Here is a 142471-nt window from a genome sequence, read left to right as displayed (position 1 = left end):
TCACACCACACAGCGCATGGCACACACTCACACCACACACAGCGCATGGCACACACTCACACCACACACAGCGCATGGCACACACTCACACCACACACAGCGCATGGCACACACTCACCACACACACACACACAGCGCATGGCACACACTCACCACACACACACACACAGCGCATGGCACACACTCACCACACACACACACAGCGCATGGCACACACTCACCACACACACACACAGCGCATGGCACACACTCACCACACACACACACAGCGCATGGCACACACTCACCACACACACACACAGCGCATGGCACACACTCACACCACACACACAGCGCATGGCACACACTCACACCACACAGCGCATGGCACACACTCACACCACACAGCGCATGGCACACACTCACACCACACAGCGCACGGCACACACTCACACCACACAGCGCATGGCACACACTCACACCACACAGCGCATGGCACACACTCACACCACACAGCGCATGGCACACACTCACCACACACACAGCACATGGCACACACTCACCACACACACAGCGCATGGCACACACTCACCACACACACAGCGCATGGCACACACTCACCACACACACAGCGCATGGCACACACTCACCACACAGCGCTGAGCACACACTCACCACACACACAGCACATGGCACACACTCACCACACACACAGCGCATGGCACACACTCACACCACACAGCGCATGGCACACACTCACACCACACAGCGCATGGCACACACTCACACCACACAGCGCATGGCACACACTCACAGCGCATGGCACACACTCACCACACACACAGCGCATGGCACACACTCACCACACACACACACAGCGCTGAGCACACACTCACACCACACAGCGCATGGCACACACACACACACACCACACAGCGCATTACACACACTCACACAGCATTCACTCACTCACTCGCACAGCACACACTCACAGCACATGGCAGACACACGCAGCACACACTCACCCAGCGCATACACAGAGTGCAGTGTACCCCCGGCCGCGGCTCACACTCACCCGGCACTTCTCTCAGGTCCCGCCGGGATCACATGACCGCTGGCCGCTGCTGCAGGCATTGAGACCTGGAGCAGCAGCATCGCGGGGTCGGCCCTCACATCTCCACATCCTGCTGAGCGGCCCGGCGCGCGCTGCGATCGCTCTTGTCATTCCCCTCCTATACAGTGCGCGCCGGGCCGCTCAGCCTGCGCGCTACACGGAATAATTGCCAAGCGTATCTTTACGCATGGCAATTATTTTGGGGGGTAATGGCGCCTCATCACGCGTCTATGACGCGTGGTGAGGCGTTAATGCGACCTCTGGATCCAGGCACCAGGACTGACAAACATCATAGATCCAGGCCCTGTGACTGACAAACATCATAGATCCAGGCCCTGTGACTGACAAACATCATAGATCCAGACCCTGTGACTGACAAACATCATAGATCCAGACCCTGCGACTGACAAACATCATAGATCCAGGCCCTGCAACTGACAAACATCATAGATCCAGACCCTGCGACTGACAAACATCATAGATCCAGGCCCTGCGACTGACAAACATCATAGATCCAGGCCCTGCGACTGACAAACATCATAGATCCAGGCCCGGCGACTGACAAATATCATAGATCCAGACCCTGCGACTGACAAACATCATAGATCCAGGCCCTGCGACTGACAAACATCATAGATCCAGGCCCGGCGACTGACAAACATCATAGATCCAGGCCCTGCGACTGACATACATCATAGATCCAGGCCCTGTGACTGACAAATATCATAGATCCAGGCCCTGCGACTGACAAACATCATAGATCCAGGCCCTGCGACTGACAAACATCATAGATCCAGGCCCTGCAACTGACAAACATCATAGATCCAGGCCCTGCGACTGACAAACATCATAGATCCAGGCCCTGTGACTGACAAACATCATAGATCCAGACCCTGTGACTGACAACATCATAGATCCAGACCCTGCGACTGACAAATATCATAGATCCAGGCCCTGCGACTGACAAACATCATAGATCCAGGCCATGTGACTGACAAACATCATAGATCCAGGCCCTGTGACTGACAAACATCATAGATCCAGGCCCTGCGACTGACAAACATCATAGATCCAGGCCCTGCGACTGACAAACATCATAGATCCAGGCCCTGCGACTGACAAACATCATAGATCCAGACCCTGTGACTGACAAACATCATAGATCCAGGCCCTGTGACTGACAAATATCATAGATCCAGGCCCTGTGACTGACAAACATCATAGATCCAGACCCTGCGACTGACAAATATCATAGATCCAGACCCTGAGACTGACAAACATCATAGATCCAGGCCCTCCGACTGACAAACATCATAGATCCAGACCCTGCGACTGACAAACATCACAGATCCAGACCCTGTGACTGACAAACATCATAGATCCAGGCCCTGTGACTGACAAACATCATAGATCCAGGCCCTGTGACTGACAAACATCATAGATCCAGGCCCTGCGACTGACAAACATCATAGATCCAGGCCCTGTGACTGACAAATATCATAGATCCAGGCCCTGCGACTGACAAACATCATAGATCCAGGCCCAGCGACTGACAAACATCATAGATCCAGGCCCTGTGACTGACAAACATCATAGATCCAGGCCCTGCGACTGACAAACATCATAGATCCAGGCCCTGCGACTGACAAACATCATAGATCCAGGCCCTGCGACTGACAAACATCATAGATCCAGGCCCTGCGACTGACAAACATCATAGATCCAGGCCCTGCGACTGACAAACATCATAGATCCAGGCCCTGCGACTGACAAACATCATAGATCCAGACCCTGTGACTGACAAATATCATAGATCCAGGCCCTGCGACTGACAAACATCATAGATCCAGGCCCTGCGACTGACAAACATCATAGATCCAGACCCTGCGACTGACAAACATCATAGATCCAGGCCCTGCAACTGACAAACATCATAGATCCAGACCCTGCGACTGACAAACATCATAGATCCAGGCCCTGCGACTGACAAACATCATAGATCCAGGCCCTGCGACTGACAAACATCATAGATCCAGGCCCGGCGACTGACAAATATCATAGATCCAGACCCTGCGACTGACAAACATCATAGATCCAGGCCCTGCGACTGACAAACATCATAGATCCAGGCCCGGCGACTGACAAACATCATAGATCCAGGCCCTGCGACTGACAAACATCATAGATCCAGGCCCTGTGACTGACAAATATCATAGATCCAGGCCCTGCGACTGACAAACATCATAGATCCAGGCCCTGCGACTGACAAACATCATAGATCCAGGCCCTGCGACTGACAAACATCATAGATCCAGGCCCTGCGACTGACAAACATCATAGATCCAGGCCCTGTGACTGACAAACATCATAGATCCAGACCCTGTGACTGACAACATCATAGATCCAGACCCTGCGACTGACAAATATCATAGATCCAGGCCCTGCGACTGACAAACATCATAGATCCAGGCCATGTGACTGACAAACATCATAGATCCAGGCCCTGTGACTGACAAACATCATAGATCCAGGCCCTGCGACTGACAAACATCATAGATCCAGGCCCTGCGACTGACAAACATCATAGATCCAGACCCTGTGACTGACAAACATCATAGATCCAGGCCCTGCGACTGACAAACATCATAGATCCAGGCCCAGCGACTGACAAACATCATAGATCCAGGCCCTGCGACTGACAAACATCATAGATCCAGACCCTGCGACTGACAAACATCATAGATCCAGGCCCTGTGACTGACAAACATCATAGATCCAGACCCTGCGACTGACAAACATCATAGATCCAGGCCCTGCGACTGACAAACATCATAGATCCAGACCCTGCGACTGACAAACATCATAGATCCAGGCCCTGTGACTGACAAACATCATAGATCCAGACCCTGCGACTGACAAACATCATAGATCCAGGCTCTGCGACTGACAAACATCATAGATCCAGACCCTGCGACTGACAAACATCATAGATCCAGGCCCTGCGACTGACAAATATCATAGATCCAGGCCATGTGACTGACAAACATCATAGATCCAGGCCCTGCGACTGACAAACATCATAGATCCAGGCCCTGCGACTGACAAACATCATAGATCCAGACCCTGCGACTGACAAACATCATAGATCCAGGCCATGTGACTGACAAACATCATAGATCCAGGCCCTGCGACTGACAAACATCATAGATCCAGGCCCTGCGACTGACAAACATCATAGATCCAGGCCCTGCGACTGACAAACATCATAGATCCAGGCCCTGCGACTGACAAACATCATAGATCCAGGCCCTGCGACTGACAAACATCATAGATCCAGGCCCTGCGACTGACAAACATTATAGATCCAGGCCCTGTGACTGACAAATATCATAGATCCAGGCCATGTGACTGACAAATATCATAGATCCAGGCCATGTGACTGACTAACATCATAGATCCAGGCCCTGCGACTGACAAACATCATAGATCCAGGCCCTGTGACTGACAAACATCATAGATCCAGGCCCTGCGACTGACAAACATCATAGATCCAGGCCCTGCGACTGACAAACATTATAGATCCAGGCCCTGTGACTGACAAATATCATAGATCCAGGCCATGTGACTGACTAACATCATAGATCCAGGCCCTGCGACTGACAAACATCATAGATCCAGACCCTGCGACTGACAAATATCATAGATCCAGACCCTGAGACTGACAAACATCATAGATCCAGGCCCTCCGACTGACAAACATCATAGATCCAGACCCTGCGACTGACAAACATCACAGATCCAGACCCTGTGACTGACAAACATCATAGATCCAGGCCCTGTGACTGACAAACATCATAGATCCAGGCCCTGCGACTGACAAACATCATAGATCCAGGCCCTGTGACTAACAAATATCATAGATCCAGGCCCTGCGACTGACAAACATCATAGATCCAGGCCCAGCGACTGACAAACATCATAGATCCAGGCCCTGTGACTGACAAACATCATAGATCCAGGCCCTGCGACTGACAAACATCATAGATCCAGGCACCGGGACTGACAAACATCATAGATCCAGGCCCTGCGACTGACAAACATCATAGATCCAGGCCCTGCGACTGACAAACATCATAGATCCAGGCCCTGCGACTGACAAACATCATAGATCCAGGCCCTGCGACTGACAAACATCATAGATCCAGGCCCTGCGACTGACAAACATCATAGATCCAGACCCTGTGACTGACAAATATCATAGATCCAGGCCCTGCGACTGACAAACATCATAGATCCAGGCCCTGCGACTGACAAACATCATAGATCCAGGCCCTGCGACTGACAAACATCATAGATCCAGGCCCTGCGACTGACAAACATCATAGATCCAGGCCCTGCGACTGACAAACATCATAGATCCAGGCCCTGCGACTGACAAACATCATAGATCCAGGCCCTGCGACTGACAAACATCATAGATCCAGGCCCTGCGACTGACAAACATCATAGATCCAGACCCTGTGACTGACAAATATCATAGATCCAGGCCCTGCGACTGACAAACATCATAGATCCAGACCCTGTGACTGACAAACATCATAGATCCAGGCCCTGCGACTGACAAACATCATAGATCCAGGCCCTGCGACTGACAAACATCATAGATCCAGACCCTGTGACTGACAAACATCATAGATCCAGGCCATGTGACTGACAAACATCATAGATCCAGGCCCTGCGACTGACAAACATCATAGATCCAGACCCTGTGACTGACAAATATCATAGATCCAGGCCATGTGACTGACAAACATCATAGATCCAGGCCCTGTGACTGACAAACATCATAGATCCAGGCCCTGCGACTGACAAACATCATAGATCCAGGCCCTGCGACTGACAAACATCATAGATCCAGGCCCTGTGACTGACAAACATCATAGATCCAGGCCCTGCGACTGACAAACATCATAGATCCAGACCCTGCGACTGACAAATATCATAGATCCAGGCCCTGCGACTGACAAACATCATAGATCCAGGCCCTGCGACTGATAAATATCATAGATCCAGACCCTGAGACTGACAAACATCATAGATCCAGGCCCTGCGACTGACAAACATCATAGATCCAGGCCCTGTGACTGACAAACATCATAGATCCAGGCCCTGTGACTGACAAACATCATAGATCCAGGCCCTGCGACTGACAAACATCATAGATCCAGGCCCTGTGACTGACAAACATCATAGATCCAGGCCCTGTGACTGACAAACATCATAGATCCAGGCCCTGCGACTGATAAATATCATAGATCCAGACCCTGAGACTGACAAACATCATAGATCCAGGCCCTGCGACTGACAAACATCATAGATCCAGGCCCTGCGACTGACAAACATCATAGATCCAGGCCCTGCGACTGATAAATATCATAGATCCAGGCCCTGCGACTGACAAACATCATAGATCCAGGCCCTGCGACTGACAAACATCATAGATCCCTGAGTTATTTGCACAACATTGCCTCCGACTGATCCCTGGATACAGCTGTTACCACCACAGGCTCCCCATCCATTACCCAGGGACTCATACTACAGGCACTCAGGGGTTGCCCCAGCCACAACCGCCTGCCACTCCGGTATTCTGGGTCCCAGCTGCCTCCAGAATACCGGAATGGCAGGCGGTTGCAGCAGAGGGCACCCTGATGTTACGGTGCTTGGTATGGGGACCGGAGGGCTGTCCTACAGCCTGGCAGCTCTCCAGCAGGTGGTGTATGGAAGAAATATGGAGGGAGAGGCTGATACTGGTTCTCCCTGAGGCAACCCCTGAGTGTCTGTAAGATATGCCCCTGGGTAATGGATGGGGAGCCCGTGGTGGTAAAAGCCTTATCCAGGGATCAGACGGAGGCAACGTTGTGCAAATCAACTCACGGTTCTTTATTGAACAACAGCAGGCAACGGCCAAAACAGTCAACAGCAGAATCGGATTCTGGTACCGGAGTGGTCATGGAGAGTGGTCCGCAGGAATATGGCACCAGCCCGGTAGTAAATGCTGGGATAATGGAGATGGAGCTGTGTCCAAACTGTGGAAACTTCAGCTCTGGATTAGAGTCTCCTGACTCAGATCCTGGGATCGGTTTCTGTGACAGCTCTGAAGGTTCACTGAACACTGACTTTCTCTTCACTCTGTCCATGTGCTCAAAGACCACGTGCTCCCACTGCACAGGGGTATAATCCTCCACCTGGTCAGGTGGTAGCACCTCTCCAATCACACTCCAGTTTACAATACAGCCAACTGATTGGACAACATCTTACACCCATTTAACTATTGCCTTTCCAGGCAGAATCTACAGCTGTAATTACATAATGTCCAGGCTCTAGAACCTTTATAGAGGGTTTTCCGACTCCCCCTAACAGCTCCCCCCTGTACAACCTCCCACCCTCCGCATTAATGATCCTATCGGTGTGTTCACATGTATTTGTCTATATGTAGCCCTTTGTATATGTGTACAAAGCAATTTCTCGAAAGGGATGAATAAAGTTGTATTGTATTGTATTTCTAAGGTGGGACTATATCTTGCATCTTGCATAAGGAATTATATATGTAAACTTTTTGGTGGTACTTTATGATAATTTATCCAGGGGTCATAGAATATATTATAATACATTAAAGAGGCCACACCCTGTGTGTTTTATATGTGGGGTGCACAGTGTAATCCGTTGTATTGTCTGGGGTATATATTATTTAGGAGTATAGTGTTGTTATCCAGGGGACACTAAGCTATAAGTGACAGTGTTATTTTTAGGGCTGCAGTGTGGAAAATTTCTTGCTGAAAAAAAAAATTTCTTTTTAATTTCACTTACAATGCGTACAATACGGGTTAAGGGAATATTTACACGAACGCACAGCAAAATACAGGACATGTCGTGTGATTGTACCCTAAATACATACGACCCCTAGTTACAAACGGACCTCTGGTAATTTTCTGTACTTTAGCCCTAGACTACAATAAACAGCTGTAACAGATATCACAGGCGTCTGTAATGAAGCTTTAGGGTGAAGACACACGTGGCGTTTTTGGGCCGTTTTTACGAAGTGCGTTTTCAGATCGTAAAAAACGCATGCGTTTTTGTCCGGTTTTCCGAATTTGCGCTATTAAAAACGGACAAAAATGCACGCGTTTTCAAAAACGCGTGCGTTTTTTTTGCACATGCGTTTTTTACGATCTGAAAACGCACTTAGTAAAAACGGCCCAAAAACGGCCTAAAAACGCCACGTGTGTCTTCACCCTTAGGGTGATGCGGCACATGGCGGTTTGAAACCGTTTTAGGTCCGTTTTTAAGCAATCCGTTAAAAACGCATCCGTTTTTGACAGGTTTTCCTAATTAGCGCAATAAAAAACGGACAAAAAGAAATGCGTTTTTTTAACGGACTGCTTAAAAACGGACCAAAAACGGTTTCAAAACGCCATGTGCGGCATCACCCTTAGGATGTCACAGCCACTACTGACCGCCTCATCTTAAGGGTTACATGTTCAATTTTTCAGATGCAGTTTTTTATGTCCAAACCGGAGGGGAGTAAAAAAAAAAGAAGAGGGACAGCAACTCCCAATTATATGTTCTCACACATTATGATCCGGTTCTTATATTTGGGGTGCTTGGGGTCACACTCCTGTCAGGTTATTATATTTGGGGTGCTGGGGGCCACATTCCTGTCAGGTTTTTATATTTGGGGTGCTGGGGGCCACACTCCTGTCAGGTTCTTATATTTGGGGTGCAGTGGGCCACACTCCTGTCAGGTTCTTATATTTGGGGTGCTGGGGGCCACACTCCTGTTAGGTTTTTATATTTGGGGTGCAGTGGGCCACACTCCTGTCAGGTTCTTATATTTGGGGTGCTGGGGGCCACACTCCTGTCAGGTTTTTATATTTGGGGTGCTTGGGGCCACACTCCTATCAGGTTATTATATTTGGGGTGCAGTGGGCCACACTCCTGTCAGGTTCTTATATTTGGGGTGCTGGGGGCCACACTCCTGTCAGGTTCTTATATTTGGGGTGCTGGGGGCCACACTCCTGTCAGGTTTTTATATTTGGGGTGCAGTGGGCCACACTCCTGTCAGGTTCTTATATTTGGGGTGCTGGGGGCCACACTCCTGTCAGGTTTTTATATTTGGGGTGCTTGGGGCCACATTCCTATCAGGTTATTATATTTGGGGTGCAGTGGGCCACACTCCTGTCAGGTTCTTATATTTGGGGTGCTGGGGGCCACACTCCTGTCAGGTTTTTATATTTGGGGTGCTTGGGGCCACACTCCTATCAGGTTTTTATATTTGGGGTGCTGGGGGCCCCAATCCTGTCAGGTTTTTATATTTGGGGTGCTGGGGGCCACATTCCTGTCAGGTTATTATATTTGGGGTGCTGGGGGCCACATTCCTGTCAGGTTTTTATACTTGGGGTGCTGGGGGCCACATTCCTGTCAGGTTTTTATACTTGGGGTGCTGGGGGCCACATTCCTGTCAGGTTTTTATATTTGGGGTGCAGTGGGCCACACTCCTGTCAGGTTCTTATATTTGGGGTGCTGGGGGCCACACTCCTGTCAGGTTATTATATTTGGGGTGCTGGGGGCCACACTCCTGTCAGGTTTTTATATTTGGGGTGCTGGGGGCCACATTTCTGTCAGATTTTTATATTTGGGGTGCTGGGGGCCCCAATCCTTTCAGGTTGTCACATTTGGGGCGTTGTATAAGATTTGGCGGTTCAGCAGAGGGGGTATTATTTTTACAGGCCCCTCCCTCTTCAGGGAGGAGGAACGGGTAGTGCGCAGGCGCAGTAACCGCTTTGCCACGAGGGCGGAGCTCCCGCCCGTGACGTTCCGGCCCGCTCCAGTCTTCGCGGCCAGTCAGCGCTCGCTGAGGAAATGACGTCATGATATCCATCCGCGGTGAATGATCCGTGTTCCTCCGCTCGCACCTCTTTGTACGCAGTGCGCTTGGTGGCGGGCGTGAGGCGGCGGAGGGATCCCGGGGTGTGACCGGGCCTACGACCGAGGAGAAGAATCCCGGGCGAGGAGGAGGTGAGGCTCAGCGCACGGTGCGGGGCGATCACCGCGAGGGGCAGGGCGCTGCACGGCTGAGGCGGCCCAGGCCGGGGATCTGCTCGCCGCTGCCGCCGCCATGTTGCCTCTGGGGACTATTTTGTGATGAGGTGCATGGTGTGTGTGGCCCTAAGAGAAGGCGAGTGAGGGCCCCAGGGAGAGCCCCTGCAGAGACCTGCTGTGCTGCGGCCCCTGAGCTGTGCACAGCGCCCCCAGGCGGCCAGAGAGGGGGCAGTGCAGAGAGAACAATAGACCATGGCTACCTCACATGTGTGCGACACGGCATCGCATCACACGTCACGTGCACCGGGCGACATGACATCATACGTCACGTGTACGTGTGCCCTATGACATCATGCGTCATGTGTGCGTGTGCCCTATGACATCATACGTCACGTGTGTTCTGTGACATCACACGGCGTACAATCCATACACTACAAGTACATGAGGTGTAAGACGTGACACGTATAGTACAAGTGCGCCATGTATGACATTACACGTGGCGGTATAAATAGCGCACATGATGTGTAGCGCGTTACTCGGAGGTCATTGGATAACAGGATGTTTTTGTTTTTTTTTTCTAGGTCTTACAGAACAGATTCTAAGCTCTCAGGGATCTGCTGACTACAGGTGAGGAATCTTGTTGTCAGGGGGGAGGGGCTCCTGCTGGTAGTTACCAGTGTCGGTGATTGATGCGTTTCTCACTGGTGTCGTTCTGGATTCGGAAGAAGTGGATGATGCAGCTCCTCGGTGACGGCGCTGTGTGTGTATTTTTTTTTTTTGTATTTTTTCACTGCACACATCCCCCTTCAGGTCACAGCACTTTTTTTTTCACATTTATTTTGAGGCTCAAATTTATTTTTAACTTTGAGGGTGTGTGTTTTTTTTTTTTTTTTTTAATTATTATTATTTTTCTCCCCAGTGAGAATAGTATTTTCCAGTGGCTACATATTTTAGGGTAAAATGGCTGAATGCTTAAAAAATATTAACCCTTTACTGTGAGGGTACAGAATAAAACTGCTATTGTCACAAAATATTTTTTTACACATTTCTAGGGATGACCCGTGTGTATGTGTACAGGGGGCGGGGTGTGTACAGGGGGCGGGGTGTGTACAGGGGGCGGGGTGTGAGAGATTTAATACAGGGGAAGAGAAATAGAAGATTGATAAATGGAGAAAAAGTGAGATATATATATATATATATATATATATATATATATATATATATATGTCGGATTATATGAGATACATGACTAGACAGATAGATGATCAGCATCTTCACTCAGGAATTCACCCAAGAGTTACTTTAATTCTTTTTGCTCTAATTTCTATTTTATTTGTAAACGTCAAAATTCTAAAAGTAGCCGCAGCAAACCACGTAATATCTGAGAGCAGACACCTGCTCCATTCTCAAAATGGCATGAAAGAGTTTATAGACAGCGGCGCCTTCATTCAATTTTGATTCAAACTGAAACATTGTATTAAAAAAATACTTAAAATTTGTCTTTGGCAAAAAATGTTCTCCAAACAGAAAATATTTCCCTTCACATCTGCTACATGTAATAGATGGAGACGTGTAGAGCTCACAGACGCCTCATAGTGATCTGTTCCCATGAATAAATCACATAATATCACTAAAACTGAAATAACTAGATATCTGCTTTTCAGCTAGAAATTTTAAGACGGTCACAACCTGCAAAATATAGCAACAAAACTGATTAAAAAGTAAAGGCCCCCGTAATACTTAATGTACTTTTCGGACTATAAGGAGCACCAAAAAATCCTTTGATTTTCTCAGAAATCCTAGGTGCGCCTTATAATCCAGTGCGCCTTATGTATGAACCGTACTTACAGACAACAGCTGCCTTGTACTGTGCACAGGTCTGCCACCTGCTGGTCATCCATCCTTATAATCAGGTGCGCCTTATATATGATCCATGCTTACAGACAACAGCTGCCTTGTACTGTGCACAGGTCTGCCACCTGCTGGTCATCCATCCTTATAATCAGGTGCACCTTATAATCCAGTGCGCCTTATGTATGAACCGTACTTACAGACAACAGCTGCCTTGTACTGTGCAGAGGTCTTCCACCTGCTGGTCATCCATCCTTATAATCAGGTGCACCTTATAATCCAGTGCGCCTTATGTATGAACCGTACTTACAGACAACAGCTGCCTTGTACTGTGCACAGGTCTTCCACCTGCTGGTCATCCATCCTTATAATCAGGTGCACCTTATAATCCAGTGCGCCTTATGTATGAACCGTACTTACAGACAACAGCTGCCTTGTACTGTGCAGAGGTCTGCCACCTGCTGGTCAGTCATCCTTATAGTCTGGTGCGCCTTATATATGAACCTAGACATTTTAGAAGGCTTTTATTGATGGTGCGCCTTATAGTCCGAAAAATAACAACCAGGCAATGCATTTGGCAATTAACATTTGACCACCCTCATGTAACTTTGTGACAAACACAAATTATTAAACAAAAAGTGCATTGAAAATGCCTTGATAACGTCCGTTTTTACATAAAACTCATCAAAGTGGAGGTTTACGCACAAACATGGATTTAAAAATAATAACACAAAGTGACCACAATGCACAACATCAAGAATTTACACTCCCAAAAACCGTGGCATATTTATTATTATTTTTAAATCCTTTATTAAATATTTCACATCCATAAATATTAACAAACATTTAGTACAAAATCATAACAATTTATCACGTTTCATCTATATTCACGTACATGTGCGCATTCCCACAATATCTTAGTAATTTCAAAATTTATCACAGACAAAATAAAAAGCTCCTATTCTGTCAAAATCACATTTTTTAAATTCATACTCTGCCACCTTCATGCAACTTTGTATTGTAAACGGCAATAAAATTCAAAAATTTGCATGGAAACTCTAAATTTGCTCTAAAATATGTACAAATCCAGATACTTGTATAAAGAGAACAGTGAGATGTGAGGAGATGACACAGACCCCACATGCGGATATTCACCAAAATATGCAGCAAAGGGAACGTCACATCCACAGGGGGCGCCAGACTGTATGAGCGTCACACAGATGTATCACTGTCTGCTCCTTACACAGTGGTGACACAAATAATAACTATATATGCAGAACCTAAGCCATTGTATTAGCCGCACAATAACAGAATCTCCGCCATTCATAAGACTTTGAGTCACAACATGGGTGTAAATAATGGAGATTGTGAAATACAAACTTTATTCCGGAACATGTGAGTGTTTTTTGGTGTTACGTATAACTTTATGGACACGTTCTGTTAATGTCGCCACATTAGGTGAAGAGGATGGAATGTTCATCGGATCAGTCAATCATGAAATAAAAGGCAATAAGAGAGAAAGTGTTCTTGGATAGTTCTGGATAGGAGAGGGTTAATAACATGAACATTAGTTGATATTATTCCTTATCAGAATGTAGTACAGACAGTCCCCGGGTTACGTACAATATAGGGTCTGGAGGTTTGTTCTTAAGTTGAATTTGTATGCAAGTCGAAACTGTATATTTTATAATTGTAGATCCAGACAAAAAAATTTTTGGCCCCAGTGACAATTGGAGTTTAAACATTTTTTGCTGTAATGGGACCAAGGATCATAAATAAAGCTTAATTACAGACACCTTACAGCTGATCAGTGCAGTCTGGGACTATAGTAAAGCATTCAGAAAGCTTCCCCAGAGGTCAGAGGGGTTTGTCTGTAACTATGGGTTGTCTGTAAGTCGGGTGTCCTTAAGTAGGGGACCGCCTGTATACAGATATTAACTGTTAATCTGCCGTCGGGAGTGATTTTTATATATAAAAATGGCACCTGATTTTCTCACTTTAAACCTGAATATCTCTGGATCCCTGGCACCTAGAGACACAATTCTAGATCCATTTGAAAGAAGAGATTCCCTGGGGAATTGCTCACTTTGCCAACCCATAGCACTGGCCGTGTGTGTGTGATGCAATTATTCTGTGCGATTAAGGAGATTTTGCTACTTTAGCGAATAATTGAGCCATTTAGTAGGTAACTCGTATGTTTTTGTGTCACTTACTCTGAGAACTATAATTTTTAATGCCTCAGTGCAAGGACATCATTTCTCATGTGATAAGATCACATTGTATTCTGTAATAATTTGGGGCTCATGTGACTTGGGGATCAATTTTTATTAAAGAAATAAAACTTGCAAATTAAAATTTTTTTAATGCCTTTTACAGTACAGTATAAAAACATTAATCTCCTCTTAGCCAAGGTTTTATGGAGGCAGCAATAACCTTTTTTTTTTTTTTTTCTTTTTTTTTTTTTTTTTCCTATATTACATCGACAAAATTATGAGGAAAAAGTCAAATGTATTTAATTTTTTTTTTAAAAAAACTTTATTTAAAGGACATCTACCACCAGGATGGAGGATCGTAAACCAAGTATAGGTACATACTGGTGTGTGCCCCCTCTGGCAGGATCTGCTCTTCTTTTATTTATTTATAAATATACCGTATATATACTCGAGTATAAGCCAATCCAAGTATAAGCCTGTGCTGAAAAACTAGGCTTATACTTGAGTATATATGGTATATATATATTTTTTAAATTATGCAGATGAGCCTAAGGGGCTCCAGGCTCCATTATGGAGCCCCTGAGCCTTATTTACATAATTTGTAAAGCTTTAAAAAGAAAAGGGATCCTGTCAGAGGGGGTGCTCACCAGTGTGTGTGTGCTTGGTTTACAATCCTGCTGTAACTTTTCACTGTCCCGCTAGGTGCTTGCTCTGGAGATGTAGCTGTACTGTATTCCCTGGTACAATGCTGCGCAGGACTTCTGTACGGCCGTGTACTAGGCCCAGCTCTCTTTTTTTTTTTTTTGCTTTGCAGGCAGAGAGTCCTGGCTCCCAAATAAGTCGATAACTAACATTTCCCGAATGTTTGCTTTATGCTGGAATTTTTTATTGCGCCATCACTCTTCGAGGATGTTAAGAGACTTGAAAGTTTAGGTCCGATTTTTAAACGACAATCGCCAGTAGTAAAACCCCGTGAATTAACCCTTTATAGAAACTACATCCCTCAACCTGCGTTACAAAAAACCTCCCAACCAAAGTTTAACCCTTTAAGTGTTTGACATGGGATAAAACAGAACAGAGGTCCGGTGCTAAAATTATTTATTATTATTTTTAGTATTTGTTTATTTTTATTTATTTTTCTAAATGAATGTATTTTACAAAAATTGTATACATTTGCAAAGTTTACTACCCAATTTGTGGCAAGATCTTTTTTGAAGGATGCTCGGATTGCTTGATCAAGTCCACATCCCTGCACTGCGATACGAATGTATACTACTACTACTAGTGTATTGTCTGGAGGCGGAGCCCAATGTGATGGGACGTTGGGCAGCCCTGGGGCACTCATCAGACCTCGGGGTTGCCATGGACTGAATCCGATCCTGGTAAAGCACCGCAGGGGGTTTAGATCCATATGGAAAGCCTCTGGTACCGGCTCCAGGAGCATGACGTAATAGTACTGCACGGGTTGACAAGTTACTGCCCCCCGTGCAGTACTATTATGTCACACTTTGAGAAGGGGTTAAAGAAAATTGGCCAAAATTCATTCTGATAAACCAGGGACACTTGCTCATTGATCCAGGCACTGGACTGTGGGATTCTCCTTATATTTATCTATGGCCTCCTAAAAGCAACTTTTATAATTATGCTAATGGACAAGAAGTGCTATGGGGGTGTTACCAGAACCCCTCAGTGCTGTATCTTCGCAGGTTGTTACACTGAGCAGAGCAGGTCTCTCCTCCCCCTGCCTTTCCTGCTGCTTTTAGATTACACAGGCAGGGGGGTCATGCTCTGCTCATTGTAACAGCCTGTGATGCTTCAGCACTGAGGGGCTCTGGAAACACCCCACAGGCTCATTAGTATAATTTTTAACTGTTGATTTTAGAAGAATGGATAACAAATATAAAAAAGATTACCACAGTTACGGTGCCCAGATCTTAGAGAAAAATAAACCAGGGGCATTTACTCAAAGGGATGCTCTCATGTGGACATTGACATGTATTTATTTCATCAATTTCATTCATCTGCCCTATCCATACGTTTTTTTTCAATGGGATGTTTTTTTTTTTAAATGTACCTGTTTGAAGATAATTTCCCATAAATGTTGTCATATGGTCCCATAGAAACATTTTGTTGTCCTTGGATACGACCACCGCTGCTGGAAAGAAGAAATAGTTTTGCACATGAAATGTCCGGGAGTTACTGCAGGTCCTACAGCCATCCTGTGACAATGATTGCTGAACCAGGGGGTCCGGCGTCTCAATTGGGCAAGTGTGGGGGGGTTGTATCCAAGAACAGCCATCTTGGTTATAAAGGACAATACGGCTACATTTATGGGAAGTTATCTTCACATGGGGTTTCTGTTTTATTAAGAACATCCAGTTAAAGAAATGTACGTATGCGGCAGATGAATTACATGAAGTGTAACGGCCCAGATGGAAGTGCACCTTTAATTGCGGTATTTGTAATTGACTGCAGCAGTCTAGGGGTTAACCCTTTCGCTGCCAGGAATCTATGGACCTTTATTTTTTTATTTTATTTTTTTTTAATACAATTTTGACATTTTACAAATAAAACTGAAATTACGGTAAAAAGATTTATCCTAAACCAGAGCAAACGACATATTTTCTGAAAGCAGACGCTCGCCCCATTTTCAAAATTGCATTCTAGAATTTATACACATAAGCGCCCTCATGCAATTTTTGATTTAAACTGTAACATTTTATGAAAAATACATAAAATACGACTTTGATGGGAAAAAATGTTCCCCAAACAGAAAAGACTTAACTTTACATCTTCATAAATGTAATAGATGGACCTGTGTAGATTCAGAGAGGCCTCAGTCATAGGTCCACATGAATAAATCATCATAAAATCACTAAAACCAAGATCGCTAAATATCATCTGCTTTTTAGCTGGAAATTTTTAGACCTGTAAAATATAGAAATAAAAAAGAATTAAAAAGTAAAGCCCCCCCCCCCCCAAAAAAAAAAAACCTGTATATTTGATTAAAGCAGACAACCGGGCAGTTACATTTGTCTTAACAGTTGCCAGCCTGTGCCACCCTCATGTAATTTTGTGACAAACACAAATTATTAAACAAATGATGCCTTGAAAACATAAGTTTTTACATAAAACTCACATGAAAGTGGAGGGTTATGCACAAATAGGGATTCATAAATAACACAAGGTGAGCAGATTTATATATATAGTATTTTTCGGACTATAAGGCGCACTGGACTATAAGGCGCACCTGATTATAAGGATGAATGACCAGCAGGTGGCAGACCTGTGCACAGTGCAAGGCAGCTGTTGTCTGTAAGTAAGGTTCGTATATAAGGCGCACTAGACTATAAGGCGCACCTAGGATTTCTGAGAAAATCAAAGGATTTTTTCTGCACCTTTATTGTCCAAAAAATACGGTACCACAATACACAACATTAAGAAATGACTCTTGTAACCAAAAATGCTAAAACAAAAAACAGGCCATATCTGGATTCAATCCACACGTTTAAAAATGTATTACACACAAAGTAAAAAGCCTACTGTGTATGCAAAAATATATATTTTTTATTCATAGACTCTAACACCGTCATGCAACTTTGCAGCAAACAGTAATAAAATGCAAAAACCTACATGAAAATTCTGAATTTCCTCTAAAATATCCAGAATACTTGTATAAAGAAAATATAAAACCAGTAAGATGTGAGGAGATCATACCTACCCCACATGTGTATGTACCAAAAAATGAAAACATTAAAGGGAACCTGTCACCATAGACCTTATTTTTGAGACTGGTTGCAGACGTCCATTACAGCTGCAGGACACATCTGACTTCACTTTACAATATTATTGTGTGTTATTTCCGACCTGACAGAATCCTCTGTGTAGTTCCAGGGGTTGGGCTTTGGTTTGGCTGCATTTCAAAATGCTCACTCCTCAGCTCTCAGCCCCCACCTTTGTGCTCCTGTACAGCTCCTCCCTCCTGCTCCTATACAGAGTTCACAGCCTGGTGACATCAGTGGCAGAGGGAGGAGCTGTAAAGGAGCACAAAGGTGGGGGTTGAGAGCTGAGGAGTGAGCAGCACAGACAGGTCACATGTTTTTTTTTTTTTTTTTTAAATACATCCAAACCAAAGTTATAGTGTAAGTAAAAAAAAACCAAAAAAACTACTAAGCGTCAACTACCACAAATTGTAAGGTTTTAAATTTTCATAAAATTAATAAAAATGGTAATCCACGTATATAGATTGACAGTGGAGACCTATATGAAGTCTTACATTAACAATATACACAGATATTAAAGTGTGACGGGTATAGAGGTCATAGGCTGGCAACAGGGTAGATGAGCACCAAGAGGGCCCCAAGTGCTAACCGTACCCAAAAAGACAGATATAGTAAAGAGCAGAGATAAAATGTGGGAGGTTCTATCCGATACAATTGTTCCAGCATTTATATGCAATTTCTAACAATGGTTGTAAATATAATTGGATACAATGTTGCAGGTGAAGTCCTGAGATTTCCCACCAGTGTCAGCAGATGTCTGATCTGTCTCATCAGGAGATATAACGTCCTATATGGTATTTATGTCCTGTATGTATATAATATTTGTACAAGTGGCTGATGGGTAATGCCGTATTGTGCGTGTCACTCGCGGTTTTGCTGTCAATAGAGCAGGTCAGCTTATATACGTTCTAGATGGCGATGTCCTGCTCATGGAGCTCTCGCTCGGCGTCTGTCGCATGCGCAGCATATAGGGATCCTGTTCACAATTACTGAGTGGTGCTCCGCTAGGCACAGCAAGTCTTCAGAATTGTGCTGCAGTTGTGTTTGTGTGCAGGTTGGTCGTTCAGGACTTGATCTTCCGACCGGTAATGTATATAAATCTTAGCATAAACCATGCGTTACCCATAAGCCACTTGTACAAATATTATTTACCATATATACTCGAGTATAAGCCTAGTTTTTCAGCACAAAAAATGTGCTGAAACCCCAAACTCGGCTTATACTTGAGTAAAAAAAAATATAAGTTTTACCAGGTTTTTGTGGTAAAATTGGGGGGGGGGCTCGGCTTATACTTGGGTCGGCTTATACTCTAGTTTATACGGTATAACGTCCTATATGGCTTTTATGTATATATCTTCTGAGGAGACAGATCAGACATCTGCTGACACTGGTGGGAAATCTCAGGACTTCACCTGCAACATTGTATCCAATTATATTTACAAACCTCGTTACAAGTGTTTCTGCATTTATAAACAATTGTATCGGATAGAACCTCCCACATTTGTATCTCTGCTCTTTACTATGTATACGGTTAGCACTTGGGGCCCTCTTGGTGCTCATCTCCCCTCTTCCCAGCCTATGACCTCTATACCCGTCACACTTTAATATCTGTGTATATTGTTCATGCAAGACTTCATATATGTCTCTACGCCGATTACCATTTTTATAATATTAAAAACCCCTTATACTTAGTGGTAGTTGATGCTTAGTAGTTTTTTTTACTTGCGCTATTACCTTCCCTGTTTTTAGTTCAGGACACACACCTGAACACTACTCATAGCATCTCCACTCATGTCCAATTAGATGTGTAAGTCTGGGTGGTGAAGTCTAGTGCTGGGACATCCAAACCAAAGCCCAACCCCTGGGACTACACAGAAGCGTGTTCTTACTGTTCTGGATAGGAGAGGGTTAAAAACATGAACATTAGTTGATATTATTCCTTATCAGAATGTAGTTACATATCAAGTGAATATGTCCACTATCTGTGAGGTGCAGCAGCTCCTGTGTGCAGCCTAATGGCTAAAAATCTGTAAGGGGGGGGGGGGGGGGGGGTGCGGACTCGGAGGGCTAGATTTCTGGCTCTGTGGCACCTAGAAACTAGTAGGACTACTTTTATTTTATTTTTTTCCATGAAAGAGGAGAATCTTTAATGACTCTAACCAAAGATATTAACTATTAAAGTGCTGTCTGGGGCGATTTTTATATGTAAAGATTGCACCCCAAATTATCACTTAAACGTGACTATCTCTGGTTCCCTGTGAGTTTCTAGGTGCCACAGAGCCGATGTTACAGCCCCCTGTGAGAACATATGAGAGACGTCCTGGGCAGGGAAAGGATTAAACTCCTCTGCAAAGATAAACATCCTGGGGCACAGTTTGTCCCCCTTGGGCCGTGCGCGGTTCTGTTATATACTGGGGCGAGTAGTGACCTGCCGTGTGTTCTGCTTGCAGCCGCCATGGACACGGACCTGTTTATGGAGTGTGAGGAGGAGGAGCTGGAGCCGTGGCAGAAGATCAGCGACGTCATCGAGGACTCGGTGGTGGAGGACTACAGCTACCTGGATAAACCCAACACAGGTAATCGCCAGAGCCGGCCCACGCGGAGCAGGACAGGAACCTCTGCACGAGATGTGGTCTGATCTGTCACTTCATATTGCAGTGTCCATCAACCTCCAGCCCACCACCATGGCCCTGCCAGTAGTGCAGCCCACCCTAGGGAGTCACTTTACCACAGCGACCAGCGTGACCAACACCATCACTCAGAACACGGACCACACCAAGAAAACGGTGGTCACCCTGATTGCTAACAACAGCGGTAAGATGCCTGGATCCGAGCTGTGTGCAGCTCCCCTGGCTCTGCGGCTTCCTCTGACTCTGCGCATCTCTTCTCCTTTAACAGGTCCGACCCCCATCGTACAGCAGAGCCCTCAGCCGCTCATCCTGACCCAGAACGCGGCACAGGGCCTGGGCACAATGGTTACCCAGCCGATGCTGCGCCCCATGCAAGTGATGCAGAATGCCAACCATGCCACCCCCAACTCCATGGCCGCGCAGCCCATCTTCATCACTGCACAAGTAAGAGCCGTCACTCTGACCCTGCTGTCTGTCCTCCGCCTGTCACATCCGCTGAACTACTTTGCTCCTTGTCCCAGGGGTTCCCTGTCCGAAATGTCCGGCCAGTCCAAAATACGGTGAATGCAATGAATCAGGTGGGGATCGTACTGAACGTCCAGCAAGGCCAAACTGTGAGGCCCATCACCATCGTACCAGGTAACAAGGTCTTATACATACAAGTCTCTCAGCTGACTGGAGCAGCCTGCTTTAGGTACTGTCCTCACACTGCTGTGTTCTGTGCTCTCTGCAGCCAGTGTTAGGTATTGTCCCTGGAGAGATGTGTAATCAGACCTCACACTGCTGTGCTCTGTGCTCTCTGCAGCCAGTGTTATGTATTGTCCCTGGAGAGATGTAATCAGACCTCACACTGCTGTGCTCTCTGCAGTCAGTGTTATGTATTGTCCCTGGAGAGATGTGTAATCAGACCTCACACTGCTGTGCTCTGTGCTCTCTGCAGCCAGTGTTATGTATTGTCCCTGGAGAGATGTGTAATCAGACCTCACACTGCTGTGCTCTGTGCTCTCTGCAGCCAGTGTTATGTATTGTCCCTGGAGAGATGTGTAATCAGACCTCACACTGCTGTGCTCTGTGCTCTCTGCAGCCAGTGTTATGTATTGTCCCTGGAGAGATGTGTAATCAGACCTCACACTGCTGTGCTCTGTGCTCTCTGCAGCCAGTGTTATGTATTGTCCCTGGAGAGATGTGTAATCAGACCTCACACTGCTGTGCTCTGTGCTCTCTGCAGCCAGTGTTATGTACTGTCCCTGGAGAGATGTGTAATCAGACCTCACACTGCTGTGCTCTCTGCTCTCTGCAGCCAGTGTTATGTATTGTCCCTGGAGAGATGTGTAATCAGACCTCACACTGCTGTGCTCTGTGCTCCCTGCAGCCAGTGTTATGTATTATCCCTGGAGAGATGTGTAATCAGACCTCACACTGCTGTGCTCTGTGCTCTCTGCAGCCAGTGTTATGTATTGTCCCTGGAGAGATGTGTAATCAGACCTCACACTGCTGTGCTCTGTGCTCTCTGCAGCCAGTGTTATGTACTGTCCCTGGAGAGATGTGTAATCAGACCTCACACTGCTGTGCTCTGTGCTCTCTGCAGCCAGTGTTATGTATTGTCCCTGGAGAGATGTGTAATCAGACCTCACACTGCTGTGCTCTGTGCTCTCTGCAGCCAGTGTTATGTATTGTCCCTGGAGAGATGTGTAATCAGACCTCACACTGCTGTGCTCTGTGCTCTCTGCAGCCAGTGTTATGTATTGTCCCTGGAGAGATGTGTAATCATTCCTCACACTGCTGTGCTCTGTGCTCTCTGCAGCCAGTGTTATGTATTGTCCTGGAGAGATGTGTAATCAGACCTCATACTGCTGTGCTCTGTGCTCTCTGCAGCCAGTGTTATGTATTGTCCCTGGAGAGATGTGTAATCAGACCTCACACTGCTGTGCTCTGTGCTCTCTGCAGCCAGTGTTATGTACTGTCCCTGGAGAGATGTGTAATCATTCCTCACACTGCTGTGCTCTGTGCTCTCTGCAGCCAGTGTTATGTACTGTCCCTGGAGAGATGTGTAATCAGACCTCACACTGCTGTGCTCTGTGCTCTCTGCAGCCAGTGTTATGTATTGTCCCTGGAGAGATGTGTAATCATTCCTCACACTACTGTGCTCTGTGCTCTCTGCAGCCAGTGTTATGTACTGTCCCTGGAGAGATGTGTACACTTTTTGTGTATATTGTTAGTAGTAGCAGGACTGTGAGATATATTTATATTCCAGGATTGTAGCTGCTCCAAGGGCACTTGGGACATGTCCTTGCACTGCTGTGTTCTGTGCTCTGTGTATTGAACTACTCTTTAGCCCTTGGTTGTAGAATCCCACAAGGAGTTTACATCAGATTGTATGCGAACGGGGAGAGACTGTGAAGCCTCTCAATGCAGAGGACTAAGAGCACAGCAGTGTGAGGATAGCTCCATTATGTAAATAACTGTCCCACACACAGGTGTAATAACGCAGCGGCTAGCCCCTACCCCTGCCTGTCCTGACTCTTGTCCCTCTCCTCCAGCAGCGGGCACGCAGTTCATGAAGCCAGCGGTCGGAGTTCCCCAAGTGTTTTCTCAGATGACTCAGGTCCGGCCAGCGACCACTGTCCCGGTGCGTCCGGCCACAAACACCTTCACCACGGTCATCCCGGCCACCCTGACCATCCGCAGCACGGTGCCGCAGTCACAGAACCAGCTCAACAAACCCATCTCCAGCATCTCCACCACGTCTGCCCCCAGCCAACCCCTCCGACAGATCACCGTGCAGCAGCCGACCCAGGCCCTGGCCATCTCCCAGAACCAGAACAACCCCATCACCAACCCCAAGCTGGGTGAGTAGTAGCGTGCGGTGCCTTGTCTGTGTCACGCCCGCGCCCTGTGTCTGTCTCTGTGTCACGCCGCGCCCTGTGTCTGTCTCTGTGTCACGCCCGCGCCCTGTGTCTGTCTCTGTGTCACGCCGCGCCCTGTGTCTGTCTCTGTGTCACGCCGCGCCCTGTGTCTGTCTCTGTGTCACGCCGCGCCCTGTGTCTGTCTCTGTGTCACGCCGCGCCCTGTGTCTGTCTCTGTGTCACGCCGCGCCCTGTGTCTGTCTCTGTGTCACGCCGCGCCCTGTGTCTGTCTCTGTGTCACGCCGCGCCCTGTGTCTGTCTCTGTGTCACGCCGCGCCCTGTGTCTGTCTCTGTGTCACGCCGCGCCCTGTGTCTGTCTCTGTGTCACGCCGCGCCCTGTGTGTCACGCCGCGTCACGCCCGCGCCCTGTGTGTGTCTCTGTGTCACGCCCGCGCCCTGTGTGTGTCTCTGTGTCACGCCCGCGCCCTGTGTGTGTCTCTGTGTCACGCCCGCGCCCTGTGTGTGTCTCTGTGTCACGCCCGCGCCCTGTGTGTGTCTCTGTGTCACGCCCGCGCCCTGTGTGTGTCTCTGTGTCACGCCCGCGCCCTGTGTGTGTCTCTGTGTCACGCCCGCGCCCTGTGTGTGTCTCTGTGTCACGCCCGCGCCCTGTGTGTGTCTCTGTGTCACGCCCGCGCCCTGTGTGTGTCTCTGTGTCACGCCCGCGCCCTGTGTGTGTCTCTGTGTCACGCCCGCGCCCTGTGTGTGTCTCTGTGTCACGCCCGCGCCCTGTGTGTGTCTCTGTGTCACGCCCGCGCCCTGTGTCTGTCTCTGTGTCACGCCCGCGCCCTGTGTCTGTCTCTGTGTCACGCCCGCGCCCTGTGTCTGTCTCTGTGTCACGCCCGCGCCCTGTGTCTGTCTCTGTGTCACGCCCGCGCCCTGTCTCTGTCTCTGTGTCACGCCCGCGCCCTGTGTGTCTCTGTCTCTGTGTCACGCCGCGCCCTGTGTCTGTCTCTGTGTCACAGTGAGTATCGCCAGCCTGGTGACGGTGAAGAGACCCGGGGAAACCAACGACGTGGTAAAATTTGTGAATGCGGTTAGTGGTAGCCAGACCACCACCCAGAACTCCACTCAGCTCATCCTATCCAGCACCGTGGGCAACAATGGCACCAGCCCCAACGTGGGCACCTTACAGAGGGGCATTCAGCTGGAGTCTCTGGGCCTGAAAGGTAAGTCCCCCTCTATTCTGAGCAGACATAGTAGTCGTACAGCACACCAGTACCTAATGTTTTATGCCCTCTGCAGCAGCTACGCCCTCTGGAGCCCAGATGGAGAACCCAGACTCTACCCGCAAGTACTGCCCACGGTGTCAGACACCATTCCGGGTAGTGGAAGCTCTTCGAGGACACATGTGTGTAAGTGATTGTCACCAGATTTGTCCTGCTCTCTGCTTATGTTGGATCAGTACCCGTGTTAATGGGTCTGTCTTGATTTTCAGTACTGCTGTCCTGACCTGGTGGACTTCTCTAAGAAAGGCAAATCTGATTCTGAGTTGACTACTGAAGCCAGCCCAGAGAAGACTCCCAGTACACCGAGCAGCACAGCGCCCCCAGCTGGCAAGCCACAGGAGACCCCAGCGGACGAGGCATCTCAGGGCAAGCTCATCATGCTGGTAGACGACTTCTACTATGGCCGTGATGTTGGCCAGACCTACCAGATGCAAGGACTCCCTAAGGTGGCCACCACCTTCCGCTGTATGCACTGCTCTAAGAGGCTGAAGAATAACATCAGGTGGGGGCGCTGCACTGATAATCGTGGGTGTATAACCGGGGTGCGCTCATCTGACATGTGCTTATATGTCTCATGTCTCCTCAAGGTTCATGAATCACATGAGGCACCACGTGGAGCTGGACCAACAGAACGGAGAGGTGGACGGGCACACAACGTGCCAGCATTGCTACCGACAGTTCTCCACCCCGTTCCAGCTGCAGTGTCACCTGGAAAACGTCCACAGCTCCTACGAGTCCACTAGTGAGTAATGGTGCACTGTCCCTACATACAGCGTGCCCGGTACTGGCTGGAGGGTGCATTGTCCCTACATACAGCGTGCATGGTGCTAGCTGGGGGTGCATTGTCCCTACATACAGGGTGCATGGTGCTAGCTGGGGCTGCATTGTCCCTACATACAGCGTGCATGGTGCTAGCTGGGGGTGCATTGTCCCTACATACAGCGTGCCTGGTACTGGCTGGAGGGTGCATTGTCCCTACACACAGCGTGCCTGGTACTGGCTGGAGGGTGCATTGTCCCTACACACAGCGTGCCTGGTACTGGCTGGGGGTGCATTGTCCCTACATACAGTGTGCCCGGTACTGGCTGGGGGTGCATTGTCCCTACATACAGCGTGCATGGTGCTAGCTGGGGGGTGCATTGTCCCTACACACAGCGTGCCTGGTACTGGCTGGAGGGTGCATTGTCCCTACATACAGTGTGCCCGGTACTGGCTGAGGGGTGCATTGTCCCTACATACAGCGTGCCCGGTACTGGCTGAGGGGTGCATTGTCCCTACATACAGCGTGCATGGTGCTAGCTGGGGGTGCATTGTCCCTACATACAGCGTGCATGGTGCTAGCTGGGGCTGCATTGTCCCTACATACAGCGTGCATGGTGCTAGCTGGGGGTGCATTGTCCCTACATACAGCGTGCCCGGTACTGGCTGGAGGGTGCATTGTCCCTACACACAGCGTGCCTGGTACTGGCTGGAGGGTGCATTGTCCCTACATACAGCGTGCCTGGTACTGGCTGGAGGGTGCATTGTCCCTACATACAGCGTGCATGGTGCTAGCTGGGGGCTGCATTGTCCCTACATACAGGGTGCATGGTGCTAGCTGGGGGTGCATTGTCCCTACATACAGCGTGCCCGGTACTGGCTGGAGGGTGCATTGTCCCTACATACAGCGTGCATGGTGCTAGCTGGGGCTGCATTGTCCCTACATACAGCGTGCATGGTGCTAGCTGGGGGTGCATTGTCCCTACATACAGCGTGCCTGGTACTGGCTGGAGGGTGCATTGTCCCTACACACAGCGTGCCTGGTACTGGCTGGAGGGTGCATTGTCCCTACATACAGCGTGCATGGTGCTAGCTGGGGGTGCATTGTCCCTACATACAGCGTGCATGGTGCTAGCTGGGGGTGCATTGTCCCTACATACAGCGTGCATGGTGCTAGCTGGGGGTGCATTGTCCCTACATACAGCGTGCCTGGTACTGACTGGGGGGTGCATTGTCCCTGCATACAGCGTGCCTGGTACTGGCTGGGGGGTGCATTGTCCCTACATACAGCGTGCCTGGTACTGGCTGGAGGGTGCATTGTCCCTACATACAGCGTGCATGGTGCTAGCTGGGGGTGCATTGTCCCTACATACAGCGTGCATGGTGCTAGCTGGGGGTGCATTGTCCCTACATACAGCGTGCATGGTGTTAGCTGGGGGTGCATTGTCCCTACATACAGCGTGCCTGGTACTGGCTGGAGGGTGCATTGTCCCTACATACAGCGTGCATGGTGCTAGCTGGGGGTGCATTGTCCCTACATACAGCGTGCATGGTGCTAGCTGGGGGTGCATTGTCCCTACATACAGCATGCCCGGTACTGGCTGGAGGGTGCATTGTCCCTACATACAGCGTGCATGGTGCTAGCTGGGGCTGCATTGTCCCTACATACAGCGTGCATGGTGCTAGCTGGGGGTGCATTGTCCCTACATACAGCGTGCCTGGTACTGGCTGGGGGGTGCATTGTCCCTGCATACAGCGTGCCTGGTACTGGCTGGGGGGTGCATTGTCCCTACATACAGCGTGCCTGGTACTGGCTGGGGGGTGCATTGTCCCTACATACAGCGTGCATGGTGCTAGCTGGGGGTGCATTGTCCCTACATACAGCGTGCATGGTGCTAGCTGGGGGTGCATTGTCCCTACATACAGCGTGCATGGTGCTAGCTGGGGGTGCATTGTCCCTACATACAGCGTGCATGGTGCTAGCTGGGGGTGCATTGTCCCTACATACAGCGTGCATGGTGTTAGCTGGGGGTGCATTGTCCCTACATACAGCGTGCATGGTGCTAGCTGGGGGTGCATTGTCCCTACATACAGCATGCCCGGTACTGGCTGGAGGGTGCATTGTCCCTACATACAGCGTGCATGGTGCTAGCTGGGGCTGCATTGTCCCTACATACAGCGTGCATGGTGCTAGCTGGGGGTGCATTGTCCCTACATACAGCGTGCCTGGTACTGGCTGGGGGGTGCATTGTCCCTGCATACAGCGTGCCTGGTACTGGCTGGGGGGTGCATTGTCCCTACATACAGCGTGCCTGGTACTGGCTGGGGGGTGCATTGTCCCTACATACAGCGTGCATGGTGCTAGCTGGGGGTGCATTGTCCCTACATACAGCGTGCATGGTGCTAGCTGGGGGTGCATTGTCCCTACATACAGCGTGCATGGTGCTAGCTGGGGGTGCATTGTCCCTACATACAGCGTGCATGGTGCTAGCAAGGGGTGGGGGGATGCAGCGTGCCCGGTACTGGCTTTGGTTCAGGTCTGGGACTCCTTCTGCATCAGGTTCCCATTGTTGTATTTTGTATTTGCAGCCAAGTGTAAGATTTGTGAATGGGCGTTTGACAGTGAACCTCTCTTCCTGCAACACATGAAGGACACCCACAAACCCGGGGAGATGCCGTACGTGTGCCAGGTAAGTGCAGGAGTCCCTTCTCCTCAGCAGACGCAGGATACTTCTCTGTATAACTCTCCCTCCTCTTCTAGGTCTGTTCTTACCGCTCCTCCATCTACGCTGAGGTGGACACACATTTCCGCTTGAATCACGAGGACACGCGGCACCTGCTCTGCGTCTACTGTCTGAAGGTGTTCAAGAACGGGACGGCGTTCCAGCAGCACTTCATACGGCACCAGGTACAGCGCTCGTGTCTCCATGTGCGCAGCCTCCTGTATGTGAGATCTCGTGGATGAGCAGTTTTTAAGTCCTGATTTGTTTTTCTCTGTTGCGCCTCCTTCACTCTGTTTGGGACAAGAAGAAGAGCGTCTACCACTGCAACAAATGCCGTCTGCAGTTTCTCTTTGCGAAAGACAAGATCGAACACAAGTTACAACACCACAAAACTTTCCGTAAACCTCGTCAGCTGGAGGGTCTGCAGCCGGGCACCAAGGTGAGGCACGCGGGTACCTGCTATGTGTGTGTGGCACTGCCAACCTGGGCCATCGCTCTAATGTCTTGTCTCTCCGTAGGTCACTATCCGAGCCTCTCGGGCACCTACACGGGCTCTTCCTTTGTCCTCGGATGCCTCCTCGATGCCTCTACCTCTGCCAGAGCTGCATACAAACCCTATTCTTCCACCTGCACAACCTATGGAGACTGAAGGCTACTCAGAGCGGTCAGTCACAAGCTGCACCATGTCCTACACTGTCCACATGTTTTGTTACTGGAGGATGATTAGTCTGTGGTCAGGCCCCACGACATGAAACATGTAAATGGTGTCTCCTGTTCTTTTGCAGGGTCATCGTAGGAAAGCAGTCCTGCCTGGAGTGCAGCTTCGACATCCCCGATTTCCACAATCATTTCCCCACCTACGTGCACTGCTCTCTCTGCCGTTACGCCACCTGCTGCTCCCGAGCTTATGCTAATCACATGATCAAGTGAGTGCACACGCGTGTGCATGTCTGTGCTGCTACTGTCCCACTAGTGAGTCCTGGGCTGCACATTACCCTGACCCATTGTCTCTTTGTGATTATTCAGCAACCACGTCCCACGGAAGAGCCCAAAATACCGCGCCCTGTTTAAGAGCTGCAGTCCCAGGTGAGTGATGTGCTGGTGGGTCAAAATGTGGAAGCTGTGAGTGGTCTGTAGTAATAAATCTCGTCTTTATTCATAGCCAGAAGATGGTGTTAATGTGTTCCTCCTGCCCTTTGGTCACTCGAATTGGCGACACCATGGCTAAACATCTGCTTTTCAACCCAACCCACGGCTTTGCTTCAGTTGTGTCTACATGTAAGTGCCCCCTGCACATCGCTGCGTCCTACACAAGACGTATCTGAGGCCTCATAGTTTTACAATGTTGTAACCACCTTGTCTTTGTCTTCACAGATTCTACCTCTCCTGATCTCTCCTGGTAAGTGTGTGGATAACATCTATGCAGCTGGTGTGAGCATAGAGCCATCTGTCCATGTTATGAAAAGTCACCTATTTATCCATTTATTTATTTTTCCTTTGAAATAAAGGGTCTTGCGTCGCCGAGAAGAAATGAACACTAGCGCCAGTCCACAGGTCGTAGCGGAAAGTGAGGAGAAGGATGATGAAACGCAGAAAGAATCGCCGGTGCCTGATGTGCCCGTTGTGCCCGATGTGCCCAGCCCCGAACAGAAAGAGCCGACAGTCGATGTGGACGAGCTGGTGATAACGGAGGTTTCTGGAGCCGCGGAGGGCGTGGAGGACGAGCAGCAGCTGAATGTGAAGAAGCTCAGGGTCGTGTTGTTTGCCTTGTGCTGTAGTATACAACAGGCGTCTGAACACTTCCACAGTCCTCCGAGTCACATTCGTCGGTGGCTGCGGAGGTTTCAGGAGGAAAACCAAGACTTGTCAGAGGGAAAATATCTCGGCACCGAAGCCGAGGAGAAACTTGCCGAGTGGGTGCTGACCCAGAGAGAGCAGCAGCAGCCGGTCAACGAGGAAACCCTCTTCCAAAAGGCCACCAAAATTGGACGTTCCTTGGAAGGAGGATTCAAGATCTCTTACGAGTGGGCAGTGAGGTTCATTCTACGACACAACTTGAGCACACACGACAAAGTGGCTGTGGCCAATCGGCTGCCTAAAGAGATGGAAGAGTCTGCCAAGACGTTTATTAGTTTTGTGCAGCGGCAGATACACAGCCAGGTTCTCCCGCTGTCCACCATTGCTGCCATAGATGAGATTTCACTCTTTCTGGATCTGGAACTCCTGAGTAGTGACGAGCGGAAAGAAAGTGCTCTGCAAACTGTGGGGACGGGGGAGGCGTGGTGTGACATCGTGCTGACCATCCTAGCTGACGGCACCCTGTTACCCACACTGGTGTGTTGTCGGGGCAGCTCCAAGAGTGTACAGCATATCCCGGAGTCCATCATGCTGGAGACTAGAGAGGACGGTTTTAATGATGATGACGTCATGGAGCTGTGGTCATCCATGGTCTGGCAGAAACACGTGGATGCGCCAAACAACAAGGGCATGGTGGTATTGGACTGTCACAGGTCACACCTGTCTGATGAGGTCCTGGCGCTGCTCAGCTCCACCTGCACACTTCCTGCTGTAGTTCCTGCCGGCTGCAACCTTAAGATACAACCTCTGTACGTCTGCATCAGGAGAGCGGTGACCAACTTCCTCCTCAAGAAATGGAGAGCTCATGCTCGAGACATGGAGGAGGAGGAGAGGTGCAGCTCCCAAATGTTGCTTCAGCTTGTGTTACGTTGGCTCAGTGAGGTCTTAGAGGTCATAAGTGAAAACCCTGAACTGGTCCAGCAGTCGTTCCTGGTGGCCAGTGTCCTGCCGGGACCTGACGGCACGGCCAATACAAGCCAACGTAATGCAGAGATGCAGGAGCAGCTCATTGACCTCTTAGAAGGTCAACTCGACCTGGTGCAGGAGGAAGACTCGGACCAGTCCAACGATAGCTCAGAGGAGTCTCTTGACCCTGGAGCCCTAAAGCGGCTTTTTGAGGCAGACAGTGACCCCGAATCCTTCTATGGATTTGATGAAACTGAGTTATGAACTATATGACGCTACATCTCGCCCCCCCCTCCAACTCCCCTGTTAACCATTCCACCACCTGTTCACATTCAGGACTTCATACAACCCCCTTCATTGCGTTCAGTTCTTATTTATCATGTTCACTTTTTATAAGGGGATGGGGGGGGGGGGGATATTGGCCCTTATGGTCCACCTGTATTCCAGCAGCTACCTCTCCTGTAGATGAAGACCCCCAGGACTTGTAGCGTGGAGACCAGGGGCTTCCTTTGCTGTAGTTTTTAGTTTTGGCATTAATGATCACTTTCAGACGGTTGACCATGAATTATGTATAAAAGATTCTCTAAGGACTTGAGTGTTGAGAGCAGGTTCCACCAGACGATGGCCTCCTCCGTCGCCCACCTCATGAGCAGACGATGGCCTCCTCCGTCACCCACCTCATGAGCAGACGATGGCCTCCTCCGTCACCCACCTCATGAGCAGACGATGGCCTCCTCCGTCACCCACCTCATGAGCAGACGATGGCCTCCTCCGTCACCCACCTCATGAGCAGACGATGGCCTCCTCCGTCACCCACCTCATGAGCAGATGATGGCCTCCTCCGTCACCCCCCTCGCGAGCAGCGCTCCCTTTCGTTGCGTTTAGTATAGGTTTTTATTTTGTTTTTTGTTTTACTTTTAATCTCCATCTTCTCCCCTGGAGACGGTTTGTTCTGGTAACCGGCAGTCGTGTACATTACTAACTCTCCTAGCTTGTATATAAATGAAATGCAGAATAAAGGCGGCACCAGGCGATTCTGTGTTTTTATTAGGTGAAGATGTGAATTTTTTTATATAAAAATATATATATAAAGTGTTCTGTTTATTACACCCCCTAAAGCTGTGTCCACTTCTTACGAGTCTGGTACTGAGCTCAATAAACCATTTTATGTGACGTGCCCTGTATACCCTTCTCTCTGCCCCCGCGATGTCTCAACACTGAGGTGGTGTGGTTTTTGTTATGTTTTTTTTTTTTTGGTATTGTTTACACATTCGTTGTCGCCCCCTCTCCATTATGTAATGGGACTCCCAGTCATCCCCCACCCACCCTATTACTACAGGTGGGTGGGGGGGCGCCAGGTCCCTGTGGTGTCGGAGCAGGGGTGACTTTTCTAAGGGAAAACACTAGTGGTTTCTAGAGGTAGAGCGAACCGGGTGACCGCAGCTCGGAGAAGACGAGCGCGGGAGACCCGGAGTTTTAATGAGTTTTTAAAAAACATTTTTTATTTCTAATAAAACCGTATAAACTTCATTCTAGTGTAATGTGGTGACTTGATTGACGCATTTTTGCACGGAGTAATATTTGGGTGCCTTGTATTAGAAGAAGAGATCTGGAGTCTCTGACGTCAGGACTTGTGCCTTCCATCAGAAGATAAAACTTGCAGCTATCGCCCCAGGACCAGGTCTCCCAGCCCCATATTCATCTGTAATGTCTTCAGGGACAGGGGTAGTGCTCAGCGAGGCAAGTTTTTGGTACAAGCCGTAAGCTCACGGACTACATGGATCTTCAGTCAAGAAATATTACATCATCTGACTATTGGGATTTTTGGCTGTAAAGTCTGTGTAACACCTGTAAGCAGCCAGTTGTGCCTGTGCAGAACGTAGCTTGTGGTTATGTCTCTCTCGTATGTGACAACAAAGACTGTAAACCTCTCCTGCCTCCTTTGTATTAAAAGGCTCTCGGAGGCCACTTTTGGTTAGTGGACCGATTTGGAAGAGGATCGGAAAGGGTCGTACTATTGGAGTGCGAAAAGGACGCTCTTTCCAGTCCATTCTGACCCAGCCGGTTGGTGATCATGTGGGCTCCTACCACACGGTACCAAGTTATTAAACAGCCCAGATGGACGACTACCGGCAGATTGGAGCACGTCATCCATGGTCTTGTCTATAATCTAGACATAGAAGGTCCCTTCTTCACCCCCAATTATTTACCTGGACTGTTAGCGAGGGATTAGGAAGCATTATGGTATCCCAGGAGCTGTTACGTGTACGGACAATGACTGCAATAGGAGTTTTTTTTTTTGGGGGGGAGGGATTTTATATCTGGAAAAATAACAAAACGCGCTGAGATGTTCGCACTTCGTTTTACAAAGGATCATCTGTAGCAACACAACAAAATTAAACTTTCGCAAGTGCTGTCAAGAACATTGGTAAGGAAAGCAGAAGGTCAAAATTTAAGATCAGAGAGGGAAAAAGAGGGAACGTGGAATGGGAAAGGGCCATTGGGCCTCATCCGCTGGAACATACCAGTAGAATACAGTTCATCCGTCTCCATCGTGAGTAGGGGCGTAGAGGAAACAAAGGACCAGTGGAACCAGGTTTTCTGAAAGCGAGACGCTCTTGGGGTATGGGCAGAGAAGAATCTATCCTACAACTTTGTATTAACCCGTCTTGGCCATTGGTGATTGGATGGAGAATCAGAAAGCTAGAGTGCATGCTGTAGCGGAATTCAGAAGGAGCCGAACCAAAAAGTGTTGTGATGAAGTAAGGGAACCCAACACGGGTATTTGTCACCTCGTGATCCGCACTCAAGTCCGAATCCCTGTATGTGGTAATCCCCTCCTCGTCTCCACAAGGCTGAATCCCCGTATGGGGTAATCCCCTCATCGTCTCCACGAGTCTGAATCCCTGTATGGGGTAATCCCTTCCTCGTCTCCACAAGTTCGAATCCCCGTATGGGGTAATCCCCTCCCTGTCTTCACAAGTCCAAATCCCCGTATGGGGTAATCCCCTCCCCGTCTCCACAAGTCCAAATCCCCGTATGGGGTAATCCCCTCCTCGTCTCCACAAGTCCAAATCCCCGTTTGGGGTAATCCCCTCCTCGTCTCCACAAGTCCCAATCCCCGTATGGGGTAATCCCCTCCTCGTCTCCACAAGTCCCAATCCCCGTATGGGGTAATCCCCTCCCCGTCTCCACAAGTTCGAATCCCCGTACGGGGTAATCCCCTCCCCGTCTCCACAAGTTCGAATCCCCGTACGGGGTAATCCCCTCCCCGTCTCCACAAGTTCGAATCCCCGTACGGGGTAATCCCCTCCCCGTCTCCACAAGTTCGAATCCCCGTATGGGGTAATCCCCTCCTCGTCTCCACAAGTTCGAATCCCCGTATGGGGTAATCCCCTCCCTGTCTGCCAACAGAGCAGAGAGACACTTGGGAACATCTCATGAAGCACTTGGGGCACCCTATACCATCTAGTTAGGTTGGCAGTTTGTAATTCCGTCTCTTTGTGTGCCGTAACCTGGGAAGATTTTGTGAGCTAAGATGATCTCGTCTCCCTGATGCTCGGACTAGAAACTGCTGTGTGGCCAGAAACTTCATGTAATGGGAGAGTTGTAGATCCTGCCGGGGCGTGGCTCTGGAAATGTCGGGAAGGATGACCAGAGCCTCAACCTTGCAAAATGAAGTGGCAGGCCCTAAAATGAGGCAATCCACCTAAAGACTGGCAGTGAGACACTTGGAAGAAAGTTGGAGTTGCCCAAGGTTTGCATTTTTGGAAAACTATCAGTGGCGTGGATGGTAGGGTGTCGGGATGAAGGTCTCCACCATTTTCTCTATCCAGGGTAGTCAGTAAGAAGTCCTGTTCTATTGAGACCTAAGCCTTAGAGTGTTGATGTGTAGACCAGTCTTCTATCCTACGTTGGTGAGTGGCCGAGAGTATTGTCCACTATAGCTGGGGTGGCTTCTTGGCCCACACAAAGGTCAAGGACAGACGTTTCACTGGGAGAAGGAATCTAGGGAGAGCCTGAGATGGGTACAGTAGATGAACCTGAACCTCCCCAACCACGAGAAGTAGCCCGGGGTCCACCTCTGCAGGTCTGCCTTGAGGGTTTGCAATAGTTTTGGGAACTTTATGTAGGTGGTAGGTGGATTCCAAGATAATTTGATCAAGAAGGACGACCACTTAAAGGGGAAAATTTCCCGAAGATGTTCACGCTGGGCAGGGGATAAGGGCCATGGCCTCCGATTTGAGCTTAAAATTTGCGTCTCCCGAGTCTTTCTAGTTAAAAGCTTTAGTCACCTTAGATTACAAATGTGCTGCACTGCTATAGAGCTGAAGAGTGTGCCCCCTGCTGGTGTGAGGATGTGGGGGCCATTGTATAGGACAGTCACCCCTAGAAGTGATAGGAGGACACACTGCCCCCTGCTGGTGTGATGATGTGGGGGCCATGGTATAGGACAGTCACCCCTAGCAGTGATAGGAGGACACTGCCCCCTGCTGGTGTGATGATGTGGGGGCCATGGTATAGGACAGTCACCCCTAGGAGTGATAGGAGGACACACGGCCCCCTGCTGGTGTGAGGATGTGGGGGCCATGGTATAGGACAGTCACCCCTAGAAGTGATAGGAGGACACTGCCCCCTGCTGGTGTGAGGATGTGGGGGCCATGGTATAGGACAGTCACCCCTAGCAGTGATAGGAGGACACTGCCCCCTGCTGGTGTGATGATGTGGGGGCCATGGTATAGGACAGTCACCCCTAGGAGTGATAGGAGGACACACTGCCCCCTGCTGGTGTGAGGATGTGGGGGCCATGGTATAGGACAGTCACCCCTAGCAGTGATAGGAGGACACTGCCCCCTGCTGGTGTGATGATGTGGGGGCCAGGGTATAGGACAGTCACCCCTAGGAGTGATAGGAGGACACTGCCCCCTGCTGGTGTGATGATGTGGGGGCCATGGTATAGGACAGTCACCCCTAGGAGTGATAGGAGGACACTGCCCCCTGCTGGTGTGATGATGTGGGGGCCATGGTATAGGACAGTCACCCCTAGAAGTGATAGGAGGACACTGCCCCCTGCTGGTGTGATGATGTGGGGGCCATGGTATAGGACAGTCACCCCTAGAAGTGATAGGAGGACACTGCCCCCTGCTGGTGTGATGATGTGGGGGCCATGGTATAGGACAGTCACCCCTAGAAGTGATAGGAGGACACTGCCCCCTGCTGGTGTGATGATGTGGGGGCCATGGTATAGGACAGTCACCCCTAGAAGTGATAGGAGGACACTGCCCCCTGCTGGTGTGAGGATGTGGGGGCCATAGTATAGGACAGTCGGTCACCCCTAGCAGTGATAGGACACACTGCCCCCTGCTGGTGTGATGATGTGGGGCCATGGTATAGGACAGTCACCCCTAGAGTGATAGGAGGACACACAGCCCCCTGCTGTTGTGATGATGTGGGAGCCATGGTATAGGACAGTCACCCCTAGCAGTGATAGGAGGACACACTGCCCCCTGCTGGTGTGATGATGTGGGGGCCAGGGTATAGGACAGTCACCCCTAGAAGTGATAGGAGGACACACTGCCCCCTGCTGGTGTGATGATGTGGGGGCCATGGTAAAGGACAGTCACCCCTTGTAGTGATAGGAGGACACTGCACTCTGCTGGTGTGATGATGTGGGGGCTATGGTATAGGACAGTCACCCCTAGCAGTGATAGGAGGACACACTGCCCCCTGCTGGTGTGATGATGTGGGGGCCATGATATAGGACAGTCACCCCTAGAAGTGATAGGAGGATACACTGCCCCCTGCTGTTGTGATGATGTGGGAGCCATGGTATAGGACAGTCACCCCTAGCAGTGATAGGAGGACACACTGCCCCCTGCTGGTGTGATGATGTGGGGGCCATGGTATAGGACAGTCACCCCTAGAAGTGATAGGAGGACACTGCCCCCTGCTGGTGTGAGGATGTGGGGGCCATGGTATAGGACAGTCACCCCTAGAAGTGATAGGAGGACACACTGCCCCCTGCTGGTGTGATGATGTGGGGGCCATGGTATAGGACAGTCACCCCTAGAGTGATAGAAGGACACACTGCCCCCTGCTGGTGTGATGATGTGGGGGCCATGATATAGGACAGTCACCCCTAGTAGTGATAGGAGGACACTGCCCCCTGCTGGTGTGATGATGTGGGGGCTATGGTATAGGACAGTCACCCCTAGAAGTGATAGGAGGACACACTGCCCCCTGCTGGTGTGAGGATGTGGGGGCCATGGTATAGGACAGTCACCCCTAGTAGTGATAGGAGGACACTGCACTCTGCTGGTGTGATGATGTGGGGGCTATGGTATAGGACGGTCACCCCTAGCAGTGATAGGAGGACACACTGCCCCCTGCTGGTGGGATGATGTGGGGTCATGGTATAGGACAGTCGCCCCTGGTAGTGATAGGAGGACACACTGCCCCCTGCTGGTGTGATGATGTGGGGGCCATGGTATAGGACAGTCACCCCTAGGAGTGATAGGAGGACACTGCACCCTGCTGGTGTGATGATGTGAGGGCAATGGTAATGGACTGTCACCCCTAGAAGTGATTGGAGGACACTGTCCCCTGCTGGTGTGATGATGTGGGGGCCATGGTAATGGACTGTCACCCCTAGAAGTGATTGGACTGGTTGTGCCCAAGTGTTTCTCTGAAGACTTGGATAAAACTTGTATGAAAAAATATTCCTGGGCACAACTTATATCTTCTAGATGACATTTATAGGACGCGGCGGCTGATCTATGTGAGAGCAGAAACCATAGGCCCAGCTGTGACATCGGGCGATGGGGAAGCTGCAGTACACCCGGGCCCAGGTTAGAGCTGCCAGCGGGGTCCTAGCACCTGCTGCTTTACATCATTAGGTTTTTCAAATAAACATCTGATTTTCACACATGACATTTGTTAATTCCATCCAGAGCTCGTAAATCTCTTCTCCTCCATCTATATCCTCCATGTGCCTGGAGCGTCCAGCGTGACCCAAGCCGAGACTTCCCTGCGCTCATCACTTACTGATAGATGAAGGTTTCTTATACTTTGTATCGAGGAGATTCCGGCTTTTCTTATGTGATGGTGTCTGTTTCATCTACACCAAGTACTGGACCCCGCCCTCCATCTCATGTGCTGGGTTTACGACTCTTTACTTTCCCCTCTGGTTTTATCCACAGGATCAGTAAGAAAACCAACACCCGAGTGTCCAGGGAGAGCGTAGACTACAGACACAGAGGTGAAGCATGGAGGAGGCGACGGCGGGCGGAGGGGAAGGGTCACATCATGGAGGACACCGCCTGGTGCCGGCAAAGTCTCTATCGAGGTCGTAAACCAGGCGATTCCATGGAAAACATTCCCGTTCCCGCAGGATTTGAGGTCACGACCTCTGCCACCCATTGAGTGCTCGGCCTCCTCGCTGGGGTCACGCTGTCCCCTGGTCTCATCCGATGGGTTCACCACCGAGATCTTCTCACACTCCGCTCCGATATTATCCTGTGAGCTTTTTATTATTCGTTTCTAGTGGAGTAACTTGTTTTTTTTGTGAGACCTTTATGTTTTATCACTGATTTTGTTTTTTAACTTTGTGCAGCTTTGACATCAGAAAATTTTTTTTGTGCAAAATTAATAATATTTAAGGTTTTTTCATCACTTGGTTCTAAAAACCGTAACATTATTTAATTTTCCCCATCGAGGAAACCTAATGAGGAGGCTCGGATTTTGCAGCATGTGCTTAACTTGGTGCCATTTTATCTTACTGATCGGACTTTGTATGGCAGGTGCAGTGCCTTGTCCCGGGCTCAGCAAAGCAACTCGTTTTTGTAACTTTTTTTTCCCTGTCTTTATGGCTCATACGCCATTTGCCCTTTATCGATATTGTTCGTTACGACCCGTTTCTCGTTACATTTCCGTTCCTCCTGTTGCTGCGTCACAGGTTTACGATTTGTGTTTAGCTGCACTTTAAGTCGCCAAGTGACTCGAGGGCCCGGCGGAGGAAGAGACAAACAAGTCCCAAGCAAATCCAGAAAACTGAACCCCATTTATCAGACACGACAGAAGATCATCATGTTTCAGGTTCACAACCGGAGAACAGCCAACAAAAGCCAAGAAACAAAACCCACGATCCACCGTACTGCAGGAGGGTGCGGAGATCAGACACTACTAGAGATACAGACGCCCCGGGACGTCGTCCCCATAGATCAGGTAGAGATGATGATGATGTCAGACCCCCCCAGGACGTCGTCCCCTATAGATCGGGTAGAGATGATGATGTCAGACCCCCCAGGACGTCGTCCCCATAGATCAGGTAGAGATGAGGACAAGCAGCTCCTGGTACCATGGACACAGCTCAGGCCCAACTTTTATTTTTCATGTACAAAAAGACTAATAATAACCAAAGCAGAAGGAAAATCACGAAGTTGCAGGAGGGCGCAGTCATCGCTTCATTCATATCCACTGCAAGAGAAGACGTAGTCAGAATCCGGGTCAGAACCGCTTGTTATATACAGGGGAGGTCCGGAGCCTCGTCTCACCTGATCAGATGTGCAATCTCCCAGTTGGTGTCGGAGGACAGCGGACCCTCCACCTCCACTCCGCTCTCTGTGACGGTGGCGATCTCATACTGGAAGATAAGAGGACGGTCACCCCCGGGCAGCACAGCGCCACCCGCAGGGCGTGCTCAGGACTACAGGCGACTTACCCTGTTGTAGGATCGGGCGTCCCGATAGTACAGAACCTTCATGCAGCGCTCGATCAGCTTCCGGGCCTCGTCACGTGTCAGCGTGGGCTTATTCTCTACCACGTCTCGCATCAGCGGCTGCAGGAGGAAGGGAGAAGCCATAACAGAGCCGGATCTCATCACCCACCATCGTGTCCACAGTGATCCCTACACATACCTGAGCCAGGTAAGCGCCAAAGCCAGTGGCGATCGTCGGGGCTTCGTAGGCCACGCCCAGCTTGTCCACGTAACCCAGGAAACTGGAGACACAAATACAAATCGGTTACAACTTTATTGCTCAGCAGTAACCTGACAAGGTTGTGCTTTATGGTTACACACGGGGTCATCAGAGGGTCACATACAGGGGGCGGTACCCGGGGGCGGGGCACGGGTTCTCTCACCTCTCTCCCTTGTAGAACCCTCCCAGCACCACCGTGTTCCAGAGCGGGTTCATCTTGCTCCTGCGGTTGTACATGACCCGGGTGAGCCACGAGTGGACGGCTTTAGGGCTGTAGTTGTGTCCGTCTCCCACCAGCTCCTCGTCGATCCTGTCATGTGAACACGGAGTCGTTACATTGCTGGAGGTTCCCTGCCCTGACACTGGGCCGGTACTGGAAGTGCTCTGCCTGTAGCACCTGCCCCCCCCCGTGACTTACACCATCTGGTCGAGCACCTGCTTGAGGTACTGGTAGTCGGCGTAGTCCCCGGACGCCCCCAGCATGGTGCACGCGTTCACCTTCATGATCCTGGAGATGTTCCGGAATCTGGCCAGCGATCCGTAGGAGCCCAACATGTCCGCAGCGATCATCACCCCCCCATCAAACTTCACCCCCAGCACCGAGGTCCCGGTCACCATAGGATTCCTGCACAGAGAAGAGCCGGCATCAGCGCAACCGCCGCAACCAATCACATGGTCAGCCACAGGGAAGGGGGCGGGGGGCACACGGCAGACGGGGGGCGGGGGGGGGCACACGGCAGACGGGGGGCGGGGGGGGGCACACGGCAGACGGGGGGCGGGGGGGGCACACGGCAGACAGGGGGCGGGGGGGGGCACACGGCAGACAGGGGGCGGGGGGGGCACACGGCAGACAGGGGGCGGGGGGGGCACACGGCAGACAGGGGGCGGGGGGGGGCACACGGCAGACAGGGGGCGGGGGGGGGGCACACGGCAGACAGGGGGCGGGGGGGGGGCACACGGCAGACAGGGGGCGGGGGGGCACACGGCAGACAGGGGGCGGGGGGGCACACGGCAGACAGGGGGCGGGGGGGCACACGGCAGACAGGGGGCGGGGGGGCACACGGCAGACAGGGGGCGGGGGGGCACACGGCAGACAGGGGGCGGGGGGGCACACGGCAGACAGGGGGCGGGGGGGCACACGGCAGACAGGGGGCGGGGGGGCACACGGCAGACAGGGGGCGGGGGGGCACACGGCAGACGGGGCGGGGGGGCACACGGCAGACAGGGGGCGGGGGGCACACGGCAGACAGGGGGCGGGGGGGCACACGGCAGACAGGGGGCGCACACGGCAGACAGGGGGCGGGGGGCGCACATCGTATACGGGGGGGGGGTATATCGTATACAGGGGGGGTATATCGTATACAGGGGGGGTATATCGTATACAGGGGGGGTATATCGTATACAGGGGGGGTATATCGTATACAGGGGGGGTATATCGTATACAGGGGGGGTATATCGTATACAGGGGGGGTATATCGTATACAGGGGGGGTATATCGTATACAGGGGGGGTATATCGTATACAGGGGGGGTATATCGTATACAGGGGGGGTATATCGTATACAGGGGGGGTATATCGTATACAGGGGGGGTATATCGTATACAGGGGGGGTATATCGTATACAGGGGGGGTATATCGTATACAGGGGGGGTATATCGTATACAGGGGGGGTATATCGTATACAGGGGGGGTATATCGTATACAGGGGGGGTATATCGTATACAGGGGGGGTATATCGTATACAGGGGGGGTATATCGTATACAGGGGGGGTATATCGTATACAGGGGGGGTATATCGTATACAGGGGGGGTATATCGTATACAGGGGGGGTATATCGTATACAGGGGGGGTATATCGTATACAGGGGGGGTATATCGTATACAGGGGGGGTATATCGTATACAGGGGGGGTATATCGTATACAGGGGGGGTATATCGTATACAGGGGGGGTATATCGTATACAGGGGGGGTATATCGTATACAGGGGGGGTATATCGTATACAGGGGGGGTATATCGTATACGGGGGGGGGGTATATCGTATACGGGGGGGGTATATCGTATACAGGGGGGGGGTATATCGTATACAGGGGGGGTATATCGTATACAGGGGGGGTATATCGTATACAGGGGGGGTATATCGTATACAGGGGGGGTATATCGTATACAGGGGGGGTATATCGTATACAGGGGGGTATATCGTATACAGGGGGGGTATATCGTATACAGGGGGGGTATATCGTATACAGGGGGGGTATATCGTATACAGGGGGGGTATATAGTATACAGGGGGGGTATATAGTATACAGGGGGGGGTATATCGTATACAGGGGGGGGTATATCGTATACAGGGGGGGGTATATCGTATACAGGGGGGGGTATATAGTATACAGGGGGGGTATATCGTATACAGGGGGGGTATATCGTATACAGGGGGGTTATATAGTATACAGGGGGGTTATATAGTATACAGGGGGGGTATATAGTATACAGGGGGGGTATATAGTATACAGGGGGGGTATATAGTATACAGGGGGGGGTATATAGTATGCAGGGGGGGTATATAGTATGCAGGGGGGGTATATAGTATGCAGGGGGGGTATATAGTATGCAGGGGGGGTATATAGTATACAGGGGGGGGTATATAGTATACAGGGGGGGTATATAGTATACAGGGGGGTAAGTGAATACAAAGTGAAAGTGAAAGTAATGTTGGGGCGCTGCTGATAATATGGGGGTCCCCGGGGAGGGGCCGGGACCTATGACTACTGTGACCCCCAGTCCCCGCGCTGTGGCCCCTGGTGCCGGTACATGTGGGGCCGCCGCACCCTCAGTGACACACCCGGGGCCCCGGTCCTTACACCGTGTGTTTGTGGGGCCCCATGCCCGGGAAGGCGTGCAGCTCTCCGGGCGCCGGTCCTCCGGGGAACAGCCGCATCTCTCCGCTCATCATCATCTTCCTGCCGCAATGACTCTGCGCCTCTGCCGGAAACCCCCGCGCGTCACTTCCGGCCGGCGCCATGTCTAGGCTGGCAGGGGGCGGAGCCAAGCGGCGGCGGCGCCGCCAACCACAACATGGAGGGCGGAGCCTTGCGACGTCTCGTGTAGTACTAGTCGTGGTCGGAGAGGAGGGTGGGGGCGCTGCTCCACCTCCTGCATGAGACCTGTAATAATGTCTCTGCCTGTGGTCACTAAGGCTGCAGGAGTGTGCAGGTATAGGGGTCCTGTGCACCTCTGCACCCCGTGTGTCCCCCTGGGGGCTCTAATTACAGGAGTGTGCTGGTATAGGGGTCCTCTGCACCCCGTGTGTCCCCCTGTGCAGGTATAGGGGTCCTCTGCTCCCCGTGTGTCCCCCTTACAGGAGTGTGCAGGTATAGGGGTCCTCTGCACCTCGTGTGTCCCCCAGGGAGCTCTGCTTACAGGAGTGTGCAGGTATAGGGGTCCTCTGCACCCCGTGTGTCCCCCTGTGCAGGTATAGGGGTCCTCTGCTCCCCGTGTGTCCCCCTTACAGGAGTGTGCAGGTATAGGGGTCCTGTGCACCTCTGCACCCCGTGTGTCCCCCTGGGAGCTCCGCTTACAGGAGTGTGCAGGTATAGGGGTCCTCTGCACCCCGTGTGTCCCCCTGGGGGCTCCGCTTACAGGAGTGTGCAGGTATAGGGGTCCTCTGCACCCCGTGTGTCCCCCTGGGAGCTCTAATTACAGGAGTGTGCAGGTATAGGGGTCCTCTGCACCCCATGTGTCCCCCTGGGAGCTCCGCTTACAGGAGTGTGCAGGTATAGGGGTCCTGTGCACCTCTGCACCCCGTGTGTCCCCCTGGGAGCCCCGCTTACAGGAGTGTGCAGGTATAGGGGTCCTCTGCACCCCGTGTGTCCCCCTGGGAGCTCTAATTACAGGAGTGTGCAGGTATAGGGGTCCTCTGCACCCCATGTGTCCCCCTGGGAGCTCCGCTTACAGGAGTGTGCAGGTATAGGGGTCCTCTGCACCCCGTGTGTCCCCCTGGGAGCTCCGCTTACAGGAGTGTGCAGGTATAGGGGTCCTCTGCACCCCGTGTGTCCCCCTGGGAGCCCCGCTTACAGGAGTGTGCAGGTATAGGGGTCCTCTGCACCCCATGTGTCCCCCTGGGAGCTCCGCTTACAGGAGTGTGCAGGTATAGGGGTCCTCTGCACCCCATGTGTCCCCCTGGGAGCTCCGCTTACAGGGGTGTGCAGGTATAGGGGTCCTCTGCACCCTGTGTGTCCCCCTAGAAGCTCCGCTTACAGGAGTGTGCAGGTATAGGGGTCCTCTGCACCCCATGTGTCCCCCTGGGAGCTCCGCTTACAGGGGTGTGCAGGTATAGGGGTCCTCTGCACCCTGTGTGTCCCCCTAGAAGCTCCGCTTACAGGACTGTGCAGGTATAGGGGTCCTCTGCACCTCGTGTCCCCCTGGGAGCTCCGCTTACAGGAGTATGCAGGTATAGGGGTCCTCTGCACCTCGTGTCCCCCTGGGAGCTCCGCTTACGGGAGTTTGCAGGTATAGGGGTCCTCTGCACCTCTGCACCCCGTGTGTCCCCCTGGGAGCTCCGCTTACACGACGATGACCATTGAAAATGACTGACAGGGACGCAATCAGGGGCAGGAATAGGAGCTGCTCCATCTGTTGTGTCTCAGACTGTCCTCGCACGGGCGGCTGCAGAAGACGCGGCTATGCATCCTCATTTTCCTTCATGTACAGGAGGCCTCACCGTCAACGCTGGCCGTGTAGCCGCCAGGTTGGTGGTTGGATAGAAGATCCAACAGACATTTTGTTAATTTGATCCTCACTCATGTGACATAACAAGGACTGCGATGGAGGCGGATGTGTAATGTAGTTCTCTGACTGATGGGGCCTGTGAGGGAAACCGTGGCGTTTCGGACCCCTGAAGGGATGTGCTAGGTCACTTAGTTATCTTTTTATAGACACTCCCAGAACGGCGCAGAGTGGCGCAGGAAGTGATTTAGATTTGTCCACACAACTTCCAGATATGGCACAACAATAAATCATAACCCTGATATCATGGGAGCTCCTGCAACTCACATCCTAGGTCGCAGCTGCACCAGTGCTCCTGCACTCTCCATGCTCCTGCTCCCGTCCCGGCTTCCTAGCGTGCGCTTCTCCTATTGCGCGCATGCCGGCGCTCGGAAATTGAAAGGGCCAGCGCACCACTGATTGGCGCTGGCCATTTCCTGGATTTTGATAAAAGCCGGCCTCTCCCAGCATTCCCCGCCGGATCTTGTTGTGACCTCGGACCTGTTCCCGTTTATGTTCCTCCACTGCCAGCCCTGACCTTCTGCTCTGCCTCTGACGAACCTTTGCCACATGTCCTGACCTCTTGCCTGTCCCCAACCACAAACCTGCCTTCTGACTCTGTACCTCGCCTTGGCTGCCACCGCAGACAAATTCGTACCCGTGGAACGACCTGGTGGCACCACGCCGCAGCAACCCAATTGTGCCTCGAGAAGCCTCTGACCATCTCCTCTGTCGACGGTCAAATTCGATCCGGTACCGCACTGAGCCTATTTCCCTGCAAGTCGGAGCTCTTCATAAAGAGAGACTGTCCTTCTATGTGCTGCCAAATTTCAGCTCGTCCCTCCCGCTGGGCCCTCTGAGGATGTAGATTCACCCACCAGAGCTTGCGTGGATCCAAGGTCTTCTCCAAACTGGACAAGGGTGATGAGTGGAAGACTGCCTTTAACACTCTTGATGGACATTTCGAGTATTTGGTACTGCCGTTCGGACTGTGCGATGCACCAGCCATATTTCAAGAATTCGTCAACGCCATCTTCAGGCATCTGCTATGTAGTTGTGTCATGGTTTATCTTCACGACATTCTGGTGTTCTCCCTGGATCTAGAATCCCGCCAGTCCCACGTACAGCAAATTCTTAGTCTCCTCAGGACCAATCGCCTCTATGCCAAACTCGAGAAATGCCAATTTCAACCGGAGGAGCCTTCTTTTCCTCGGCTATATTATCTCCGACAGAGGCCTCCAGATGGACCCTGCCAAGCTGTCTGCAGTTCTTCAATGGCCGGAAGGTCTACGTGCAATGCAGAGATTCCTGGGCTTTGCAAACTATTACCAGCAGTTTATCCCATACTTCTCCACTCTTGAATCTCCCATTGTGGCGCTCACCAAGAGTCCCTGTCTTTGGTTTTCGGCAGCTGAAGAAGCCCTCTCAAGATTAAAATCTGCCTTTGCCTCAGCCCCTGTCCTCACTCGGCCTGATATAGAGGAGCGCTTTCATCTGGAAGTTTACCTTCCTCAGTAGGTGCAGGGGCGGTGCTCACCCAGATAGGGCCCAAAGGCCGAACTCTCACTTTTTGGCTTTTTCTCTAAGACTTTTTCCTCTACAGAGAGGAATTACTCCATAGGAGATAGAGAACTTCTGGCTATCACTTGCTCTGGGAGGCTGGCGTTATCTTCTGGAGGGAGCTCAGAATTCGGTCTGCGTATATACAGAGCATAAGAATCTCCTACAGCTCAATCAACCCTAGACAAGCCCGTTGGTCATTCTTCTTTTCACGTTTCAACCTCCTGATCCACTTCCGTCCTACTGAGAAGAATGTCAAGGCTGATGCTCTTTCCCGGGCCTCTGATGTCATTGGAGAGGAACCAATTATTTCTCCTGAACAACTAGTTTTTTCTGCTCCATTGGATCATTGGAACAGTTCCCCCTGGCAAGACTTATGTCCGACCTGCACATCCAAAGAGGATATTGACTTGGGGACATTGTTCTTGTGTGGCTGGACACCCTGGGGTGCAACGCTCTGTGGCCCTCATTTGCCATTTCTAATGGTGGCCTGACCTGGTCAAAGATGTTCAGGATTTTGTGGGTTCCTGCGCTTCCTGTGCCCGTAATAAGCCATCTCGCCTTAAACCAGCTGGTCTGCTACTGCCGTTACCGATACTCAGCCGCCCGTGGTCGCATGTGGCAATGGACTTCATCACGGACCTTCCACCTCCCTCTGGCAATACCGTCATCTGGGTGGTGACTGACCGTTTTCCAAAATGTCCCGATTTGTTCCTCTTTCAGGTCTTCCTTCTGCTCCTCGCCTTGCCAGTCTGCTCTTCCATCACATCTTCCGACTTCATGGACTTCCTCAGCACATCGTTTGAGGGGTTCAGTTTGTTTCTAAGTTCTGGTGATCCCTGTGTAACCAAGTAAACCTGGACTATTCTTCCGCTGATCACCCACAGTTGAATGGTCAAGGGGAAAGGGTGAATCAGTCGCTCCTGCGACCCACATTCTAAGAGAAAGCTAGTAACCTTGAGATATTCCTGTGTATTGATCTCCCGTTGTGACCCCGGATCTGTTCCCGTTTGCGCTCCTCCGCTGCCAGCCCTGACCTTCTGCCCTGCCTCTGACCATGAACCTTTTCCGCCTGTCTTGAATTCCTGCCTGTCTCCAACCATGAACTTGCCTTCTTACTCCGTACCTCACCTTGGCTGCCACCACGGACAAAGTCGCACCTGTGGAACGACCTGGTGGTACCACGCCTCAGCAAGTCCATCCCGCTTTGCTGCGGGTTCTGGTCCCAGGTGTCGGCTTCTGTCATCGTCCGCAGTGGTATGGCGGGTTCATTACCCCTGAAGCCTGACATCTGAATGGCTATAAGATCCTTCTCACCAGCCTCAGTGAAACAGAACCTTATCCAACTGAAGCTGCCACCAGTTCTCCTTTAATATAGGCCAGGTCCGTAACAGGATTGTATAGGGTGAGGAACCAACCCTGTAGCATGAGTATGAGTGAAGCGCGGACGTTTGGGTTTGAGATAAAAGGGCGCACTAGACAATACGATATACAATATATACAGTACGTAAAGAAAGTCCAAACAGCACACGAAAAAAGTAATTTGTAGTGGGTGCAGGCTCACTAGGACTAGGCCTCAAGTCCTCCAAGGTAGGTAAACGAAAGCAGGCAGCACTCCAAATCGTATGGTGAAAAAATCTTTCTTTTTATTCGATGCTCAGTACATCATAGTGCAGCAACGTTTCAGCTCCAAGGAGCCTTTTTCAAGCTAAGTGATATCAGTGAGAGTCATACATTTATACCAAACATAGTGGTCACATGACCAGACAAGGCCCCTCCCCCTCATTAGCATATTGCGTCATTTCAATCAAATAAAGTGCATGTTTTTCTGACCAAAATACATAAACAATGTCATAGTGATATCAATAGTTCATTCAGTAATAAAGTGCATACAGTGGTAGTGTATTCTTATACATTATTATAATACAGTGTCACATGTGCTGTGTGCAATAAAGTGCCTAGTGCAATAAACGTTAAAAACATTCAATTCATAATCTCTAAAAGATAGCCTGTGTTTCGGGGTCTCACCATCCGTTCCATGTGGATATTATGTGCATAACCACCGCTGAGTGCGCGCCTGTGCTTACATCGTGTGACACGCACAGGTGGAACGCAAGCCAGCGGAGGGTGCATTGCGCATGTCCGCGCTGTAGAGCTAGTCGTCAAGGGAATCAGGAGGACGCTCTGACGTCACTGAAGAGGCGGGTTCTGGTGGTGCAGATCAGACTGCACATTAAGACACGGTGCAGACTGGTAGGTTGCGTTATTGCAGAATCATGTATCATGTATAGAATTAGATACTGGACAGATGGTCACTGGCACAGCAGAGGGCATTATAATCCAACGCTCCCTACATAAGGGGAGCACTTTAGGAAAAAGACTCTGTAATACAGATATATGTTAGGGGAACAACGGTATGGTCCTATGCAGTAAGGAACATAGACCTACAGGCATAAATTATAACTCCTGGTACCAACTCAGTACAATTCGCAGAGTTTGTGCCACAAATCCCGCTATAAAAACTCTCATGGCACATATTGTGACCATCATGATTATGGTACATATAGTACCTATATTGCATGTATATCTACCAGTCCGGTTTCGGCATGTGAAAAAATTTTTTTTAAAACAATGGACGACAGCGCTTAAGTAATTGAAAAAGATATGTAGGGCACAGCCAAAAAAATACATGGATGCAGGATGGTGAGAAAAAACTCCCGATAGAGCTTCAATGTAATCTTGTAATCTGTAAAACAGAAAAAGTACTATTTTAGAAAAAGGTATTGCATAGTGTATATACAGAAATATTTACGCCAAATATTGAGGAATCAAATCACTTATTGCTTATACAATTTCTATAGCTAAGGAGAATCCACGGACATGAATCTGTTTTACAGATTACAAGATTACATTGAAGCTCTATCGGGAGTTTTTTCTCACCATCCTGCATCCATGTATTTTTTTGGCTGTGCCCTACATATCTTTTTCAATTACTTAAGCGCTGTCGTCCATTGTTTTAAAAAAATTTTTTTCACATGCCGAAACCGGACTGGTAGATATACATGCAATATAGGTACTATATGTACCATAATCATGATGGTCACAATATGTGCCATGAGAGTTTTTATAGCGGGATTTGTGGCACAAACTCTGCGAATTGTACTGAGTTGGTACCAGGAGTTATAATTTATGCCTGTAGGTCTATGTTCCTTACTGCATAGGACCATACCGTTGTTCCCCTAACATATATCTGTATTACAGAGTCTTTTTCCTAAAGTGCTCCCCTTATGTAGGGAGCGTTGGATTATAATGCCCTCTGCTGTGCCAGTGACCATCTGTCCAGTATCTAATTCTATACATGATACATGATTCTGCAATATCGCAACCTACCAGTCTGCACCGTGTCTTAATGTGCAGTCTGATCTGCACCACCAGAACCCGCCTCTTCAGTGACGTCAGAGCGTCCTCCTGATTCCCTTGACGACTAGCTCTACAGCGCGGACATGCGCAATGCACCCTCCGCTGGCTTGCGTTCCACCTGTGCGTGTCACACGATGTAAGCACAGGCGCGCACTCAGCGGTGGTTATGCACATAATATCCACATGGAACGGATGGTGAGACCCCGAAACACAGGCTATCTTTTAGAGATTATGAATTGAATGTTTTTAACGTTTATTGCACTAGGCACTTTATTGCACACAGCACATGTGACACTGTATTATAATAATGTATAAGAATACACTACCACTGTATGCACTTTATTACTGAATGAACTATTGATATCACTATGACATTGTTTATGTATTTTGGTCAGAAAAACATGCACTTTATTTGATTGAAATGACGCAATATGCTAATGAGGGGGAGGGGCCTTGTCTGGTCATGTGACCACTATGTTTGGTATAAATGTATGACTCTCACTGATATCACTTAGCTTGAAAAAGGCTCCTTGGAGCTGAAACGTTGCTGCACTATGATGTACTGAGCATCGAATAAAAAGAAAGATTTTTTCACCATACGATTTGGAGTGCTGCCTGCTTTCGTTTACCTACCCAATATATACAGTAGAGATATGTACAGTAAACAGAGTACAAATCCATGGGTAGCACTACAAGTCTCAGCAGTTCAGTAAGTTCGTTACCTTGTGTGGGGGCCTAATGGAACCTGATAGTCCACACTCAATGATCCTTCCTGCCTTGTGATGGTAAATGGGTTCCCAAGGACCAAAGGATGCTAGAGCCTAATTATCCATATCTATATGATACCCTGGTGATGCAGATTCCAAAAATGTATTTGCCCTTGGGCTGAGATGGACCATAACTCCAGAACCAACATGGAAGCCGCTGCCTTAACACTGCGCACAGCAGAAAGGTGGAGCGGGGAGCCACCTCCTTAAGGCTTTCCAGTGAAACACATATGTGTTCAGGCCAAGGCCCGCCCCCTGTGCGCTAGCGTCACGTTATAAATGCAATGTGTGACCACAGTCTTACGCTGCTCACAGCAGAACGGTGGAGCAGGGAGCACATGGAAGCCACTGCTCTGGACTCGGGGTCCGTCATGGTCCTGAACACTTTGTGGCACGTTCTCCAGAAGTCCCTGTGGTCTTGGTTGCTTCTATATGGAAGGCGGAGAAGAGCAGGAGCCGCTCTGCTGCCCCCGGGAGAGAGAGTGCACTGAGTGCAGAGCGCCACCAGGGGGAGACAAGCCACCAGCCATCATGTGACCAGAGCCGCATGGACAGCTGTGTATAAATACAATAAGATTCAATATGATACAACTTTATTGATCCCCTGGGGGGAAATTATTTTGTACATAGTGTTCTGGGGATTGTTACATAGTCCTAACGATACAAATACATAAATACTTGGAGAGGCGTCTTCTTACATGTTAGGGCACATTCACATGGCCGTCTGGGGGACGTACGTACGTCCCCATAGACGGCAATAGCGGCGCAGATATGGTGCCACACATATGTGGCACCGATCCGGCACGCACGCCGCAAAAACATAGAGCATGCTCTATCTTTTGGCGTGTGTGCGGCCGTGCGCCGCTATTCTCTATGGAGGGAGGAGGGGTCACCTCCTCCTCCTCTCCAGCACACGGCGGTATGTCCGCACGGCTGGCATACCGCGTGTGAATGGACCCTTACAGGACATTGCGATACAGCACAACACAGGTCACATGACACAATACAGGTCACATGACACAACACAGGTCACATGACACAACACTGATAGACAGGAGGCGACGTCTTACAGATAACGTCATGAGTAATAATTATTATAATACTGTCTGTGCACTTAAAGGGGGTCCGTTTTTAAGAATACGTTTTCAGTCCAGTCTTATTGCTGGGGGTCTCAGTGATAAGAGCCCCACAGATCATGAAAATGAGGTGTCCGATGGGGTCCCACGTACCTCAGTCTGACCCCTCGTGGCTCCGTGAGAGTGATGGAGCAGACGCCGCACATGACTGTTCTCTATGGAGGTGACGGAGATCGGTGAGTAATTTCCGTCGGCTCCATTGATATGAATGGAGCAGAGGGGTCATGCGCGGAGTCTGCTCCATCACTCTCACCGAGCCACGAGGGGTCTGACTGAGGTACGTGGGACCCATCAGACACCTCGTTTTAGTGATCTGTGGGGGTCTTATCACTGAGAGCCCACCGATCAGCAAGATGGGCCCAATCCTGAGGGCGTGTTCACACGTTGCGTTTTGGTTGCGTTTTCATTGCGTTTGAAACACATATACAACAGCTGATGTGAGGTAATTTGCCTAATTACATTACCGTTTACGTTTGTAAACGCAATGTTAACGCATGCGTTAACAAAACGCATGCGTTAATGCTTTGTTAACATATGTGTTAACATCACGTTTACGATGCGTTTTGTAAACGGAAACGTTTACAGTGATGTAATTAGGCAAATCACCCCTCCTCAGCTGTTGTATATGAGTTTCAAACGCAATGAAAACGCAGGTCAAAACGCAACGTGTGAACGCACCCTGAGGCGTAGCTTGTATTTGTGGGAAAACCCCTTTAAATAGTTGCCCGGGGTAAGAGCTCAGGTGGGACCTGGGGGCTGTCATTATACACCTGGAGAAAGGCGTCAGGAGGTTAGAGGTGCAGGAGATGCTGGGAGTTGTGGTGCAGTGAAGCAGAGACACCTGTGGATGGGAGGGAGGGGCATGGGCAGGATGGTAGCTGTGAATAGCGCCCTCTCCAGGTCGGGAGCTGTTAGGAGACTGATCACCTCTCTAGGAAGTCTCTAAGTACTGGAGAACTTAGTGATTGCAGCTGCAGCCTGGTGAGGCAAGAGTTAACGCTGTGAGATGTTGTTGTCCAATAAGAATCTCTACACCATTGTACAGCAAGCTGGAAGCTGATTGGAGGAGTGCTACCACCTGCCCAGGGAGTATAAAAACCCCTGGTGGGCGGGAGTGCAGGGTCTGCAAAATCAGAGGTGCCTGCTGGGGAGTGTGGTCCAGTCTCCTCCTGGAGTATGTACTGGGGAGTGTGGTCCAGTCTCCTCCTGGAGTATGTGCTGGTGCCTGCTGGGGAGTGTGGTCCAGTCTCCTCCTGGAGTATGTGCTGGGGGGATGTAGTCCAGTCTCCCCCTGGAGTATGTGCTGGTGCCTGCTGGGGGGATGTAGTCCAGTCTCCTCCTGGAGTATGTGCTGGTGCCTGCTGGGGCATGTAGTCCAGTCTCCTCCTGGAGTATGTGCTGGGGCATGTAGTCCAGTCTCCTCCTGGAGTATGTGCTGGGGCCTGCTGGGGAATGTAGTCCAGCCTCCTCCTGGAGTATGTGCTGGTGCCTGCTGGGGCATGTAGTCCAGTCTCCTCCTGGAGTATGTGCTGGGGCATGTAGTCCAGTCTCCTCCTGGAGTATGTGCTGGGGCATGTAGTCCAGTCTCCTCCTGGAGTATGTGCTGGGGAATGTAGTCCAGCCTCCTCCTGGAGTATGTGCTGGTGCCTGCTGGGGCATGTAGTCCAGCCTCCTCCTGGAGTATGTGCTGGTGCCTGCTGAGGAATGTAGTCCAGTCTCCTCCTGGAGTATGTGCTGGGGCATGTAGTCCAGTCTCCTCCTGGAGTATGTGCTGGTGCCTGCTGAGGAATGTGGTCCAGTCTCCTCCTGGAGTATGTGCCGGGCCATGTGGTCCAGTCTCCTCCTGGAGTATGTGCCGGGCCATGTGGTCCAGTCTCCTCCTGGAGTATGTGCCGGGCCATGTGGTCCAGTCTCCTCCTGGAGTATGTGCCGGGCCATGTGGTCCAGTCTCCTCCTGGAGTATGTGCCGGGCCATGTGGTCCAGTCTCCTCCTGGAGTATGTGCCGGGCCATGTGGTCCAGTCTCCTCCTGGAGTATGTGCCGGGCCATGTGGTCCAGTCTCCTCCTGGAGTATGTGCCGGGCCATGTGGTCCAGTCTCCTCCTGGAGTATGTGCCGGGGCCTGCTGGGGCATGTGGTCCAGTCTCCTCCTGGAGTATGTGCCGGGCCATGTGGTCCAGTCTCCTCCTGGAATTTGTTTTGCTCTTGTCCTCTGCCTCGCCATTGTGCTCCCAGCATTTGCATATATTGTTAGTAGCAGCAATAGGTTTATATTCCAGGATTGTAGCTTCTCTGGGTGCACCGGGGGTGTGTCCTCACACTGCTGTGCTCTGTGCTGGTCAGTGCCTCGTGCAGGAGGTGTGTGAGGGGGTGGGGGCAGTGATGACAGTAATGGTAAAACGTGTTCCCTGTGTGTGAGAGAGAGAGGTCTGAAGATCCGAAGTCCGCACCCCCAGCGCCTCCCTCACCCTCCCTCTGCCCTTCCCTCAGACTGTGTAAAGAAATAACAGAGGAGAACAGACCAGACCTGCACCCAGACCTGCACCCTGAGAGGAGAACAGACCAGACCTGCACCCGGAGAGACCCAGACCTGCACCCGGAGAGACCCAGACCGACACCCTGAGAGGAGAACAGACCAGACCTGCACCCTGAGAGGAGAACAGACCAGACCTGCACCCGGAGAGACCCAGACCTGCACCCGGAGAGACCCAGACCTGCACCCGGAGAGGAGACCTGCACCCAGACCTGCACCCAGAGAGACAGCAGCTGCGCCATGGGTAAGAGACCTCCAGCGTCTCCTGTCCCGTCTCTCTACGAACTTTCCTCCACTTGTTCCTGCAGTCCTGTGTCCTCCTGTCAGTCCCTGCAGCAGACTGTGTCACATGGGGAAGGATCTCTCTGGGCTCCTGACCCCCCCCCCCCCCCCCCCGACTGCAGGAGGGACCCCGGGGGACTGATCTCACTGTCTCAGCCCGTGCCCTCTGTATATAGCGGTACCCCGGGTCATGTGTATAGCGGGTGGACGGCGGTACCCAGGGTTATGTATATAGCCGGTGTGTAGCAGTACCCTGCGTCCTGTATATAGCCGGTGTGTAGCAGTACCCTGCGTCCTGTATATAGCCGGTGTGTAGCAGTACCCTGCGTCCTGTATATAGCCGGTGTGTAGCAGTACCCTGCGTCCTGTATATAGCTGGTGTATGGCGGCACCCCGCTTCCTGTATATAGCTGGTGTATGGCGGCACCCCGCTTCCTGTATATAGCTGGTGTGTGGCGGCACCCCGCTTCCTGTATATAGCTGGTGTGTGGCGGCACCCCGCTTCCTGTATATAGCTGGTGTGTGGCGGCACCCCGCTTCCTGTATATAGCTGGTGTGTGGCGGCACCCCGCGTCCTGTATATAGCTGGTGTGTGGCGGCACCCCGCGTCCTGTATATAGCTGGTGTGTGGCGGCACCCCGCGTCCTGTATATAGCTGGTGTGTGGCGGCACCCCGCGTCCTGTATATAGCTGGTGTGTGGCGGCACCCCGCGTCCTGTATATAGCTGGTGTGTGGCGGCACCCCGCGTCCTGTATATAGCTGGTGTGTGGCGGCACCCCGCGTCCTGTATATAGCTGGTGTGTGGCGGCACCCCGCGTCCTGTATATAGCTGGTGTGTGGCGGCACCCCGCGTCCTGTATATAGCCGGTGTGTGGCGGCACCCCGCGTCCTGTATATAGCCGGTGTGTGGCGGCACCCCGCGTCCTGTATATAGCCGGTGTGTGGCGGCACCCCGCGTCCTGTATATAGCTGGTGTGTGGCGGCACCCCGCGTCCTGTATATAGCTGGTGTGTGGCGGCACCCCGCGTCCTGTATATAGCTGGTGTGTGGCGGCACCCCGCGTCCTGTATATAGCTGGTGTGTGGCGGCACCCCGCGTCCTGTATATAGCTGGTGTGTGGCGGCACCCCGCGTCCTGTATATAGCTGGTGTGTGGCGGCACCCCGCGTCCTGTATATAGCTGGTGTGTGGCGGCACCCCGCGTCCTGTATATAGCCGGTGTGTGGCGGCACCCCGCGTCCTGTATATAGCCGGTGTGTGGCGGCACCCCGCGTCCTGTATATAGCCGGTGTGTGGCGGCACCCCGCGTCCTGTATATAACCATGCTGCACCTCCTATGTCCCGCCACCTCCTCGCTCCGTCTTTCTGTGCGGTTTTCCTGTGTGGTACAGATGTATTTCCTCCAGGATACGTCCTGCGTATCTGCACGTAGCACATAATAATTTTGGTAATAAATCTGTGAGATAAGAGGAGCCGCGTATTCACCATAAAGCGTCTCGTAAAGTGAGTAGATGACTCCAGACCATCACTCGGAGACACCCCAGACACTCGTAGCAGCGGCCATCTTCATCCAGTGCATTTGTGATGGGCCACGTAAGACTGGCACAGGTGGCAGCAGCGGTGATGCCAATAGGGGCGGTGAGCCTCACAGATCCAAAAATGGGGGGGGGGGGGGGGGGGGATTGGAGGCCGTGAGCATTGCCTACAAGACGGAGGAGGTAGAATCGTGCGGCTTTGTGGAGGGAGAGCAATCAGCCACATGCAGCCTCCTGATAAGTGCCCGATAAGGAGACAGTGAGGCCCGTGTGCTGGAGCGGGCGGCGGGCACCAGTCAGGATAGTGCTGGCACCATATCTGAACAACCTTCTGTCCTCCTGCCAGGTCTGTACACACCGGCAGCCACTGACCCTCAGAATATAAATCTGCTGGGTCATCGGAGCCCAACAAGGCTCCAGTGTTATGTCATAGAAGGTCCCCAGTCCAGGTTCTCACTGTGAGATGGTGGAGTCCCCACTAATGGGGTCAGCTGAGCCCCTACCCATGGCATCCACTGCCCCAGGGGTAATAATTCAGGAGATGTCTTCTATCTTACAGCTCATTGTGGATCGTGCGGCCCCGGATACAAGACTCCCCTGGACGCTATGAAAGGTAAGGAGACATCTGAAGATCCAAGGATAGCCACAACATCTCACAACAATGAACATCTCATACACGTCTCCCCAACCACAGCTCATGGTCTGTCACAACGGATCTGTCACAACGTAGCAGGGATGGGGTGTCCTGATGGTGGAGACTCTTCTCTGGGCTTGATGTCTATTGTCTGTCACCCGCACATCCAGGTCCCCGGGAGGAGTTGATTTATGTGCCTTGTATCTACCGCAACACTGGGATTAACCAGCCTGATTACTTGGCCACCGTGGATGTGAACCCCAAATCTGCTCAGTACTCGCAGGTAACATATGGACTATTATGTCGTGTAGATCAGGTGATGTCATCACCATAGAGGACTGATATCTGAGCGCTCCCCCCAGGGAGGCCGCTGATCATGTTGGTGACATCTTCTCTATATCTCAGGTCATTCACCGTCTGCCGATGCCCAATGTTCACGATGAGCTGCACCACTCGGGGTGGAACACCTGCAGCAGCTGTTTTGGAGACACTTCTAAAGTGAGGAACAAACTGATTCTACCTTGTCTCATCTCTTCCCGGGTCTATGTGGTGGATGTGGGCACTGACCCCCGGGCTCCTCGCCTCCATAAGGTGGGTGTTACACAAGGTCTGAAGCGAGAACTTCTTGCTGTCCGTTCCTGGGTGATGACCAATGTCTCTGCAGGTGGTAGAAGCCGAGGATGTAAAGAAGTGTGGCCTGGGGAACCTTCATACTTCTCACTGCTTGGCCTCGGGGGAAATCATGATAAGCTCCTTAGGAGATCCTGACGGAAACGGCAAAGGTGACGGTGCCCCCTTATATCATAACCTGAGGGGGGAGAAGGCAGGACACTTCTCTGAATTACCTGTCACATCTAGAGTAACTTTTCTTCTGCTCCACATCTCAGGAGGCTTTGTCTTACTGGATGGAGAGACATTTGAAGTGAAGAAGAACTGGGAGGTAGACGGACATGCGGCTCCGTTCGGCTATGACTTCTGGTACCAGCCACGGCACAACGTCATGATCAGCACAGAGTGGGGAACCCCAAAAGTTCTCCGTGAAGGATTTAAGGTGGAAGATGTAGCGGCAGGTAGGATGGAGAATGACATGTCTGATCACTTGCCATCTCCATGGTGCAGCATGGTCATGGTACTTCATGGTCTCGGGAAGGAATGGGTGCTAAGTGCTCAGGCCTTATGCATAACCTCTGTTTTTCAGGACACTACGGACGCCAGATACACGTTTGGGACTGGACCGAGCACACCCGTATACAGACTCTTGACCTGGGAGATGATGGGCAAATCCCACTAGAAATCCGCTTCCTGCACAATCCCGATGCGGAGGAGGGTTTTGTTGGCTGCGCCCTCAGAAGTTCTGTATTCAGATTCTATAAGGAAAAGGTGAGGTCAAGGGGAGACGGGAGTACGGGCTTCATGGCTTGGTCATGGAGACCTTCATTTTAGATGTTTCTGTGTAAGATGGTGACCACTCTAGATGAGATAAGTCTCCGGCCTCTCAGGTGGATGTCTGTTGTCTTCCTTTTCTTAGGATGGGAAATGGGCTACAGAGAAAGTGATCCAGGTGCCAGCCAAGAAGGTCCAGGGTTGGGCACTTGCCGAGATGCCAGGTAAGTGGTCCTGCATGGTAGACCTTCTATGGAGGGGTCCTCTGAATCTTTCTAATAATCTTAGAGGACAATCCCTCCTCCTCTTTCTTCTGGACGTCCTCTCTGAAATTTCTGCTGAATCCATCTTGGTCTCCCAAGACGTACTGATGCTGATATCCGACTACAGCAGCTGTCCATGGATAGGGGAGAGAGGTCGAGGGGGGAAATGGAGGTAGATGGAAAGATCTGAGATATGGGTGACATAAGATTTGTACTTAAGATGAGATGATAAAGACAGAAGGACCCTCCCTTCACCTGAAGCTCAGTTCAGCATCTCAGCCCTTTTCTTGCATCATGTTTTATACTCCAGTCACATACAAAGCCCCGCAGCAGCAGAACAGGTTTTTCCATAGGCATTTGCCATAAATTCTATGTATGTTGCACGTCTCCTCCATGGCAATGGGTATGGCTGCCGCTGCCCCATAAACCGGCTTGTTGTGTTGTGGCCCCACTCCCCTCTCCCCATAACTTTGCGTATATCTAGCCGAGAGCCATGGGGTCTTAGGTGGGGATCCATGTGACGATTCATTGGCTGGTGACCTTGTAGCTGTATCCTGATTGGTTGCCCAGATTGGGGGAGGGGGGGGATCTTCTACGTTAAACTACATTAAAGGTTTTGTACATGACTTCCCGCAGGTCTGATCACCGACATCCTGATCTCATTGGACGACCGTTTCTTGTACTTCAGTAACTGGCTGCATGGTGACATCAGGCAGTATGACATCACTGACACTCGTAACCCAAAGCTGGTAGGACAGGTAAGTGGCGCCTGGCGCAGGGCATCATGGTACATCAGACCCATGTCCTGGGCTCTAATCTGATGCCTAAATCTCATTTGCAGATCTTTCTTTCGGGGAGCATCCTAAATGGTGGTCCGGTGACTGTGCAGGAGGACAAGGAGCTAAAGTGTCAGCCTGACCCTGTAACTGTAAAGGTGAGGGCCCCTCAGTCCCCCAACCCTTGTGGGGCCTTTATATTAAGGGGGAGCCTTGGGAGCGGTCGTGTAACATGTCACCCCGCGCCCTCATCTCCTATCCTGATCCTTATAGGAGCGAGCAAGGATCCTCAGGGGCAGTCATGTAACATGTGACCCCACCCTCATCTCCTGTCCTGATCCTTATAGGAGCGAGCAAGGATCCTCAGGGGCAGTCATGTAACATGTGACCCCGCCCTCATCTCATGTCCGGATCCTCAGGGGCAGTCATGTGACACGTCACCCCACCCTCATCTCCTGTCCTGATCCTTACAGGAGAGAGCGAGGATCCTCAGGGGCAGGCACATAACATGTCACCCCACCCCCTCATCTTCAGTCTCTGATGGGATGGCCCCAGCGGATCCTCCTATCACACTTCACTATTTTTTTTTCTATTTTGTAGGGGAAAAGGATCCCTGGTGGTCCTCAGATGATCCAGCTGAGCCTGGATGGGAAAAGGCTCTATGTGACCACGTCTCTATACAGCGCCTGGGATAAGCAGTTCTACCCTGACATGATCCGGTAAGAAATACCTCTGTCTGCTTAATGCCCAGGCCAGTGGGGGTGTAAGCAGCTACACCGGATAGATTGTGGCTGCTCAATGAGGAAATTCCAGTATTTGTAGTGGTCGTGGTTCTGCATTGCATTCTGACAGGTGTGAACATGGCCAGAGCATTACTAATGTTGTGGATGTCCTCATCAATGTCTCGCGTGTCTTCTCTTCGTCTCCACTACAGGGACGGCTCTGTCATGCTCCAGGTTGATGTGGACACGGAGAAGGGAGGTCTCAAGCTGAACCCCGACTTCCTGGTGGATTTTGGGAAGGAGCCGCATGGTCCGGTCTTGGCTCATGAGTGCCGCTATCCGGGTGGAGACTGCAGCTCTGACATCTGGATCTAGAGTCCCTCACACAACTCTATAGATGATTCCTCAACATGCTCTGTCCAATTAACCCTGTAATGTGATTGCACTACTACCCCCAGCATCCTCAGACGGAACCCGTTACATTTTTACTTCCACTGAATGTTGAATTCATGAAGATTTTGGACTGAAATTCCCCAAATTGTAATAGCGGGTCCCATTGTGGAGCCCACCATATGGGGGTGCTGTGTCCCGCTGATGTCTCTAGATGAGATGTACTCATACTGTGATTATGTCGCTTTCACCTTTTACCAGCATTAAATGTCTCGTCACTTTACCCGTTGTCTCGTCACTGCCGCCGTCCTGTGAGTTTACGAGTCTCGCGATTTACGGGGGAGCAGTATACGGCACATTTTATGGTGGTTGTATGGCGCTACTAAAGTCTTTAAATGTCACGTAATGTAATGCAGAGGTCACTGGGAGCAGGGGTCATACACTGCCGCACAGAACGAGAGCCTCGATGGAGTCTGGGGCCACAGAATTACTCAGAATATAGTCTATGGGCAAAGTACTGGGAGCGTCACTGGTTGAGAACGACTTGGGTCTAAGCAGTGGAAGTGACAGAACAATGTCAGTCAGCTGCATCTAAAGCTAGCAGTTAAAGTAGTTGGCCACAAATCTTTAAGAGGGCAAGATAAATGGGTGACATAATATAATTATAATTTAAGTATTAGACGTTTGGGCTCTTGGGATAGAGATGTGATAGTATCAAAGCATTGGCTCGGTTTCATCCATGGGTGGAAAATGTTCCTTCTAACCCTGTTGAGGTCCACAACATTCTTGACGTGAAACTCCTTCTCCAGCTCGTAGAAATAGGGATAGAGATGGGATGTTAATGGAGGTCAAGCGGAATTTACAACCAGACAGAACCTAGAAAGCGGAGGAGGAGGATCATCATCTGTCTAGCTTGTGAGGAGGAGGAGGAGGAGATCTGCATCATCATCTGTCTAGCTTGTAAGGAGGAGGAGGAGATCTGCATCATCATCTGTCTAGCTTGTAAGGAGGAGGAGGAGGAGGAGATCTGCATCATCATCTGTCTAGCTTGTAAGGAGGAGGAGATCTGCATCATCATCTGTCTAGCTTGTGAGGAGGAGGAGATCTGCATCATCATCTGTCTAGCTTGTGAGGAGGAGGAGGAGGAGATCTGCATCATCATCTGTCTAGCTTGTAAGGAGGAGGAGGAGGAGATCTGCATCATCATCTGTCTAGCTTGTGAGGAGGAGGAGATCTGCATCATCATCTGTCTAGCTTGTAAGGAGGAGGAGGAGATCTGCATCATCATCTGTCTAGCTTGTAAGGAGGAGGAGGAGATCTGCATCATCATCTGTATAGCTTAGGAGGAGGAGGAGGAGATCTGCATCATCATCGGGCTAGCTTGTAACGAGGAGGAGGAGATCTGCATCATCATCGGGCTAGCTTGTAACGAGGAGGAGGAGATCTGCATCATCATCGGGCTAGCTTGTAACGAGGAGGAGGAGATCTGCATCATCATCGGGCTAGCTTGTAACGAGGAGGAGGAGATCTGCATCATCATCGGGCTAGCTTGTAACGAGGAGGAGGAGATCTGCATCATCATCGGGCTAGCTTAGGAGGAGGAGGAGGAGATCTGCATCATCATCGGGCTAGCTTAGGAGGAGGAGGAGGAGATCTGCATCATCATCGGGCTAGCTTAGGAGGAGGAGGAGGAGATCTGCATCATCATCGGGCTAGCTTGTAACGAGGAGGAGGAGATCTGCATCATCATCGGGCTAGCTTAGGAGGAGGAGGAGGAGATCTGCATCATCATCGGGCTAGCTTAGGAGGAGGAGGAGGAGATCTGCATCATCATCGGGCTAGCTTGTAACGAGGAGGAGGAGATCTGCATCATCATCGGGCTAGCTTGTAAGGAGGAGGAGGAGATCTGCATCATCATCCGTCTAGCTTGTAAGGAGGAGGAGGATTTGGTCTCCTGCCAGTTGTGTAGTAACTTCTGTAAGTCGTCGGGGCTGCTGGCACTTTTGGAAGAACCAGAAAATGGGAGTGGAACTAAAAATGTCTAAACATGACATAAAATGAAGGCGTCTGTAGCCTCTCACATCAGGTTATTATAGGAGGCAGAGGAATGCGAGCAATAAGATAAGCACGAAACGAGCGGGGGTCAGTCATTCTCCGAGGACAATACTTCTGTGGGGGTCATGTTGAAGACAAGTCCAACCTGAACATTTTGCAGCTTGTGTAGAGATTCCTGCAAGTTCTCTATGATCTGTAGATAATCTAAGAAGACATCATGGACTGTAGGAGGAGGACAAGATGATAGGATAATAACCCTTGCCTCCGAGGAGAAATGCTCCACCCGCAGTATGGGGAGACCATGGAAGTATCTGGCCGGGCAGTACAAGCACGAGGCCGTCCTTACCAAGGAATAGTAAGGAACATCTCACGCTGGTTGGGACCACTGGATGTGCCATGAAGTTTATGGTCTTCCGGACACCAGGATGATGTCCGTCCAGTCCCGGAGATAGAAAAGTATTATAAAAAGTCATATATACTCAAAGGAGGTTATTTATCATACGGTGCCGGAGCAACAGGAACATCAAGCAGCTTGTAGATCTGAACCTTTTCCTGTCACATATGCAACTTCCCCTGGGGCCTGGAGGCAGCCGGGGCCCGGGATACCGGAGTGGCTGGCGGCTGCGGCCTAGGGCACACTGATGTCACGGTGCTTGGTATGGGGACCGGAGGGCTGTCCTACAGCCTGGCAGATCTCCAGCAGGTGGTGTGTGCAAGAAATATGGAGGGAGAGGCTGAAGTACTGGTTCTCCCTGGGGCAACCCTTAGAGTCTGTAGGAAGAGCCCCTGGGTAATGGATGTGGAGCCCGTGGTGGTAACAGCCGTATCCAGGGATCAGATGGAGGCAACATTGTGCAAATTAACTCATGGTTCTTTATTCAACAGCAGGCAATGGGCCTAAACGGTATCACAGCAGATTGTGGTACTGGAGTGGTCGTGGAGAGTGGTCTGCAGGAATGGTGTACACAGCCTGGTAGTAGATGCAGGCTAGGATATTGGAGATGGAGCTGTATCCAAGTTGTGAAACCTGCAACTCTGGGCTTGAGTCTCCAGACTCGCCCTAAGTGTCAGGCAGTAGGCCGGAGGCACTAGTAGTTCCTGGGATTAGCATCTGTGGCAGCTATGAAGGTGTGCTGCACATACTGTCCCCTCTGCAGTCTGGCTCCAAGATGGAGTCTCTCACTCTGACTGAACCATGTCCTCTCACCCAGCAGGGCTTTTATACTCCCCCTGGTCTGGTGGTAGCCCCTCTCCAATCACACTGCAGCTTTCATAACAGACAGATCATTGGCTAATTACATACACCAGTTAACAGTTGCCTTGCCAGGCAGTATTTACTAACCCTTAGCATCTGCAGATCCTCCTTCCAGAACAATCAGAGAGCAGACTTGTAATATACCAAGTAATCATTTTCCTCCTGTCTCCCGGTGTACTGGAGGAGGAGAAGATACCAGGAGACAGGCCAGTACACCGGGAGACATGGAGCAGGAGATGATACCAGGAGACAGGCCAGTACACCGGGAGACATGGAGGAGGAGATGATACCAGGAGACAGGCCGGTACACCGGGAGACATGGAGGGGGAGATGATACCGGGAGACAGGCCAGTACACCGGGAGACATGGAGGAGGGGGAGATGATACCAGGAGACAGGCCAGTACACCGGGAGACATGGAGGAGGAGATGATACCAGGAGACAGGCCGGTACACCGGGAGACATGGAGGGGGAGATGATACCGGGAGACAGGCCAGTACACCGGGAGACATGGAGGAGGGGGAGATGATACCAGGAGACAGGCCAGTACACCGGGAGACATGGAGGAGGAGATGATACCAGGAGACAGGCCAGTACACCGGGAGACATAGAGGAGGAGATGATACCGGGAGACAGGCCAGTACACCGGGAGACATGGAGGAGGGGGAGATGATACCAGGAGACAGGCCAGTACACCGGGAGACATGGAGGAGGAGATGATACCAGGAGACAGGCCAGTACACCGGGAGACATAGAGGAGGAGATGATACCAGGAGACAGGCCAGTACACCGGGAGACATGGGGGAGATACCAGGAGACAGGCCAGTACACCAGTAGTGGGGTCATGGATAGGGCCACATCTGCCTTGAGGCGAGATTAAAATCTTGCCTCAGGCGGCAGATGACTGAGCCATAAAGGAGGCGGCAAAATATGGGTACATAATGTGGGCGATTCGGGATGAGGAGGAAATACCAGGAGACAGGCCAGTACACCGGGAGACATGGAGGAGAAGGAGATACCAGGAGACAGGCCAGTACACCGGGAGACATGGAGGAGGAGATACCAGGTAACAGGCCAGTAGACCAGTAGTGGGGTCATGGATAGGGCCACATCTGCCTTGAGGCGAGATGAAAATCTTGCCTCAGGCGGCAGATGACAGAGCCATAAAGGAGGCAGCAAAATATGGGTACATAATGTGGGCGATCTGGGAGGAGGAGGAGATACCAAGAGACAGGCCAGTACATCGGGCGACATGGAGGAGGAGATGATACCAGGAGACAGGCCAGTACACCGGGAGACAGGCCAGTACACCGGGAGACATGGAGGAGGAGATGATACCAGGAGACAGGCCAGTACACCAGTAGTGGGGTCATGGATAGGACCACATCTGCCTTGAGGCGAGATGAAAATCTTGCCTCAGGCGGCAGATGACAGAGCCACAAAGGAGACGGCAAAATATGGGTACATAATGTGGGCGATTCGGGTGGCCATTGCTGCCCGAATCGCCCACATTAAAACTCAATTGCACCTGTATCTTTAAGATATAGACGTGATTGATGTACAGAGCGGCATAGTATGTGCCGCCATGGAGGACTCAGGCAGGGCGTAATGGACACTGAGCAGAGGTGTATAAGATTTAGGAGCGCGGTTATATAGGTGACTTTATACTGTGAGTGAGTGTGGCATATTATGGGAGCAGTGTGGAGCTGGCAGCATATTCACCAGTCCTGGGCGGGAGAAGATGGTGACGGTGAGGTACTAGATGTCACTGACTCCGAGCTCCCAGCACGTGGGGCGTCACAGGGGGACAGGGTCCCGGAGGACAGTCACCCGCCAGGGCACGGAGGTCCCGGAGGACAGTCACCCGCTAGGGCACGGGGTCCCGGAGGACAGTCACCCAGCCGGGCACGGGGTCCCGGAGGACAGTCACCCAGCCGGGCACGGGGTCCCGGAGGACAGTCACCCAGCCGGGCACGGGGTCCCGGAGGACAGTCACCCAGCCGGGCACGGGGTCCCGGAGGACAGTCACCCAGCCGGGCACGGGGTCCCGGAGGACAGTCACCCAGCCGGGCACGGGGTCCCGGAGGACAGTCACCCAGCCGGGCACGGGGTCCCGGAGGACAGTCACCCAGCCGGGCACGGGGTCCCGGAGGACAGTCACCCAGCCGGGCACGGGGTCCCGGAGGACAGTCACCCAGCCGGGCACGGGGTCCCGGAGGACAGTCACCCAGCCGGGCACGGGGTCCCGGAGGACAGTCACCCAGCCGGGCACGGGGTCCCGGAGGACAGTCACCCGCCAGGGCACGGGGTCCCGGAGGACAGTCACCCGCCAGGGCACGGGGTCCCGGAGGACAGTCACCCGCCAGGGCACGGGGTCCCGGAGGACAGTCACCCGCCAGGGCACGGGGTCCCGGAGGACAGTCACCTGCCAGGGCACGGGGTCCCGGGAGAAGCTTCCCCCTGATCTTCTGCTGTTTGGGTGAAGGGAGGAGAAGATGTGACAGAACCGGCTGCACCACCAGTACACTACAGAATACCCTCTACTCCCCCCTGCTGGAGGTCCTGAGTACTGCACCACCAGTACACTACAGAATACCCTCTACTCCCCCCTGCTGGAGGTCCTGAGTACTGCACCACCAGTACACTACAGAATACCCTCTACTCCCCCCTGCTGAAGGTCCTGAGTACTGCACCATCAGTACACTACAGAATAACCTCTACTCCCCGCTGCTGGAGGTCCTGAGTACTGCACCACTAGTACACTACAGAATACCCTCTACTCCCCCCTGCTGGAGGTCCTGAGTACTGCACCACCAGTACACTACAGAATAACCTCTACTCCCCCCTGCTGGAGGTCCTGAGTACTGCACCACCAGTACACTACAGAATACCCTCTACTCCCCCCTGCTGGAGGTCCTGAGTACTGCACCACCAGTACACTACAGAATACCCTCTACTCCCCCCTGCTGGAGGTCCTGAGTACTGCACCACCAGTACACTACAGAATACCCTCTACTCCCCCCTGCTGGAGGTCCTGAGTACTGCACCACCAGTACACTACAGAATACCCTCTACTCCCCCCTGCTGGAGGTCCTGAGTACTGCACCACCAGTACACTACAGAATACCCTCTACTCCCCGCTGCTGGAGGTCCTGAGTACTGCACCACCAGTACACTACAGAATACCCTCTACTCCCCGCTGCTGGAGGTCCTGAGTACTGCACCACCAGTACACTACAGAATACCCTCTACTACCCCCTGCTGGAGGTCCTGAGTACTGCACCACCAGTACACTACAGAATAACCTCTACTCCCCGCTGCTGGAGGTCCTGAGTACTGCACCACTAGTACACTACAGAATACCCTCTACTCCCCCCTGCTGGAGGTCCTGAGTACTGCACCACCAGTACACTACAGAATAACCTCTACTCCCCCCTGCTGGAGGTCCTGAGTACTGCACCACCAGTACACTACAGAATACCCTCTACTCCCCCCTGCTGGAGGTCCTGAGTACTGCACCACCAGTACACTACAGAATACCCTCTACTCCCCGCTGCTGGAGGTCCTGAGTACTGCACCACCAGTACACTACAGAATACCCTCTACTACCCCCTGCTGGAGGTCCTGAGTACTGCACCACCAGTACACTACAGAATACCCTCTACTACCCCCTGCTGGAGGTCCTGAGTACTGCACCACCAGTACACTACAGAATAACCTCTACTCCCCCCTGCTGGAGGTCCTGAGTACTGCACCACCAGTACACTACAGAATACCCTCTACTCCCCCCTGCTGGAGGTCCTGAGTACTGCACCACCAGTACACTACAGAATAACCTCTACTCCCCCCTGCTGGAGGTCCTGAGTACTGCACCACCAGTACACTACAGAATACCCTCTACTCCCCCCTGCTGGAGGTCCTGAGTACTGCACCACCAGTACACTACAGAATACTCTCTACTCCCCCCTGCTGGAGGTCCTGAGTACTGCACCACCAGTACACTACAGAATACCCTCTACTCCCCCCTGCTGGAGGTCCTGAGTACTGCACCACCAGTACACTACAGAATACCCTCTACTCCCCCCTGCTGGAGGTCCTGAGTACTGCACCACCAGTACACTACAGAATACCCTCTACTCCCCCCTGCTGGAGGTCCTGAGTACTGCACCACCAGTACACTACAGAATAACCTCTACTCCCCCCTGCTGGAGGTCCTGAGTACTGCACCACCAGTACACTACAGAATACCCTCTACTCCCCCCTGCTGGAGGTCCTGAGTACTGCACCACCAGTACACTACAGAATACCCTCTACTCCCCCCTGCTGGAGGTCCTGAGTACTGCACCACCAGTACACTACAGAATACCCTCTACTCCCCCCTGCTGGAGGTCCTGAGTACTGCACCACCAGTACACTACAGAATACCCTCTACTCCCCGCTGCTGGAGGTCCTGAGTACTGCACCACCAGTACACTACAGAATACCCTCTACTACCCCCTGCTGGAGGTCCTGAGTACTGCACCACCAGTACACTACAGAATAACCTCTACTCCCCCCTGCTGGAGGTCCTGAGTACTGCACCACCACTACACTACAGTATACCCTCTACTACCCCCTGCTGGAGGTCCTGAGTACTGCACCACCAGTACACTACAGAATACCCTCTACTACCCCCTGCTGGAGGTCCTGAGTACTGCACCACCAGTACACTACAGAATACCCTCTACTCCCCCCTGCTGGAGGTCCTGAGTACTGCACCACCAGTACACTACAGAATACCCTCTACTCCCCCCTGCTGGAGGTCCTGAGTACTGCACCACCAGTACACTACAGAATAACCTCTACTACCCCCTGCTGGAGGTCTTGAGTACTTCACCATCAGTACACTACAGAATAACCTCTACCACCCCCTGCTGGAGGTCCTGAGTACTGCACCACCAGTACACTACAGAATACCCTCTACTCCCCCCTGCTGGAGGTCCCGAGTACTGCACCACCAGTACACTACAGAATACCCTCTACTCCCCCTGCTGGAGGTCCTGAGTACTGCACCACCAGTACACTACCCCCTGCTGGAGGTCCTGAGTACTGCACCACCAGTACACTACAGAATACTCTCTACTCCCCCCTGCTGGAGGTCCTGAGTACTGCACCACCAGTACACTACCCCCTGCTGGAGGTCCTGAGTACTGCACCACCAGTACACTACAGAATACTCTCTACTCCCCCCTGCTGGAGGTCCTGAGTACTGCACCACCAGTACACTACAGAATACCCTCTACTCCCCGCTGCTGGAGGTCCTGAGTACTGCACCACCAGTACACTACAGAATACCCTCTACTACCCCCTGCTGGAGGTCCTGAGTACTGCACCACCAGTACACTACAGAATACCCTCTACTCCCCCCTGCTGGAGGTCCTGAGTACTGCACCACCAGTACACTACAGAATACCCTCTACTCCCCCTGCTGGAGGTCCTGAGTACTGCACCACCAGTACACTACCCCCTGCTGGAGGTCCTGAGTACTGCACCACCAGTACACTACAGAATAACCTCTACTCCCCCCTGCTGGAGGTCCTGAGTACTGCACCACCAGTACACTACAGAATACCCTCTACTCCCCCCTGCTGGAGGTCCTGAGTACTGCACCACCAGTACACTACAGAATACCCTCTACTCCCCCCTGCTGAAGGTCCTGAGTACTGCACCATCAGTACACTACAGAATAACCTCTACTCCCCCCTGCTGGAGGTCCTGAGTACTGCACCACCAGTACACTACAGAATAACCTCTACTCCCCCCTGCTGGAGGTCCTGAGTACTGCACCACCAGTACACTACAGAATAACCTCTACTCCCCCCTGCTGGAGGTCCTGAGTACTGCACCACCAGTACACTACAGAATACCCTCTACTCCCCCTGCTGGAGGTCCTGAGTACTGCACCACCAGTACACTACAGAATACCCTCTACTACCCCCTGCTGGAGGTCCTGAGTACTGCACCATCAGTACACTACAGAATAACCTCTACTCCCCCCTGCTGGAGGTCCTGAGTACTGCACCACCAGTACACTACAGAATAACCTCTACTCCCCCCTGCTGGAGGTCTTGAGTACTTCACCATCAGTACACTACAGAATAACCTCTACTCCCCCCTGCTGGAGGTCCTGAGTACTGCACCACCAGTACACTACAGAATACCCTCTACTCCCCCTGCTGGAGGTCCTGAGTACTGCACCACCAGTACACTACAGAATACCCTCTACTCCCCCCTGCTGGAGGTCCTGAGTACTGCACCACCAGTACACTACAGAACATCCTCTACTCCCCCCTGCTGGAGGTCCTGAGTACTGCACCACCAGTACACTACAGAATAACCTCTACTCCCCCCTGCTGGAAGTCCTGAGTACTGCACCACCAGTACACTACAGAATACCCTCTACTCCCCCCTGCTGGAGGTCCTGAGTACTGCACCACCAGTACACTACAGAATAACCTCTACTACCCCCTGCTGGAGGTCCTGAGTACTGCACCACCAGTACACTACAGAATACTCTCTACTCCCCCCTGCTGGAGGTCCTGAGTACTGCACCACCAGTACACTACAGAATACCCTCTACTCCCCCTGCTGGAGGTCCTGAGTACTGCACCACCAGTACACTACCCCCTGCTGGAGGTCCTGAGTACTGCACCACCAGTACACTACAGAATAACCTCTACTCCCCCCTGCTGGAGGTCCTGAGTACTGCACCACCAGTACACTACAGAATACCCTCTACTACCCCCTGCTGGAGGTCCTGAGTACTGCACCACCAGTACACTACAGAATACCCTCTACTCCCCCCTGCTGGAGGTCCTGAGTACTGCACCACCAGTACACTACAGAATAACCTCTATTCCCCCCTGCTGGAGGTCCTGAGTACTGCACCACCAGTACACTACAGAATACCCTCTACTACCCCCTGCTGGAGGTCCTGAGTACTGCACCACCAGTACACTACAGAATACCCTCTACTCCCCCCTGCTGGAGGTCCTGAGTACTGCACCACCAGTACACTACAGAATACCCTCTACTCCCCCCTGCTGGAGGTCCTGAGTACTGCACCACCAGTACACTACAGAATAACCTCTACTCCCCCCTGCTGGAGGTCCTGAGTACTGCACCACCAGTACACTACAGAATAACCTCTACTACCCCCTGCTGGAGGTCTTGAGTACTGCACCACCAGTACACTACAGAATACCCTCTACTCCCCCCTGCTGGAGGTGCCGAGTACTGCACCACCAGTACACTACAGAATACCCTCTACTCCCCCTGCTGGAGGTCCTGAGTACTGCACCACCAGTACACTACAGAATACCCTCTACTCCCCCTGCTGGAGGTCCTGAGTACTGCACCACCAGTACACTACCCCCTGCTGGAGGTCCTGAGTACTGCACCACCAGTACACTACCCCCTGCTGGAGGTCCTGAGTACTGCACCACCAGTACACTACAGAATAACCTCTACTCCCCCCTGCTGGAGGTCCTGAGTACTGCACCACCAGTACACTACAGAATACCCTCTACTCCCCCCTGCTGGAGGTCCTGAGTACTGCACCACCAGTACACTACAGAATACCCTCTACTCCCCCCTGCTGGAGGTCCGGAGTACTGCACCACCAGTACACTACAGAATACCCTCTACTCCCCCCTGCTGGAGGTCCTGAGTACTGCACCACCAGTACACTACAGAATAACCTCTACTCCCCCCTGCTGGAGGTCCTGAGTACTGCACCACCAGTACACTACAGAATACCCTCTACTACCCCCTGCTGGAGGTCCTGAGTACTGCACCACCAGTACACTACCCCCTGCTGGAGGTCCCGAGTACTGCACCACCAGTGCACTACAAAATAGACCACAGTACTGCATTACTTCTCTTACTTCAGTATATTGTGGATGAAGCAAACCTTCATTCTTGATAAATACAATACTGGCTGTTCAAATCAGTTATACTAATAATCCTGTCCGCAAGCCTAGGGTGTGCATGAGGCCCTGCTCCAGTCATTAGACAATCTCAGATACAATATGGGGTAAGAGTTTAAGATTATTTGGAGAGTAATCACAACCAAGAATTGTATTATTTTACTCTGTGACCCACCTACAAGGCTCTGAACCCGAATGTCAACACATAAGGGGACCTTGGTACGATCAATGTCCTCCAGTATGGACATCAGTGTGTGACATTACACATAATTTCTGCAAGTACGTATGAGCGTCTGTGGGGCCTTACTGACAACTACAGAAGTAAGAAGGTGACCTCTGCTCATGTCAGGAATCCTTACAGCGCTGCAGGATATGTTGTATGTCACTAGGAGGTGGATGTGAGAGGGCAGTATGCCAGGCACTGTACCCGGCTCATGTAATCCGCTTATTTCATCTGCCCCTTTCTCCTCCCATAGTACAAATACAATGCTTTCAGGTGCAAAAGGATTAGACAGAGATACAGCAGGACGTCTTCACCATGGGTAAGATATGAGTGACCCCCCAAGTGCACGACTGCCCCCGGAGGTATATATATCAACCCTCAGGTCATTTGGAGGGAGACAGAGGGGTCTGGAGAAAGGGTGGCGGCAGAGGGGTCCGGAGCGAGGGCGGCGGCAGACGGGGTCCGGAGCGAGGGCGGCGGCAGACGGGGTCCGGAGCGAGGGCGGCGGCAGACGGGGATTGAGTAGGCTGGAGGAATTGTTTGCATTCAAAAAGTTACAAATTCTAGACAAATCACTTTCAAAATTTGTTTGAAAATATTGTTTCTTGCAATCCTTTGTGCATTTATTATTAGCGGAGCCAGACGGGAACTTGTTCTCATTATTTTTAGATCCATCTTCAGCAAAATGCAAACGCTGTGGACCAGGATTCAGATCCCCCTTGGACGCCATGAAAGGTAATGACGAGACAGAGGGTCTTCAGGGTGACGCAGGTGACCAGGGCTCAGTGCAGGACACATCATCTCTTAGGTATGAGGAGTTCTGGCTGCGGGCATTTACACTCAATATAATCCTATGTATTGTATAACCTTACACAGAGGTTTGGCCGAGCCGGAGCCTCGGGTGGAGAAATGCGATGAAGCCAATGCAGTGTAATGTAGACAATGGTCGGCACTTGGGTGGAGGAAACCAGTTTTACCATTATGGTAGAACACTGGGTAAACCGAAACAGTGAAAGTCTTCGGGTATTGTTGGACTAGTTACTTGATTATAGAGACCAGCGCCAGGCAGCTGCTGCCAAGGCAAGTAAAATGCATCAGGACAGGGTTGTTACTAGACTTCTCCGAGCACCAGGACATCTCTGAACAGGAGAGGGTCAGCGAATCCGGGGAAATCCGGGGAATGGACGAATCAGATTACAAATGAGTAAGTAAAATCGGTGGATTAGAGCTCAAGGACGAGTAGTTGTCAGACTGCAGGGACATATAGGGGAGAGATACCTGTACCTAGGACACCTAACGGAAAGACATAGATCCATGTTTATAGACAGGAATTTGTACTGTAAGAGCAGTGATGCTATTGACCTCATCACATTATGGGAACTAGAATCTTGGGAAAGGATGGTGATCCAGGGATTTGTTCTGGCTGCTTTATATGAAGTCAGGATTTTTACCCACTTACCTGCACCTACTTTCCTCTAAACCCAACGCTGTAGGATGTATTCGATGTCCCGGTGTTGTCATTTCACGATACTGTGGCACAACATACATTTGTCTGCTTTTGAATTGTTTTCACTTGGACCAGAACTGACAGGACCATCTCCGTGCAGGTCCCCGAGAGGAGATTCTGTATGTGCCATGTGTCTATCGATGCACCGGGATCAACCAGCCCGACTATTTGGCCACTGTGGATGTGAATCCCGAATCTCCTGACTATTGCCAGGTATAATTTATATGTACTGAATGATCACTTGGGGCTTCAAAGTCCAGAGCCACATTCTCAGATTGGGTTGATGTTACCAGCGGAGGCCACAGGGGTCAGTATTAGGGCCACTTCTTTTTGATATTTTTATTAATGACCTTGTAGTGGGTTTACACAGTCAGGTTTCAATATTTGCAGATGATACTAAGCTGTGTAAAGTAATAAATACTGAGGTCGATAGTCTAGCATTACAGAGGGATTTGCAGAAGCTTGTGGGATGGGGAGGGAAATGGTTGATGAGGTTTAATGTAGATAAATGTAAAGTTATGCACTTGGGCCATGGAAACAAAAAGTATAATTATGTTCTAAACGGTCAATTACTTAGTAAAACTGAAGCTGAAAAGGACTTGGGCGTATTGGTGGATGGTAAACTTAATTTTAGTGACCAGAGCCAGGCGGCTGCTGCTAAAGCAAATAAAATAATGGGATGTATCAAGAGAGGAATAGATTCTCATGATAAAGACATAGTTTTGCCCTTATACAAATCCCTGGTCAGACCACACATGGAATATTGTGTACAGTTTTGGGCACCAGTGTATAAAAAGGATATAGTAGAGCTGGAACGGGTGGAGAGGAGAGCAACCAGGATTATTAGAGGAATGGGGGGATTAGAATACACTGACAGATTACAAAATGTGGGATTATTCAGTTTAGAAAAAAGACGACTGAGGGGAGACCTCATTACAATGTACAAATACCTGAACGGACAATACAAGGATCTCTCCAAAGATCTTTTATACCTAGGCCTGTGAGCAGGACAAGGGGGCATCCTCTACACCTAGAGGAGAAGAGAATCTACCATCACCATAGACAGGGTGCATCCTCTACACCTAGAGGAGAGGAGGTTCTACCATCAACATAGACAGGGGGCATCCTCTACACCTAGAGGAGAGGAGGTTCTACCATCGCCATAGACAGGGGCATCCTCTACACCTTGAGGAGAGGAGGTTCTACCATCACCATAGACAGGGGCATCCTCTACACCTAGAGGAGAAGAGAATCTACCATCACCATAGACAGGGTGCATCCTCTACACCTAGAGGAGAGGAGGTTCTACCATCAACATAGACAGGGGGCATCCTCTACACCTAGAGGAGAGGAGGTTCTACCATCAACATAGACAGGGGGCATCCTCTACACCTAGAGGAGAGGAGGTTCTACCATCGCCATAGACAGGGGCATCCTCTACACCTTGAGAGGAGGTTCTACCATCACCATAGACAGGGGCATCCTCTACACCTAGAGGAGAGGAGGTTCTACCATCACCATAGACAGGGGGCATCCTCTACACCTAGAGGAGAGGAGGTTCTACCATCGCCATAGACAGGGGGCATCCTCTACACCTAGAGGAGAGGAGGTTCTACCATCGCCATAGACAGGGGGCATCCTCTACACCTAGAGGAGAGGAGGTTCTACCATCACCATAGACAGGGGGCATCCTGTACACCTAGAGGAGAGGAGGTTCTACCATCACCATAGACAGGGGGCATCCTCTACACCTTGAGGAGAGGAGGATCTACCATCACCATAGACAGGGGGCATCCTCTACACCTAGAGGAGAGGAGGTTCTACCATCACCATAGACAGGGGACATCCTCTACACCTAGAGAAGGGGAGGTTCTACCATCACCATAGACAGGGGACATCCTCTACACCTAGAGGAGAGGAGGTTCTACCATCACCATAGACAAAGGTTCTTTACTGTACGAGCAGCGAGTCTGTGGAAGTCTCTCCCGCAGGAGGTTGTTATGGAGGACTCTATGTACATGGTCAGGAGAGGCCTGGATGACTTTCTGGAGAGAAAAAAATATCACGGGTTATGGGGATAAAACATTTATTTAATTCTTAAAGGTTGGACTTGATGGACTTGTGTCTTTTTCCAGCCTTATATACTATGATACATAAGGTGGGGAGATGACCGTTCTCTTCGATCACCAAAGGGACCTCTTGTATGTGAGTGTTAGTTCTGTGGATTTCTGTAGGTGACGTTATGTCCATTTTCCAGGTCATTCACCGTCTACCGATGCCTAATGTTCACGATGAGCTGCACCACTCGGGGTGGAACACCTGCAGCAGCTGTTTTGGAGACACTTCTAAAGTGAGGAACAAGCTGATTCTACCTTGCCTCATCTCTTCTCGGGTCTATGTGGTGGATGTAGGTACTGACCCCCGTGCTCCATGTCTTCACAAGGTGGGTGCCACCAGATGTCTCCCACAACTTCCTCTGGCCAAGGTGATGACTAATTTGTCTATTTTTGGCAGGTGGTGGAAGCAGAAGATGTGAAAGAGTGTGGCCTTGGGAATCTTCACACTGCTCACTGCCTGGGCTGCGGGGAAATCATGATCAGTGCTATGGGAGACCCGGAAGGAAATGGCAAAGGTAAGGGAGCTGCTTTATGATATGGTATAATTTGTTCTAATGAATAGACAGTTGCCTCCATCTTGTCTGTCTCAGGAGGTTTTGTCCTCTTGGACGGGGAGACGTTTGAAGTAAAGGGAAATTGGGAGGTAGAAGGACACGCCGCTCCATATGGTTACGACTTCTGGTACCAGCCCCGGCACAACGGCATGATCAGCACTGAGTGGGGAGCTCCAAGGGTGTTCGGTAATGGATTCAAGATGGAAGATGTCCAAGCTGGTAAGGAGAAAAGATGGCCATTACCGAGTCTAGGACCTGCGCAACCATCTTGCCTTAATTGTGTTTCACTTCAGGACACTACGGTCATCAATTGCATGTGTGGGACTGGACGAAGCACACCCGTATACAGAGCTTGGATCTTGGCGAGGATGGACAAATTCCTCTTGGTATCAGATTCTTACATAATCCAGAATCGGGCCAGGCTTTGCTCTGCTGTGGTCTTAGCAGTTCAATTCTTCGTGTTTATAAGGCAGAGGTGAGGAGGAACACTCTGCCATAAATTAGTCGACTTTTGGACTATAGGATTTTGTTTTTAAATACCTCTTTTGTGCGTTCTCCTCTGGGAACAGGGAGGGCAGTGGGAGACTGAGAAGGTCATCCAGGTAGGAAGTAAGAAGGTGAAAGGATGGATGCTACCAGAGATGCCAGGTTAGTCGATGGCTGCAGAAGACTAATGTTGTTTGAGGAATAGAGATTAAGCACATCTTAGTCACTGTGCCCATTAATTTTACAGATTAACCATAACTTTCAGGATCTTTGAGCTCTTGGACTTTTCCCTTGTTTTTTAGGGTTTATCTCAGACATTGTGATTTCATTGGATGATCGCTTCCTATACTTCAACAATTGGCTTCATGGAGACGTCAGGCAGTACGACATCACTGACATCCACCACCCCAAAATGGTGGGGCAGGTATGTGGCCACTGAGGATTTCTATATTAAACAAGTATACAGATGTGCACCCCATCATGTGTCTTCTCTGTGTAGGTATTTATAGGGGGAAGCATTGTGAAAGGGGGTCTAGTGACCGTTGTGGAGGACACCGAACTTGACAACCAACCAGATCCGTTGATTATAAAGGTGAGAAAACATATGTTAACTAAAAGATGGCTTCTAAAAATATGGATAACATGTCTCCTGTGACCCGAATGTCCCCATCTCATCCTGCTAGTCTCTGGTTTAATCTTCAGGGGAGAAGGGTCGCAATCTTCACATGTCATCCCATTATCTCCTGTCAAGAAGAGGTCCCCCAAGGCTCTCATCAATGTGTTGGGTTTATTATCTCCTGTCCTCTAAGTGCTCCATGCACCAACATATCACCCCACGCTCAACTTCTGCTTCCAAGGTCTTCTTATTACTGTCCACTTCCTGTCCTGTTTGTCTTCTAGGGAAGGAGGATCCCTGGTGGTCCTCAGATGATCCAGCTGAGCCTAGATGGGAAGAGGCTCTATGTGACCATGTCTCTGTACAGCGCTTGGGACAAGCAGTTCTACCCGGACATGATTCGGTCAGATCAGTAGGGAATGAGAAGGTTCTTACCAACCATAAAAGTGTTAAGAATTGCACCCTCCCACCCAAAGAACTGGTGACATAATTGAGGCTTCTACCCTTGACACCATATATTTTTGAGGGTTATATTAAGGTCAGATTCGGATTGTATCCAGTGCTGGGGATCTAGCATACTGATTACATACTCACAGGATATTGTGTTACTAGAATGGATTTGGATAAGGAGATGAGGGCCTAATCCTTCTCTGTGCCATGGACACCAGATATTGGTGAGAACGGATCGCGTTCATTGTTTGTACGGGCATTGTTTGTGGTGATGGTTCTAGGGCATTTAGCCTGGTACTCCAGGACACCAGTCGGTCTGTGCTCTCGGAGTGAACAATAAGCGAGCACATAGTCTCTCTCGGCGCCGTGACTTATTCCTCTTCTCCTACAGGGACGGATGTGTCATTCTTCAGATTGACGTGGACACCACAAAAGGAGGTCTCAAGGTGAACCCTAACTTCCTGGTGGATTTTGGGAAGGAGCCACACGGGCCAGTCCTTGCCCACGAGCCCAGATATCCGGGAGGAGACTGCACATCCGACATCTGGGTGTAGAACACGACGATCGGGCCACATGTTATAATAGGAGGAGTAGTCTCTCTCTCTCTGCAGCGCTATACAAATCATGGGGGACATATACAAATATAATATTACAGGGTACAAACAGTCACATGGAATAATCTTTAATGTAGAGGAGACTTTTTAAGAGATCCCCCACCCCCACCTGGTAGTCGTGGGACAGACTCTGTATAATGACCTCTGTTCTTCATACAATAAAATGATTACATTTCTCATCTTGGTCTGTACATTTATATATAATGACAATTCCCAAGAAGCTAAAATTATGTTTTATGCAAAAGTGGTGTTTGCCATGTCTTATGCTGGACCCATCATGACCCGAAGATTCGTAAAGAATTTCACAACCCAAGGTGATGCAACAGGTGGAAACAACACCCTAAACTCAAACCGCTCATGGAACCCACCCTTACAAAGGTCAACATAGCCCTACACAAGGACAGCCAGGTCACAACCCAAGTGGAGGCCGGGAAGAAGGCGCCTCTATCTGCGGACACGTCCATGACACTAGCTGAGTGTAGGATCTGCTCTTATTACTGGTCAGTCCAATGCCATTAGAGATGGGTCGATCAAGCCGACCCTTTCGCGTGAACAACGGGAGTCATCTCCCTTTCAGTGAGCCGATAGATCACTTAACCCGCCCCTAAACAGCTCACCACGCCACCTTTAACAAGACAATATTGGGTTAAAAGTGGAGTGGGTGACTGGCTGGACTGAGGCTCCTGATTATATATTTAATAGGGAGCATTGCGGGAGCCAGAAGAGCCGGCTCTTAGTGAGCGGAGCCCAATGTAGAGCCGGACTTCCCATCACTAATTGCCATAGTGCAGGTTGTAGAACCACTTGGTGGTAGGTCGTAAGTTCCTGGTGAACACTAGGAGGCTTAATGGCACCCCCTGTAAGTGACCAGCAGCAACTGCACAGGACCAGTCATTAGAAAGCCAGTGCCCCAGCAGTAGGGATGACTTGGTTTGGGTGGGATTTACTTACACACTTACCTGTATGTGGCTCCACCTCCTGGACAGGATAAGTACTGAGGAATTACTATAGATCTGATGTCTGGCCACCATCATGCCACATATCCTTGGCATTGCAGAGGATTGTGACCACCAGGGTCCTCACTCCACCTCCAACCCCATGATGGCTCCTCAGAGAACATTCACAACACATCAGGCTTGACTGAGGCCATTGATTCCCGACCCTCATAAGATGATGAGGTGAAGTCCACCTAGAAGGTTTTCAGGGCAGTACCTGCTGACGACTGCTAGTGACAGGAGCCCTGACAGGACTATGCCGTCACTACACCCTCACCCGCTGCCTCCCTGACAGGACTATGCCGTCACTACACCCTCATCTGCTGCCCCCCTGACAGGACTATGCCGTCACTACACCCTCACCTGCTGCCCCCCTGACAGGACTATGCTGTCACTACACCCTCACCTGCTGCCCCCCTGACAGGACTATGCCATCACTACACCCTCACCTGCTGCCTCCCTGACAGGACTATGCCGTCACTACACCCTCACCTGCTGCCTCCCTGACAGGACTATGCCGTCACTACACCCTCACCTGCTGCCTCCCTGACAGGACTATGCTGTCACTACACCCTCACCCGCTGCCCCCTGACAGGACTATGCTGTCACTACACCCTCACCTGCTGCCCCCCTGACAGGACTATGCTGTGACTACACCCTCACCTGCTACCATCCTGACAGGACTATGCCATCACTACACCCTCACCTGCTGCCTCTCTGACAGGACTATGCCGTCACTACACCCTCACCCGCTGCCCCCCTGACAGGACTATGCCGTCACTACACCCTCACCCGCTGCCTCTCTGACAGGACTATGCCGTCACTACACCCTCACCTGCTGTCCCCCTGACAGGACTATGCTGTCACTACACCCTCACCTGCTGCCCCCCTGACAGGACTATGCCGTCACTAAACCCTCACCTGCTGCCCCCCTGACAGGACTATGCCGTCACTACACCCTCACCTGCCGCCCCCCTGACAGGACTATGCCGTCACTACACCCTCACCTGCTGCCTCCCTGACAGGACTATGCCGTCACTACACCCTCACCTGCTGCCCCCCTGACAGGACTATGCCGTCACTACACCCTCACCTGCTGCCTCCCTGACAGGACTATGCCGTCACTACACCCTCACCTGCTGCCCCCCTGACAGGACTATGCCGTCACTACACCCTCACCTGCTGCCCCCCTGACAGGACTATGCCGTCACTACACCCTCACCCGCTGCCCCCTGACAGGACTATGCTGTCACTACACCCTCACCTGCTGCCCCCCTGACAGGACTATGCTGTGACTACACCCTCACCTGCTACCATCCTGACAGGACTATGCCATCACTACACCCTCACCTGCTGCCTCTCTGACAGGACTATGCCGTCACTACACCCTCACCCGCTGCCCCCCTGACAGGACTATGCTGTCACTACACCCTCACCTGCTGCCTCCCTGACAGGACTATGCCGTCACTACACCCTCACCTGCTGCCTCCTGACAGGACTATGCTGTCACTACACCCTCATCTGCTGCCTCCCTGACAGGACTATGCCGTCACTACACCCTCACCTGCTGCCTCCCTGACAGGACTATGCTGTCACTACACCCTCACCTGCTACCATCCTGACAGGACTATGCTGTCACTACACCCTCACCCGCTGCCCCCTGACAGGACTATGCCGTCACTACACCCTCACCTGCTGCCTCCCTGACAGGACTATGCCATCACTACACCCTCACCTGCTGCCTCTCTGACAGGACTATGCCGTCACTACACCCTCACCTGCTGCCCTCCCTGACAGGACTATGCCGTCACTACACCCTCACCTGCTGCCTCCCTGACAGGACTATGCCGTCACTACACCCTCACCTGCTGCCCCCCTGACAGGACTATGCTGTCACTACACCCTCACCTGCTGCCCCCCTGACAGGACTATGCCGTCACTACACCCTCACCTGCTGCCTCCCTGACAGGACTATGCTGTCACTACACCCTCACCTGCTGCCCCCCTGACAGGACTATGCTGTCACTACACCCTCACCTGCTGCCTCCCTGACAGGACTATGCCGTCACTACACCCTCACCTGCTGCCTCCTGACAGGACTATGCTATCACTACACCCTCACCTGCTGCCTCCTGACAGGACTATGCTGTCACTACACTTTGCTGCCCGGGACGACGCTTATAAAGGCAATGAACGCGTCTGATTGGTCGCGCCCTTCCATGACGTCATCGTCATCCCGAATAGGCGCGGCTTATCTACTCCACTGCTTCTCAACCAGTCTTGAATGTTGTGACACGAGACAGACACCCTTTTTGCGCGCCTAATAGCGTGGGCCAATCGTATAACGGTTACTAAGCAGAAGTCAAAGCCTCATCCAATGAAAACTCCCGTCTTTTTAGTTCCCTGGTAGGTTTCGACCAGGCAGCCAATAGGATTTCCAGGCTGGGAGAAGAGACGCGGCGCTCTCGGCCAATCAGAAAAAAAGACTCGGCGGAGGCTCCCGTGGCGGCGGTAGGTTGTTTCCCGGGTATTTTCAGCAGTGTCCGCGGGGTCATTGTGTCCGGGAGCCCGGGCCGGTGTCACACGGGTGGGGGCCGCTCCCTGGTCCCCGCGTCTCCCGCTACAGCTGTCATATCGCGATAGGGGCTGTCACGGGTGGGCGGAGACACGTGGGGGGGCCAAATAGCTGAGGATGAGGTCACCGGGTAATATCACCACGCCCATAACCGGGGGAGGGGGCAGATACTGGGGGGTGACCCGTGGGAGTACACCCCGATAACACGGGGGACACCAACACAGCTACTACACCCCAATATTACCCAATCCAGGGGATAACACCCAAATCCAGGGGATAACACCCCAATCCAGGGGATAACACCCCAATATCACCCAGGACCAGCGCCCTAACACCCCAATCCAGGGCATAACACCCCAATATCACCCGGGACCAGCACCCTAACACCCCAATCCAGGGGATAACACCCCAATATCACCCAGGACCAGCGCCCTAACACCCCAATCCAGGGGATAACACCCCAATATCACCTGGGACCAGCGCCCTAACACCCCAATCCAGGGGATAACACCCCAATATCACCCAGGACCAGCGCCCTAACACCCCAATCCAGGGGATAACACCCCAATATCACCCAGGACCAGCGCCCTAACACCCCAATCCAGGGCATAACACCCCAATATCACCCGGGACCAGCACCCTAACACCCCAATCCAGGGGATAACACCCCAATATCACCCAGGACCAGCGCCCTAACACCCCAATCCAGGGGATAACACCCCAATATCACCTGGGACCAGCGCCCTAACACCCCAATCCAGGGGATAACACCCCAATATCACCCAGGACCAGCGCCCTAACACCCCAATCCAGGGGATAACACCCCGATATCACCCAGGACCAGCGCCCTAACACCCCAATCCAGGGGATGACACCCCAATATCACCCGGGACCAGCGCCCTAACACCCCAATCCAGGGGATAACACCCCAATATCACCCGGGACCAGCGCCCTAACACCCCAATCCAGGGGATAACACCCCAATATCACCCAGGACCAGCGCCCTAACACCCCAATCCAGGGGATAACACCCCAATATCACCCAGGACCAGCGCCCTAACACCCCAATCCAGGGGATAACACCCCAATATCACCCGGGACCAGCGCCCTAACACCCCAATCCAGGGGATAACACCCCAATATCACCCAGGACCAGCGCCCTAACACCCCAATCCAGGGGATAACACCCCAATATCACCCGGGAACAGAGCCCTAACACCCCAATCCAGGGGATAACACCCCAATATCACCCAGGACCAGCGTCCTAACACCCCAATCCAGGGGATAACACCCCAATATCACCCAGGACCAGCGCCCTAACACCCCAGTCCAGGGGATAACACCCCAATATCACCCAGGACCAGCGCCCTAACACCCCAGTCCAGGGGATAACACCCCAATATCACCCAGGACCAGCGCCCTAACACCCCAATCCAGGGGATAACACCCCAATATCACCGGGGCCAGCGCCCTAACACCCCAGTCCAGGGGATAACACCCCAATATCACCCAGGACCAGCGTCCTAACACCCCAGTCCAGGGTATAACACCCCAATATCACCCAGGACCAGCGCCCTAACACCCCAGTCCAGGGGATAACACCCCAATATCACCCAGGACCAGCGCCCTAACACCCCAATCCAGGGGATAACACCCCAATATCACCCAGGACCAGCGCTCTAACACCCCAATCCAGGGGATAATACCCCAATATCACCCAGGACCAGTGCCCTAACACCCCAATCCAGGGGATAACACCCCAATATCACCCAGGACCAGCGCCCTAACACCCCAATCCAGGGGATAACACCCCAATATCACCCAGGACCAGCGCCCTAACACCCCAATCCAGGGGATAACACCCCAATATCACCGGGGCCAGCGCCCTAACACCCGGATGCAGGGGATAACACCCCAATCCAGGGGATGACACCCCAATATCACCCGGCACCAGCGCCCTAACACCCCAATCCAGGGGATAATACCCCAATACCACCCAGGACCAGCGCCCTAACACCCCAATCCAGGGGATAACACCCCAATATCAACCGGGACCAGAGCCCTAACACCCCAATCCAGGGGATAACACCCCAATCCAGGGGATAACACCCCAATATCAACCGTGACCAGAACCCTAACACCCCAATCCAGGGGATAACACCCCAATACCACCCAGGACCAGTGCCCTAACACCCCAATATCACCTGGGACTAGCACCCCAATCCAGGGGATAACAACCCAATATCACCCGGGACCAGAGCCCTAACACCCCAATCCAGGGGATAACACCCCAATCCAGGGGATAACACTCCAATATCACCCGTGACCAGAGCCCTAACACCCCAATATCACCCAGGACCAGAGCCTTAACACCCCAATCCAGGGGATAACACCCCAATACCACCCAGGACCTGAGCCTTATCACCCCAATCCAGGGGATAACACCCCAATATCACCCAGGACCAGAGCCTTAACACCCCAATATCACCCGGGACCTGCGCCCTATAGACTGCGCAGGCTGTACAGGTATCTGTGGGGTATACTATAGACTGCGCAGGCTGTACAGGTATTAGTGGGGTACACTATAGACTACGCAGGCTGTACAGGTATCTGTGGGGTACACTATAGACTGCGCAGGCTGTACTGGTATCTGTGGGGTATACTATAGACTGCGCAGGCTGTACAGGTATCTGTGGGGTATACTATAGACTGCGCAGGCTGTACAGGTATCTGTGGGGTATACTATAGACTGCGCAGGCTGTATTGGTATCTGTGGGGTATACTATAGACTGCTCAGGCTGTACAGGTATCTGTGGGGTGTACTATAGACTGCGCAGGCTGTACTGGTATCTATTGGGTATACTATAGACTGCGCAGGCTGTACAGGTATCTGTGGGGTATACTATAGACTGCGCAGCCTGTACAGGTATCTGTGGGGTATACTATAGACTGCGCAGGCTGTACTGGTATCTGTGGGGTATACTATAGACTGCGCAGGCTGTACAGGTATCTGTGGGGTGTACTATAGACTGCGCAGGCTGTACTGGTATCTGTGGGGTATACTATAGACTGATGCACTGTGCAGGTATCTGTGGGGTATACTATAGACTGCGCAGGCTGTACAGGTATCTGTGGGGTACACTATAGACTGCGCAGGCTGTACTGGTATCTGTGGGGTATACTATAGACTGCGCAGGCTGTACTGGTATCTGTGGGGTATACTATAGACTGCGCAGGCTGTACTGGTATCTGTGGGGTATACTATAGACTGCGCAGGCTGTACTGGTATCTGTGGGGTATACTATAGACTGCGCAGGCTGTACAGGTATCTGTGGGGTACACTATAGACTGCGCAGGCTGTACAGGTATCTGTGGGGTATACTATAGACTGCGCAGGCTGTACAGGTATCTGTGGGGTATACTATAGACTGCGCAGGCTGTACAGGTATCTGTGGGGTACACTATAGACTGCGCAGGCTGTACAGGTATCTGTGGGGTATACTATAGACTGCGCAGGCTGTACAGGTATCTGTGGGGTATACTATAGACTGCGCAGGCTGTACAGGTATCTGTGGGGTATACTATAGACTGCGCAGGCTGTACAGGTATCTGTGGGGTATACTATAGACTGCGCAGGCTGTACAGGTATCTGTGGGGTATACTATAGACTGCGCAGGCTGTACTGGTATCTGTGGGGTATACTATAGACTGCGCAGGCTGTACTGGTATCTGTGGGGTATACTATAGACTGCGCAGGCTGTACAGGTATCTGTGGGGTGTACTATAGACTGCGCAGGCTGTACTGGTATCTGTGGGGTATACTATAGACTGCGCAGGCTGTACAGGTATCTGTGGGGTACACTATAGACTGCGCAGGCTGTACAGGTATCTGTGGGGTATACTATAGACTGCGCAGGCTGTACTGGTATCTGTGGGGTATACTATAGACTGCGCAGGCTGTACAGGTATCTGTGGGGTATACTATAGACTGCGCAGGCTGTACTGGTATCTGTGGGGTATACTATAGACTGCGCAGGCTGTACAGGTATCTGTGGGGTATACTATAGACTGCGCAGGCTGTACTGGTATCTGTGGGGTATACTATAGACTGCGCAGGCTGTACTGGTATCTGTGGGGTATACTATAGACTGCGCAGGCTGTACAGGTATCTGTGGGGTATACTATAGACTGCGCAGGCTGTACAGGTATCTGTGGGGTATACTATAGACTGCGCAGGCTGTACTGGTATCTGTGGGGTATACTATAGACTGCGCAGGCTGTACTGGTATCTGTGGGGTATACTATAGACTGCGCAGGCTGTACAGGTATCTGTGGGGTATACTATAGACTGCGCAGGCTGTACAGGTATCTGTGGGGTATACTATAGACTGTGCAGGCTGTACAGGTATCTGTGGGGTATACTATAGACTGTGCAGGCTGTACAGGTATCTGTGGGGTATACTATAGACTGTGCAGGCTGTACAGGTATCTGTGGGGTATACTATAGACTGTGCAGGCTGTACAGGTATCTGTGGGGTATACTATAGACTGCGCTGGCTGTACATGTATCTGTGGGGTATACTATAGACTGCGCAGTCTGTACTGGTATCTGTGGGGTATACTATAGACTGCGCAGGCTGTACAGGTATCTGTGGGGTATACTATAGACTGCGCTGGCTGTACAGGTATCTGTGGGGTATACTATAGACTGCGCTGGCTGTACAGGTATCTGTGGGGTATACTATAGACTGTGCAGGCTGTACAGGTATCTGTGGGGTATACTATAGACTGCGCAGGCTGTACAGGTATCTGTGGGGTATACTATAGACTGCGCTGGCTGTACAGGTATCTGTGGGGTGTACTATAGACTGCGCAGGCTGTACAGGTATCTGTGGGGTATACTATAGACTGCGCAGGCTGTACAGGTATCTGTGGGGTATACTATAGACTGCGCAGGCTGTACAGGTATCTGTGGGGTATACTATAGACTGCGCAGGCTGTACAGGTATCTGTGGGGTATACTATAGACTGCGCAGGCTGTACTGGTATCTGTGGGGTATACTATAGACTGCGCAGGCTGTACTGGTATCTGTGGGGTATACTATAGACTGCGCAGGCTGCACAGGTATCTGTGGGGTATACTATAGACTGCGCAGGCTGCACAGGTATCTGTGGGGTATACTATAGACTGCGCAGGCTGTACAGGTATCTGTGGGGTATACTATAGACTGTGCAGGCTGTACAGGTATCTGTGGGGTATACTATAGACTGCGCAGGCTGTACTGGTATCTGTGGGGTATACTATAGACTGCGCAGGCTGTACAGGTATCTGTGGGGTGTACTATAGACTGCGCAGGCTGTACAGGTATCTGTGGGGTATACTATAGACTGCGCAGGCTGTACAGGTATCTGTGGGGTATACTATAGACTGCGCAGGCTGTACGGGTATCTGTGGGGTATACTATAGACTGCGCAGGCTGTATAGGTATCTGTGGGGTATACTATAGACTGCGCAGGCTGTACAGGTATCTGTGGGGTATACTATAGACTGCGCAGGCTGTACTGGTATCTGTGGGGTATACTATAGACTGCGCAGGCTGTACTGGTATCTGTGGGGTATACTATAGACTGCGCAGGCTGCACAGGTATCTGTGGGGTATACTATAGACTGCGCAGGCTGTACTGGTATCTGTGGGGTATACTATAGACTGCGCAGGCTGTACAGGTATCTGTGGGGTATACTATAGACTGCGCAGGCTGTACTGGTATCTGTGGGGTATACTATAGACTGCGCAGGCTGTACAGGTATCTGTGGGGTATACTATAGACTGCGCAGGCTGTACTGGTATCTGTGGGGTATACTATAGACTGCGCAGACTGTACTGGTATCTGTGGGGTATACTATAGACTGCGCAGGCTGCACAGGTATCTGTGGGGTATACTATAGACTGATGAACTGTGCAGACTTGTTGCAGTGTTTTCTGCAGCTGAACAGGAATGATTAGGTATCAGTCAGGTATCTTGTGAATAGCGCCCCCCATGTGTGACCCCTCCTCTGCCCTTAGGTCCTGTACACAGGAGGGGATGGCCGAGGACGTGCTCTATGAAGACATCTCTAAGAAGAGAGGACTGACGGCAGGTGACCCCCAAGAAGAGACTGAACCCAGTAACCTGCTGCAGAAACTGCGCAACCGCATCTCGTAAGCAGCTTCTCTCCTATTTGTGAGTGACCCAGAGAGCTGACACTCAGAAGCTATACAATATCTAATCTTCTTCTTCTTCTTGTATAACTTTTGATGGGGCTGGGGTCTGGTGCTATAAAGGGCTGTGATTGGCCCGTCCTTGTAGAGGTGGGTTAGTGGGGTCTTCTGTGTCCTGGCTCCCGGCACTGACTTGTCCCGTTCTCTTGCAGGAAGTCGGTGCAGAGTAAGGTGGACAGTATCCTGGTACGTAGCCGCCCGCTCGCCCCTCATCGGTGGGGGGTGTGACACCCTGACACCCGTCTTCTCTCTCTACAGGGCGATGTGCAGAAGTTGACAGATTATGACAAGCTTTACCTTTACCTGCAGCTCCCACCAGGACCTAGCGGCCCGGAGAAAAGGTATTTCAGGCTGAATGCTATGTACAGGGAAAAGTAAGTGAACCCTCTGTAATGCTTTGTGTGGGGTACGGTCAGTAATGGGGGTCTCTGTGTCTGAGCAGCCTGGATGTGAGCTCGGTGACCACCGCTGAACACATGCACGCCTGCACATGGATCCGCAATCACCTGGAGGAGCACACGGAAACCTGTCTGCCCAAGCAGGACGTGTACGACGCCTACAAGTGAGTATAACCCCAGGGTGACAAGAGGCACCCCTGCCCGGCCCTGCCGCTGCTCTCATCATATCCTTCTCTGCAGACGCTACTGTGACAACCTGTGCGGACGACCCCTCAGTGTGGCCAACTTTGGGAAGATCATCCGAGAAATATTCCCGAATATCAAGGCCAGGAGGCTGGGGGGCAGAGGACAGTCCAAATATCCTTCCAGAAAGCTGGCAGCATGGGAAGTGATAGGGGCGGTGTACAGGGGGTAGATGTGCACTGTAGTGTTGGGGGCGGTGTACAGGGGGTAGATGTGCACTGTAGGAATAGGGGGCGGTGTACAGGGGGCAGATGGTGCACTGTAGGGATAGGTGGCGGTGTACAGGGGGCAGATGGTGCAGTGTAGGGATAGGTGGCGGTGTACAGGGGGCAGATGGTGCAGTGTAGGGATAGGGGGCGGTGTACAGGGGGTAGATGGTGCACTGTAGTAATAGGGGGCGGTGTACAGGGGGTAGATGGTGCACTGTAGTGATAGGGGCGGTGTACAGGGGGTTAGGTAGTGCACTGTAGTGATAGGGGGCGCTGTACTGGGGGTAGATGGTGCACTGTAGTGTTGGGGGCGGTGTACAGGGGTAGATGTGCACTGTAGTGTTGGGGGCTGTGTACAGGGGGTAGATGTGCACTGTAGTGTTGGGGGCTGTGTACAGGGGGTAGATGTGCACTGTAGTGATGGGGGCGGTGTACAGGGGGTAGATGGTGCACTGTAGTGATAGGAGGCGGTGTACAGGGGGTAGATGGTGCACTGTAGTGTTGGGGGTGGTGTACAGGGGGTAGATGGTGCACTGTAGTGTTGGGGTGGTGTACAGGGGGTAGATGGTGCACTGTAGGGATAGGGGGTGGTGTACATGGGGTAGATGGTGCACTGTAGTGTTGGGGGCGGTGTACAGGGGGTAGATGGTGCACTGTAGTGTTGGGGTGGTGTACAGGGGGTAGATGGTGCACTGTAGGGATAGGAGGCGGTGTACAGGGGGTAGATGGTGCACTGTAGTGTTGGGGGTGGTGTACAGGGGGTAGATGGTGCACTGTAGTGTTGGGGTGGTGTACAGGGGGTAGATGGTGCACTGTAGGGATAGGGGGTGGTGTACATGGGGTAGATGGTGCACTGTAGTGTTGGGGACGGTGTACATGGGGTAGATGGTGCACTGTAGTGTTGGGGGCGGTGTACAGGGGGTAGATGGTGCACTGTAGTGTTGGGGGTGGTGTACAGGGGGTAGATGGTGCACTGTAGTGTTGGGGTGGTGTACAGGGGGTAGATGGTGCACTGTAGGGATAGGAGGTGGTGTACATGGGGTAGATGGTGCACTGTAGTGTTGGGGACGGTGTACATGGGGTAGATGGTGCACTGTAGTGTTGGGGGCGGTGTACAGGGGGTAGATGGTGCACTGTAGTGTTGGGGGCGGTGTACAGGGGGTAGATGGTGCACTGTAGTGTTGGGGGCGCTGTACACAGGGTAGATGGTGCACTGTAGTGTTGGGGGCGGTGTGCAGGGGGTTAGGTAGTGCACTGTCGTGATGGGGGTGTTGTACAGGGGGTAGATGGTGCACTGTAGTGTTGGGGGCGGTGTACAGGGGGTAGATGTGCACTGTAGTGTTGGGGGCGGTGTACAGGGGGTAGATGTGCACTGTAGTGTTGGGGGCGGTGTACAGGGGGTAGATGGTGCACTGTAGTGTTGGGGCGGTGTACAGGGGGTAGATGGTGCACTGTAGTGTTGGGGGCGGTGTACAGGGGGTAGGTGTGCACTGTAGTGATAGGGGGCAGTGTACAGCGGGTAGATGGTGCACTGTCGTGATGGGGGTGTTGTACAGGGGGTAGATGGTGCACTGTAGTGTTGGGGGCGGTGTACAGGGGGTAGATGGTGCACTGTAGTGATAGGGGGCCGTGTACAGCGGGTAGATGGTGCACTGTAGTGATAGGGGGCAGTGTACAGCGGGTAGATGGTGCACTGTAGTGATAGGGGGCGGTGTACAGGGGGTAGATGGTGCACTGTAGTGTTGGGGGCAGTGTACAGGGGGTAGATGGTGCACTGTAGTGTTGGGGGCAGTGTACAGGGGGGGCATCAGTTACAGTCACCTCCTTAACCTTATGAACGTATTGCTATAGCGGTCTTCGGAGGAAGAGTATGGTGAGCATGCCACCGCTGCCCAGCCTGGACCTAAAGATGACGGAAAGTGTAAGCTTACCCCTTGCTCCACCCCTTATCCCTAGCTCCGCCCTTGTGTCAGGTCACCCCCTAGCTCCACCCTTGTGTCAGGTCACCCCCTAGCTCCACCCTTGTGTCAGGTCACCCCCTAGCTCCACCCTTGTGTCAGGTCACCCCCTAGCTCCGCCCTTGTGTCAGGTCACCCCCTAGCTCCGCCCTTGTGTCCGGTCACCCCCTAGCTCCGCCCTTGTGTCCGGTCACCCCCTAGCTCCGCCCTTGTGTCCGGTCACCCCCTAGCTCCGCCCTTGTGTCCGGTCACCCCCTAGCTCCGCCCTTGTGTCCGGTCCCTCTCCCTAGCTCCCGCCCTTGTGTCCGGTCACCCCCTAGCTCCGCCCTTGTGCCTGGTCCCTCTCCCTAGCTCCGCCTTGTGTCCGGTCACCCCCTAGCTCCGCCCTTGTGTCGCCATGCCCCTCCCCCGTGTATATCACGCTGCGGTCCTTCTCCACAGTCGGAGCTGACGGACCTGGTCCAGTCTTATAACAATGACGTGATAAACGCCTCGTGCGCCCTCATCTGTAACTGGGCGGAGAAGATCCTGAAGAGATCCTTCAACAACGTGGTGGAGGTGGCGCAGTTCCTGATTCAGCAGCACATCATTAACCCCCGCAGCGCCAACGCCGAGCTGGTGCTCTCCATGGTTCTCTCAGGTGAGGGTCGGGCCGGTTCTGTCCTGGTTCTTGTATCTGATCTGTCACTGATCGCCGCCTCTTTATCCTGGAGCAGATAATTCTCAGAGCGGCGGCCAGAAGGTGCAGAAGCCTCCACCAGAGCCCGCAGGAAGTAAGCAGCCGGGCTCCCCTGACAGCGGGGCAGAGGCCGCCACTAAGGTGGGCAACCATCACCCCTACTGCCTCTAGTAGTCTGAGGGTGCAGTGTGTCATGTGGGTGCAGGTCTGTGGGTGCGGGAGGACAGGTGGGCACAGGTCTGTGAGTGCATGGCGGTCACATGGGCACAGGACTGTGGGTGAAGGGGGGTCACGTGGGCACAGGACTGTGGGTGCAGGGGGGGTCATGTGGGCACAGGTCTGTGGGTGCGAGGGTCATGTGGGCACAGGTCTGGGGGTGCAGGGAGTCATGTGGGCACAGGTCTGCGGGTGCGGGGGGGGTCAGGCGGGCTCAGGTCTGTGGGTGCGGGGGGCTTAGGCGGGCTCAGGTCTGTGGGTCCAGGGGGGTCAGGCGGGCTCAGGTCTGTGGGTGCGAGGGGGGTCAGGCGGGCTCAGGTCTGTGGGTGCGAGGGGGGTCAGGCGGGCTCAGGTCTGTGGGTGCAGGGGGTCAGACGGGCTCAGGTCTGTGGGTGCGGGGGGGTCAGACGGGCTCAGGTCTGTGGGTGCGGGGGGGTCAGGCGGGCTCAGGTCTGTGGGTGCGGGGGGGTCAGGTGGGCACAGGTCTGTGGGTGCGAGGGGGGTCAGGCGGGCTCAGGTCTGTGGGTGCGGGGGGGTCAGGTTGGCACAGGTCTGTGGGTGCGAGGGGGGTCAGGCGGGCTCAGGTCTGTGGGTGCAGGGGGTCAGGCGGGCTCAGGTCTGTGGGTGCGGGGGGGTCAGACGGGCTCAGGTCTGTGGGTGCGGGGGGGTCAGGCGGGCTCAGGTCTGTGGGTGCGGGGGGGTCAGGTGGGCACAGGTCTGTGGGTGCGAGGGGGGTCAGGTGGGCACAGGTCTGTGGGTGCGAGGGGGGTCAGGCGGGCTCAGGTCTGTGGGTGCGGGGGGGTCAGGTTGGCACAGGTCTGTAGGTGCAGGGGGGTCAGGTGGGCACAGGTCTGTGGGTGCAGGGGGGTCAGGTGGGCTCAGGTCTGTGGGTTGGATAAGACCTGATCTGTGGGGGGGGGGCGGTCATGTGGGCACAGGTCTGTGGGTGCGGGGGACCAGGTGGGTGCGGGGGGGGGGGTCAGGTGGGCACAGGTCTGTGGGTGCGGGGGGGTTGGGTGGGCACAGGTCTGTGGGTGCGGGGGGGTCGGGTTGGCACAGGTCTGTAGGTGCAGGGGGTCAGGTTGGCACAGGTCTGTGGGTTTATACTCTTTTGGTGATGTGTTTTCTTTTAGAACAAGAAGACGACCATCACGCACCCTGGCAGCCCCCCACAGGTGAAGAAGCGACCCCCAGAACCACAGAAACCCGCCAGTAGCCCACAGGTGGATGCCCTGGTGGCTCGTCTCCCTGTTCTGTTACCTCGGCTCCATACAAAAGAGGATTACGTCAGCTCCAGCCCCCCGGTCCGGTTTAACCCCCCAGTTCTGGCGCCCAACATCATCCCCGGACAGCTGAAGGTGTCGCCCCTGCCCTTTACTCACGGCGTGCCCCTTACAGTGACTGGAGTGAACGGGACGGGCCTGGTGTCCCAGCCGGTGGCGCCCCCTGTCATCAGCATGATCCTGCCCGACATGAGTAATCTGGAGCCTCACGCTCTCAGCAAAACCAACCAGAACGGCAGCGCAGGGGCGGCGGGGGGCAAGCGCCTGGCACCCGCACCCACCACAGAGGAAGGACAGTCCAAGAGGAAGCGCGGCCGCCCCAGAAAGATGGACGCTTCACCCTCCGCCAAATCACCTGCTCCGGGCAGGAAGGACAGTGACAGGGAGGCGGCTGGACCCTTCACAGCGGACAGAACCAATATCCCACCGACAGCATCTCACAGAACAATGGACACAGCCGAAGCTACAAAGATGGCTGCCGAGACCGTCCCCAACCAGGTCAGCGTCATCCAAGATGGCCGACAGAGCCTGGCGCAGTGGACTGTGCGTCCTGGGGACAGCCAAAAGCGGCAGCAGGGTCCTGAGGAGACCCCCACCCTGGGACAGGCCGAATGAGCCCCCCACCCTGATCACCCCATAAAATGTCACAGGTTCCCATGCAGGAAAAGAGCCATAGGGTCACCCCCATCCCGTCACAGCGCCCCCCGCAGGATCAGTGTTGGTAATATCAGATTTCTTACAAACTGCTGCAGCTGTTTCATTTCTTACCCCTGCAGGAGGGTGCTACTGAGCATGGCCCGTGCAGGAGGGTGCTGCTGAGAGCCGACTGTGCAGGAAGGTGCTGCCTGTGCAGGAGGGTGCTGCTGAGCGTGGCCCGTGCAGGAGGGTGCTGCTGAGAGCCGACTGTGCAGGAGGGTGCTACTGAGTGTGGCCCGTACAGGAGGGTGCTCCCTGTGCAGGAGGGTGCTACTGAGCGTGGCCCGTACAGGAGGGTGCTCCCTGTGCAGGAGGGTGCTACTGAGCGTGGCCCGTACAGGAGGGTGCTGCCTGTGCAGGAGGGTGCTGCTGAGAGCCGACTGTGCAGGAAGGTGCTGCCTGTGCAGGAGGGTGCTGCTGAGAGCCGACTGTGCAGGAGGGTGCTGCCTGTGCAGGAGGGTGCTGCTGAGAGCCGACTGTGCAGGAAGGTGCTGCCTGTGCAGGAGGGTGCTGCTGAGAGCCGACTGTGCAGGAGGGTGCTGCCGGTGTGGGAGGGTGCTACTGAGTGTGGCCCGTACAGGAGGGTGCTCCCTGTGCAGGAGGGTGCTACTGAGCGTGGCCCGTACAGGAGGGTGCTGCCTGTGCAGGAGGGTGCTGCTGAGCGTGGCCCGTGCAGGAGGGTGCTGCTGAGTGCCCATGAGGGAGGCTGCTGTACCAGATGCTGCTGCACAGCCTGTAGTGGTTGTACCTAGTACTGCAGCTCTTGTTCCAGTAAATGTCATGAAGCCCCAGTACCAGGTAAAACCACGGCTGCCTGCACAGCGCTACTCAATCCCCCCCCCTGGGGACCCCCTGCTGAGGGTTAGAGTGTCCCTTCTAATAGCGGCTCCATGCGGACAGTCTTGTAGGTGGTTGGTCTGTGTCACATAAGCCTCGCGCTGCTCCGAAACCACAGAAATAATAAAGCTCTGCAATACATAGAATGGAGCAGTGTTAGCAAGGGGTTAAGTAATGGAGGTTGTGCAGCATCTCATCCCTTTAAAGTGTAACCCTGATGTTATGATGATTTTGACCACATTGTCAGATGTAATGGCGCACAGCGCTGCCCGTGTTGTGCTCTCCTCCTTTACTTCTGGCAATTTCTGTTCCAAAGTTACTTGTCAGAAATCTTCCTCAGTAGTCAAGTGGGCGGAGACAAACCTCTTCCTGTATCTGATTCAGTTATAAGCTGCCCTCACTTCCCATGATGCTTTTGTGAAGCCACTTTTACATAAGTTGTCCAGGTGCCCTTACTGCCTTGTGGATAATCCCTAGATGTGCATCAAGTGATTCAGCAGTCCTGCTACTTACTTTTGTGCTGTGTACAGACACTTCATGTAGTGAGCAGTGAGAGAAAGGTAGCTCTATATACACAAAGGGCAGCATCGTGAGAACAGGGAAAGGCTGAACCTCTCACGGGGGCCAAAAGACATATATATACACACACACACTCAGCGGCCACTTTATTAGGTCCACCATGCTAGTAACGGGTTGGACCCCCTTTTGCCTTCAGAACTGCCTCAATTCTTCGTGGCACAGATACAACAAGGTGCTGGAAGCTCCTCAGAGATTTTGCTCCATAGTGACATGATGGCATCACACAGTTGCCGCAGATTTGTCGGCTGCACATCCATGATGCGAATCTCCCGTTCCACCACATCCCAAAGATGTTCTATTGTACTGAGATCTGGTGACTGTGGAGGCCATTTGTGTCCAGTGACCTCATTGTCATGTTCAAGAAACCAGTCTGAGATGCTTCCAGCTTTATGACCTGGCGCATTATCCTGCTGAAAGTAGCCATCAGATGTTACAGGGTACATTGTGCTCATAAAGGGATGGACATGGGCAGCAACAATACTCAGGTAGGCTGTGGCGTTGTACCAAGGGGCCCAAAGACACCATGACACCACCACCACCAGCCTGACCCGCTGATACAAGGCAGGATGGATCCATGACACCACCAGCACCACCAGCCTGAGCCGCTGATACAAGGCAGGATGGATCCATGACACCACCACCACCAGCCTGAGCCGCTGATACAAGGCAGGATGGATCCATGACACCACCACCACCAGCCTGACCCGCTGATACAAGGCAGGATGGATCCATGACACCACCACCACCAGCCTGACCCGCTGATACAAGGCAGGATGGATCCATGACACCACCACCACCAGCCTGACCCGCTGATACAAGGCAGGATGGATCCATGACACCAGCACCACCAGCCTGAGCCGCTGATACAAGGCAGGATGGATCCATGACACCACCACCACCAGCCTGACCCGCTGATACAAGGCAGGATGGATCCATGACACCACCACCACCAGCCTGAGCCGCTGATACAAGGCAGGATGGATCCATGACACCAGCACCACCAGCCTGAGCCGCTGATACAAGGCAGGATGGATCCATGACACCACCACCACCAGCCTGACCCGCTGATACAAGGCAGGATGGATCCATGACACCACCACCACCAGCCTGACCCGCTGATACAAGGCAGGATGGATCCATGACACCACCACCACCAGCCTGACCCGCTGATACAAGGCAGGATGGATCCATGACACCACCACCACCAGCCTGAGCCGCTGATACAAGGCAGGATGGATCCATGACACCACCACCACCAGCCTGACCCGCTGATACAAGGCAGGATGGATCCATGACACCACCACCACCAGCCTGAGCCGCTGATACAAGGCAGGATGGATCCATGACACCACCACCACCAGCCTGAGCCGCTGATACAAGGCAGGATGGATCCATGACACCACCACCACCAGCCTGAGCCGCTGATACAAGGCAGGATGGATCCATGACACCACCACCACCAGCCTGACCCGCTGATACAAGGCAGGATGGATCCATGACACCACCACCACCAGCCTGACCCGCTGATACAAGGCAGGATGGATCCATGACACCACCACCACCAGCCTGACCCGCTGATACAAGGCAGGATGGATCCATGACACCACCACCACCAGCCTGAGCCGCTGATACAAGGCAGGATGGATCCATGACACCACCACCACCAGCCTGAGCCGCTGATACAAGGCAGGATGGATCCATGACACCACCACCACCAGCCTGAGCCGCTGATACAAGGCAGGATGGATCCATGACACCCCCACCACCAGCCTGACCCGCTGATACAAGGCAGGAGGGATCCATGACGCCACCACCACCAGCCTGAGCCGCTGATACAAGGCAGGATGGATCCATGACACCACCACCACCAGCCTGACCCGCTGATACAAGGCAGGATGGATCCATGACACCACCACCACCAGCCTGAGCCGCTGATACAAGGCAGGATGGATCCATGACACCACCACCACCAGCCTGACCCGCTGATACAAGGCAGGATGGATCCATGACACCACCACCACCAGCCTGAGCCGCTGATACAAGGCAGGATGGATCCATGACACCAGCACCACCAGCCTGACCCGCTGATACAAGGCAGGATGGATCCATGACACCACCACCACCAGCCTGAGCCGCTGATACAAGGCAGGATGGATCCATGACACCCCCACCACCAGCCTGACCCGCTGATACAAGGCAGGATGGATCCATGACACCACCACCACCACCAGCCTGACCCGCTGATACAAGGCAGGATGGATCCATGACACCAGCACCACCAGCCTGAGCCGCTGATACAAGGCAGGATGGATCCATGACACCACCACCACCAGCCTGACCCGCTGATACAAGGCAGGATGGATCCATGACACCACCACCACCAGCCTGACCCGCTGATACAAGGCAGGATGGATCCATGACACCACCACCACCAGCCTGACCCGCTGATACAAGGCAGGATGGATCCATGACACCAGCACCACCAGCCTGACCCGCTGATACAAGGCAGGATGGATCCATGACACCACCACCACCAGCCTGAGCCGCTGATACAAGGCAGGATGGATCCATGACACCACCACCACCAGCCTGAGCCGCTGATACAAGGCAGGATGGATCCATGACACCACCACCACCAGCCTGAGCCGCTGATACAAGGCAGGATGGATCCATGACACCACCACCACCAGCCTGAGCCGCTGATACAAGGCAGGATGGACCCATGACACCACCACCACCAGCCTGAGCCGCTGATACAAGGCAGGATGGATCCATGACACCACCAGCACCAGCCTGACCCGCTGATACAAGGCAGGATGGATCCATGACACCACCACCACCAGCCTGACCCGCTGATACAAGGCAGGATGGATCCATGACACCACCACCACCAGCCTGAGCCGCTGATACAAGGCAGGATGGATCCATGACACCACCACCACCAGCCTGACCCGCTGATACAAGGCAGGATGGATCCATGACACCAGCACCACCAGCCTGACCCGCTGATACAAGGCAGGATGGATCCATGACACCACCACCACCAGCCTGAGCCGCTGATACAAGGCAGGATGGATCCATGACACCACCACCACCAGCCTGACCCGCTGATACAAGGCAGGATGGATCCATGACACCACCACCACCAGCCTGACCCGCTGATACAAGGCAGGATGGATCCATGACACCACCACCACCAGCCTGAGCCGCTGATACAAGGCAGGATGGATCCATGACACCACCACCACCAGCCTGAGCCGCTGATACAAGGCAGGATGGATCCATGACACCCCCACCACCAGCCTGACCCGCTGATACAAGGCAGGATGGATCCATGACACCAGCACCACCAGCCTGAGCCGCTGATACAAGGCAGGATGGATCCATGACACCACCACCACCAGCCTGACCCGCTGATACAAGGCAGGATGGATCCATGACACCACCACCACCAGCCTGACCCGCTGATACAAGGCAGGATGGATCCATGACACCACCACCAGCCTGACCCGCTGATACAAGGCAGGATGGATCCATGACACCACCACCACCAGCCTGAGCCGCTGATACAAGGCAGGATGGATCCATGACACCACCACCACCAGCCTGACCCGCTGATACAAGGCAGGATGGATCCATGACACCACCACCACCAGCCTGACCCGCTGATACAAGGCAGGATGGATCCATGACACCACCACCACCAGCCTGAGCCGCTGATACAAGGCAGGATGGATCCATGACACCACCACCACCAGCCTGACCCGCTGATACAAGGCAGGATGGATCCATGACACCACCACCACCAGCCTGACCCGCTGATACAAGGCAGGATGGATCCATGACACCACCACCACCAGCCTGACCCGCTGATACAAGGCAGGATGGATCCATGACACCACCACCAGCCTGACCCGCTGATACAAGGCAGGATGGATCCATGACACCACCACCACCAGCCTGAGCCGCTGATACAAGGCAGGATGGATCCATGACACCACCACCACCAGCCTGACCCGCTGATACAAGGCAGGATGGATCCATGACACCACCACCACCAGCCTGACCCGCTGATACAAGGCAGGATGGATCCATGACACCACCACCACCAGCCTGACCCGCTGATACAAGGCAGGATGGATCCATGACACCAGCACCACCAGCCTGAGCCGCTGATACAAGGCAGGATGGATCCATGACACCAGCACCACCAGCCTGAGCCGCTGATACAAGGCAGGATGGATCCATGACACCACCACCACCAGCCTGAGCCGCTGATACAAGGCAGGATGGATCCATGACACCAGCACCACCAGCCTGACCCGCTGATACAAGGCAGGATGGATCCATGACACCACCAGCCTGACCCGCTGATACAAGGCAGGATGGATCCATGACACCAGCACCACCAGCCTGACCCGCTGATACAAGGCAGGATGGATCCATGACACCACCACCACCAGCCTGAGCCGCTGATACAAGGCAGGATGGATCCATGACACCACCACCACCAGCCTGACCCGCTGATACAAGGCAGGATGGATCCATGACACCACCACCACCAGCCTGAGCCGCTGATACAAGGCAGGATGGATCCATGACACCACCACCACCAGCCTGACCCGCTGATACAAGGCAGGATGGACCCATGACACCACCACCACCAGCCTGACCCGCTGATACAAGGCAGGATGGATCCATGACACCACCACCACCAGCCTGACCCGCTGATACAAGGCAGGATGGATCCATGACACCACCACCACCAGCCTGAGCCGCTGATACAAGGCAGGATGGATCCATGACACCACCAGCACCAGCCTGAGCCGCTGATACAAGGCAGGATGGATCCATGACACCACCACCACCAGCCTGAGCCGCTGATACAAGGCAGGATGGATCCATGACACCACCAGCACCAGCCTGAGCCGCTGATACAAGGCAGGATGGATCCATGACACCAGCACCAGCCTGAGCCGCTGATACAAGGCAGGATGGATCCATGACACCACCACCACCAGCCTGACCCGCTGATACAAGGCAGGATGGATCCATGACACCACCACCACCAGCCTGAGCCCCTGATACAAGGCAGGATGGATCCATGACACCACCACCACCAGCCTGAGCCGCTGATACAAGGCAGGATGGATCCATGACACCACCACCACCAGCCTGAGCCCCTGATACAAGGCAGGATGGATCCATGACACCACCACCACCAGCCTGAGCCGCTGATACAAGGCAGGATGGATCCATGACACCACCACCACCAGCCTGAGCCGCTGATACAAGGCAGGATGGATCCATGACACCACCACCACCAGCCTGAGCCGCTGATACAAGGCAGGATGGATCCATGACACCAGCACCACCAGCCTGACCCGCTGATACAAGGCAGGATGGATCCATGACACCACCACCACCAGCCTGAGCCGCTGATACAAGGCAGGATGGATCCATGACACCACCACCACCAGCCTGACCCACTGATACAAGGCAGGATGGATCCATGACACCACCACCACCAGCCTGAGCCGCTGATACAAGGCAGGATGGATCCATGACACCACCAGCCTGAGCCGCTGATACAAGGCAGGATGGATCCATGACACCACCACCACCAGCCTGAGCCGCTGATACAAGGCAGGATGGATCCATGACACCAGCACCACCAGCCTGAGCCGCTGATACAAGGCAGGATGGATCCATGACACCACCACCAGCCTGACCCGCTGATACAAGGCAGGATGGATCCATGACACCAGCACCACCAGCCTGACCCGCTGATACAAGGCAGGATGGATCCATGACACCACCACCACCAGCCTGACCCGCTGATACAAGGCAGGATGTATCCATGACACCACCACCACCAGCCTGAGCCGCTGATACAAGGCAGGATGGATCCATGACACCACCACCACCAGCCTGAGCCGCTGATACAAGGCAGGATGGATTCATGACACCACCACCACCAGCCTGACCCGCTGATACAAGGCAGGATGGATCCATGACACCACCACCACCAGCCTGACCCGCTGATACAAGGCAGGATGGATCCATGACACCACCACCACCAGCCTGAGCCGCTGATACAAGGCAGGATGGATCCAAGACACCACCACCACCAGCCTGACCCGCTGATACAAGGCAGGATGGATCCATGACACCACCACCACCAGCCTGAGCCGCTGATACAAGGCAGGATGGATCCATGACACCAGCACCACCAGCCTGAGCCGCTGATACAAGGCAGGATGGATCCATGACACCCCCACCACCAGCCTGAGCCGCTGATACAAGGCAGGATGGATCCATGACACCACCACCACCAGCCTGAGCCGCTGATACAAGGCAGGATGGATCCATGACACCAGCACCACCAGCCTGAGCCGCTGATACAAGGCAGGATGGATCCATGACACCCCCACCACCAGCCTGAGCCGCTGATACAAGGCAGGATGGATCTATGACACCACCACCAGCCTGACCCGCTGATACAAGGCAGGATGGATCCATGACACCACCAGCACCAGCCTGAGCCGCTGATACAAGGCAGGATGGATCCATGACACCACCACCACCAGCCTGACCCGCTGATACAAGGCAGGATGGATCCATGACACCACCACCACCAGCCTGACCCGCTGATACAAGGCAGGATGGATCCATGACACCCCCACCACCAGCCTGACCCGCTGATACAAGGCAGGATGGATCCATGACACCACCACCACCAGCCTGACCCGCTGATACAAGGCAGGATGGATCCATGACACCACCACCACCAGCCTGACCCGCTGATACAAGGCAGGATGGATCCATGACACCAGCACCACCAGCCTGACCCGCTGATACAAGGCAGGATGGATCCATGACACCACCAGCACCAGCCTGAGCCGCTGATACAAGGCAGGATGGATCCATGACACCACCACCACCAGCCTGACCCGCTGATACAAGGCAGGATGGATCCATGACACCACCACCACCAGCCTGACCCGCTGATACAAGGCAGGATGGATCCATGACACCCCCACCACCAGCCTGACCCGCTGATACAAGGCAGGATGGATCCATGACACCACCACCACCAGCCTGACCCGCTGATACAAGGCAGGATGGATCCATGACACCACCACCACCAGCCTGACCCGCTGATACAAGGCAGGATGGATCCATGACACCACCACCACCAGCCTGACCCGCTGATACAAGGCAGGATGGATCCATGACACCACCACCACCAGCCTGACCCGCTGATACAAGGCAGGATGGATCCATGACACCACCACCACCAGCCTGACCCGCTGATACAAGGCAGGATGGATCCATGACACCACCACCACCAGCCTGACCCGCTGATACAAGGCAGGATGGATCCATGACACCACCACCACCAGCCTGACCCGCTGATACAAGGCAGGATGGATCCATGACACCGCCACCACCAGCCTGAGCCGCTGATACAAGGCAGGATGGATCCATGACACCGCCACCACCAGCCTGAGCCGCTGATACAAGGCAGGATGGATCCATGACACCGCCACCACCAGCCTGAGCCGCTGATACAAGGCAGGATGGATCCATGACACCGCCACCACCAGCCTGACCCGCTGATACAAGGCAGGATGGATCCATGACACCACCACCACCAGCCTGACCCGCTGATACAAGGCAGGATGGATCCATGACACCACCACCACCAGCCTGAGCCGCTGATACAAGGCAGGATGGATCCATGACACCACCACCACCAGCCTGAGCCGCTGATACAAGGCAGGATGGATCCATGACACCACCACCACCAGCCTGAGCCGCTGATACAAGGCAGGATGGATCCATGACACCACCACCACCAGCCTGAGCCGCTGATACAAGGCAGGATGGATCCATGACACCACCACCACCAGCCTGACCCGCTGATACAAGGCAGGATGGATCCATGACACCACCAGCACCAGCCTGAGCCGCTGATACAAGGCAGGATGGTTCCATGCTTTCATGTTGTTGGTTTCATTCTGACCCTACCATCCGAATGTCGCAGCAGAAATCGAGACTCATCAGACCAGGCAACGTTTTTCCAATCTTCTACTGTCCAATTTCCATGAGCTTGTGCAAATTGTAGCCTCAGTTTCCTGTTCTTAGCTGAAAGGAGTGGCACCCGGGGGGGTCTTCTGCTGCTGTAGCCCATCTGCCTCAGAGTTGGACGTATTGTGCGTTCAGAGATGCTCTTCTGCCTACCTTGGTTGTAACGGGTGGCGATTTGAGTCACTGTTGCCTTTCTATCAGCTCGAACCAGTCTGCCCATTCTCCTCTGACCTCTGGCATCAACAAGGCATTTCCGCCCACAGAACTGCCGCTCACTGGATGTTTTTCCTTTTTGGACCATTCTCTGTAAACCCTAGAGATGGTTGTGCGTGAAAATCCCAGTAGATCAGCAGTTTCTGAAATACTCAGACCAGCCCTTCTGGCACCAACAACCATGCCACGTTCACAGGCCACAAATCACCTTTCTTCCCCATACTGATGCTCGGGAGAACTGCAGGAGATTGTCTTGACCATGTCTACATGCCTAAATGCACTGCCGCCATGTGATTGGCTGATTAGAAATTAAGTGTTAACGAGCAGTTGGACAGGTGTACCTAATAAAGTGGCCGGTGAGTGTATATGCAGAGACATGTCTAATGGAAGAGATTTAGTGAAAAGTGGCCAAGTAAATCCAATCTGACTCCTACAAGTAACTGCAGTGAGCTCTGCACTGTGTATAAATACAGGATGTATATAGTGACTAGCTTAGCAGCTTCCATCACATCAATAAATAGTAGAAACCAGCAGTGAAACAAAAACAAGAAGTACAGTCTGTGCTTCCCTGCTGTGTAGATAGTGTTGGGAGAGCAGGGGAGGAGGCTGTAGAGGAGTCTATGATAAAGCCTGAAGTGTAGAGGGAGAGATGTTTGGCTGAATCACACACTGAGCTGCAGGGAACAGGGGAGCCCTTGTACCTCACTCTTCTGTGAAGGAGACTTCTGTATCCACAGATCTGCACACAAACAAGGCTCCTGCTAAGTACACACAGAGCAGCATCACATGACCTTGCCCCTCCAGAGTGAGCAGCAGACCCTACTCTCCAACAGTAAAAATCTGTCCAATTGAACATAATCAGCAGAAAGAGCAGAGACTGCTGCACACAGGGAGAGGCTAAACTGAGGAGGATCCCAGACACTACTGCACACAGGGAGAGGTTAACCTAAGGAAGATCCCAGAGACTGCTGAACACAGGCGGAGACTAAACTGAGGAGGATCCCAGAGACTGCTGCACACAGGGAGAGGTTAACCGAAGGAAGATCCCAGAGACTGCTGCACACAGAGAGAGGCTAAACTGAGGAGGATCCCAGAAACTGCTGTGCACAGGGAGGCTAAACTGGGGAGGATCCCAGAGACTGCTGCACACAGGGAGAGGCTAAACTGAGGAGGATCCCAGAGACTACTGCACACAGCGACAGGCTAAACTGAGGAGGATACTAGAAACTGCTGCACACAGGGAGAGGCTAAACTGAGGAGGATCCCAGAGACTGCTGCGCATAGGAAGAGGCTAAACTGAGGAGGAAGCCAGGAACTGCTGTGCACAGGGAGGCTAAACTGAGGAGGATCCCAGAGACTGCTGAACACAGGGAGAGGCTAAACTGAGGAGGATCCCAGAGTCTGCTGAACACAGGGAGAGGCTAAACTGAGGAGGATCCCAGAAACTGCTGTGCACAGGGACAGGCTAAACTGAGGAGGATCCCAGAGACTGCTGCTCACAGAGAGAGGCTAAACTGAGGAGGATCCCAGAAACTGCTGCACACAAGGAGAGGCTAAACTGAGGAGGATCCCAGAAACTGCCGTGCACAGGGAGAGGCTAAACTGAGGAGGATCCCAGAGACTGCTGCACACAGGGAGAGGCTAAACTGAGGAGGATCCCAGAAACTGCTGCACACAGGGAGAGGCTAAACTGAGGAGGATCCCAGAGACTGCTGCACACAGGGAGAGGCTAAACTGAGGAGGATCCCAGAGACTGCTGCACACAGGGAGAGGCTAAACTGAGAAGGATCCAAAAGACTGCTGCACACAGGGAGAAGCTAAACTGAGGAGGATCCCAAAGACTGCTGCACACAAGGAGAGGCTAAACTGAGGAGGATCCCAGAGACTGCTGCACACAGGGAGAGGCTAACCTGAAGAGGATCCCAGAGACTGCTGCACACAAGGAGAGGCTAAACTGAGGAGGATCCCAGAGATTGCTGTGCACAGGGAGAGGCTATTCTGAGGAGGATCCCAGACACTGCTGCACACAGGGAGAGGTTAACCTAAGGAAGATCCCAGAGACTGCTGAACACAGGCGGAGGCTAAACTGAGGAGGATCCCAGAGACTGCTGCACACAGGGAGAGGTTAACCGAAGGAAGATCCCAGAGACTGCTGCACACAGGGAGAGGTTAACCGAATGATGATCCCAGAGACTGCTGCACACAGGGAGAGGCTAAACTGAGGAGGATCCCAGAGTCTGCTGTACACAGGGAGAGGCTAAACTGAGGAGGATCCCAGAAACTGCTGTGCACAGGGACAGGCTAAACTGAGGAGGGTCCCAGAGACTGCTGCTCACAGACAGAGGCTAAACTGAGGAGTATCCCAGAAACTGCTGCACACAAGGAGAGGCTAAACTGAGGAGGATCCCAGAAACTGCCGTGCACAGGGAGAGGCTAAACTGAGGAGGATCCCAGAAACTGCCGTGCACAGGGAGAGGCTAAACTGAGGAGGATCCCAGAGACTGCTGCACACAGGGAGAGGCTAAACTGAGGAGGATCCCAGAAACTGCTGCACACAGGGAGAGGCTAAACTGAGGAGCATCCCAGAGACTCCTGCACACAGGGAGAGGCTAAACTGAGGAGGATCCCAGAGACTGCTGCACACAAGGAGAGGCTAAACTGAGGAGGATCCCAGAAACTGCTGCACACAGGGAGAGGCTAAACTGAGGAGGATCCCAGAGACTGCTGCACACAGGGAGAGGCAAACCTGAAGAGGATCCCAGAGACTGCTGCACACAAGGAGAGGCTAAACTGAGGAGGATCCCAGAGATTGCTGTGCACAGGGAGAGGCTATTCTGAGGAGGATCCCAGACACTGCTGCACACAAGGAGAGGTTAACTGAAGGAAGATCCCAGAGACTGCTGCACACAGAGAGGCTAAACTGAGGAGGATCCCAGAAACTGCTGCACACAGGGAGAGGCTAAACTAAGGAGGATCCCAGAGACTACTGCACACAGCAACAGGCTAAACTGAGGAGGATACTAGAAACTGCTGCACACAGGGAGAGGCTAAACTGCGGAGGATCCCAGAGACTGCTGCGCATAGGAAGAGGCTAAACTGAGGAGGATACTAGAAACTGCTACACACAGGGAGAGGCTAAACTGGGGAGGATCCCAGAGACTGCTGAACACAGAGAGAGGCTAAACTGAGGAGGATCCCAGAAACTGCTGCACACAGGGAGAGGTTAAACTGAGGAGGATCTGCTGCACACAGGGAGAGGCTAAACTGAGGAGGATCCAAAAGACTGCTGCACACAGGGAGAGGCTAAACTGAGGAGGATCCCAGAGACTGCTGCACACAATGAGAGGCTAAACTGAGGATGATCCAGACCCCGCTGCACACAGGGAGAGGCTAAACTGAGGATGATCCTAGACACTACTGCACACAGAGAGAGGCTAACCTGAGGAGGATCCCAGAGTCTGCTGAACACAGAGAGAGGCTAAACTGAGGAGGATCCCAGAAACTGCTGCACACAGGGAGAGGCTAAACTGAGGAGGATCCCAGAAACTGCTGTGCACAGGGAGAGGCTAAACTGAGGAGGATCCCAGAGACTGCTGCACACAGGGAGAGGTTAAACTGAGGAGGATCCCAGAGACTGCTGCACACAGGGAGAGGCTAAACTGAGGAGTATCCCAGAAACTGCTGCACACAGGGAGTGGCTAAACTGAGGAGGATCCCAGGGACTGCTGCACACAGGGAGAGGCTAAACTGAGGAGGATCCCAGAGACTGCTGCACACAGGGAGAGGCTAAACTGAGGAGGATCCCAGAAACTGCTGCACACAGGGAGTGGCTAAACTGAGGAGGATACCAGGGACTGCTGCACACAGGGAGAGGCTAAACTGAGGAGGATCCCAGGGACTGCTGCACACAGGGAGAGGCTAAACTGAGGAGGATCCAAAAGACTGCTGCACACAGGGAGAAGCTAAACTGAGGAGGATCCCAAAGACTGCTGCACACAAGGAGAGGCTAAACTGAGGAGGATCCTAGAGATTGCTGTGCACACGGAGAGGCTATTCTGAGGAGGACCCTGACACTGTTGAGCTCTGTGCCCTCTGCAGTGTTGGATAGTTTCCAAGTGCATTGTGAGAGTGTCCTCACACTGCTTTGCTCCCTGCATTAGGATGCATTACAGCCTCTCCATTCTAAATATTCAGCCAGCAGCCTATTACTATTTTTATTCTCCGCAGATGGGAGGAGTTCAGCACAGAGCACAGCAGTGTGAGGACACCCCATGTGTATGCTATGGTTCTTATTATAGTGGCTGCAGTCTATATGCGGAGCACAGAGCACAGCAGTGTGAGGACACCCCAGTGTGTATGCTATGGTTCTTATTATAGTGGCTGCAGTCTATATGCAGAGCACAGAGCACAGCAGTGTGAGGACACCCCAGTGTGTATGCTATGGTTCTTATTATAGTGGCTGCAGTCTATATGCGGAGGCAGAGCACAGCAGTGTGAGGACACCCCCGTGTGTATGGTATGGTTCTTATTATAGTGGCTGCAGTCTATATGCGGAGGCAGAGCACAGCAGTGTGAGGACACCCCGTGTGTATGGTATGTTTCTTTTTAAAGTGGCTGCAGTCTATATGCAGAGCGCAGAGCACAGCAGTGTGAGGACACCCCGTGTGTATGCTATGGTTCTTATTATAGTGGCTGCAGTCTATACGCAGAGCACAGAGCACAGCAGTGTGAGGACACCCCCGTGTGTATGCTATGGTTCTTAATATAGTGGCTGCAGTCTATACGCGGAGCACAGAGCACAGCAGTGTGAGGACACCCCGTGTGTATGGTATGGTTCTTAATATGGTGGCTGCAGTCTATATGTGGAGCACAGAGCACAGCAGTGTGAGGACACCCCCGTGTGTATGCTATGGTTCTTATTATAGTGGCTGCAGTCTATATGCGGAGCGCAGAGCACAGCAGTGTGAGGACACCCCGTGTGTATGGTATGGTTCTTATTATAGTGGCTGCAGTCTATATGCGGAGCACAGAGCACAGCAGTGTGAGGACACCCCGTTTGTATGCTATGGTTCTTATTATAGTGGCTGCAGTCTATATGCAGAGCACAGCAGTGTGAGGACACCCCGTGTGTATGCTATGGTTCTTATTATAGTGGCTGCAGTCTATATGCGGAGCACAGAGCACAGCAGTGTGAGGACACCCCCGTGTGTATGATATGGTTCTTATTATAGTGGCTGCAGTCTATATGCAGAGCACAGCAGTGTGAGGACACCCCTGTGTGTATGGTATGGTTATTATTATAGTGGCTGCAGTCTATATGCGGAGCGCAGAGCACAGCAGTGTGAGGACACCCCCGTGTGTATGCTATGGTTCTTAATATAGTGGCTGCAGTCTATATGCGGAGCGCAGAGCACAGCAGTGTGAGGACACCTCGTGTGTATGCTATGGTTCTTATTATAGTGGCTGCAGTCTATATGCGGAGCACAGAGCACAGCAGTGTGAGGACACCCCTGTGTGTATGCTATGGTTCTTATTATAGTGGCTGCAGTCTATATGCGGAGCACAGAGCACAGCAGTGTGAGGACACCCCTGTGTGTATGCTATGGTTCTTATTATAGCGGCTGCAGTCTTTATGCAGAGCACAGAGCACAGCAGTGTGAGGAGGCCATTCTCTACCATCAGGTGCGTTTTCTGTCTCCAGGTGTGCACACAGTGATGTCAGAGCCTCCAGCAATGCAGCATGCTGGGAGTTGTAGTGCACACATCACTGCTGGAACCGGCGGGATAGTCCTCCACAGCCCGGCACGTCTACCCTTCTCCCTAGTCTCTATGGTGATTTCCATGACGTTCAATGCGCGGCTCGTGTACTCGCTGGTATCCTGACGGGCGCTCTGTACAGAGGGGCGGACTCTGTGGTGCTGGGGGAGACGCTCTGTACCGCGCTGTCAGTGGAGGAGCTCACACTCTATGGTGCGCTGTCTGGCCCGTGTTGTCAGTCTCTATGGTGTGAGGAGGAGAAGAGCCGGGGATGGCGGAGGAAGACGCAGGGCCGGGAGCGCTGAGCACCAAGAGCGACATGGACGACAGCGAGTGACCGGAGGAGGGGGAAGGTGAGCGGAGAGAGGGAACGGGGGAGAGACCACCGGGAGGAGAGAGACCACCGGGAGGAGAGGGAGAGAGAGAGACCACCGGGAGGGAGGAGAGGGAGAGAGAGAGAGACCACCGGGAGGAGAGGGAGAGAGAGAGACCACCGGGAGGAGAGGGAGAGAGACCACCGGGAGGAGAGGGAGAGAGACCACCGGGAGGAGAGGGAGAGAGAGACCACCGGGAGGAGAGGGAGAGAGAGACCACCGGGGAGGAGAGGGAGAGAGAGAGAGACCACCGGGAGGAGAGGGAGAGAGAGACCACCGGGGAGAGGGAGAGAGAGAGACCACCGGGAGGAGAGGGAGAGAGAGAGAGACCACCGGGAGGAGAGGGAGAGAGAGAGAGACCACCGGGAGGAGAGGGAGAGGGAGAGAGACCACCGGGAGGAGAGGGAGAGGGAGACCACCGGGAGGAGAGGGAGAGAGAGAGAGACCACCGGGAGGGGGAGAGAGACCACCGCGAGGAGAGGGAGAGAGACCACCGCGAGGAGAGGGAGAGAGACCACCGGTAGGAGAGGGAGAGAGACCACCGGGAGGAGAGGGAGAGAGACCACCGGGGAGGAGGAGAGGGAGGGAGAGACCACCGGGAGGAGAGGGAGAGAGAGACCACCGGGGAGGAGAGGGAGAGAGAGACCACCGGGGAGGAGGAGAGGGAGAGAGAGACCACCGGGGAGGAGGAGAGGGAGGGAGAGACCACCGGGAGGAGAGGGAGAGAGAGACCACCGGGAGGAGAGGGAGAGAGAGAGACCACCGGGGAGGAGAGTGAGAGAGAGACCACCGGGGAGGAGAGTGAGAGAGAGAGAGACCACCGGGGAGGAGGAGAGGGGGAGAGAGACCCCCGGGGAGGAGGAGAGGGAGAGGGAGACCACCGGGGAGGAGGAGAGGGGGAGAGAGACCACCGGGGAGGAGGAGAGGGGGAGAGAGACCACCGGGGAGGAGGAGAGGGAGAGAGAGACCACCGGGGAGGAGGAGAGGGAGAGAGAGACCACCGGGGAGGAGGAGAGGGAGAGAGAGACCACCGGGGAGGAGAGGGGGAGAGAGAGAGACCGCCGGGAGGGAGGAGAGGGAGAGAGAGACCACCGGGGGGAGGAGAGGGAGAGAGAGAGACCGCCGGGGAGGAGGAGAGGGAGAGGGAGACCACCGGGGAGGAGGAGAGGGAGAGAGAGAGAGACCACCGGGGAGGAGAGTGAGAGAGAGACCACCGGGGAGGAGAGTGAGAGAGAGACCACCGGGGAGGAGAGTGAGAGAGAGACCACCGGGAGGAGAGTGAGAGAGAGACCACCGGGAGGAGAGAGAGAGAGACCGCCGGGGAGGAGGAGAGGGAGAGAGACCGCCGGGGAGGAGGAGAGGGAGAGAGAGACCACCGGGGAGGAGGAGAGGAAGAGAGAGACCGCCGGGGAGGAGGAGAGGGAGAGAGAGAGAGAGACCGCCGGGGAGGAGGAGAGGGAGAGACCACCGGGGAGGAGGAGAGGGAGAGAGAGAGAGAGACCACCGGGGAGGAGGAGAGGGAGAGAGAGAGACCGCCGGGGAGGAGGAGAGGGAGAGAGAGAGACCGCCGGGGAGGAGGAGAGGGAGAGAGAGAGACCGCCGGGGAGGAGGAGAGGGAGAGAGAGAGACCGCCGGGGAGGAGGAGAGGGAGAGAGAGAGACCACCGGGGAGGAGGAGAGGGGGAGAGAGAAACCGCCGGGGAGGAGGAGAGGGAGAGAGAGACCGCCGGGGAGGAGGAGAGGGAGAGAGAGACCACCGGGGAGGAGGAGAGGGAGAGACCACCGGGGAGGAGGAGAGGGAGAGACCACCGGGGAGGAGGAGAGGGAGAGACCACCGGGGAGGAGGAGAGGGAGAGAGAGAGACCACCGGGGAGGAGGAGAGGGAGAGAGAGAGACCACCGGGGAGGAGGAGAGGGAGAGAGAGAGACCACCGGGGAGGAGGAGAGGGAGAGACCACCGAGGAGGAGAGGGAGAGGGAGAGACCACCGAGGAGGAGAGGGAGAGAGAGAGACCACCGAGGAGGAGAGGGAGAGAGAGAGACCACCGGGGAGGAGGAGAGGGAGAGAGAGACCACCGGGGAGGAGGAGAGGGAGAGAGAGAGACCACCGGGGAGGAGGAGAGGGAGAGACCACCGGGGAGGAGGAGAGGGAGAGACCACCGGGGAGGAGGAGAGGGAGAGACCACCGGGGAGGAGGAGAGGGAGAGAGAGAGACCACCGGGGAGGAGGAGAGGGAGAGAGAGAGAGACCGCCGGGGAGGAGGAGAGGGGGAGAGAGAGACCGCCGGGGAGGAGGAGAGGGGGAGAGAGACCACCGGGGAGGAGGAGAGGGAGAGAGAGAGACCACCGGGGAGGAGGAGAGGGAGAGAGAGAGACCACCGGGGAGGAGGAGAGGGAGAGGGAGAGACCACCGGGGAGGAGGAGAGGGAGAGACCACCGGGGAGGAGGAGAGGGAGAGACCACCGGGGAGGAGGAGAGGGAGAGAGTGAGACCACCGGGGAGGAGGAGAGAGAGAGAGACCACCGGGGAGGAGGAGAGGGAGAGAGAGAGACCACCGGGGAGGAGGAGAGGGAGAGAGAGAGACCACCGGGGAGGAGGAGAGGGAGAGAGAGAGACCACCGGGGAGGAGGAGAGGGAGAGAGAGAGACCACCGGGGAGGAGGAGAGGGAGAGAGAGAGACCACCGGGGAGGAGGAGAGGGAGAGAGAGAGACCACCGGGGAGGAGGAGAGGGAGAGAGAGAGACCACCGGGGAGGAGGAGAGAGAGAGAGACCACCGGGGAGGAGGAGAGGGAGAGAGAGAGACCACCGGGGAGGAGGAGAGGGAGAGAGAGAGACCACCGGGGAGGAGGAGAGGGGGAGAGAGAGACCACCGGGGAGGAGGAGAGGGGGAGAGAGAGACCACCGGGGAGGAGGAGAGGGAGAGACCACCGGGGAGGAGGAGAGGGAGAGAGAGAGACCACCGGGGAGGAGGAGAGGGAGAGACCACCGGGGAGGAGGAGAGGGAGAGACCACCGGGGAGGAGGAGAGGGAGAGAGAGAGACCACCGGGGAGGAGGAGAGGGAGAGAGAGAGACCACCGGGGAGGAGGAGAGGGGGAGAGAGAGACCACCGGGGAGGAGGAGAGGGAGAGAGAGAGAGAGAGACCACCGGGGAGGAGGAGAGGGGGAGAGAGAGACCACCGGGGAGGAGGAGAGGGGGAGAGAGAGACCACCGGGGAGGAGGAGAGGGAGAGACCACCGGGGAGGAGGAGAGGGAGAGACCACCGGGGAGGAGGAGAGGGAGAGACCACCGGGGAGGAGGAGAGGGAGAGAGAGAGACCACCGGGGAGGAGGAGAGGGAGAGACCACCGGGGAGGAGGAGAGGGAGAGACCACCGGGGAGGAGGAGAGGGAGAGAGAGAGACCACCGGGGAGGAGGAGAGGGAGAGAGAGAGACCACCGGGGAGGAGGAGAGGGGGAGAGAGAGACCACCGGGGAGGAGGAGAGGGAGAGAGAGAGAGAGAGACCACCGGGGAGGAGGAGAGGGAGAGAGAGAGACCACCGGGGAGGAGGAGAGGGAGAGACCACCGGGGAGGAGGAGAGGGAGAGACCGCCGGGGAGGAGGAGAGGGAGAGAGAGAGACCGCCGGGGAGGAGGAGAGGGGGAGAGAGAGACCGCCGGGGAGGAGGAGAGGGAGAGAGAGAGACCGCCGGGGAGGAGGAGAGGGAGAGAGAGAGACCGCCGGGGAGGAGGAGAGGGAGAGAGAGAGACCGCCGGGGAGGAGGAGAGGGAGAGAGAGAGACCGCCGGGGAGGAGGAGAGGGAGAGAGAGAGACCGCCGGGGAGGAGGAGAGGGAGAGAGAGAGACCGCCGGGGAGGAGGAGAGGGAGAGAGAGAGACCGCCGGGGAGGAGGAGAGGGAGAGAGAGAGACCGCCGGGGAGGAGGAGAGGGAGAGAGAGAGACCACCGGGGAGGAGGAGAGGGAGAGAGAGAGAGACCGCCGGGGAGGAGGAGAGGGGGAGAGAGAGACCACCGGGGAGGAGGAGAGGGGGAGAGAGAGACCACCGGGGAGGAGGAGAGGGAGAGACCACCGGGGAGGAGGAGAGGGAGAGACCACCGGGGAGGAGGAGAGGGAGAGACCACCGGGGAGGAGGAGAGGGAGAGAGAGAGACCACCGGGGAGGAGGAGAGGGAGAGACCACCGGGGAGGAGGAGAGGGAGAGACCACCGGGGAGGAGGAGAGGGAGAGAGAGAGACCACCGGGGAGGAGGAGAGGGAGAGAGAGAGACCACCGGGGAGGAGGAGAGGGGGAGAGAGAGACCACCGGGGAGGAGGAGAGGGAGAGAGAGAGAGAGAGACCACCGGGGAGGAGGAGAGGGAGAGAGAGAGACCACCGGGGAGGAGGAGAGGGAGAGACCACCGGGGAGGAGGAGAGGGAGAGACCACCGGGGAGGAGGAGAGGGAGAGACCACCGGGGAGGAGGAGAGGGAGAGACCACCGGGGAGGAGGAGAGGGAGAGACCACCGGGGAGGAGGAGAGGGAGAGACCACCGGGGAGGAGGAGAGGGAGAGACCACCGGGGAGGAGGAGAGGGAGAGAGAGAGACCACCGGGGAGGAGGAGAGGGAGAGACCACCGGGGAGGAGGAGAGGGAGAGACCACCGGGGAGGAGGAGAGGGAGAGAGAGAGACCACCGGGGAGGAGGAGAGGGAGAGAGAGAGACCACCGGGGAGGAGGAGAGGGGGAGAGAGAGACCACCGGGGAGGAGGAGAGGGAGAGAGAGAGAGAGAGACCACCGGGGAGGAGGAGAGGGAGAGAGAGAGACCACCGGGGAGGAGGAGAGGGAGAGACCACCGGGGAGGAGGAGAGGGAGAGACCGCCGGGGAGGAGGAGAGGGAGAGAGAGAGACCGCCGGGGAGGAGGAGAGGGGAGAGAGAGACCGCCGGGGAGGAGGAGAGGGGGAGAGAGAGACCGCCGGGGAGGAGGAGAGGGAGAGAGAGAGACCGCCGGGGAGGAGGAGAGGGAGAGAGAGAGACCGCCGGGGAGGAGGAGAGGGAGAGAGAGAGACCGCCGGGGAGGAGGAGAGGGAGAGAGAGAGACCGCCGGGGAGGAGGAGAGGGAGAGAGAGAGACCGCCGGGGAGGAGGAGAGGGAGAGAGAGAGACCGCCGGGGAGGAGGAGAGGGAGAGAGAGAGACCGCCGGGGAGGAGGAGAGGGAGAGAGAGAGACCGCCGGGGAGGAGGAGAGGGAGAGAGAGAGACCGCCGGGGAGGAGGAGAGGGTGAGAGAGAGACCGCCGGGGAGGAGGAGAGGGAGAGAGAGAGACCGCCGGGGAGGAGGAGAGGGAGAGAGAGAGACCGCCGGGGAGGAGGAGAGGGAGAGAGAGAGACCGCCGGGGAGGAGGAGAGGGAGAGAGAGAGACCGCCGGGGAGGAGGAGAGGGAGAGAGAGAGAGAGAGAGAGAGAGACTGCCGGGGAGGAGGAGAGAGAGAGAGAGAGACTGCCGGGGAGGAGGAGAGAGAGAGAGAGAGAGAGAGACTGCCGGGGAGGAGGAGAGAGGGGAGAGAGAGAGAGAGAGAGAGAGAGACTGCCGGGGAGGAGGAGAGAGGGGAGAGAGAGAGAGAGAGAGAGAGAGAGACTGCCGGGGAGGAGGAGAGAGGGGAGAGAGAGAGAGAGAGAGACTGCCGGGGAGGAGGAGAGAGGGGAGAGAGATAGAGACTGCCGGGGAGGAGGAGAGAGAGAGAGACTGCCGGGGAGGAGGAGAGAGAGAGAGACTGCCGGGGAGGAGGAGAGAGGGGAGAGAGAGAGAGACTGCCGGGGAGGAGGAGAGAGGGGAGAGAGAGAGAGAGAGAGAGACTGCCCGGGAGGAGGAGAGAGGGGAGAGAGAGAGAGAGAGAGAGACTGCCCGGGAGGAGGAGAGAGGGGAGAGAGAGAGAGAGACTGCCCGGGAGGAGGAGAGAGAGAGAGAGAGAGAGACTGCCGGGGAGGAGGAGAGAGGGGAGAGAGAGAGAGAGAGAGAGAGAGAGACTGCCGGGGAGGAGGAGAGAGGGGAGAGAGAGAGAGACTGCCGGGGAGGAGGAGAGAGAGAGAGACTGCCGGGGAGGAGGAGAGAGGGGAGAGAGAGAGAGACTGCCGGGGAGGAGGAGAGAGGGGAGAGAGAGAGAGAGAGAGAGACTGCCCGGGAGGAGGAGAGAGGGGAGAGAGAGAGAGAGAGAGAGACTGCCCGGGAGGAGGAGAGAGGGGAGAGAGAGAGACTGCCCGGGAGGAGGAGAGAGGGGAGAGAGAGAGAGACCGCCGGGGAGGAGGAGAGGGACCACCGGGAGGAGGGGTGGGGGGGAAGAGACCACAGGGGAGGAGGAGAGGGGGGAGAGAGAGACCGCCGGGGAGGAGGAGAGGGGGGAGAGAGAGACCGCCGGGGAGGAGGAGAGGGGGGAGAGAGAGAGACCACAGGGGAGGAGGAGAGGGGGGAGAGAGAGACCGCCGGGGAGGAGGAGAGGGGGGAGAGAGAGACCGCCGGGGAGGAGGAGAGGGGGGAGAGAGAGAGACCACAGGGGAGGAGGAGAGGGGGAGAGAGACCACCGGGGAGGGGGGGAGACCACCGGGAGAGGGACCACCGGGAGGAGGGGTGGGGGGGAAGAGACCACAATGGGGGGAGGTCTGTCTCTAGGGGAGTCATGTGAGGTGGATGACTCTGGTCAGTCCTGGTCATGTGATGTGGTATGTGTCACATGATGTCATCACCGCTCACAGGAAGTGTTGTGTAATCACATGTCTGAGCTGTCCTAGAGATCTAGCGACCCAGCAGCTTGCGCTCTAGCTGTGCGGTCACCTCTCTCTCTCTCTGTAGTCAGGGTGTAGGTGGCGGCTGGGCCCCGGAGCTTGCGCTCTAGCTGTGCGGTCACCTCTCTCTCTCTGTAGTCAGGGTGTAGGTGGGGGCTGGGCCCCGGAGCTTGCGCTCTAGCTGTGCGGTCACCTCTCTCTCTGTAGTCAGGGTGTAGGTGGGGGCTGGGCCCCGGAGCTTGCGCTCTAGCTGTGCGGTCACCTCTCTCTCTGTGTAGTCAGGGTGTAGGTGGGGACTGGGCCCCGGAGCTTGCTCTCTAGCTGTGTGGTCACCTCTCTCTCTCTGTAGTCAGGGTGTAGGTGGGGGCTGGGCCCCGGAGCTTGCGCTCTAGCTGTGCGGTCACCTCTCTGTAGTCAGGGTGTAGGTGGGGGCTGGGCCCCGGAGCTTGCGCTCTAGCTGTGCGGTCACCTCTCTCTCTCTCTCTGTAGTCAGGGTGTAGGTGGGGGCTGGGCCCCGGAGCTTGCGCTCTAGCTGTGCGGTTACCTCTCTCTCTGTGTAGTCAGGGTGTAGGTGGGGGCTGGGCCCCGGAGCTTGCGCTCTAGCCGTGCGGTCACCTCTCTCTCTGTAGTCAGGGTGTAGGTGGGGGCTGGGCCCCGGAGCTTGCGCTCTAGCTGTGCGGTCACCTCTCTCTCTCTGTAGTCAGGGTGTAGGTGGGGACTGGGCCCCGGAGCTTGCTCTCTAGCCGTGCGGTCACCTCTCTCTCTCTGTAGTCAGGGTGTAGGTGGGGGCTGGGCCCCGGAGCTTGCGCTCTAGCTGTGCGGTCACCTCTCTGTAGTCAGGGTGTAGGTGGGGGCTGGGCCCCGGAGCTTGCGCTCTAGCTGTGTGGTCACCTCTCTCTCTCTGTAGTCAGGGTGTAGGTGGGGGCTGGGCCCCGGAGCTTGCGCTCTAGCTGTGCGGTCACCTCTCTGTAGTCAGGGTGTAGGTGGGGGCTGGGCCCCGGAGCTTGCGCTCTAGCTGTGCGGTCACCTCTCTCTCTCTCTCTGTAGTCAGGGTGTAGGTGGGGGCTGGGCCCCGGAGCTTGCGCTCTAGCTGTGCGGTTACCTCTCTCTCTGTGTAGTCAGGGTGTAGGTGGGGGCTGGGCCCCGGAGCTTGCGCTCTAGCTGTGCGGTCACCTCTCTCTCTCTGTAGTCAGGGTGTAGGTGGCGGCTGGGCCCCGGAGCTTGCGCTCTAGCTGTGCGGTCTCCTCTCTCTGTGTAGTCAGGGTGTAGGTGGGGGCTGGGCCCCGGAGCTTGCGCTCTAGCCGTGCGGTCACCTCTCTCTCTCTGTGTAGTCAGGGTGTAGGTGGGGGCTGGGCCCCGGAGCTTGCGCTCTAGCTGTGCAGTCTCCTCTCTCTCTGTGTAGTCAGGGTGTAGGTGGGGGCTGGGCCCCGGAGCTTGCGCTCTAGCTGTGCGGTCACCTCTCTGTCTCTCTGTAGTCAGGGTGTAGGTGGGGGCTGGGCCCCGGAGCTTGCGCTCTAGCTGTGCGGTCACCTCTCTCTCTCTGTAGTCAGGGTGTAGGAGGGGGCTGGGCCCCGGAGCTTGCGCTCTAGCTGTGCGGTCACCTCTCTGTCTCTCTGTAGTCAGGGTGTAGGTGGGGGCTGGGCCCCGGAGCTTGCGCTCTAGCTGTGCGGTCACCTCTCTCTCTCTGTAGTCAGGGTGTAGGTGGGGGCTGGGCCCCGGAGCTTGCGCTCTATCTGTGCGGTCTCCTCTCTCTCTCTGTAGTCAGGGTGTAGGAGGGGGCTGGGCCCCGGAGCTTGCGCTCTAGCTGTGCGGTCACCTCTCTCTCTGTAGTCAGGGTGTAGGTGGGGGCTGGGCCCCGGAGCTTGCGCTCTAGCCGTGCGGTCACCTCTCTCTCTCTGTGTAGTCAGGGTGTAGGTGGGGGCTGGGCCCCGGAGCTTGCGCTCTAGCTGTGCAGTCTCCTCTCTCTCTGTGTAGTCAGGGTGTAGGTGGGGGCTGGGCCCGGAGCTTGCGCTCTAGCTGTGCGGTCACCTCACTCTGTAGTCAGGGTGTAGGTGGGGGCTGGGCCCCGGAGCTTGCGCTCTAGCTGTGCAGTCACCTCTCTCTCTGTGTAGTCAGGGTGTAGGTGGGGGCTGGGCCCCGGAGCTTGCGCTCTAGCCGTGCGGTCACCTCTCTCTCTCTGTAGTCAGGGTGTAGGTGGGGGCTGGGCCCCGGAGCTTGCGCTCTAGCTGTGCGGTCACCTCTCTCTCTCTGTAGTCAGGGTGTAGGTGGGGGCTGGGCCCCGGAGCTTGCGCTCTAGCTGTGCGGTCACCTCTCTGTAGTCAGGGTGTAGGTGGGGGCTGGGCCCCGGAGCTTGCGCTCTAGCCGTGCGGTCACCTCTCTCTCTGTGTAGTCAGGGTGTAGGTGGGGGCTGGGCCCCGGAGCTTGCGCTCTAGCCGTGCGGTCACCTCTCTCTCTGTGTAGTCAGGGTGTAGGTGGGGGCTGGGCCCCGGAGCTTGCGCTCTAGCCGTGCGGTCACCTCTCTCTCTGTGTAGTCAGGGTGTAGGTGGGGGCTGGGCCCCGGAGCTTGCGCTCTAGCTGTGCGGTCACCTCTCTCTCTCTCTCTGTGTAGTCAGGGTGTAGGTGGGGGCTGGGCCCCGGAGCTTGCGCTCTAGCCGTGCGATCACCTCTCTCTCTGTGTAGTCAGGGTGTAGGTGGGGGCTGGGCCCCGGAGCTTGCGCTCTAGCTGTGCGGTCTCCACTCTCTCTCTCTGTAGTCAGGGTGTAGGTGGGGGCTGGGCCCCGGAGCTTGCGCTCTAGCTGTGCGGTCACCTCTCTCTCTCTATAGTCAGGGTGTAGGTGGGGGCTGGGCCCCGGAGCTTGCGCTCTAGCTGTGCGGTCTCCTCTCTCTGTAGTCAGGCTGTAGGTGGGGGCTGGGCCCCGGAGCTTGCGCTCTAGCTGTGCGGTCACCTCTCTGTGTAGTCAGGGTGTAGGTGGGGGCTGGGCCCCGGAGCTTGCGCTCTAGCTGTGCGGTCACCTCTCTCTCTGTGTAGTTAGGGTGTAGGTGGGGGCTGGGCCCCGGAGCTTGCGCTCTAGCTGTGCGGTCACCTCTCTGTTGTCAGGGTGTAGGTGAGGGCTGGGCCCCGGAGCTTGCGCTCTAGCTGTGCGGTCACCTCTCTCTCTGTAGTCAGGGTGTAGGTGGGGGCTGGGCCCCGGAGCTTGCGCTCTAGCTGTGCGGTCACCCCCCTGTAGTCAGGGTGTAGGTGGCGGCTGTAGTCGCGCTGTAGACCCGTCTGACATGTTTGCTCGGTGACGTCACGGCTCGTACACTTTGGTGTCTCGGGTGTCGCTCAGTTTCCATGTAACATTACTCCGGCATCTATTGTCTCTGTGTCCTCGGACTCCGCACATCCTGAAGGCACCGTCCACGTCCATGGGGCTGTGAGGAGGATGTGGCGGGGCGGCCTTTCCGGGGGCATCCCTCTGGTCAGGGTAGATCTGTGTCCTGAGGGGGAGCACTGCGGTGAGTGCTGGATGGGAGAAGTAGCAGTGTCCAGGGGCGGCTGCGGAGGGGGATAGGATGGCGGAGCGGGGTCTCTGAGGGTTGTATGATTGTTACCTGCTTTCCCTTTCTCTTTCAGAGCCTTTTTTTGGGGTGAGTCTTAAGATGGGCGACGCCATGGTGGAACCAGCAGCAGTTAATTCGTCGGAGCAGGCGCCCTCACCCGGTGGTGGGAGTCCTCTGTGCGTCATTACGGAGGGGGTGGTGTCTCTGGTCATAGACCCCCACGTGGCCCAGAAGGCCTGCGAGGATGTCCTGGAGAAGGTGAAGCTCATGCACAGCGCCTCCTCCGAAAGCCTGGACAAAGAAGAGGCCGCCGAGCACACGACCAATGGCGATGCCTCCCGGATTTACGAGGAGGATGAGACTCTGACCGACATCAACAGCGTGAAGAACGCCCGCCGGAGGCAGAAGAACAACTCGGCCAAGCAGTCGTGGCTCCTGCGGCTGTTTGAGTGCAAGCTTTTCGATATTTCCATGGCCATCTCGTACCTGTACAACTCCAAGGAGCCGGGCGTGCAGGCCTACATCGGGAACCGCCTCTTCTACTTCCGAAACGAGGATGTGGACTTCTACCTTCCACAGCTCCTCAACATGTACATCCACATGGACGAGGATGTGGGCGACGCCATCAAGCCCTACGTGGTGCACCGCTGCCGGCAGAGCATCAACTTCTCCCTGCAGTGCGCCTGGCTGCTGGGGGCCTACTCCTCCGACATGCACATCTCCACACAGCGCCATTCCCGCGGCACCAAGCTGCGCAAACTCATCCTGTCTGACGAGCTGAAGCCGGCCCACAGGAAACGGGAAGTGCCCACCCTCAGCCTGGCACCGGACACCGGGCTCTCCCCCTCCAAGAGGACCCACCAGAGGTCCAAGTCCGATGCCACCGTCAGCATCAGCCTCAGCAGCAACCTAAAGAGGACGGCCAGCAACCCCAAGGTGGAGAACGACGACGAGGTGAGCTATGGAGGGGCCCCACATGTGATAATGTCCCCAGAGCCCCCTCCCAATCACTGCCTGTGCTGCCCGCCTCCTGTGCACTCGGCTCTACGCCACCTGCTTTTTTCTTTGTATAAAGACTTCCTGTGAGGTGGGGAGATGATGGTGAGGTGGAGGACAGGAGGGAGGATGAGGGGGACCGGTGAGGTGGAGGACAGGTGGGAGGGGGTGGAGGCCAGGAGGATGAGGGGGTGGAGGACAGGTGGGAGGGGGTGGAGGCCCGGAGGATGAGGGGGGGGTGGAGGCCCGGAGGATGAGGGGGGGGGGGTGGAGGCCCGGAGGATGAGGGGGGGGGGGGGGGTGGAGGCCCGGAGGATGAGGGGGGGGGTGGAGGCCCGGAGGATGAGGGGGGGGGGGGTGGAGGCCCGGAGGATGAGGGGGGGGGGGTGGAGGCCCGGAGGATGAGGGGGGGGGGGTGGAGGCCCGGAGGATGAGGGGGGGGGGTGGAGGCCCGGAGGATGAGGGGGGGGGGGTGGAGGCCCGGAGGATGAGGGGGGGGGGGGGTGGAGGCCCGGAGGATGAGGGGGGGGGGTGGAGGCCCGGAGGATGAGGGGGGGGGTGGAGGCCCGGAGGATGAGGGGGGGGGTGGAGGCCCGGAGGATGAGGGGGGGGGGTGGAGGCCCGGAGGATGAGGGGGGGGGGTGGAGGCCCGGAGGATGAGGGGGGGGTGGAGGCCCGGAGGATGAGGGGGGGTGGAGGCCCGGAGGATGAGGGGGGGTGGAGGCCCGGAGGATGGCGGCGGAGGACAGGGGGGAGGGGCTGCGGTATCTGTACGATGAGGGGGGGGGGTGAGGCGGAGGACGGGGGGGGAGGGGCTGCGGTATCTGTACGATGAGGGGGGGTGAGGCGGAGGACAGGGGGGAGGGGCTGCGGTATCTGTACGATGAGGGGGGGGTGAGGCGGAGGACGGGGGGGAGGGGCTGCGGTATCTGTACGATGAGGGGGGGGTGAGGCGGAGGACAGGGGGGAGGGGCTGCGGTATCTGTACGATGAGGGGGGGGAGGTCGAGGACAGGGGGAAGGGCTGCGGTATCTGTACGATGAGGGTCACAGTCGCTTGGAGTGAAATCTTCAGTGTCCTCTGTACAGGTTGATGTGACGTCTTGGCTTTGTGTGCTTGGTTGAGTTGTTGCTTTCTGTTATCAGCCAGTCTGGAGTATTGGCTCATACAGGACGTGCTGCCTCTGTAGCCCCTCTGAAGCTGTAACACCAGGCCCGGCGCAGGCTAATACATCTGGATCCATAAATATGTGCCCCCCCCCCCTGCTGCTCATAAAGGGGCGGGGCCTGTGGTAGTGATGATGTCATAATAACCTGAGCTGCTAAACCTCTCCCTTTCTCTCCTCGCCCCCTATTCCCCCCTCCCAGGACCTCTCCTCCAGCTCGGACAGCCTCGATAGGTCGTTCTCCTCCGTAAGTGGCGCTTTTCTGTAGTCGGCTGAGGGTCTTCTTAGCTTCTTCTTCTCCGATCAGCATTTCCTCTGCAGGGGGACGTGCTGCACATGCCCCCCTCCCACCACCGCCTGCCCCCGCATGCAGGGGGCGCCAGGAGTTGTGGCCAGTATTTGGCAGCCTCCTCCATCATGGCCGCCCTCTGGCTGCTTGTGCTTGTGAGCCGTGTCCTGTGTCTGCACCGCGCATGTTGTGTCTGCTCCGGCCGCATGTCGGGATAGTACCGCTAGGGGGCGCCTCCCAGCCGCCATCATGCATCTGGACCCCTCCGCCATCATGCATTGTGGTGATGCTGGGGGGTCCGGACCCTCCCTTCACGCTCTGTAGTATCGTCCTGCCAGGGTGGTGCTCTCTGTTATCAGCCAGAGGAAATGCTGCTCCTGTCTCCATGTGATTCCTGGTGGAGAATGAACCAATGACTCGTGTGTCTCCTGTCTCTCATCCTCCGTTCTGTCTTTCTGTTATTGGAGATGATGGGGGTAGTTGTGTAATGGAGCCCGGTGGCTCTCGCTCTCATTGTTACCCTGGGAGCTGACAATCTACACATCCCCTAGAGGATTCTGGGAGCTGAGCAGGAGGCTCATGGATGGTCCTGGCATTGGGCCCCTTCCTGGTTTGTGACTGTCCCTGTGTCCTTCCTCCGTAGCCGGTCCGGCTGGCCCCGGAGAGGGAGTTCATCAAGTCCCTCATGGCCATCGGGAAGAGACTAGCCACCCTCCCCACCAAGGAGCAGAAGACGCAGCGTCTCATCTCCGAGCTGTCGCTGCTCAACCACAAGCTGCCGGCCCGTGTCTGGCTGCCCACCGCCGGCTTTGACCACCATGTAGTGCGGGTGCCCCACACCCAGGCCGTGGTGCTGAACTCCAAGGACAAGGTAAGTCGTCTTCTGATGGTAGGTCCCTCTGCCCCTTCCTGCGACCACACGTAACACTTGTACTAATGTTCTAGGCTCCATATTTAATCTATGTGGAAGTTCTAGAGTGTGAAAACTTTGAAACTTCCACGGTTCCGGTCCGGATTCCAGAGAACCGGATCCGCAGCACGCGTTCGGTGGAGAACCTTCCGGAATGTGGCATCACCCATGAGCAGAGGGCCAGCAGCTTCACCACGGTCCCCAATTATGACAATGATGATGAGGCCTGGTCTGTGGATGACATTGGGGAGCTGCAGGTGGAGGTGGGTCCTGCCCCTCGGACGACCTACCCCCGGATCTTAAGCCCCCGGTCCATGAACGTATATTGTTCCCTTTTCAGCTCCCGGAGCTCCACACCAACAGCTGTGACAACATCTCGCAGTTCTCCGTGGACAGTATCACCAGCCAGGAGAGCAAGGAGCCCGTGTTCATCGCTGCTGGGGACATCCGGTGAGGAGCGGCACACCCATCATGCTGGGGCACCCCAGGGGGACAGCCGATCCCTGACCACCCTCTTTATTCCCACACAGGAGGCGTCTCTCCGAGCAGCTCGCTCACACGCCAACCACCTTCCGGAGGGATCCAGAGGACCCGTCTGCTGTAGCTCTCAAGGAACCATGGCAGGAAAAAGTCAGGTACGAGGGGGGGGGGGCCTCCTTAGATGATTGGGAAGGCCCTCTCTTCCCGGGTTGGGGTCTCCTTAGATGATTGGGAAGGCCCTCTCTCCCCGGGTTGGGGTCTCCTTAGATGATTGGGAAGGCCCTCTCTCCCCGAGTTGGGGTCTCCTTAGAGGATTGGGAAGGCCTTCTCTGCCCGGGTTGGGGTCTCCTTAGAGGATTGGGAAGGCCCTCTCTGCCCGGGTTAGGGTCTCCTTAGATGATTGGGAAGGCTCTCTCTCCCCGGGTTGGGGTCTCCTTAGATGATTGGGAAGGCCCTCTCTCCCCGGGTTGGGGTCTCCTTAGATGATTGGGAAGGCCCTCTCTCCCCGGGTTGGGGTCTCCTTAGATGATTGGGAAGGCCCTCTCTCCCCGGGTTGGGGTCTCCTTAGATGATTGGGAAGGCCCTCTCTCCCCGGGTTGGGGTCTCCTTAGATGATTGGGAAGGCCCTCTCTCCCCGGGTTGGGGTCTCCTTAGATGATTGGGAAGGCCCTCTCTCCCCGGGTTGGGGTCTCCTTAGATGATTGGGAAGGCCCTCTCTCCCCGGGTTGGGGTCTCCTTAGATGATTGGGAAGGCCCTCTCTCCCCGAGTTGGGGTCTCCTTAGAGGATTGGGAAGGCCCTCTCTCCCCGGGTTGGGGTCTCCTTAGATGATTGGGAAGGCCCTCTCTCCCCGGGTTGGGGTCTCCTTAGATGATTGGGAAGGCCCTCTCTCCCCGGGTTGGGGTCTCCTTAGATGATTGGGAAGGCTCTCTCTCCCCGGGTTGGGGTCTCCTTAGATGATTGGGAAGGCCCTCTCTCCCCGGGTTGGGGTCTCCTTAGATGATTGGGAAGGCCCTCTCTCCCCGGGTTGGAGTCTCCTTAGATGATTGGGAAGGCTCTCTCTCCCCGGGTTGGGGTCTCCTTAGATGATTGGGAAGGCTCTCTCTCCCCGGGTTGGGGTCTCCTTAGATGATTGGGAAGGCCCTCTCTCCCCGGGTTGGGGTCTCCTTAGATGATTGGGAAGGCCCTCTCTCCCCGGGTTGGGGTCTCCTTAGATGATTGGGAAGGCCCTCTCTCCCCGGGTTGGGGTCTCCTTAGATGATTGGGAAGGCCCTCTCTCCCCGGGTTGGGGTCTCCTTAGATGATTGGGAAGGCTCTCTCTCCCCGGGTTGGGGTCTCCTTAGATGATTGGGAAGGCCCTCTCTCCCCGCGTTGGGGTCTCCTTAGATGATTGGGAAGGCTCTCTCTCCCCGGGTTGGGGTCTCCTTAGATGATTGGGAAGGCCCTCTCTCCCCGGGTTGGGGTCTCCTTAGATGATTGGGAAGGCCCACTCTCCCTGGGTTGGGGTCTCCTTAGATGATTGGGAAGGCCCTCTCTCCTCGGGTTGGGGTCTCCTTAGATGATTGGGAAGGCCCTCTCTCCCCGCGTTGGGGTCTCCTTAGATGATTGGGAAGGCTCTCTCTCCCCGGGTTGGGGTCTCCTTAGATGATTGGGAAGGCTCTCTCTCCTCGGGTTGGGGTCTCCTTAGATCAGTGATGGCTAACCTATGGCACTGGTGCCAGAGGTGGCACTCAGAGCCCTTTCTGTGGGCACTCAGGCCATCACCAGAGAGGTCTCCAGGTATCTTCCTGCAGTCCCAGACAGCCCAATACTTGCTGTGCACAGAAGTATTTTAAAGTGCCAGTGCTATCTGGGACTATTTTCTGCTTTATTGGTGTCCTCAGGTGCTGGTATCAATGAAAGCTGTGACAGAGAAGCGAGTATAAATCATAAATTAAATTTCTGTGTTGGCACTTTGTGATAAATAAGCGGGTCTTTGTTGTAGTTTGGGCACTCGGCCTCTAAAAGGTTTGCCATCACTGCCTTAGATGATTGGGAAGGCCCCCTCTCCCCGGGTTGGGGTCTCCTTAGATGATAGGGTAGGCCCTCTCTCCCCGGGTTTGGGTCTCCTTAGATGATTGGGAAGGCCCTCTCTGCCCGGGTTGGGGTCTCCTTAGAGGATTGGGAAGGCCCTCTCTCCCCGAGTTGGGGTCTCCTTAGAGGATTGGGAAGGCCCTCTCTTCCCGGGTTGGGGTCTCCTTAGATGATTGGGAAGGCCCTCTCTCCCCGGGTTGGGGTCTCCTTAGAGGATTGGGAAGGCCCTCTCTCCCCGGGTTGGGGTCTCCTTAGATGATTGGGTAGGCCCTCTCTCCCCGGGTTGGGGTCTCCTTAGATGATTGGGAAGGCCCTCTCTCCCCGGGTTGGGGTCTCCTTAGATGATTGGGAAGGCCCTCTCTCCCCGGGTTGGGGTCTCTTTAGATGATTGGGAAGGCCCTCTCTCCCCGGGTTGGGGTCTCCTTAGATGATTGGGAAGGCCCTCTCTCCCCGGGTTGGGGTCTCCTTAGATGATTGGGAAGGCCCTCTCTCCCCGGGTTGGGGTCTCCTTAGATGATTGGGAAGGCCCTCTCTCCCCGGGTTGGAGTCTCCTTAGATGATTGGGAAGGCCCTCTCTCCCCGGGTTGGAGTCTCCTTAGATGATTGGGAAGGCTCTCTCTCCCCGGGTTGGGGTCTCCTTAGATGATTGGGAAGGCCCTCTCTCCCCGGGTTGGGGTCTCCTTAGATGATTGGGAAGGCCCTCTCTGCCCGGGTTGGGGTCTCCTTAGAGGATTGGGAAGGCCCTCTCTCCCCGAGTTGGGGTCTCCTTAGAGGATTGGGAAGGCTCTCTCTCCCCGGGTTGGGGTCTCTTTAGATGATTGGGAAGGCCCTCTCTCCCCGGGTTGGGGTCTCCTTAGATGATTGGGAAGGCCCTCTCTCCCCGGGTTGGGGTCTCCTTAGATGATTGGGTAGGCCCTCTCTCCCCGGGTTGGGGGTCTCCTTAGATGATTGGGAAGGCCCTCTCTGCCCGGGTTGGGGTCTCCTTAGAGGATTGGGAAGGCCCTCTCTCCCCGGGTTGGGGTCTCCTTAGATGATTGGGAAGGCCCTCTCTGCCGGGTGGGGGGGAGGTTCAGTTGGGTTTAGGTGGGTTTTTGCTGTAGGGTTTTTCTAGGGATTAGTGGGCTCAGCAGAGGTGGTGCGAGTAGATCTGCAGGGGTGGTGCTTCTCAGCAGGTTGAGGGAGGGACCCTTTCTGCAGGGGTGTGGCATCTGTCAGTGATGGGTTTCAGTAAAAGTATAGGAAGACTTTTCCTGAATATATTTCTGTGAGTGTAAATGAGGACTGTGGTTTAAGGGATTTTCTGTGAGTCTCCTCTTCAGGGGTGGGGCCTGTCCTCTTCAGGGGTGGGGCCTGTCCTCTTCAGGGGTGGGGCCATCTGCTCTCATGATATAAGCTGTGGCTTATCCTGGCTTCTCTTCACAGGCGGATTCGGGAGGGGTCTCCCTACGGCCACTTCCCCAACTGGAGGCTCTTGTCTGTCATTGTAAAGTGCGGTGATGACCTCCGCCAGGAGCTATTGGCCTTCCAGGTCCTCAAACAGCTGCAGGTCAGTGTGCGTCCCCTCGGTACATGTTGGGGGTGGGGGGAGATGTATATAATAATATGTATATAATATAATTTGTTGTCCTTGCTGTTGTCAGTCGATATGGGAGACGGAGCGCGTTCCTCTGTGGATCCGGCCGTACAAGATCCTGGTGATCTCTGCGGACAGCGGGATGATCGAGCCGGTGGTGAACGCCGTGTCCATCCATCAGGTGAAGAAGCAGTCCCAGCTGTCGCTGCTCGATTACTTCCTCCAGGAACACGGCAGCTGCACCACCGAGGCCTTCCTCACCGCGCAGCGCAACTTTGTGCAGAGCTGCGCCGGCTACTGCCTGGTGTGCTACCTGCTGCAGGTCAAGGACAGGTGAGGGGTCAGAGGACGGACAGGGGGGCTGGAGGTGAGACCCCCGAGCTGTGACATCACTCATCTTTATGTCCACCCCCCAGGCACAATGGTAACATCCTCCTGGACGCCGAGGGACACATCATACACATAGATTTCGGCTTCATCCTCTCCAGTTCTCCTCGGAATCTCGGATTTGAGACCTCGGCGTTCAAGCTGACGTCAGAGTTTGTGGATGTGAGTGTAGAATGGGCCAGAACTCTGCAGAACCCGTGTCTCCTGTGTTTGGTCTGGGTGGGGTCACACCAGTCTCCCCTTTATTCGGCAGGTGATGGGGGGGCTGGACGGAGACATGTTTAATTACTACAAGATGCTGATGCTCCAGGGTCTGATCGCCGCTCGCAAGCACATGGATCGCGTGGTCCAGGTGGTGGAGATCATGCAGCAGGGTAAGTCCTTGTCCCGGATCCGGGCCGGTCCCACCCTCCGCTGTGCACTGAGCTCATCCTCTTCCTGCAGGTTCCCAGCTGCCATGTTTCCACGGCTCCAGCACGATCCGGAACCTGAAGGAACGTTTCCACATGAACATGACTGAGGAGCAGCTGCAGGTTCTGGTGGAGCAGATGGTGGATGGAAGTATGAGGTCCATCACCACCAAGCTGTACGACGGCTTCCAGTACCTGACCAATGGCATCATGTGATCACTGTGACAGCGGCTGTGGCCGCGCCGAATGTACAGACTGCACGAGGGGGGGCGGAGACCACTATGCAGCCGCATCCTTCAGTATTCCTAACCGGATCTACAGTGTTCTGCCCGGCCGCCCCCTTCCCCCGCACAATCATGATTCATTATAATCTTATGTTACTATAACTCCTCCCCTAATCATTCAGCTCCGCCCGTGCATGGGGCTGACTCCACCCACTACGCCGTTTTCTAGATGTAACCTGCTCCGACATCACGGAAATTTATTATTATTTTTTTTTTGTTTTAATTTAAATGATTTTATTGATGGAAGAGAGAGACGGCTTTATTTCAGGTCCCCATCCCCCCCTATGTAATAAAGCCAGGACCCCCCCACCTCCATTCCTGGAGCGGGAGGCCGGAGGGGTCACCACGCTCGTCTTTGTTAGGGTTGGGAGGGATCTTTTTAAGAACTGATGAGTCTTGAAAACTTTCATGTTTACTTTGTATTAAAACGAGATAATCCAGCACAGTCTGTCTGGTGGTGATTACAGGATTGTCCGACCCCCTGAGGGTGGGACGCCTTCTATAGGATCTGCGGGGGTCAACATGGACTCCCACATAATCTGCCCCCCCTGCCTGAGAGGTTGTGGGGAGGTTGTCCGATTCTTGCCGGTGGGACACTTCCTATAGGACCTTCTGGGGTCACCACGGAAAGCCTGTGGAAGATCCCACATAATCTGCCCTCCATCGGTGGTCGTGGGGAGGTTGTCCGATTCCTGCCGGTGGGATGCTTACTATAGGACCTTCTGGGGTCAGCATGGAAAGCCTGCGGGAGACTCCTGCATAGTCTTCCTCATCTGTTCTCCATCCAGCGCTCAGGGTAGAGGGTGATGGCCCAGCATAGCCGTGTCCGCCCTGTACTCTGCCCTTGCGATGGTGGAGGATAGTCTGCACGGTGCTATGACTAGTCCTCTACCTAATCCTGAAAGCTGCCTCTGTCTGGTCCTGACCCAGTAAACCAGAACGTACGTGGCTGTTATTGTTACGTATCGCTCTCATACTGGTCGCTCCTCGTGGCCCAGAACTCTCTGATGACCTACGTGAAGATGGCCGACGCTCGAAGAAGATTCACAACAACCTGACACTGACCACAGATGTACTGGACCCATGTTCTGGTGAAACCTTATTGGGTCTGAAGGTGGCTGTAACTAGGTGAAGAGATAAATGGATTCGGCCTACAAGGGTAGTGAGAGCTACAAGTGATGGAGGAAACTACGAAGCCGACCTGTGTGACCTCTATGACTAAGAGCGGAGAAGGGTAAAGGCGTAACCACAAAGGACGGACAGCGGGACCAACACCATTCACCTGCCTCCTCCTATTCATGATCTCACAGTATAAAACAGCCGGACAACACAGGAGGAGCGCAGGATACAGCCGGACAACACAGGATACAGCCGGACAGTACAGGGGGAGCACAGGATACAGCCGGACAGTACAGGGGGAGCACAGGATACAGCCGGACCCTACAGGAGGAGCGCAGGATACAGCCGGACAGTACAGGAGGAGCACAGTATACAGCTGGACCCTACAGGAGGAGCGCAGGATACAGCCAGACAGTACAGGAGGAGCACAGTATACAGCTGGACCCTACAGGAGGAGCGCAGGATACAGCCGGACCCTACAGGAGGAGCGCAGGATACAGCCGGACAGTACAGGAGGAGCGTAGGATACAGCCGGACCCTACAGGAGGAGCGCAGGATACAGCCGGACCCTACAGGAGGAGCGCAGGATACAGCCGGACAGTACAGGAGGAGCGCAGGATACAGCCGGACCCTACAGGAGGAGCGCAGGATACAGCCGGACAGTACAGGAGGAGCGTAGGATACAGCCGGACAGTACAGGAGGAGCGTAGGATACAGCCGGACAGTACAGGAGGAGCGCAGGATACAGCCCGACCCTACAGGAGGAGCGTAGGCTATAACCGGACAGTACAGGAGGAGCGCAGGATACAGCCGGACAGTACAGGAGGAGCGTAGGATATAGCCGGACCCTACAGGAGGAGCATAGGATATAGCCGGACAGTACAGGGGGAGCGCAGTATACAGCAGGACAGTACAGGGGGAGCACAGGATACAGCCGGACAGTACAGGAGGAGCGCAGGATACAGCCGGACAGTACAGGGGGAGCGCAGGATACAGCCGGACAGTACAGGAGGAGAGCAGGATACAGCCGGACAGTACAGGAGGAGCGTAGGATACAGCCGGACAGTACAGGAGGAGCGCAGGATACAGCAGGACAGTACAGGAGGAGCGCAGGATACAGCAGGACAGTACAGGGGGAGCACAGAATACAGCAGGACAGTACAGGGGGAGAGCAGGATACAGCCGGACAGTACAGGGGGAGCGTAGGATATAGCCGGACAGTACAGGAGGAGCATAGGATACAGCCGGACAGTACAGGGGGAGCGCAGGATACAGCCGGACAGTACAGGAGGAGAGCAGGATACAGCCGGACAGTACAGGAGGAGCGTAGGATACAGCCGGACAGTACAGGAGGAGCGCAGGATACAGCAGGACAGTACAGGGGGGGCACAGGATACAGCAGGACAGTACAGGGGGGGCACAGGATACAGCAGGGCAGTACAGGGGAGCGCAGGATACAGCAGGACAGTACAGGGGGGGCACAGGATACAGCCGGACCCTATAGGGGAAGCACAGTATACAGCCAGACAGTACAGGAGGAGCGTAGGATACAGCCGGACAGTAAAGGGGGAGCGCAGGATACAGAAGGACAGTACAGGGGGAGCGCAGGATACAGCAGGACAGTACAGGGGGAGCACAGGATACAGCAGGACAGTACAGGGGGAGCACAGGATACAGCAGGACAGTACAGGGGGAGAGCAGGATACAGCAGGACAGTACAGGGGGAGCGCAGGACACAGCAGGACAGTACAGGGGGAGAGCAGGACACAGCAGGACAGTACAGGGGAAGCGCAGGATACAGCAGGACAGTACAGGGGAGCGCAGGATACAGCAGGACAGTACAGGAGGAGCGCAGGATACAGCAGGACAGTACAGGGGGGGCACAGCATACAGCGGGACAGTACAGGAGGAGCGCAGGATACAGCCGGACAGTACAGGGGGAGCACAGGATACAGCAGGACAGTACAGGAGGAGCACAGGATACAGCCGGACAGTACAGGGGGAGCACAGGATACAGCAGGACAGTACAGGGGGAGAGCAGGATACAGCCGGACAGTACAGGAGGAGCGCAGGATACAGCCGGACAGTACAGGGGGAGCACAGGATACAGCAGGACAGTACAGGAGGAGCACAGGATACAGCCGGACAGTACAGGGGGAGCACAGGATACAGCAGGACAGTACAGGGGGAGAGCAGGATACAGCCGGACAGTACAGGGGGAGCGTAGGATATAGCCGGACAGTACAGGAGGAGCGTAGGATACAGCCGGACAGTACAGGGGGAGAGCAGGATACAGCCGGACAGTACAGGAGGAGAGCAGGATACAGCCGGACAGTACAGGAGGAGAGCAGGATACAGCCGGACAGTACAGGGGGAGCACAGGATACAGCCGAACAGTACAGGGGGAGCACAGGATACAGCAGGACAGTACAGGAGGAGCGCAGGATACAGCAGGACAGTACAGGAGGAGCACAGGATACAGCCGGACAGTACAGGGGGAGCACAGGATACAGCAGGACAGTACAGGGGGAGAGCAGGATACAGCCGGACAGTACAGGGGGAGCGTAGGATATAGCCGGACAGTACAGGAGGAGCGTAGGATACAGCCGGACAGTACAGGAGGAGAGCAGGATACAGCCGGACAGTACAGGAGGAGAGCAGGATACAGCCGGACAGTACAGGGGGAGCACAGGATACAGCCGAACAGTACAGGGGGAGCACAGGATACAGCAGGACAGTACTGGGGGAGCGTAGGATATAGCCGGACAGTACAGGAGGAGCGCAGGATACAGGCGGATAGTACAGGGGGAGCACAGGATACAGCAGGACAGTACAGGAGGAGCGCAGGATACAGCAGGACAGTACAGGAGGAGCGCAGGATACAGCAGGACAGTACAGGGGGAGCGCAGGATACAGCAGGACAGTACAGGAGGAGCGCAGGATACAGCAGGACAGTACAGGGGGAGCGCAGGATACAGCAGGACAGTACAGGGGGAGCGCAGGATACAGCAGGACAGTACAGGGGGAGCGCAGGATACAGCAGGACAGTACAGGGGGAGCGCAGGATACAGCAGGACAGTACAGGGGGAGCACAGGATACAGCAGGACAGTACAGGGGGAGAGCAGGATACAGCAGGACAGTACAGGGGGAGCACAGGATACAGCAGGACAGTACAGGGGGAGAGCAGGATACAGCAGAACAGTACAGGGGGAGTACAGGATACAGCAGGACAGTACAGGGGGAGCGCAGGATACAGCAGGACAGTACAGGGGGAGCGCAGGATACAGCAGGACAGTACAGGGGGAGCGCAGGATACAGCAGGACAGTACAGGGGGAGAGCAGGATACAGCAGGACAGTACAGGGGGAGCGCAGGATACAGCAGGACAGTACAGGGGGAGAGCAGGATACAGCAGAACAGTACAGGGGGAGTGCAGGATATAGCCGGACAGTACAGGGGGAGAGCAGGATACAGCAGGACAGTACAGGGGGAGCGCAGGATACAGCCAGACAGTACAGGGGGAGCGCAGGATACAGCAGGACAGTACAGGAGGAGCGCAGGATACAGCAGGACAGTACAGGAGGAGCGCAGGATACAGCAGGACAGTACAGGAGGAGCGCAGGATACAGCAGGACAGTACAGGAGGAGCACAGGATACAGCAGAACAGTACAGGGGGAGTACAGGATACAGCAGGACAGTACAGGAGGAGCACAGGATACAGCAGGATAGTACAGGAGGAGCGCAGGATACAGCAGGACAGTACAGGGGAGCGCAGTGTATATACTGGATAGTACAACAGCTGCAGATTATACAGTCAAACAGTAAAGAAGGAGAGATTGTGCAAGGAAGGAACCGTGTGCTGTGGATGAAGGTTTTGATACTTGTAGTCCCTCTGCCTTGTAGCCGTATGAGAGGTCGAGCTCCTGCTGCAGAAAACATTCCCCAAACCAGGACACTTCCTCCACCTCCTCTCACTGACTACTTTACACACTTTGGGCTCAGTCTTTCCCCAGGTTGTCAGCGACCGTCAGATCCAAATACATTAAACTTTATCATTCGCTTTTATCACTGAAATAAGCTGTGGACACTTCTCCTGCTCCGCAGCAGAGCGGAGCCTCGCCTTCTCATCCGCCTTCTGAGGATTGGTCACTGCAGAGTTCTTGGGGACTGGAATGAGTTTGTGATGATGTAAAGATGCAATAATCTTGAAATCACAGACTCGGAACAACTTCTCTGGCTGTGGCTGATAGGTTCCCCCTGCTGCCGGAGGGTTCCGTCACTTTGGATCAGCAGTGACACCTGGAAAGTTCTTGCCGGTTCCATCGGGATTATAGATAATGGAGGAGATTATCCCCAGTAACTGGGATGTGAGGTCGTGGTCACGCGTTGGCGTTTTGGATGCATCGGGGCGCAGTGTTATGTTACAACGTGTTTGGCTGCTCTGGAAGTGTAAGCAGCTGTTATACTGGTCACACTGCTGCTTACACTTCCAGCAATGAAGAAAAGAGCAGCCAAGATCAGTGGAACATTTACAAACGCTGCGTCCTGCCGCCTCCAAAACGCTGCGTGTGAACGCACCCTGAGCTTGTGGTCACACGCGGCGATTACATTGGGTTTGCGATACAAGCGCCGGGGAGCGGAGATTTGCTTCATGACATTGAGTAACATTTTTGTTTCAAAACCCAATATAAATGGCGCTACGCCGGCGGCACACATGGCGTTTTGAACCCGTTTTTGCTCCGTTTTTAAGCAGTCCGTAAAAAAACGCATGCGTTTTCGACCCATTTTAATTAAGATAATTGGTAAAATCAGTCAAAAACGGATGCGTTTTTTACGGACTGCTTAAAAACGGACCAAAAACGGGTTCAAAACGCCACATGTGCCGCCGCTGAGGCCCCTTCTGGATTTTAGCTCCTGTTTTCCAGCTTCCTTTTACAGATGGATGAATATCGGATGCGTTTTTTCCCTGCCGTGGGTTCCGATAGCGTCTGCTGGTGCGTGATTTCAGGAGGATTAAAAAACGGATGTCTATAAAATAATGACAAACAGAAGCGGAGGCTGAGCTCACACCAACATCCGGATCTAGAGCTTTACTTCTGCGCGGAGGTGGAACAATCCCAATGACACGAGTGTAAACGTTCCGTTATCCGGGGATCCGTTATCTGTAACACTCATGGATAACGGATCCGCCTAACGGGACAGAACATTTACACTGATGTCAATGGGATCAATAACTGATAGTGTGAACGGAGCCCGACCGCCCTGAGAACACGCTATCATTTTATTTTAAATGTATCAGATAATAAACCGGATACTTTCTGATAAATGAATCTGTCCAGACACCTGGAAGCCGAATCGCAGCAGGGAGGCGCCCGTGTGGTCCGTGTGGTCCGTGTGGTCCGTGTGGCCCGTGTTACTGCGTGTCCGCTCTCTGGGCTGCGCCCTGCAGTTCCGCTCCTGTCCAGCAGGTGGCGCTTCCTTCCTCTCACCTGGAGGAGGCGCCGCCCAGGTCACCGGGAGAGAGAGGAGGAGACCCCGACAGCAGCAATGGTGAGAGCTCCGGGGGCTGCACCGGGCAGGGGGATCGTGTCCCCGGGTCACTGCATCTGTATGATGGGGGGGCTGGTGTATAGGGATCTGTATGATGGGGGGGCTGGTGTATAGGGATCTGTATGATGGGGGGGAAGGTGTATAGGGATCTGTATGATGGGGGGGCTGGTGTATAGGGATCAGTATGATGGGGGGGTTGGTGTATAGGGATCTGTATGATGGGGGGGCTGGTGTATAGGGATCTGTATGATGGGGGGCTGGTATATAGGGATCTGTATGATGGGGGGGCTGGTGTATAGGGATCTGTATGATGGGGGGGCTGGTGTATAGGGATCTGTATGATGGGGGGAGGGGGGTGTATAGGGATCTGTATGATGGGGGGCTGGTGTATAGGGATCTGTATGATGGGGGGGCTGGTGTATAGGGATCTGTATGATGGGGGGGCTGGTGTATAGGGATCTGTATGATGGGGGGGCTGGTGTATAGGGATCTGTATGATGGGGGGGCTGGTATATAGGGATCTGTATGATGGGGGGGCTGGTGTATAGGGATCTGTATGATGGGGGGCTGGTATATAGGGATCTGTATGATGGGGGGGCTGGTGTATAGGGATCTGTATGATGGGGGGGCTGGTGTATAGGGATCTGTATGATGGGGGGGGCTGGTGTATAGGGATCTGTATGATGGGGGGGCTGGTGTATAGGGATCTGTATGATGGGGGGGCTGGTGTATAGGGATCTGTATGATGGGGGGGGGGCTGGTGTATAGGGATCTGTATGATGGGGGGCTGGTGTATAGGGATCTGTATGTTGGGGGGGCGGCTGGTGTATAGGGATCTGTATGATGGGGGGAGGGGGGTGTATAGGGATCTGTATGATGGGGGGGCTGGTGTATAGGGATCTGTATGATGGGGGGGCTGGTGTATAGGGATCTGTATGATGGGGGGGCTGGTGTATAGGGATCTGTATGATGGGGGGGCTGGTGTATAGGGATCTGTATGATGGGGGGGGGGCTGGTGTATAGGGATCTGTATGATGGGGGGAGGGGGGTGTATAGGGATCTGTATGATGGGGGGGCTGGTGTATAGGGATCTGTATGATGGGGGGGGGGCTGGTGTATAGGGATCTGTATGATGGGGGGAGGGGGGTGTATAGGGATCTGTATGATGGGGGGGCTGGTGTATAGGGATCTGTATGATGGGGGGGCTGGTGTATAGGGATCTGTATGATGGGGGGAGGGGGGTGTATAGGGATCTGTATGATGGGGGGGCTGGTGTATAGGGATCTGTATGATGGGGGGGCTGGTGTATAGGGATCTGTATGATGGGGGGGCTGGTGTATAGGGATCTGTATGATGGGGGGGGCTGGTGTATAGGGATCTGTATGATGGGGGGGCTGGTGTATAGGGATCTGTATGATGGGGGGGCTGGTATATAGGGATCTGTATGATGGGGGGGCTGGTGTATAGGGATCTGTATGATGGGGGGCTGGTATATAGGGATCTGTATGATGGGGGGGCTGGTGTATAGGGATCTGTATGATGGGGGGGCTGGTGTATAGGGATCTGTATGATGGGGGGGGCTGGTGTATAGGGATCTGTATGATGGGGGGGCTGGTGTATAGGGATCTGTATGATGGGGGGGCTGGTGTATAGGGATCTGTATGATGGGGGGGGGGCTGGTGTATAGGGATCTGTATGATGGGGGGCTGGTGTATAGGGATCTGTATGTTGGGGGGGCGGCTGGTGTATAGGGATCTGTATGATGGGGGGAGGGGGGTGTATAGGGATCTGTATGATGGGGGGGCTGGTGTATAGGGATCTGTATGATGGGGGGGCTGGTGTATAGGGATCTGTATGATGGGGGGGCTGGTGTATAGGGATCTGTATGATGGGGGGGCTGGTGTATAGGGATCTGTATGATGGGGGGGGGGGCTGGTGTATAGGGATCTGTATGATGGGGGGAGGGGGGTGTATAGGGATCTGTATGATGGGGGGGCTGGTGTATAGGGATCTGTATGATGGGGGGGCTGGTGTATAGGGATCTGTATGATGGGGGGAGGGGGGTGTATAGGGATCTGTATGATGGGGGGGCTGGTGTATAGGGATCTGTATGATGGGGGGGCTGGTGTATAGGGATCTGTATGATGGGGGGGGCTGGTGTATAGGGATCTGTATGATGGGGGGGCTGGTGTATAGGGATCTGTATGATGGGGGGCTGGTGTATAGGGATCTGTATGTTGGGGGGGCGGCTGGTGTATAGGGATCTGTATGATGGGGGGAGGGGGGTGTATAGGGATCTGTATGATGGGGGGGCTGGTGTATAGGGATCTGTATGATGGGGGGGCTGGTGTATAGGGATCTGTATGATGGGGGGGCTGGTGTATAGGGATCTGTATGATGGGGGGGCTGGTGTATAGGGATCTGTATGATGGGGGGGCTGGTATATAGGGATCTGTATGATGGGGGGGCTGGTGTATAGGGATCTGTATGATGGGGGGCTGGTATATAGGGATCTGTATGATGGGGGGGCTGGTGTATAGGGATCTGTATGATGGGGGGGCTGGTGTATAGGGATCTGTATGATGGGGGGCTGGTATATAGGGATCTGTATGATGGGGGGGCTGGTGTATAGGGATCTGTATGATGGGGGGGCTGGTGTATAGGGATCTGTATGATGGGGGGGGGCTGGTGTATAGGGATCTGTATGATGGGGGGGGCTGGTGTATAGGGATCTGTATGATGGGGGGGCTGGTGTATAGGGATCTGTATGATGGGGGGGGGGCTGGTGTATAGGGATCTGTATGATGGGGGGCTGGTGTATAGGGATCTGTATGATGGGGGGGCTGGTGTATAGGGATCTGTATGATGGGGGGGGGGCTGGTGTATAGGGATCTGTATGATGGGGGGCTGGTGTATAGGGATCTGTATGATGGGGGGGCGGCTGGTGTATAGGGATCTGTATGATGGGGGGGCGGCTGGTGTATAGGGATCTGTATGATGGGGGGGCGGCTGGTGTATAGGGATCTGTATGATGGGGGGTGTATAGGGATCTGTATGATGGGGGGTGTATAGGGATCTGTATGATGGGGGGGTGTATAGGGATCTGTATGCTGGGGGGGGCTGGTGTATAGGGATCTGTATGATGGGGGGGCTGGTGTATAGGGATCTGTATGATGGGGGGCTGGTGTATAGGGATCTGTATGATGGGGGGAGGGGGGTGTATAGGTATCTGTATGATGGGGGGGGGGGCTGGTGTATAGGGATCTGTATGATGGGGGGAGGGGGGTGTATAGGGATCTGTATGATGGGGAGGGGGGTGTATAGGGATCTGTATGATGGGGGGGCTGGTGTATAGGGATCTGTATGATGGGGGGGCTGGTGTATAGGGATCTGTATGATGGGGGGCTGGTGTATAGGGATCTGTATGATGGGGGGCTGGTGTATAGGGATCTGTATGATGGGGGGGGGCTGGTGTATAGGGATCTGTATGATGGGGGGGGGCTGGTGTATAGGGATCTGTATGATGGGGGGGCTGGTGTATAGGGATCTGTATGATGGGGGGGCTGGTGTATAGGGATCTGTATGATGGGGGGGCTGGTGTATAGGGATCTGTATGATGGGGGGGCTGGTGTATAGGGATCTGTATGATGGGGGGGCTGGTGTATAGGGATCTGTATGATGGGGGGGGGCTGGTGTATAGGGATCTGTATGATGGGGGGGTTGGTGTATAGGGATCTGTATGATGGGGGGAGGGGGTGTATAGGGATCTGTATGATGGGGGGAGGGGGGTGTATAGGGATCTGTATGATGGGGGGGCTGGTGTATAGGGATCTGTATGATGGGGGGGCTGGTGTATAGGGATCTGTATGATGGGGGGGCTGGTGTATAGGGATCTGTATGATGGGGGGGCTGGTGTATAGGGATCTGTATGATGGGGGGGGGCTGGTGTATAGGGATCTGTATGATGGGGGGGTTGGTGTATAGGGATCTGTAGGATGGGGCGGCTGGTGTATAGGGATCTGTATGATGGGCCGGTCCATTGACAGCTGATGTGGGGGTGTGATCTCCTTGCGGTTGGTCTCGCCCGGTGACATTCCAGCCTCCATTACTTCTACACGACCCGAGATTATACGTTTCCTCTCTGAATCTTCACAGCCGGAGGCGAGAAGAGACTCAACATGTGTATCTAATCCTCTCCTGTGTGATACTGCCTGCTGAGCTGTGTATCTAATCCCATCCTGTGTGATACTGCCTGCTGAGCTGTGTATCTAATCCCATCCTGTGTGATACTGCCTGCTGAGCTGTGTATCTAATCCTCTCCTGTGTGATACTGCTGAGCTGTGTATCTAATCCTCTCCAGTGTGATACTGCCTGCTGAGCTGTGTATCTAATCCTCTCCTGTGTGATACTGCCTGCTGAGCCGTGTATCTAATCCTCTCCTGTGTGATACTGCCTGCTGAGCTGTGTATCTAATCCTCTCCTGTGTGATACTGCCTGCTGAGCCGTGTATCTAATCCTCTCCTGTGTGATACTGTCTGCTGAGCCGTGTATCTAATCCTCTCCAGTGTGATACTGCCTGCTGAGCCGTGTATCTAATCCTCTCCTGTGTGATACTGTCTGCTGAGCCGTGTATCTAATCCTATCCTGTGTGATACTGTCTGCTGAGCCGTGTATCTAATCCTCTCCTGTGTGATACTGCTGAGCTGTGTATCTAATCCCATCCTGTGTGATACTGCCTGCTGAGCTGTGTATCTAATCCTCTCCTGTGTGATACTGTCTGCTGAGCTGTGTATCTAATCCTCTCCTGTGTGATACTGCCTGCTGAGCTGTGTATCTAATCCTCTCCTGTGTGATACCGCTGAGCTGTGTATCTAATCCTCTCCTGTGTGATACTGACCGCTGAGCTGTGTATCTAATCCTCTCCTGTGTGATACTGTCTGCTGAGCCGTGTATCTAATCCTATCCTGTGTGATACTGCCTGCTGAGCTGTGTATCTAATCCTCTCCTGTGTGATACTGACTGCTGAGCTGTGTATCTAATCCTCTCCTGTGTGATACTGACCGCTGAGCTGTGTATCTAATCCCATCCTGTGTGGTACTGCCTGCTGAGCTGTGTATCTAATCCTCTCCTGTGTGATACTGTCTGCTGAGCTGTGTATCTAATCCTCTCCTGTGTGATACTGTCTGCTGAGCTGTGTATCTAATCCTCTCCTGTGTGATACTGCCTGCTGAGCTGTGTATCTAATCCTCTCCTGTGTGATACCGCTGAGCTGTGTATCTAATCCTCTCCTGTGTGATACTGACCGCTGAGCTGTGTATCTAATCCTCTCCTGTGTGATACTGACCGCTGAGCTGTGTATCTAATCCTCTCCTGTGTGATACTGCCTGCTGAGCTGTGTATCTAATCCCATCCTGTGTGATACTGCCTGCTGAGCTGTGTATCTAATCCTCTCCTGTGTGATACTGCCTGCTGAGCTGTGTATCTAATCCTCTCCTGTGTGATACCGCTGAGCTGTGTATCTAATCCTCTCCTGTGTGATACTGTCTGCTGAGCTGTGTATCTAATCCTCTCCTGTGTGATACTGTCTGCTGAGCCGTGTATCTAATCCTCTCCTGTGTGATACTGCTGAGCTGTGTATCTAATCCTATCCTGTGTGATACTGTCTGCTGAGCTGTGTATCTAATCCTCTCCTGTGTGATACTGTCTGCTGAGCCGTGTATCTAATCCTCTCCTGTGTGATACTGCTGAGCTGTGTATCTAATCCTCTCCTGTGTGATACTGAACGCTGAGCTGTGTATCTAATCCTCTCCTGTGTGATACTGACCGCTGAGCTGTGTATCTAATCCTCTCCTGTGTGATACTGACCGCTGAGCTGTGTATCTAATCCTATCCTGTGTGATACTGTCTGCTGAGCTGTGTATCTAATCCTCTCCTGTGTGATACTGTCTGCTGAGCTGTGTATCTAATCCTCTCCTGTGTGATACTGACCGCTGAGCTGTGTATCTAATCCTCTCCTGTGTGATACTGACCGCTGAGCTGTGTATCTAATCCTCTCCTGTGTGATACTGCCTGCTGAGCTGTGTATCTAATCCCATCCTGTGTGATACTGCCTGCTGAGCTGTGTATCTAATCCTCTCCTGTGTGATACTGCCTGCTGAGCTGTGTATCTAATCCTCTCCTGTGTGATACCGCTGAGCTGTGTATCTAATCCTCTCCTGTGTGATACTGTCTGCTGAGCTGTGTATCTAATCCTCTCCTGTGTGATACTGTCTGCTGAGCCGTGTATCTAATCCTCTCCTGTGTGATACTGCTGAGCTGTGTATCTAATCCTATCCTGTGTGATACTGTCTGCTGAGCTGTGTATCTAATCCTCTCCTGTGTGATACTGTCTGCTGAGCCGTGTATCTAATCCTCTCCTGTGTGATACTGTCTGCTGAGCTGTGTATCTAATCCTCTCCTGTGTGATACTGACCGCTGAGCTGTGTATCTAATCCTCTCCTGTGTGATACTGCTGAGCTGTGTATCTAATCCTATCCTGTGTGATACTGCTGAGCTGTGTATCTAATCCTCTCCTGTGTGATACTGTCTGCTGAGCTGTGTATCTAATCCTTTCCTGTGTGATACTGCTGAGCTGTGTATCTAATCCTCTCCTGTGTGATACTGCTGGGCTGTGTATCTAATCCTCTCCTGTGTGATACTGCTGAGCTGTGTATCTAATCCTCTCCTGTGTGATACTGACCGCTGAGCTTTGTATCTAATCCTCTCCTGTGTGATACTGCTGAGCTGTGTATCTAATCCTCTCCTGTGTGATACTGTCTGCTGAGCTGTGTATCTAATCCTCTCCTGTGTGATACTGTCTGCTGAGCTGTGTATCTAATCCTCTCCTGTGTGATACTGTCTGCTGAGCTGTGTATCTAATCCTCTCCTGTGTGATACTGTCTGCTGAGCCGTGTATCTAATCCTCTCCTGTGTGATACTGACCGCTGAGCTTTGTATCTAATCCTCTCCTGTGTGATACTGCCTGCTGAGCCGTGTATCTAATCCTCTCCTGTGTGATACTGTCTGCTGAGCCGTGTATCTAATCCTATCCTGTGTGATACTGCTGAGCTGTGTATCTAATCCTATCCTGTGTGATACTGCTGAGCTGTGTATCTAATCCTCTCCTGTGTGATACTGCTGAGCTGTGTATCTAATCCTCTCCTGTGTGATACTGACCGCTGAGCTTTGTATCTAATCCTCTCCTGTGTGATACTGTCTGCTGAGCTGTGTATCTAATCCTCTCCTGTGTGATATTGCTGAGCCGTGTATCTCATCCTCTCCTGTGTGATACGGTCTGGGTGTTACTCGTGTATCTCATCCTCTCCGGTGTGATACGGTCTGGGTGTTAGTCGTGTATCTAATCCTCTCCTGTGTGATACGGTCTGGGTGTTACTCGTGTATCTCATCCTCTCCTGTGTGATACGGTCTGGGTGTTACTCGTGTATCTCATCCTCTCCTGTGTGATACGGTCTGGGTGTTACTCGTGTATCTCATCCTCTCCGGTGTGATACCGTC

At 53.9% G+C, this 142471-nt stretch overlaps 6 protein-coding genes across 16 annotated transcripts; 5 read left to right on the top strand and 1 right to left on the bottom strand.

Moving 5' to 3' along the window:
• The first annotated feature begins 9947 nt into the window (after positions 1-9947).
• On the top strand, positions 9948-32575 carry POGZ (pogo transposable element derived with ZNF domain). Of its 4 annotated transcripts, none has more exons than XM_072114439.1 (20): positions 9948-10168; positions 10774-10819; positions 20489-20614; positions 20697-20852; positions 20937-21112; positions 21190-21307; positions 23209-23517; positions 24537-24740; positions 24820-24926; positions 25010-25302; positions 25388-25542; positions 28149-28249; positions 28321-28467; positions 28590-28721; positions 28801-28946; positions 29068-29208; positions 29309-29368; positions 29445-29560; positions 29657-29681; positions 29791-32575. In XM_072114439.1, exons 3-20 carry the CDS (start codon positions 20494-20496, stop codon positions 31307-31309), a joined length of 4026 nt encoding a protein of 1341 aa, XP_071970540.1. In that variant the 5' UTR covers positions 9948-10168; positions 10774-10819; positions 20489-20493; the 3' UTR covers positions 31310-32575. The 4 variants fall into 4 exon arrangements, with proteins under 4 accessions (XP_071970540.1, XP_071970539.1, XP_071970537.1 ...); XM_072114438.1 differs by having other exon boundaries at positions 9949-10168; positions 23212-23517; positions 24817-24926; XM_072114436.1 differs by having other exon boundaries at positions 9950-10168; positions 24817-24926.
• A 6817-nt stretch (positions 32576-39392) lies between these two features.
• On the bottom strand, positions 39393-43056 carry PSMB4 (proteasome 20S subunit beta 4). Its single transcript, XM_072114435.1, has 7 exons — positions 42881-43056; positions 40439-40645; positions 40184-40330; positions 39961-40042; positions 39765-39881; positions 39598-39686; positions 39393-39520 (listed from the first exon to the last, which is right to left on the bottom strand). The coding sequence occupies exons 1-7, from the start codon at positions 43039-43041 to the stop codon at positions 39508-39510; spliced, it is 816 nt and encodes a 271-aa protein (XP_071970536.1). The 5' UTR covers positions 43042-43056; the 3' UTR covers positions 39393-39507.
• A 9703-nt stretch (positions 43057-52759) lies between these two features.
• Positions 52760-60464, top strand: LOC140069099 (methanethiol oxidase). Of its 3 annotated transcripts, none has more exons than XM_072114433.1 (13): positions 52760-52840; positions 54156-54442; positions 56575-56628; positions 56820-56932; positions 57055-57240; positions 57314-57431; positions 57537-57719; positions 57848-58029; positions 58178-58256; positions 58932-59053; positions 59137-59229; positions 59672-59790; positions 60006-60464. In XM_072114433.1, exons 2-13 carry the CDS (start codon positions 54439-54441, stop codon positions 60166-60168), a joined length of 1416 nt encoding a protein of 471 aa, XP_071970534.1. In that variant the 5' UTR covers positions 52760-52840; positions 54156-54438; the 3' UTR covers positions 60169-60464. The 3 variants fall into 3 exon arrangements, with proteins under 3 accessions (XP_071970534.1, XP_071970533.1, XP_071970535.1); XM_072114432.1 differs by having other exon boundaries at positions 52835-52924; XM_072114434.1 differs by lacking the exon at positions 52760-52840 and adding an exon at positions 53803-53820.
• An 11821-nt stretch (positions 60465-72285) lies between these two features.
• LOC140069098 (methanethiol oxidase-like) lies at positions 72286-78166 on the top strand. The gene is made up of 11 exons (XM_072114431.1): positions 72286-72417; positions 73290-73402; positions 75447-75632; positions 75704-75821; positions 75897-76079; positions 76154-76335; positions 76430-76508; positions 76649-76770; positions 76846-76938; positions 77247-77365; positions 77804-78166. The coding sequence occupies exons 1-11, from the start codon at positions 72411-72413 to the stop codon at positions 77964-77966; spliced, it is 1365 nt and encodes a 454-aa protein (XP_071970532.1). The 5' UTR covers positions 72286-72410; the 3' UTR covers positions 77967-78166.
• Positions 78167-81191: 3025 nt separating this feature from the next.
• RFX5 (regulatory factor X5) lies at positions 81192-93585 on the top strand. Of its 5 annotated transcripts, none has more exons than XM_072114425.1 (10): positions 81192-81532; positions 87662-87796; positions 88009-88042; positions 88115-88197; positions 88299-88418; positions 88495-88611; positions 90546-90627; positions 91106-91304; positions 91381-91484; positions 92693-93585. In XM_072114425.1, the coding sequence occupies exons 2-10, from the start codon at positions 87681-87683 to the stop codon at positions 93455-93457; spliced, it is 1620 nt and encodes a 539-aa protein (XP_071970526.1). In that variant the 5' UTR covers positions 81192-81532; positions 87662-87680; the 3' UTR covers positions 93458-93585. The 5 variants fall into 5 exon arrangements, with proteins under 5 accessions (XP_071970526.1, XP_071970528.1, XP_071970530.1 ...); XM_072114427.1 differs by lacking the exon at positions 81192-81532 and adding an exon at positions 81552-81608; XM_072114429.1 differs by lacking the exon at positions 81192-81532 and adding an exon at positions 81609-81676.
• A 15536-nt stretch (positions 93586-109121) lies between these two features.
• On the top strand, positions 109122-128688 carry PI4KB (phosphatidylinositol 4-kinase beta). Of its 2 annotated transcripts, XM_072114423.1 has the most exons (12): positions 109122-109371; positions 119755-120635; positions 122045-122089; positions 122775-123002; positions 123077-123304; positions 123382-123491; positions 123572-123676; positions 127016-127139; positions 127234-127499; positions 127583-127715; positions 127807-127927; positions 127998-128688. In XM_072114423.1, exons 2-12 carry the CDS (start codon positions 119781-119783, stop codon positions 128177-128179), a joined length of 2397 nt encoding a protein of 798 aa, XP_071970524.1. In that variant the 5' UTR covers positions 109122-109371; positions 119755-119780; the 3' UTR covers positions 128180-128688. The 2 variants fall into 2 exon arrangements, with proteins under 2 accessions (XP_071970524.1, XP_071970525.1); XM_072114424.1 differs by lacking the exon at positions 122045-122089 and having other exon boundaries at positions 109123-109371.
• Positions 128689-142471: the final 13783 nt, after the last annotated feature.

This window comes from Engystomops pustulosus, chromosome 7 (genome assembly GCF_040894005.1).
Source record: "Engystomops pustulosus chromosome 7, aEngPut4.maternal, whole genome shotgun sequence".
NCBI lineage: Eukaryota > Metazoa > Chordata > Amphibia > Anura > Leptodactylidae > Engystomops > Engystomops pustulosus.
Note: the sequence above shows the minus strand (reverse complement) of the source record. Positions and strands in the feature narration are given on the sequence as shown.

What these genes read in the sequence shown, in the direction of transcription:
- POGZ (XM_072114436.1), top strand. Translation starts at nt 20,494, where the DNA reads ATGGACACGGACCTGTTTATGGAGTGTGAGGAGGAGGAGCTGGAGCCG. An exon ending in ACTGAAGGCTACTCAGAGCG is followed by an intron (nt 28,947 to 29,067) that starts GTCAGTCACAAG and finishes GTTCTTTTGCAG; the next exon opens with GGTCATCGTAGGAAAGCAGT. An exon ending in TATGCTAATCACATGATCAA is followed by an intron (nt 29,209 to 29,308) that starts GTGAGTGCACAC and finishes GTGATTATTCAG; the next exon opens with CAACCACGTCCCACGGAAGA.
- PSMB4 (XM_072114435.1), bottom strand. Translation starts at nt 43,041, where the DNA reads ATGGCGCCGGCCGGAAGTGACGCGCGGGGGTTTCCGGCAGAGGCGCAG. An exon ending in GGGTTCTACAAGGGAGAGAG is followed by an intron (nt 40,043 to 40,183) that starts GTGAGAGAACCC and finishes TTGTGTCTCCAG; the next exon opens with TTTCCTGGGTTACGTGGACA. An exon ending in ACGCCCGATCCTACAACAGG is followed by an intron (nt 39,687 to 39,764) that starts GTAAGTCGCCTG and finishes CTTATCTTCCAG; the next exon opens with TATGAGATCGCCACCGTCAC.
- LOC140069099 (XM_072114433.1), top strand. An exon ending in GGTGGAAGATGTAGCGGCAG is followed by an intron (nt 57,720 to 57,847) that starts GTAGGATGGAGA and finishes TCTGTTTTTCAG; the next exon opens with GACACTACGGACGCCAGATA. An exon ending in TCAGATTCTATAAGGAAAAG is followed by an intron (nt 58,030 to 58,177) that starts GTGAGGTCAAGG and finishes TCCTTTTCTTAG; the next exon opens with GATGGGAAATGGGCTACAGA.
- LOC140069098 (XM_072114431.1), top strand. An exon ending in AATCTCCTGACTATTGCCAG is followed by an intron (nt 73,403 to 75,446) that starts GTATAATTTATA and finishes TCCATTTTCCAG; the next exon opens with GTCATTCACCGTCTACCGAT. An exon ending in ACCCCAAAATGGTGGGGCAG is followed by an intron (nt 76,771 to 76,845) that starts GTATGTGGCCAC and finishes TTCTCTGTGTAG; the next exon opens with GTATTTATAGGGGGAAGCAT.
- RFX5 (XM_072114425.1), top strand. Translation starts at nt 87,681, where the DNA reads ATGGCCGAGGACGTGCTCTATGAAGACATCTCTAAGAAGAGAGGACTG. An exon ending in GCTCTCCATGGTTCTCTCAG is followed by an intron (nt 91,305 to 91,380) that starts GTGAGGGTCGGG and finishes ATCCTGGAGCAG; the next exon opens with ATAATTCTCAGAGCGGCGGC. An exon ending in GGGCAGAGGCCGCCACTAAG is followed by an intron (nt 91,485 to 92,692) that starts GTGGGCAACCAT and finishes GTTTTCTTTTAG; the next exon opens with AACAAGAAGACGACCATCAC.
- PI4KB (XM_072114423.1), top strand. Translation starts at nt 119,781, where the DNA reads ATGGGCGACGCCATGGTGGAACCAGCAGCAGTTAATTCGTCGGAGCAG. An exon ending in AGGTCCTCAAACAGCTGCAG is followed by an intron (nt 127,140 to 127,233) that starts GTCAGTGTGCGT and finishes TGCTGTTGTCAG; the next exon opens with TCGATATGGGAGACGGAGCG. An exon ending in GGTGGAGATCATGCAGCAGG is followed by an intron (nt 127,928 to 127,997) that starts GTAAGTCCTTGT and finishes CTCTTCCTGCAG; the next exon opens with GTTCCCAGCTGCCATGTTTC.